Here is a 139,689-nt window from a genome sequence, read left to right on the forward strand (position 1 = left end):
AGCTGATCAACTATAAAAGAATAGAAAGACCTAAAAATAGAGCTCCCACCACCCACTCTAAAGGATTAACTTTCAGTGAAGAAACAGGGCAGCCTTGACCTTGAGCAAGTCAAAGATGCCTGTCTCACTGCTGTTGTTCTCCGCTGCCCCATTACATGTGGTTTGGAGAAAAGGCTTCACATTCTTGGTTCTGGTTTTCCTGTTTGTCAAAGGAGGCTGAATATCCTTGTACGTTCATTGATGGTCTAGATTTACAGCTTGTCAGATTTACCCCAAATCTCAAGAGCCCAGCTGGATTGCAATGGATCATCACCCGTTATCAGGGTATGAGCTATGGTAGAGTCTTTACAGTTCTTTTCTCTTGCAATCATATGTCAAAACTTGTTTTATTCAATGCAGAAAACCTGTGAATATAGCACACTGATGAAGAGGTCCACCTTGCAACAGTTATTTTGCTTTCTTTGAACGCATTTTGTGGTTTTGGCATCTCACCTATGCAGAGAAAGCTGCGTGGGGGGAGGAGACACATTCCATATTTTCATCACGTTCAACAAGAGGGAAAAATCACAAAAGAGTGTGCCATTTTCAGCCTACGCAACTGTCACAGATTTTCGGTGTAACTTCTTAGTTTAAGCCATAAGATACCCATGAGGTACTTTTACAACCACGGACAACCCTGATAGAGCCTATAGGACACGGGGATGCATCTTCTCTCTACTCATCTCTGGTTAGACCTGAGATGGAAAAACATGTCTGGTTTTGAGCACCACTTCAAGAAAGATGTCTATTAGCTGGAGAGAGTCCAGAGAAAAACAATTAGAATAACCGGAAAACAGCATCCATAAAGAAAAATTAAGACTATTGATGTTGTGTAACCTGGAGAGAGAAAAACAAAGGGAGTTTCAGATATATGCCTGCTTTAACTACATAAAGGGCTGTTATAGAGCAGGAACTAGTCCCTTCACTATGTCCTCAGAAAACAGGGCAAGCCCCAGGCTTAGAAATATATTCTTTGAATTTTGCTGATCAGAGTATATCTGGGGTTTTATGCCCTGTGAGAAGTTCCTCGCTCTCGTATCTCTTTGTGATACACTCTCTCCCCCACGTCATTTGATATGTTGGGAATAGTTATTTACTTCTCACACTTTGTGTGGCCTCAGGACTCAGCTATTGCTAGACTGGTCCCCAAACCTCTGTTCCAGCTTCATAATCTAGTCTGTCACCCTGCACATCACAAGCCAAAGGACTTCAGTGAATTAACTCCCCCTTGAACCAGGGAATCCATCCTCTGGTCTAAAGTCTGCCAACAAGGAGGTACCCCACCTCACCTTCAGCAAAGAGTTACTGTGGTTAATTACCCTCGCAGTCGATGTTAATCTCGCTATGAGATCCTGTCTCATCCTAAGGCTCATACCTCCTTCTCGGGTTGCTTCAGATTTCACCCCCGATTGCTGATGGCATCCATGGTCCTGCTGGTTATGAAAAGCTCAGCTAGATCAGTTGCACAGGGAGGCTTAAGTGTTTCCAAGACCGTAATGAAAATTCCTTTCTGTAGAAACTGTGACCCAGACATGAAACCCAACCCTCAGCGGGAGACTTCTAATTTCATAGGAGACAAAAGCCAAGCACACTAAAAAAACTTGTCACTCTCTCGGAGAATGGGGATTTATCATTCAGGTGCGAAGTGCTCCATCAGCCTCCACACATTGGTTTACTGAGGGATGTTTTTCTTGGGATTTATTTTAAATCAACAGAATGGGTTTGGGAACACTTTGTGCCTGCCTTGTCTGGACAATGGGACAACCAAAATGCTGGGCAGTTTTCAGCATCCAAGGCTTCTTTCTTGTTTCATCCTGGAAGTGCTTATTTGGACTTGAGGACTAGTTTGTTGAAGATTTGGGAGATGGGGTGGTGACCACACATCACCCACCTAGATGGTGCCTCTAGGCAGAGAAAACAACTGGGAGGAGCCCATCCTATCCATAGAGATGGGGTATTCAGCCACCTCAACCATTAACTCCATTTGTTGTTTGTCTGATGGCAACTGCATTCACCAGAGACCGCTCTATATGTCCAAGAAGCACCTCCATGCCATGCCTGGGTGATGTCAGGATGTATAAGCCCAGCACCAAAACTTCCATCACATGGAAAAGAATAAAGGTATCTGGGTATACATTGTTATTTGATTTCACCCATGACAATGTTAGTTCTGATTTACATTTAAGTAGAAAAATATTCCCATAAATTCTCTGCCTAAGGAAAAAAATAGCCCGTAGAAATCCTCATCTCCACCCCCATGGGTAACCATGGGTAACATGGGTAACAGAGAGCAGGAAAATCAGAAAAGGGGCATGGTGGTACAGCCCTCATATCGATATCGCAGCTTTGTGTTTTAGAGTTCCAATTCACCTTTTTTCCATGAATTTGCCTGGTGACCTCTCTGCTATATCCCTTCTCAAGAGGCGCAAGCAAGAATGTGTCCGTATTCAAAGTGCTGTAGAAATGGGTTAGAAATTTGGGCATCCACTGTGTCCAACACAAGAGATGCGTTTGTATGACCAGGCTCAGGACTGATCCCGCGTGTCCATGCTCAGTACATTCAGGCTGAGCACCACTTCTATGTCCGGATGAGTCCCAGGATCCCACCATATTCCCCCTCCCCTTTCCCCAGGGAGATCGGTTAAAGAGGAGAGTCGGAGGAGCAGGATTTGTGGGCTGCAAAGCGCCCATGTGCCGCACAATGTGATCACAGCTGCCAGGACGTCCTCGTGCCGGGGAGGCTCTTGCCCTTCCTCCACGCCAGACCATTGCAAAATCAGCTTCTGGGAGGACTCTGCTTCTCATTTATTTCTCCTGGGCCTGTCCATGCTTCCCCCCATTAACCTTGCCAAATTTTAGTTCATTCTTAAAACAGTTCCAATTAAATGGCTTTTCAATCAGCTTGATCGCAAGTGCTCCTGCCAGAAGTGCGGCACACCCGTGAAATCAGGAATTTCCTGCAGGACAGCCACTTTCTGAAAAAAATCTTTGGATTTTCTCTTGGAAAACTATCAGCTCAAAAACAGAACTATTCAGCCTTGTAGCCAACATTTTCCTTTTTATTTCTTCCAGAATTTGGAGTAGATTCTCCCCCTCCCCCTAAAATTTTGTTCTCAACAAAATATTTCATGGATAAAAAGCAAACCAAAAGCACTCTGCCCTGGCTCGGAGTTCAAACGGGCGGGAATTTTCACACAGCCCAGACCTGGGGCTTGGAAAGGCTCTGGCTTCTTGGCAAAGCCTGTTCAGTAAAGTAGCTCAGAATGCCCACGTTTGTCCAAGGCACACCTCTAACCAGTTTAACACTGGGGAGGCTAGCCCAGTTCGAACAATTTCTAATATAGATCTGCTGAGGCTTTCCTTTCCAGTAAATATTTATCTTTTGTTAGCAGCAACTATCCGAGAGACATACTTTCAGGGTTGGCTCTTTCCCCCTTTCTCAGCCTCTTGAGGACCAAGTCATGATTTTATGTGCATCGTTTTTTTCCCCTCGTTCGACGCTCACCAGTCCAGAGGATCGCTGTGATTTATTCGAGCAACAAGGGTGCACCCGTTGTTTATTCACCAGACCAGATTGCTACAAGATAGAAGAGCCAGGCTGCGCACCCCCCTGCTCCTAATGCCGAGAGATTAGATGGGGAAGCCAGATAGCCTGGCTCTGGAAGCAAGCAAATGAGCAACCCTAAATACCTTCCTAGACCCGGTGACCGTAAGTCCTTGGCGGTGACTGGTCCTTGTGGGATAATGCCAGGAATAGGCATATTAAGCACATGAATGTCAAGTCCTAATTCATCTCTTTAATGTTGTACAGTAGCAGGACTGTACCCCCCTGCTGTGGTGTAATTTCACGCTGAGGAGTCTGATGGGGCTTCCTGCAGACTGATCCTTTATGGATCAGAAAACTCACTTTCTCTTTGTGTTAGAGGGCCCGGAGATTATCTTATTAACCATCTCCATGCCAGCGCAGATTAAACACTGGGCTCTGCCTCTTCTGAGGACTCCTTTCAGTGCTTCTTTTCCCCTCCTATCGGTTCACGTCGCAGAGGTGAAGAACATTAAACACCCAAGCCTCTACCAGCAGGTTTCACACTCAGGTGAGCAGATGGGCTATTTTGCATTTTCTTGGCTCAGATGCAACACTGGCCTTGCTTGAATCCTAAATCCGTTTAAGCAGCTTGTTGCATCCACATGAAGGCTCCTGTATTGCCTTTCCAGGTTCTCTTCTCCTCTCCTTTCCCCAAATGAGGCAATGTTTAAACTACTTTAGAACGATGCCCTGCAGGTACCACCAGCCCCAGAGCTGCTAACTCAACTGCAGGAGCGGGTCCACCTCGGGCGCTACACTCCGTAGGACCTGGTTAGCTAGAGGAAGGGTGGCTTCTCTTCCACCATCTCAGTCCACCAGACTGCCACTCCCGCATTGACTTCACAGACATCTCCAGACCACACCATGGGGACAGCGAGATGCGGCAGTGACCAGTTAGGATGTTCCTGTGGCCTCTAAAGGTGTCAGGCACTGCACACAGGTCAGGAAAGGGCTGCAGGAGGGAAGGCAGAAACCGAATGTATTCTCAAACCCTGCTCAGGATGGGGGATTTTCCAATCTGAGGAGACAAAAGCCTTCTGCTTTCACCACTAGACCACGGCTGCCTCCCCGAATGATGCCAGAAGGCCACCCTGTAGCCACGTCCCAGCGTGTAACAGGGGATGATAGTTTATAATCTCATTTTCTGGGCTGGCTGCCCTTCTGGTGCCCCTCATGCTCCATGTAAATCATCTGGAGTCCGATTTCTTTGGCTCGCAGGGCTGTTCTTCCCTCGTCTGCTTCTAACAGGCTCTTGGCTGAGCAGGGAGCTTGTTGGTGAAGACAGTCCCAGGACAGTCCCACCAAAAAAACTGCAATTCAGTCTTGATCGGACAAAATGCTGCAGCCAGGGCCAGGCTCCCAACAACACGCAGTTTTGGCAGATTGGGAGCGGCCTCGGCATGCTCGCATCTCCCGTTCAATACACATGCGCTTCCCCATCCATCGGCACTGTTTCCTGAATCAGGGTCGTCCCATCCCTTTACTGCTTCACCTGACGCACTTTAAAAAAGCAGTTCAACACAGCCCTCAGTGGATTTCAATTATTTTTAGGATATTGCTCATATCTGCTCGTGTTGTGTCGAGCTACAGACCCAGTGGCAAGTTTCACCGCCACCAACAGCCTTTTTGCAGCTAATGAAAAATAACCTGCTTTTTATCTGCAGAAAATAGCATCGCCTGGGTCTTATCATGGCAAATTATTTAATGGCTCTCCAAGCATTAAATAGTCCTTCCCTGTCTATAGGGCTGTGTAAATCTCTTTCCAGCTGCTCTCCTGCTGCATTGCCGAGCACCCCAACTTGCAAAGCAGAGCCACAAACTGCAGCCGTAGCTGTCCCCTCCCTCCAAGCAGGGAGCCAGAGCGGCCACTTGCATTGCTGGAGGCAGAGGGGTCATAAGCCCTCCCCCAGGTCCCCGGCTCTTCTCCCCCAACACAGGTCACTTATTCCCTGGGAGGATGCAGGACAGCAGGATTCTGGCTTAGGGAGAAAAGTCCTATAGTCCTGCTTGGGGACACAGCAGCATCCCAGCGGGATCCCAGGAGGAGAGGCAGGTGCTGAGCCTGCAGCCCACCTCTGCTGGGAAAAGCACAGAAAACACCAAGCCCCCAAAATTCCAAGCATCTGGCCCCCTCTTGTTTGCAGAGGAGGGAAAGCCACCGATCCCATTTGCCTCCCCGGGAAAGGGGCTGTGCTGGGACCCAGCACCCCACACGAGGCCACAGCACCCACAGGAGAGCCCAGGGCAGGAGCCCAGGGCAGGAGCCCAGGCTGCAGCTGCCTCTCCCTCTGCCATGGTCAGTGCCGCGGCGGCATGGGCAAAAAAAAAGAGACCTGTCAGAGGGGAACTGCTAACTCAGGGGTTGTTTTTAAGAATCTGATCATTAATAGGGTGGTTGGGATTTCTTTTCTAGTGCAGAGAGAATAGTGAAGGATTTGTTGTTTTAATTGCAGTATTATTCTCATTCTTATTTTATTTTTCCATAAGGGAAGAAACGAACTCCTCTGTTCCACCCCAGCTTCGCTTAAAGTACAGCAATACGGTAAATGGACAGCAGTGGGAAACCTCTTCTCAAATTCTCCAGGAGGAACTGAACTATTTCTCTTTTTTTTTTTTGCAAACAACTTACTTAAGAAACCCCCTGGTATATGTAACTTGAACCCTTTATTTTTGCATTTACAATCTGACAACTCTCTCCTTTGCCCACGTGAGCTGGGTCAGGTTTGGCTTCGGCTTGGGGCTTTTAGGCTTTCTTTCTAGCCAAGCCTATGAGGGTGATGGGAGAAGGCTTATGAGGGTGATGGGAGAAGGCTTATGAGGGTGATGGGAGAAGGCTTATGAAGGTGATGGGAGAAGGCTTATGAGGGTGATGAAGGAAGGTTTTTGAGGCTGTGTGGGTCCTGAGATCCCGCTGGATGGGAAGCCCAGCCTGCAGCCACAAGGCAGGCTCTCCAGCCACAGAAGCAGAGCTGAAGCCATCAATAGCAGAGATCGCTGCAGGTTACGGGTGAAGCAAACCAGAAGGCAGCTCCCCCGAGGACGTGTTAGAGTGACCTGGTGTATGCAGGCTGCTCACTTGCTGTGGGACTGGAGCAAAAGCCATCGGAGAGCTTTTGCCTCCCTGCATGGCAGGAGTGGAGCTGCAGGTCCCCGTGCGGCTACTGCCCACGCAGCAGCAGGCAGAATTCAGGGGACACGTGGGGAAGGCAGCATCCCTGCGGCACAGCCCGGGGAGCGCCTTCATCCTGCAAAGGGGAAGATTTTCAGCCTGAACAAATGCAAAGCCCCCTATTCTGCCTGGCACAGTGGGTTTCCCAGAGACTCAGCCCATCCCTTAATGAAGGACCCTTTCCAATCCGCGAGCCGTCGGATCCCGGAGCAGAAGGGAGGACTGTTTGTTTAGACCCATGTGGGTTAGGCAGCTCAGACTTTATTCTTGCACTTTGATAGGTTCCTAAATGAAAATCCAATAATATTTTAAGCAGAACGAGTTCCCATGAAAGTCATTTCTAAATCGCCCGGCTCATCCTACCTGTCGGCTGGATTCTCCATCCCCACTGGCCTAAGCCCGGTGTAACATCACTGCTCCCAACGGCGTTACTCCCGGGAGCCGAGTCCGGCCCTGCCGCAGAGGGCACCCGCTGCCGCCTGCCTTTAATGAACATGTAAATAGATGGGAGGCTTCGGAGCAGAGTAACCCTGCAGTCAGGAAGTTCTCCAAAGCAGCTCGGGAGAAATAATACTTTATTCCTGGCAGTGCAAATAAGTGATAGGGACTGGCTAAGAAGGGTTCATGCAAATACTCCCGAATTAAGCTCCATCTGAAGTTAGAAAGGAAAGATGATAAACACACCCGGCTTTGAAACTGCAAAATATGCTTTGCAGGCATGAAACCGGAGGAGTAACAAAACTATCTGACATCATATTAAAGAGCAAAGCATTTCTTATTCTCAGGGCTGCAGTCACCAAAAACCAGAGTCCCATTAAAGAGTCCTAACTATTATTTACATTTCTAAATCTTAAAACCATTAACAAAAGCCACTTAATTCAATTACTTTCCCTGGGCGCCAATGTTATTACATTATTGTCACGAAGCTGAGTTTGGCTCTGGGTTTCTCTTTTTTTCCTTTCTTTAAATTCATTCCTCTTTTCTCCGCACCGAGTGCCTCCCCCCCACCTCCCCGTCTTCCTCTCCCCCGATGTCATTGTGTAGAACTAATGGGGTAAACTGAAATGGTATCTGTCCTCATTGACAGGTTTATGAGAATTTAATAAAGCGTGGCGCGGATAAAATGAGATATTACAAGGCCACACAAAGCTGATTGACTTCTCCACGTCAGCATTTTTATTTGGTTATTTATTTATTTCTTTTCGACACAGGGGTGATCTCACCAGTCCTTCGGTAGTGCCGGCCCGGGAGAGATGAGACAGGGAGGGAACACACGGGCGGCGGGAGGGACCGATCGATCCATCGACTTGTTTGCTGTGAGCACAGCCGCGATGCTTTGCGGCTTTCCGATCGTTCCGGGAAGATGTCACGGCAGGAACCAACGAGGGCCCCTCCGCCGTGCGTGTTCGTGCTGGGGTGAGCTCGCCAACGACAGCTTGCCCACAGGTGGGGGTCCCCACCGCTTCGCTATCGGGGGGTCTGAACCAGGGACCGGCACTGGGTGTGCAAGACACTGCACAGACACGGCATGGAGGGGACGGGAGGCGCATCGGCATCGCGCGAGTTGTGTCTCCCTACAGGGGTGACATTGAGGTGATGCTAAAATGGCCACCCATGCTAAAATGGCTCACCCCAGACCACACGGAGGTTTACACTGACCGACGCAGAGCAATCACAACCTGCAATAGGACCCAGGAGGTCCTCAAGAAGAAGGATGCCACCAACCAGCTCCACCAAGGCACAGGCCTGCTTGTGCCTCAGTTTCCCCTCCTGCCCGATGCCCATCCTGCTTGTGTAAATGTAAATTGCAGGTCACCCGGGGGCCTGCACAGATCAAACTTCCCCTCTGGGAAAATCAGTGTGTATATTTAAGTGTGTTTGCTCCCATCCCACCGCAAACAGAGAGAGCTGGAAATCTGGGCTGTGCAGTAACTGGCTGGCTGTCTCCCTCTCCTGGCCTGTTCAGAAAGCAGGGCTCTCAGAAAAAAAAAAAAAAAAAAAGAAAATTCAGGGTTTGTGTGCTTTTTTCCAGGTAAGGAAAACCACAGTACAGTGGCCAAGGAGGTCTGGATTCAGCCCAGTAACACTCAGGGATGGATGGGGGCTCAGGACCCTGTTACAACGCAGGACCCCACTCAAATCTTGACCCCAAATTACAGAAGAACATTACTTTTGGGGAAGACCGTCAGGATTAAACTTGGGGCTGCCCCTGTTAGCCTCAAAACTTGGCCTGCAGGGCTTCAAACACAAATAACATTAATTGTTTCCCCCTTTCTGCAATATGCAATCAGAGAAGGTAGAGATCTGCCTGCTCATTGAAAAGTGCAGGCAGCCTGCCAGATTCAAGGCACGGTCCTGGACACTGGAACAAATCCTGGCAGCAGCAGACCACAGGTCTCTGAGCACTGACAGTTTGCAGGACCAAGCCCTGTAGGGATGTCCTCCTTAGCAAAACCAACCTGGCCCAGATGGGCCAACAGCAAAACTCCCATCATTTTATAAGAGCACTTAAAATTGTCTGAAATCAAAGCACTGCTCCCCACAACAGCTTGGGCTCTCCTATCACCCAGAGAGCCAGAGAAGGGCTTTCTGCTTCATTCAACACTCCTTGCAAGTTCAGAGTATATAGTGCAGGGTTCTAGGGCGCAAAAGCCTCAGAGCACAGGATTTCTGCCAGGACCGCAGCTCAATCCTGCTCTCTGGTGGCTCACACCCGAAAGGCCAAACGCATCCAGCAGTGATGTCTTCTCGGAGCAGCGAGAGGTGTACACCCTCCATGGGCTGGAAAGGGTCTGTGCTCCTCTTTCCTTATTAATTTAGCTCAAGATACAGCTCAGAAGGCAGCTGTGCGCAAGAAGATGGACATCACAGAAGGTTTTAAGATTCCCTGCTTGAGTGGAGCATGGGTCCATCACTGGAGAGGGACCGTGGGCTCCATAAAGGGGCTGCAACCCACTGCCCTTCTTTTAAAAGCCCCTCCAAATACTTTGCATCATGGCAAGCATCCTTCGGCTCTGCACAGATCGTTCACAACCCATGCAACAGCTTTTCATGGGCTGCCCCAGCCTGTAAACATTCCCCCCAATATCATGTCTCCTTGCTGAAGGGCCACAAGGTGTGGAGCAAGCCGGGGAGCATTTCTTCTAGATTTCCTCACCCTGTCCCCACTGAGATGTACCCAGCGCCCCAGCCCCACCAATGCAGCAGCACGATGGGCTCACTTGAAGCGCAGGACAAGCAGATGTCCCTTGAGGACACCACCTCTGCCGTTCCCACCACCACCATCGGTGTCCCAGGGCTGGGCAATCACTGCCTGTGACCCCGGGAATGGTTTTATCGATTCAACACACCATGAGGCAGCATCCTATAAAGCCTGCGCTCACCCCTTGCTATTCTGAGGAGCATTTAATCATCTTCTCCATGCTGGCTTCACCCTGTAAAGTTTTAAACACAGAGATGACCCCCTATTCTTTGCTTTGTAACACACAATAAAGAAAAAGAAGTGGCCAAACTTGTCCCCCCCACCCCAGCTTTGCTGCCCCGGCTCTGCTCCCCCCTCCCCGAGCACCAGAGCTGCTCAGCGTGTAAATGTATGTAAATCTTTGGCAGTATCCACAATAGCCCCCTATCTCCTGCTCTTTCTCTGAGCGGCTGGAGTAATTACAGTGTAGCAGTGCCAGCACGAGGCATTTCTGCTGATGAATGCACTCAATCTAAGCACAGTTTTATGTATCATTAATTCCTTTAGCATTCAAAAAAATAACTTTTTTGATGGCAGATAATACTGTAATCACTCACAATTGCCAATACAATTATCTTCATTCAGCTGTGTAAAACAACTACAGGAGTAATTTTAGCTACCTAAATTTTCTTTCTCTCTTTTTTTTCTCCTTTTTTTTTTTAATGTTCACATGAAATGCAAAGCTGTTTGAACTGAGGTTGCTGTAACACAGGCACTACTAGAAATGACTCTCCACACCCCCATTTGTATAGAGAGGTGGTTTTCAGAGCCTGATCCCAGTGCTTGCAAGGTGCACTGTCTGCTTAAGGTGTCTTCAGCAATCTTAGGGACCTCCCAAAGGGTCCTCCCCACCCTGGGGAGCCCACTGCTGTGACCTCTTCAACTTTTCCTTACTCTCCATTTAGCTACCACGCAATAGCTGCCAGGTGCAGAAGGAGTAAAAAGAGCTTGTGCAAGTGCAAGTTGCACGTACAAGTCATGGTCCTCTTCCAGGTCGGCTCCTCCCCCACTCTGCTGGTGGAGAAAATACGTGAGCACTCCCTAATCTGCTTCAGAGCAGAGTCCACAAAGCTGGCACAACCTACGTGTTCAATCTGTTTACGGTAACTCAGACACTCCAGCTTGCAGCAGATTATGGAGCAATCAGCCCTGCCGCTGGCAGAGCTCTGGAGCACAATCAGCGAGGAGAACAAGCGTCTTCCACAGGCAGAGGTGACGGCAAAGGGAACAACAAAGGTGGTGTGAACAACTTTGCTGAAACACGCAATTTTCTTGCAGGGCCAAAAGGAATCACTCCCACATGAAACTACCTCTTGCCTGAGCTGCTGGACAACCTCCTCCAGAGTCTCTACACGGTACTTAGCTTGGACAAACTTTCTCTTCATCAGCTCCTTCATGGCCCAGGTGAGCAGCAGGAGGGCTGCTGTGGAGCTGCACACCAGGATGGAGACAGAGCAGGGGTTAAACTCCAGCTCTGAGAGGAGCTGCCTCACCTTCTTGCAGATCTTGTGGACGCATCCCATTCAAGAGCCAGGAACCTGCAAGGAGAGGAGAAATGAAGCAAGAGGGACTACTTGCTGCTGTAAATGAAGCTTGGATCTTCTTCCAGAGGGCCAGATCCAGAGGGGGGTGACTGGCAGCTGGTGGCAGGAGCAGGTTGTTAACCTCTGGGAAACAGTCTAAAAGCTGTAGGATGAAATGGAAGAACAGAAGTGTATAAATTCCCAGGTGAACAATTGCTTATTGCCTCTTCTGAAATAAGGGGCAGCAAATGAAATCAGCCGAGGGCAGCAAACAGGAGATGTCGCTTCCCTGTAGCACGTGGATAAACCGTGCATCTCCCTGCTGCAGGACGCTGTGAGTGCCAGCATCAGATCGCTTCACACCAGAAATATCTCTACGAGCACACAGCTATTAGTCACTGACACCTAACCTCTGGCTTGAGAAGCCACAGCTCTCCAGATGACAGAAGACAGCGTTAAGGAAAACATTGCTGTGTGTTTGCCACACTCTTGGCGTCTGCTCCAGTGTCAGATGAATGGGGGCTAGCTGGTCCTTCAGCCCGAGCCGGTCCAGCTGATCATGTGTGATGTGTCACAGTTGGAAGAAGATGACGCCTTTCTGCCCCTCCTTTGGTAACCATAGGGTTACAGCATCTCTGGGGTGTGGTGGTACCCACCCAGCCGCAGCTCTGTGGACACACAGAGGGGAAGGAAGTCTTCACGGATCCAGCTGATCCTTTCGCCCTCCCTTAGCCGCAGGCTCCAGCCCTGCCAGGCAGTGGAGGAGGTGCAGGGGCAGGATCCATTCTCGTTTCTAGCACCCCCATGATTCAAGCCCCCTTTGCTGCAGCATGTGGTCAGCCCTGTGGACATAACAGCAGAAAAGCTCCACTTGCTCATCTGGCAAGGACACACCAGTGTCCCAAAGGGACATCAGGGCATCACTCGCCCCACAACCAGACCCACCCTGGCCCATGGGGAGCAAGGCCAGACCCATTTTACCTCTCTTAGGTGGTCCCGGGCACATTCTCCTGGACAGGGTGTCCCCAGCCACCACCTGCCTATGCTGGAGCCCCCCTGTCCTCTGCCCTGTCCCATCTCTGCTGGTAGCTGGGTCACAGCAGAGACCTGCTGCATTTTGGGGTTTCCCTGGGTTAACCTCCTGGAGCTGGCCGGCCCCAGCAGAGATCCAAGCCTTGCCACTGTCCCGCCTGATGCCTCAACCCATTTATTCACCCCCATACACTTGCCCACGAGAGTGGAGAAGGGAGGTCTCTGGCAACAGCTCCTGGAGGCCCAGGTGCTCCAGGCATAAAGCTCATATTTTGTTTTCTTCCCTTTGACAAGCTGAACTGCAGAAGTTGAAAATTGTTCCTGCATGAGAGATTTTACGCAGGGTTTACACTAGGGGGAAGAGAGTTGGAGAAGTAATTGTCTCTTCCACCAGAACTAGTTTTTAGCTTCTCTTTCTCCAAAGTTCACCACCTTTCTTGTTCTCTTGATAAAAGACTTCAGGTGCGCCTGGTTTTACTGCCTGCAGGGAAACAGCCTTATTTTGGCATTGTGCTGCCATGGGGCGAGATCAGTGCAGCTGAGGAGAGGGTGAAGTCTCCAGCATGGGAAAGAAGGAAAGAGGAGATAGGGATCACAGCATCTGCTTTCACCATCCTTGATCTGATCCCATCTTCCCAGCTCACTGCAAGAGCACCCCCACCAACCCTGCTCCCCTCGCAGCTTCTCGTGCCCCAACTAGTCTGCGTGCATAGGACTGCAGTGCCCTTGGAAGCTCACATTGCACATCCCCTGAGCCCCACTGTCTGAAAGAGGGGGGGGGGGAAGAAAAAAGAGGAAAAGAAAAGAAAAAAAAAAACCAACACAGTGGGGAAAAAAGGCTCTTCTTGCATGTAATTTCCTTGACCCAGATAACAGGGAGCTGCTCATCTTCAAATACACAGCAAGAAGCCATAAGCCACAAGTTCAGTGAGGGCTGAATATTTCTGAGGCTTCAACACCCTTCAGCAAAGACAGTCCCAGGACTCTGTGTACGTACAGCGCAGCCTTTCCCTCCGGGGGAGTCGGGCTGCTCTGGTGCTGCCAAAGTAGCCCTGATGGCCTGAAAGTTGAAGCAAGCCAGTGGCCTGAGCAATAAGACCGGGAAAATCAGGGCTGGGGGCATGTAACCTCCCATTGCATTTCTAGCTCAGCACTGCCAGGGGTGACTTAGGCACAGCTCATCCTGCTGGGAGGCAGGGGGAGGGAGAAGACATCCCAAATCCTTTCCAACAGGTTTTTCACAATCCTGTGGGCAGCATCTAAACTGGATATCTTGAAATATTTGCACATGAACTTTTGCAAGCGGTGAAGGTTTTTTAAGGACAGGCCCCATCTGGGGCTGGTGACAAAGAAATTACTTTGGAGTTTCCCTCAAAACTGAGTGCAAGGCCCCAGCAAGCACGCCCCTGCCTGAGCAGGGGTGCCAGATTTCTATGTTGGAAGCCGCAGCACTTAGCAAAGTAGAGGCACACCCATGCTCTGCCAGTGATGAAGTGGACTCTGCTGGGCACCTGCTGAGACATTTATCGTTTCTTTTTCCCACACAATTGCTTGGCTTCAGGAAACGCAAAGGAGCCGGGTATCTTTGGGACTCCCCCCCCCCTGCTTCTTTGCTGCTCCTAGCCAAGACTATCCCCAGTGAGGCTGAAAAATTACAGGGAGATCAAATCCTCACTTGGGGAACGGCAAAATAAATAAACCTTATCAGAGGGAGACCACCCAGCACAGGGAGGGGTGAGTTTTCATCCAGGAGCTTTTCCTGCTCCCAAATATCCTCCTCCCTACCCGTGCTGCTGCTCGCAAAGCAGCAAACTGGTTAAAACCCTCTCCAGCGAGCCCAACCCTCTCCCGCCCGAGAATCCTCCCCAGGTTTTGCCTCCCTCTTCCCCACCTCCCCATCGGCGAGCGGGTGCCCTTGGACCCGGCCGGCAGCGGGGAGGTGCCGGGAGCGGGAGGAGCGGGGCACCCGGCCGGCCAGCCTCGCCAGCCCGGCCATGCGGATCCCCCTGCCCGCCCTGCTCTGCTGCTCGGCCGCCAGCCTGCTGCTGCTGCTGCGATGGCGGCGGCGAAGGAGGCTCTGGAGGAAGGTGAAGGAGGCTCGGCAGAGGCAGGAGCGGAGCTTGGTGCAGATGGAAATGGCTGTTCGGCGCTTTCGGGAGCAGGTGGGTGCAATAAGCCGCGCTTCTCCCTTCCACCCCCGGGGGGGAGGCTGCGGATGGGTGAAGCCGCCTCCGCCCGCCTGGCGATGGCTCCTCACCCTGCCCTTAGCATACCCCCGGGGCCAGCGGGCAGCGGGGTGTCAGCCTGCAAGGGGCAGCTGCTGGGCGGCTCTCACAGAGCTGGCCCGGCTGCGAGACCGCGTCCCGGTTCCTAATTCCCTACGGGGATTTAGTTTTATTTTTTTTCCTTTCTAAATCTATGTGTGCGTGCACCCACCCCAGCAATGCGGCGATCCCCTCTGTAGCAGGGGTGGGGAGGAAATGCTTCCCGGTGCAGCGGGGGATAACGGGCAGCGGCGCAGGCGCCAGCAAACAGTAACCGGCAGCGAGGAGAGGAAAATCCCTGCCCCTCGTCCGGAAGCTTCCTGGCCTCTTCCGCCGTGGTAGGAGGCTCAGCCTGGCCGCTCAGGAGGCGGTAGGAAAAGGCGAGAGGCAGCGTGTTCCCGGCAGAGGCCGAAGTGCAGCCGCGCAGCCCGAGGGCGCTGCCCGCAGGGAGGGGGTGCGGTGCCGCTGGTGCCGCGGCGCCGTGCCCAGAAATCCGGCTCCACCGCGCCGTGGCCCCCGCGATCCCGTCAGACTGCCCGACCCGTGGTTGGAGTGGACTCGCTCGGGTTCAGAGTCCAGCTTGGGGGATGAGGTTTGATGCTTTTTTCATGGTATTTAGTAGGTGACGAGGATATTTTTCCTGACCCAAAAATGACCTGTCTGCTGTCAGCCAAGGGGCTTCCTGGTTTGTGCGCATCCCTGTGGGATATCTTGGTGATGCCAGGAGAAGAGCTGGCACCGGGTCCGGCTTTGTTTCTTGCTGGAGCAATGTCTATAACCATGCCGCCAAGTCCCACTGTAATTCAGCAGAGAACATTGCACTGAGCAGTTCCCCCAGGCCTGGCCGAGACCTGTCTGAACAAGGCTGCACGAAAGGCTTTCTCTTAAACAGCAGGTACTTGGTGAGACCGGTCTGGCCAGGAAAACAAGGCTTTAGAAAGCCTGGGTTACTACTGGCCCTGCAGGTTTCACGTTGTGCTCACTGGTGTCAGATAGGAGGAGGATTGCGGTCTTGAGGCAGATATTGCATTTGACCACTAAATGACAGGTATTTTTTGGATGGGTTACAGTGGGCACCAAGGGGAGAGGAGGAGCCCACCAGCTGAGGTAAAGATGGGTCATTGTCTGTTCAACCTTTCCCATAGCATCCTTCCGTGAACGTGATCTCCATCCTCTCTCTGCCTTTGCCGGAGCTCTCCAAGAAACTCCGGGATGGCTCCCTCTCTCCGGAGTATGTCTTCTACGCCTACGTGGGCAAGGTGAGGAGCAAGGGCAGCAGAGCAGCATCTCACCCACCGTGGGGCTGGCTCTTTTTGGGAGGAGCCCAGCACAAGGTTCAAACACTGTTTCAAACCTGGTTCAAGTGCTGCTGAGCTGTCGCTGCTCGCTGGTTAGTGCTGGGCCCTTCTGCGCTTTTCTGTGAGTGAGGGGAGAGCCGGGCATCTGGCTGCCATGGCTCTCAGCTTGGTTTGGAGCAAAAGGGAGCAGCAAGCAGCAGGCACAGCATCTGGAGAGCCCACACCTTCCTAGGGGAGCCCATACCTTCTCAGGGACAGGTATAGCTATAGGGAAGTTGCAGAGTGCTGCTGTTGTCTCCCCTCCATCTCCAAATGGGTTTGTAAACCTCAAAGACTCGGTGTCCACTTTCATTCTCTACTTTTGCCATATTGCCCCGATCACCTCCTGGGTTCCCACTTTGCGGTTATCGTTTTATGCCACCCCAGAAGCTCAATCAAGAGAATAGCCTTTGGTATTCTGCTGCGCTGAGTGCTCTTTTCATCACGCACCAGCTGGTGCCACGGCCCGCCCTGTGTCCAGACAATGTTTTGGAGTTTGGCATGAAAATGTCTTGGAAAAGAACAGAAAGGGCTGCCCTGGTAGCGACTGCGCAGATGGGGAAGAGGCGGGTGGCCTTTGCAAAACAAGGCTGTTGTGCAGCGCCGCGGGCTGTGTCTCACCTGCGGGTTTTGCCTGCTTTCCCCAAGGCTCTCCAAATCGCCACAGAAACCAACTGCATCACGGAGTATCTGCAGGAAAGCGAGACCCAGCTCCAGAAAGCGAAGCTAACAGGGAAGCTGGGTTTGCTCTACGGGGTGCCTGTCAGCATCAAAGACTCAATCGACTGCCAGGTACAGCCAGCACGATACCGCGTGTTTCCTGAGATCCCTGTGGTTTGGAGTTTGGTGACAGGGGGAGGTTTGACCTCAGCATCTGGCTTGACTTTGTCATAGCTGATGTGGGATGGCCTGCCCTGGCAGGTGATGGGGTTTGCGGCCCATCTCCCATATGAGCCAACAGAGAAGGTCAGATTTACTACCAATACACTATGCAACGTGTGCATGATGGATGGGTTGTTGGAGGTTCATGCACATGCTTACATATATAGATAAAAATACAGGGGCAGGGGGAATTGCAGTCTTCCATTTGGAAACCTCATTGTCCTGTGTTTCCAGGGTCATGATTCCACGTTAGGGTTTATAAAAAACCTCAATAAACCCGCGGCAGAGGACAGCGTGGTGGTGCAGGTGCTCAGGAGACAGGGGGCAATTCCGTTTGTCAAAACCAACGTTCCCCAGTCCCTCATCAGGTAGGTGGGTGCTCCATTCCCCGGCACGGCAGCAGTCCTCCCTCCCTCATCTCGAGTGAGGGTTTCTATCAAATCTAATTCTCATTTCCCACTTTTAAACTAACAGCACCTGGTCCCTATCCTTAGTGTCTTTAAGTTTTACTTAAAAAAATAAACACATTTAGACTAAGGATGAAAATTAACTCTAGTTCCAAATGAAATAAAGGAGCAAAAGAGGAGGAGAAGAGGAAAGAAATCGCTGCCCTTCTTTCCTCTGTTGGGTGTTTTTAAATAACTTTTTGATTTTGTGGTTTTTTTTTTTTTTAAATTAACCCCTCAGAGATGGACCTGTTAATTATACAGTGCAAACACATATTCATGGAAGGGGAAGCTAGTTAGCTAGTTAAGTTAACGACCTTAAATTATCCTGCCCCCAAACCTCCTGCTGTATCTGGCCAGGCCACTCTTGCCGTCATTGATACGGGGTGAGGTCAGGTGTGCTGTGCTGGACAGCCACCCTGCTAGTGTCCCTGTGTCCTGCCAAGTGAAGTCTGCCAAGGCGGCTCTGCGGATGACTGTTGCCCAGCTGTATGAAATGCCTTCCTTAAGGTGACACGGCGATGACTGACCATGTTTAAAAAAAGCCACGCAAAGAGGTCGCCTCAGGGATTATCAGATTCATGTTCAAATATTGCTGCAGTTGGCATTTGGCCTGTTCCCAAGCAGGGGCTTAGCAATGCCCCCCCCCCAGGGTGGGGGGGCCTGGACCTGCTCCAGGTGGGCTGCTTTGGGCGTCCTCTGGCCCTTGGGACCGCCTGAACAGGGAGCCTTGCCAGGAGGTTTGATGTATTTGTGCTGCCAGAGGGTCTGTCTGGGGAAGGCTTGACGACACTGAAATTAGCTGGCAGTGAATCCAGGTCCTGGGGCTGCCATGAAAAGGCTGATGGTCTTCCCAGAGCTCCCTCAGACTAAGTGATGTCCATGTAACAACTAGTGAATTACGCAATTACCTTTTGAAGGTCTTTTTGTAGTGGCTGGGGTCCACATCAGCAGATATCTACATTCCTCTCGTTTGCTCTCTCTCTCTCTCTCTCTCTAGCTATGACTGCAAGAATTTAATCTTTGGTCAGACGTTCAACCCTCTGCTCTACACCAGAAGCCCCGGAGGCTCCTCTGGTGGAGAAGGGGCACTTGTAGGAGGAGGAGGGTCCATCCTGGGCTTTGGGACGGATGTAGGAGGGAGCCTGCGTTTCCCCGCTGCCTTCTGTGGGATCTGTGCACTCAAACCCACCGGGAACAGACTCAGGTACTGCGAGTAATGCAGTGATGTCTCTACCGACCGCTGTGCTGGGATGCTCCTGTGGGCAAGGGGAAACCTGGGAGGAACTAGGAAGGGCTCATTTATCCCTCCTGCCCAGACATTTTCTGGGGCCAGTATGGAAGGAAGCATTGGTTCCCCCAGAATGGAGACAGAGGAACCTCTCCATCTGCATGCTAAGGTGGTTGTTCCTGACTGACATAAATCATTCTGGCCTAGGTTGGGTCTCTCTTGGGCTTCCCCTTGGCCCTTCATTCTGGCCAACCTCTGCATTTGCAAAGGGAGGGCAGTGTTTTCATTATCACTTGCTACAGCTTAAAGCCTTTCCCTTCTGTGAAAACTACTCAGCTGTTGTATTTTATGTGTCTCTCTTCTTCACAGTAAAAAAGGAATCATTTCTGGTGTCCTTGGGCAGAAGGCAGGTAGGAATTGATGGTTGTCCCCCAGGGAGGGCAGTAGGGCAGGGGTGAGAAGGACCCTCAGCTGGTTATGGGGGACCTTCTCCAACACGTTTAGAGAGGGAAGCAGGTTCCCTTTCAGGGACTCTTTCAGAGAGCCATTCCCATACCATGATTCCTGAGAAACTGGAATACGCCCGAGCCGAGAGGAGCAGTTTGTGTAACACATAAACCTCAACACACCCTGTAACCCCCAGGTTGCTGCATTGTCTTCCACTGCTTCATGGGAGGTGGGATTAGCAGGCAAAGGGGGTGTCTTATGTTGTCCTCATGTTTAATTTTGTAAATCATGGAATGGAGACGTCAGGGCACGTATTGATGGATAACAACTCTGCGTCCATAACCGTGGGCCTGTTGGTGGAAAGGCACCTGTAGGCATCCCCAGCCCAATTCTCAAACAGGAACTGTTGCCAACACTAGACTAAGGCAAAATGATGCCAAGAGGTCCTGCTTTTGCAGGACGTGCCCTTGAAAGACCCCAACCATGAATGCTCTCTTCTGGTCTCTTCCAGTGGCCGCAGGAGTGGGGCCGATGGCAAAAGACGTGGAGAGCCTGGTGCTGTGCATGCGGGCGCTCCTGTGCGAGGACATGTTCCACCTGGACAGCACAGTGCCCCCCCTTCCCTTCAATGAAGAGGTAAAGGACCTCAAAGGGAGGCAAAGGTCTCTGAGAAGAGCTGCCGTCGCTCAGGCTGAAAACGCTGGTGGCTCATAGGAGCCTTCCAGGACCTGTTCCGACCTGCCACACGCTGTGGGTGGGCACGTGGGCGAGAGAAGTGCTTTCCAGACTCTCTCTGCAGCATGGGTGTACTGTTGGCTCCTGACACCACTGACATCCTTCCAGCTGGTGCTTTCCCTTGCTCCGCAGGTGTATTCCAGCACACAGCCCCTCCGCATAGGCTACTACGAAACCGATTTCTTCACCATGCCAAGCCCTGCCATGAGACGTGCTGTTCGGGAGACGAAGCAGCTGTTGGAAGATGCTGGCCACACGGTAGGGTGTTGCACGGACCCAACAGTCATGTTGCATCTATTCTTCCTTTCTGCTGTGTCTTTGGGACCCGTGTGTGAATATCAAGCAAATTTGGCAGGGAAAGAGGGCCTGGAATCTACTCAACTTCCCACAGCTTTGATGAAAGCAGATAGCTGCTTTTGGAAAAGAGAAATTCTTTATATTGCAACTTGATTTCTCCTCTCAGCAGGATCTCAGTGCTCTTTAGGTGGTGGTGAACACAAAAGGGAGCCCTCCCCGATCCATAACACATGCTGGGGAGTAGCCACACTGCTGTATGACTTGTCTGTAGTGTGGGTGCATTTACTCACACCCTGGCTGAGACCCACATTGCACTAGGTGCTGTACAACCCGGGTGCTCAGGCAGTTCCTCCAGGGAGCTTACAGTCCTGGTGGTATATGATCATTGCCAGCTCAGTGCGTGTCCTCAGCCTGATGGACCACCTCTCTCAGTGGCTGTGAGCAGCTGTTGTCCAAGTATTTGTTTCATCTATTCTCAAGCCGATTTCACCTCTTCTGCATATCCTTTGGCAGGCAGTTCCACAGATCTACTGCACGTTGCATGGAAAGCCATCTCCTGTTTTTGTATCTGGAGACAAGGACCTAAGGAGAAAATAAAAGGGCAGTTGCAGATGGCAGATCTTTTATAGCCAAGCAGTCCCATATTGACCCAGACCCGTTTCTAGGGTCTCAGGTTTCTGGCGTGCTGAGCAGAGGTTGTCTCCTTCCTCCTATCTGTCCTTTCAGCAAGTCATCTCCTGTGCGTGAGGCACAGTCGTGGTTGCACACCTCCCCCTTACCCTTGTGCAAGGATCAGGAGTGAAGTAGGGAGCACAGACTCATGCTCTCTGTCACCCACTGCCAGTTTTGGAGGGACCTTTGTGCCTTGAGGCTGCTTGGACATCAGGGGGCCAAGCCCATCCTGTATCTTTTGACTCAGTTGTTGCTCAGAGGGAGAACAGCTTTTTCAGGGAAGGATGGATGGGATGGGGAGGACCTGCTGGCCTCAGATGCTGGAGGCTTTCCTAAGGGCTTGTCAGGAAAACCTCAGCCCAGCTTGGCCCATTGTGAGCCCTTGATGGCTTCTCCCACACAGGTTGCTTGTGCTTGTGCCACTGACTCCTCTTCCGTTGTCCTTCCAGCTGGTGCCCTTTGAACTCACGAATGTGGACTACATGATCTTTAACTTCTGCGTCAGGGGAATGTTTGCAGATGGGGCCGCCTCCTTTCTCAAGGGATTGTAAGTATAGCCTGGAACGGCTGGGAGTGATGGGTGCCTTTCTCTGAAATCCTCCCCAGGGCCTGGCTAGCGTCCGGGTACAGGTAGCAGATCTACTGGATGTAGATAGCGGCTGATATGCACTGGGATTTACTGGGGAGCTTACCATCAAGTGATTCAGCTGAACCTTGGGTCTGTTTGGGATTGTTACCAGCCTTGACAGATGAAAGGAAACTGGGTGCTGGTATCCTATAAATACTGTGAGAATCAGAGGAGCCCAGAGGAGTAGAGCAAACCTCTTTTTGTCACTTAGATACGCTGTTCAGAGGGGTTGGCCCTGTGAACGCTGATCTACTGTGATCGCTTCCTAACACTGCTCAGCTAAACACCCTTTTCTCTTTCAGCAAAGGGGAGCTGGAGAAAAGCAGCATGGGGCTGTTGTTCTGGTTGGCGAAGTCACCAAACTGGCTAAAAACTGTCCTCTCCTGGATTGCCAAACCCTTCGTAAGGTCCATTTCTTTCTAGCATAGATGGAGTTAAGCAATAAGTGGTGAATCACTTGTCTCCCATTGCAGTAAGGCTTTATCATTGAGAAGTCTCTCGGCATTGCTTCCTGGCTGTGCTTAGACACATCTTCAAACTGGAGAGATGCTATTTTTGTTCCTCCTCTCCCCACTTTGGGGAAAATCCAGGAATCCTGCCTGAGCACTGAGTCAACGGCTTGTATTTGTGACAGAGCTGTCTCAGAGGACAGGGCTGGGATTAATGTGTCAGAGGACAGGGCTGGGATTAATGTGTCAGAGGACAGGGCTGGGATTAATGTGAATTATTTTCTTTTTTTTACTTTCTCCTTCTCAGGTGCCTCGATTTTCAAGTATCCTAAGAAGTATGAGAGCAAAGTGAGTAAATCTGAACCTAAGCAAATGTGTAAAGATTTGGGTTTCTCTTTTGGAAATCAGCAGTGTTTGCTACATTAGGGGTACTGCCCCAGCTGCATGCATCTGAGAAAATACAAGGCAGAAAACACCAGGGTGGGAGCAAACTGAGAGCAGTTTATGTCAACACCATCACCCTGCAGGGAATGAGGGTGGGGGCTCACAGCCTCTTGCTTAGCAACTGGATGAAGCTTGTGGAAATGAAATACAGTGTTGGCTTCAGCGCTGGTTAATACATCTGTCCTGGCATGAGGTAGGGACCCCGTAAGACAGAAGGAAGGAGAATGCAGAGGGAAGGAGGCTTGCCCATCCTTGCTGCGATGTCAGTGTTGGGCAGTTAGTGGTGAGAAAGGACTCGGGTCCCGTAGCAGAGAGGGTGCATTTCGTGCTGTGCCTCCAAGGCAGTATGTCTGTCCCCACATCAAAGGATCAGTCCACCTCACACAGCCTGGCCTTTGAGAAATGATGTGCCTGGGCTTCCACCTCCTCAGCACAGCAGCAGTAACAGGGCTGGACGCTTGTCAGGCCAAAGCAGCGCTGCACCAATCTGCCTTTAGTCTTCAGCCCTCTATCATGGGCAGAAGCAGAAATAAGACCCCCAGCCCTTCAGAGGAAAGCCAGGACTTTGGCAAAGTCCTCTCTTCCCTTGGCTGTGGCTCCAGGAGCAGAGCTGACCTGTGCCCATCTGCTTTTTCATGCTCTTCGCTGCCCCTAAAGCTGCTCTTTGCAGCACCTCTTGATGCCTTTCATTAGTTTTGTTTCCTTTTTCAGCGCAGTGGATGAAGTCTGGAGTCTTCATCACGAAATTGAGGTAAAGTATTGCAATTTGGGGTTAGACAGTTTTTGTTTTATTTCTCTTTGGGAAGAGGCAGATTCGGTACCCACCAAGGTTAGGAGATGATCAAGTCACTGGTGATGTGAGGTAGGAACATACATCACTCCTCAACAGATCTCACTTGGATGTGCAAGTTCTCAGCGCATTTAAAGATTAGGACAACGCGTAGACACGTTCACGATGCCGAATCAGATCTGAATTTTTCACTCCTACACTTGAAGACATAGGCCATCAGCTGCAGCAGACTTGCCTGTATTTCCATTCTGGTTTCCTCAAGACCCGTGCCCATGTCCCAGTTGCCATGTGCCCCCACACTCAATCTTTCTCCACCACCGGTTTTAGCAGCAGGGAGGGTGCTTTGTACGCTGGGAGGGCTGTTGGCCAAGCAGCAAACGGTTGCTGGTTTTTAGCAGGATCAGACCTGATGTAGCCTGATGGCTGCTCCCGGGGAAGGGCCAAGAGCTGGGCACCCAAGGAGAGCCTCGGCCAGCAGCCGTGGGACAGTACATCCACCCCACTGACCACCAGTGCGTTTCCTCCTCAGGAGTTTTGCTACCAGTTCATCGCTCAGTGGAAAGCGCTGAATCTGGACGTCATGCTTTGTCCCATGCTGGGCCCGGCTCTCAGCATTGGCTACCCTGGGAAGCTCTCAGGTAGGACTGCCAACGGGGGACCTTTGCCTCCGGCGTGCCCCTGCTGCGGCACTCCGCCAGTATCAATGGGAAGCGTTCCTCCTCCTCCTCCTCCCCTCACGTCCCCACGGCACTGGCCGGCGGTGGGAAGAGCTCGGCTCTTGGGGCAGCTGCAGCCCCAGCCCTGGGTGCACCCGGGACAACCCCCCCGGTGCATGTGGGAGCCAAGGGGCAGGTTAACATCCCGCAGCCCTGAGTTCCCAGTGCAAGCGCCCCGTTAGCTGGAAGCTTGCGTACGCGGAGGGGGGCGAAGGCTTTCCCTGCGGCGGGCTGGCGCTGCGAGCTCCCCCTCTCCCCCAGTGGCCGTCAGCTACACCATGCTCTACAACGTCTTGGACTTCCCCGCCGGCGTGGTCCCCGTCACGATGGTGACGGACGAGGATGAGGAGGAGCTGAAGAGCTACCAGGGGTACTTTCGGGACTGGTGGGACCGGACCCTGGCAAAGGTGAGTGGTGCCAGGTTCCCAGGGGTGCGAGCATCCCCATCCCTTCCCCTGGACATCCCCTGCCCTCTCCCCCTCTGTTTGTGCCACAGGCTTTTCGCGGCAGCGTGGGGCTGCCAGTGGCCGTGCAGTGCGTGGCCTTGCCGTGGCAGGAGGAGCTGTGCCTCCGGTTCATGAAGGAGGTGGAGACCCTCATCCTGAAGAAAAACAGGCTCGTCTGAGTCCTGCGCGCTCGCCCGGAGCAGGATCCCAGCTAACGTCAGCGCGGGTCATCCTTTGGTCTGACTCGCCCACAGGACTTGTGTTCCCCTCGGCGAGGACGCGGTGATGGCTGGGCTGGCTGCTGGCTTTGGGTGCAAGGGGAGGGCAAGGCGAGCTCCGCAGTGGTGGAGCACTTCCAATCATTGTCCCAATACAGTATTTTTTGTTATCGGAAAGTCTGTTATTTCAGGTCTGTGTTTGTGTGTGGGGTTGGGGTGGATTTTAATAACCCTCTCAACACCCCCCCAGGGAAGTGCAAGAACATGATCTTTCTCTTACAAATGGGGAAACTGAGGCACGGGGACTAGTTTTGTCTGAGACATTCAGACTCCTACTTGGAGTGCTGCAGGAAAAGGGATTTTCCCCTCTGTTCTCAGTTCGCTGAGGACAAAATCTGGTGTTTTCCCTGCCTCCTATCAGCCATCTGAGGTCAAAGCTGAGCCTGCCTGCAGGCTCTGGCAAGCAGGGAGGGAGCTGGACCGCTTCCCACAGCGCAGGGCTGCTGGCAGCCTGCGCACCATGGAGGTGAAATCTGGAGTGACGTTAACCCCCATCTCCTTCAGACACCTCCTCCTGCTTTCCCTGGGGCAGAGGTATGAAATGCTTCAGCTCACGGTATTGCATGTGTAAAGCAGTGTGCCAGGGTCGGTCGGACGGCTGGACAGCCTGCCCTGCACACCCTCTCCTCCCGTTTGGCGGAGGGGCCATGCCAGGTTTTCCAGTGGGGTTTTCCAGCCCCTGGCAGCTGCTGACACCGGGATTGGCAGCGCCGGCTGCTCCCGGCAGGTTTCCAAGGGTGGTCCAGAAAGGGATACCACAGCGCAAAAGCATTTTCCCAATGCAGCAATGTCACAAGCAGATTGTAACAAAGCTCTGGCAGGATTTATGTTTGGGTTTTTTAATGTATTATTGTTGTTAAACCAGAGTCATGCCAAAGCATGGGGTCTTTTCACGGGCTGGGCAAAGAGGTTTATCCCAGCCTAGGAGAAAGCAGCCCCCAGGACCCTGATTCTTTATCAGCAGGCTTTGAAAAAAGGAGGGAGGGAGCTCCAGGCATCCCAGGACTGAATGCTATGTAAAGCCAAGCCCCAGAAGAGCTTGGGTGGGGTTTTTCACCAGTTGCAGGTGCTCCCTGCCCACACAGAAAATGCTGGACGGGGTTTATCTGTCTGCATTTTAAAATTCAAGCCTGGAGGAGCTTGTCCCAGGAGAGGCAATGCCACCTGCGCCGATGCTCCCGGAGAGCCAAGCACTGCATCGCTCTGTTAGTTCAACCGCGCTCTCCCTGGCTCGGAGGTGGGCAGGGTGCAGGAGTCCAAACAACGGAGACACCAGTGGACCTGAACCAGTAAACGATCCTCACTGGAAGCGCTGAGCCAAGACCTCCAGCGAGCCATGCCCACCGCCACGGTACAGCGCACCGGGCAGGCCAAAGGTGCTGTGCGGCTTTGGGGACTTGAGGTTGCCAAAAAGGGCCAGCTGCAGGCTGCTCCCAGCCCAGCCTGGGCAGAGGGAGGTCGGTGTGAATGGCAGCACTGATGCTTAAGACTGGGATGGGGCAATGAAGACCACATCCCCACAGTCAGTGGGGAGAGGTTGGTGACATCCACATTGAGTTTGGCTCTTTTTGCTCTCCAACCTGGCCGAACAGGAAGGATCCTCCTTGCCTTTCCAGTCAGCAACCAATTTCTCTATGAGGTCTTGCTTTTTCCCCGAGCTCTCTCCCTGCTGCCACAGGAATAATCCCACAAGATGTGTCTGTAACTGCAAGGTAACATGATAACAGCACGATCACTTGGTCCCCAGACAAGACATCTCCACCAGAGAGCAATGATGACCCTGGATGCAGCCTCCTTACAAGCTCTGCTACTCTACTTCTTGGAGCAGAGCCAGCAGCTCTCCAGATACAGCAATGCTGCCTTGCCTCTTGGCAATGGATTTTCAGAGACATCTCCTGTTCCTTCCCTGTAGGCTTGCAGACCCTTGAGGTTTGAGAGAAGTTTGATTTTTCAGTCCCTCCTTTCTGTACTCCTGGGGACAGTCCCATGGGGGAGGAGCACCTGTGGCAAGGGGCAGCTCCCGGGGCTGGCAAGGCTGCACAGTCCAGTTCCTTTGCCTTGTGCTGGCTGGAAGATGGCTTAGAAACTGGAGAACAGGTAGGATACTGGGTCCATCAGAGAGGATTTCCCAAAAGTGCTCACCCCCTGATCTGGCTCGCCAAAATGCTTTTCAACCCCCTCAAAGGGGTTTGGCTTGAAAATGACACAGAGCAGTCATACTCCTTGAAGGCATCTTCAGATAGCTCCTTCCACACTGCCTTTCCAGAGTCCTGCTTGCACCTTCAGACCCTTGGTTCTCCTGAGCTCCCTCTTCTCCAACAGGTGCAATTTCACCCCCTGCACCAGGTTCCCCAGGACAAGCAGGGCTGTGTTGTCCCAGGCTCAATGGGCTGCACATGCTGCTGCCTGAGGGACAGAGATGCTGGCTGAGCACCTCTAGTTAATGGGCTTAAGTGCTAATTAATTATTAGACGTGGGTATAGGAGGGATAGCCCAGACCTGGGTTTTGCAGACATTCGGCTGTGTTAATCAGCTCTGTCCCCTGCGTGTTGCCAGGTACAGCAGCAGCCAGTGACTTGGGGAGACACAGCTTGGAGGGGGACACCCCCCAAACCCAGTGTGAGCTGAGCGCACTGCTTTGCAGCCCAACCCACAATGCTTCTCTAGCAGGCAGACCCTTTCAAAGTCCATGGTCTCAAAAGTCCATGCCTGGGCTTTGTTAATGCAACTCTGCTTCAGAGCTGATCCTGCACAGCAGGCAATCGCATAGTCTGCATTCATCAGCCCTCCTTAGGAGAAGGTGGGAGACCCAAGTGTCCGTAGCTGGACCAGAACAAGAAGGACTGGGAGAGAAATCATGACCCAAAAGCAACTGTGGCAGGTCCTAGATCCATCGTGGGGAGACCCTCACACGCTCTCGGCTCTGCTCTGCAGTTCAGCTGCAGCCATTGTGCTACTGAAATGGCTGGGACGTAGGCAGGTCCAGCAGAAGATGGAGGAGGCGAGGAGGACGCAGGATCTGGCCCTCAGATGAATGGAGAAGGCAGCTCACACTTTAAGCAAGAGGTAATTTGGGGGGAAGTGTGCGTGGGAGGAAGGGATTGTATTTGGGGTAATCAAAGAAATGGGGGAGTGCTGATCCATCCCTCTTTGAATGGTGGTTAGGGCATGTGCACATTTTGGATCACCACCAATTTTTTTGAGGGTCACCACCCTCCATTGTCACAAAAAGACCCTCCTGTACAGACAGCGTAAAGGAAATATTTCTTAATACAGACATGTTGAGGGAATCCTGAGGATGTTTGGGACCCTCTGAATCAGATCACCACCCCAGACCTCCCTATGCCCTTTTCTCTTCATCCGACCCTACCACCAAGCCTTTCCTCTCCCATCTCCTTACCTCTGCCCTCCATAGGGACCTTATCATCCTCAAAGTACAGGGGGGGCTTCACATCCAACATCTGCACATCAGTGACCAAAAGCCATTTCCTCCTGCCCATGCCCAGGTAAAGAAGCACCTGGATTTTAGGAGGTCAAGTCCTTGGATTTGGGATTTGTCTTAAACCCATAATTAATACCTACTGCTATTCTTTTCTTGGGGGGGAAGGTTGCAAACAGTCCATACACTTTTTTTTTTTCCCCATGTTAATGATAAATTTTGTAAAACCTTAAGCTGGTTGAACTGCTATTCAAGACATTGTCTATGAGTTAGAAGGGGGGTGACGGCCTGCAGGAGATTAAACGGAGACAGGTCAAACCTCTCATAGGTTCATGCAACTCTCCAGTCAAGAAGCAGTTTTCTGCCTGTTTTGGTTCTATTTTCATGAACTAAGACTCAGAAAATTCCCCATCAGAAAATTCCCCACTCCAGCACACGGAGTGCTATGTGGGAGATCTGCATTTCTATAGGGAATGTCTCCTAAAATTCTCTATTCAAGGTCATTGTTGGGCAGATGTTAGAATTAGGTATTTGCAGCCTCAACACCAGCCTTTTCTGTTGTTTTCTTCTCTCTGCACTCAATTTCCTACGCTTTGCAGAACCCAGGCACCCAGACTGCACGTGTCCTCTCACTGACGATAGTGGAGCTGGTGGAGAAGCTGATGGATGGGTCTCTGTCCTCAGAAAGTGTCCTCTACTCCTACATGGGCAAAATGAGTGATACCTCCAGCATGGGAGAGATGTTGTGGGGCTCTTCTGCAGTGGGGACTTTCAAATTAAAAACCAGCTCATTTGCAGAGAGAACTGGCAACACTGGGGATTACAATTTGTCAATACCGTGATGTCCGAAGGGTGGCTTATGGGCAAATAAGTAGGACAGAGATCCAGGGCAGAAAACTATCCCAGCAAGAACATCTAAAGTTTATAGGTAAAATCTGAATAATGAATGCTGGAGGTTTGAGGAGATTGAATTTTCAGCTTGAAAACTCAATTTAAATACTGTTTCCTTCCTCGTGTCCATTCATCTGTCTTGGTGCTCTTCTCTGTTCTGGAGAGGCTTTGGAGGTGACTCGGGAGGTGAACTGCGTGATAGACTTCATTCATGGCTGTGAAGATCAGCTCCAGAAACTGAAGAAGCAGAAGGAGAAGGGGCTGCTCTATGGCATTCCCATCAGCATCAAGGACCATATTAACTGCAAGGTACATCCTTAATTCCCCTGCCTCTTGGCCTGGGGCTGGGAACAGGCCAGGATGTCCCATCCTCATCAGGACTGGCTAAGAGTTCCCTCAGACAAGGATGTTCTGGACCTAATATTGTGGGACCAGCAAACCTGCCTTTCTTCTGATGAAAATTTTGCCTAAATTATTCTGTGGTTCCACCAATGGGTATTTCTATATGCAAGCTGTTCCAATGATGTAAATTAATTAAAAATACTTGGTGTTTTGAAGCCTCGAAAAATTCTTCTCTAACGTGTGGAGGAGTGGAGCCTGTGCCAGGTCACAATATGCGTTGATGCCTTGGAGATGGGAAAGGACAGTGGGCAGATGCTGCTAACCCAGGTCCCTTTGAAAATTGGGTCTTGCTGCCCTACAGCAGCAAGGAGGGTCTAAGCTTCCCACCACTTCCCACTCACCTCACTGGTGAGGCAAGGGGGTTCACAGTGGGCTCTATGAATCATTCATCTTTGTTGCCTCTTGAACGGGGATGGTTTTCTTGCAGCTTGTTCCCTTTGCGCTGCCCAAGATTGACTACGTGGTAGATGAGCTGTTCACCAGAGGGATTTTTTCGGATGGTGCTGCTCACCTGGTGGACCGCTAGTAAGCAAACCTTCATTTCAGTGTGGGCTATGAGACTTGGCACTGTATAACCAGTGGTTGCATCCAGAGTGTTTATATTCTTGAGGGTGCAAACTGAATAATAAGCAGCAGAAGAGCAATTTCTGGAAGGATGAATTTAGCATGAGCAGCAGCTAGTTCACAAGAGCAGTTCACACGCACGGATAATGCGGTAGGGTAATAAGATACCATGTGTCAGCAGTGCTGTGGCAACTGGTTTTATGTGTGTGATTAGTCCATGGCACATGGGAAACATCACACATTATAGAACTTCCTACGGAGGTGCGGTGGGTTAGCCCTGGCTAGTGGCCAAACACCCACCCAGCTGCTTGCTCACTTCAAGGTGAAACACGCCCAGGGTTGAATGTGGCCCCCCTGGTGCAAAACATTCTAGAGCCTTTATGGCACTGACAACATGGAGAAATAAGTACTTTGCTGCCTATAACTTTTGCATTTACACCTGAGCATCTAAACCCCACATGTGCATCTCTTGTTCAGTGTTTCAGATTGAAACAGGCAGATTTTGTCTTCTAGCAACTCCCCTCTAAGACAAACCCTGCTTTGCGCTGCTGTTGCTGTAGCTCCGGCACAGACGGCTTGTCCTGGCTTCTCCTTCACTCTCTGCCCTTCCAGCAAGGGAGACATCGTGGATCCCAGCCTGAAATCCCAGTTCAATACTTACAGGCTTCCTGCTCTGGTGAAAAGGATCTCGGCTATCGTTCTGAAACCCATAGTAAGTGTGCGGATGTGTCTCCTCTGTGTTGCAGGAAATCTGCAAGGTGGGGAAGTTTCCGCGGGGAGGTAGGCTGCTCCCCTCTGGGAGTGCTTTGCTGCTTCACGTTAAGTGCCCGATGGGCTTCATAGTGAAATACGCTTAAATACACTTAGTCCCTAAACCCAGGCTGAACTTATCAAGTGGGTCTGACAGCCTTTTGTGGGAGTTTTGCATGGGGAGGTGGAAACATGATCTGTTCTCAGGAACGCATGAGCCATACAGCTCATCCAGCAATGGGCTCCAAGAGAATGGATATCACTAGCAAGGATCTAAACAGCATTCCCACATCCAGAAGATGCTCTCCAGGGCTAGCAGTGTGGTCTAGAGCCTTATTGGCATGGGTTGCTGTGTTTTAAACATATAAATTAACGTGGGAGTAAAACCACTTCACTGGAAACCATGCCTGTTCTTCAGTGCCACTTCTGTTAGGACAAGAAGTGCGCAAAGTGCACTCGCATGGTAGCCAGCTATTTCAGCTGCATTGTTGTTGACTAATTCCAAGTTTTTCTCTTCCCTCTGAAAGTACCCACGAATCGCTCGGGATTTCGGTGCTTTCTGTGGAGTAGGGTAAGACGCAATGAAGTAGCTCTAGAGAAAGGGGATGGGCATGGATGGGTCCACCAGTTCATGCAGGTAGATGCCAGCTCGCTGTGCAAAGCCCTGTCATGGGGCTGTGCAGCACAGGCTGAGCCAGGTGAATATGTGCTGCCTCAGCACCACCTGGGCTTAGCACAGTGTTATGCAGGGCTATGCAGCCAGAGATTATTTTAAGAGCTCACGGATCCTCGTCATGGCAGGGCTAGGATGTCTCCGTGGAGATCAGCACAGAGGTATGGGCTACTTTCCCCATCATGTGTATTCTGGTACCCAGAGCATCATGTGCCAAGTTAATGCAGAGGTCTCTGCATGTGGGTGCAGTGTGGTGTGAAGTACCTGCCCCTCCATGAGAGACAGAGACACAACAAACTGGGAGCAAGTGAATTTAGAAGACTGCCATGATCTTTTTCTAGGTGCCAGAGCACCTAGACATGGTGCATGCTTTTAACGTAAGCTCTTTTGATGTACCTGTAAGCACGTGTGAACCCAGTGAATCAGCTGGGTGATACTACAGCTTGTTCCCAGAAGGGCCATGCAGTTTCCATAACAATGGGCTGTCTGTGCATTTTGTTAATTGGTTTTTGTTGCCACAGTCCCAAAGCTGATTAATTCTACCACCTTTCCAGGTCTGCCAAAAACCTCTGGGATTAGCATGGAGCAGTGGTGGTAATGTGATTTTTTTTTTTTTTTTTTTTTTTTCCTCCTCTCCTTACTAAATATAGTGAGAGATCCCTAAAGTTTCTAAGCAATTGCTTTGGGCTCTGTGAGGGATTTGGTGTTGGAAATGGATCATGTGGAAATAAAGCAGCTAGGCTTTTCTTTGGAAGTCAAGCTGTCGCGGTTTAACCTGGCAGGCAGCCAAATACCACGCAGCCGCTCACTCACTCCCCCCACCCCCAGCGGGACGGGGAGAGAATCGGAAGGGTAAGAGTGAGAAAAAACTCGTGGGTTGAGATAAAGACAGTTTAATAGAACAGGGAAAAAAAAAGGAAAATAATAATGATAATGATAAAATATACAAAATTAGTGATGCACAATGCAATTGCTCACCACCCGCGCTGACCGATAACCAAGTAGCGATCGGTACTTCCTGGATCACGCCTACCCTTCATATACTGAGCATGACGTCACATGGTATGGAATACCCCATTGGCCAGCTGGGCTGGCTGTCCTGATTATGTTCCCTCCCATCTTGTGTACCTAGCTCAGTCAGTAGGCACGGGAGCTGTCCTTGGACTAGGAGGGCACTTAGCAACAACTGAAAACATCAGTGTGTTATCAACATTCTCCTCGTACTAAATCCAAAACACAGCACTAGGAAGAAATTTAACCCTATCCCGGCCAAAACCAGGACAGTATCCACCCCTTATTCCATACCATTTACGTCGTGCTTAGGTCTCACATCTTTTTTAATACATTTCAATTAACCACCACTATCTTTCTTTATATATACACACATATATATATATATGCACGCACAGATATCATTCCCTCGGTCTATGGACTATCCCTCTAAAATGTCCACTGAGTTCATTTAGTCCATGACTTTGGGCTCCATCTGTTATAACAGTCTTTCAGGGCCGAAGAGATGGTGTGCGGTGTTGGGCCGTTGCATCCTGAAGCCAGTTCTCATTTCGGTACTGCTGCGCTCGTCCAGTTCTATCATCGTTGCACTTCGCTCGGTTTCATTGGAGTTAGTTCATTCTTCACTAATCTGGGTGATTTTCACTGCTATACCACTGCTATATCATAGAAATAATGACATACAATATCATGTAACAGTTGACATCAAAATTCAGTTCACTGGCTATTTTCACCCAAAATCAAATCCCCTTGAGGTACACACCGGACCTCCCCATCCTTTCGCATCACCCACCAAGTGTACCCAGGTCCTTGAGCAAAAGCAATCCCACGGATGGGTTTTCCCTTGCCAGAGGCAGGAGTAACCCAGACTGTCTTCCCCAGCATATTTCTCATATGCACGACAGGGACTTTATCTCCATCTACAGTACGTAAAAGTCTTGATTGGGCAGGGCCAGCTCGATTGGCAGATCCCCTGGTATTGACTAACCAGGTGGCCTTTGCTAAATGTGTGTCCCAATGTTTGAATGTCCCACCACCCATTGCTCTCAGCGTAGTTTTTAGCAGTCCATTGTATCGTTCGATTTTCCCAGAGGCTGGTGCATGGTAGGGGATGTGATAGATCCACTCAATGCCATGCTCTTTGGCCCAGGTGTCTATGAGGGCGTTTCGGAAGTGAGTCCCGTTGTCTGACTCAATTCTTTCTGGGGTGCCATGTCGCCACAGGACTTGCTTTTCAAGGCCCAGGATGGTGTTCCGGGCAGTGGCATGGGGCACAGGGTATGTTTCCAGCCATCCGGTGGTTGCTTCCACCATGGTGAGCACATAGCGCTTACCGTGTCGGGTTTGTGGGAGCGTGATATAATCAATCTGCCAAGCCTCCCCATATTTATATTTCAACCATCGTCCCCCATACCAAAGAGGCTTTACTCGCTTGGCTTGTTTGATTGCAGCGCACGTTTCACATTCGTGGATAACCTGTGCAATAGCGTCCATGGTCAAGTCCACCCCTCGATCACGAGCCCATCTATATGTTGCATCTCTTCCTTGATGGCCTGACGCGTCATGGGCCCACCGAGCTATAAATAATTCACCCTTATGTTGCCAGTCCAAATCCACCTGGGCCACTTCAATCTTTGCAGCCTGGTCCACCTGCTCGTTATTTTGATGTTCCTCAGTAGCCCGACTCTTGGGTACGTGAGCATCTACGTGACGTACTTTTACAGTCAGGTTCTCTACCCGGGCAGCAATATCTTGCCACAACGCGGCAGCCCAGATGGGTTTACCTCTGCGCTGCCAGTTGTTCTGCTTCCATTGCTGCAACCACCCCCACAGGGCATTTGCCACCATCCATGAGTCAGTATAGAGATAAAGTACTGGCCATTTTTCTCGTTCAGCAATGTCCAAGGCCAGCTGGATGGCTTTCACCTCTGCAAACTGACTCGATTCACCTTCTCCTTCAGCAGTTTCTGCAACTTGGCGTATAGGACTCCATACAGCAGCTTTCCATCTCCGATGCTTTCCCACAAGGCGACAGGACCCATCAGTGAACAGAGCATATTGCTTCTCGTTTTCTGGTAGTTTATTATACAGTGGGGCTTCTTCAGCACGTATCACCTCCTCCTCTGTGGATATGTCAAAATCTTTGCCTTCTGGCCAGTTCGTGATCACCTCCAAGATTCCTGGGCGACTGGGGTTTCCTATTCGGGCCCGTTGTGTGATCAGCGCGACCCACTTACTCCACGTAGCATCGGTTGCATGATGTGTGGAGGAGACCCTCCCTTTGAACATCCAGCCCAGCACCGGCAGTCGGGGTGCCAGGAGGAGCTGGGCTTCAGTGCCAACCACTTCCGAAGCAGCTCGAATCCCTTCATATGCTGCCAATATCTCCTTCTCAGTTGGAGTGTAGCGGGCCTCGGATCCTCTGTATCCCCGACTCCAGAACCCCAGGGGTCGACCTCGAGTCTCCCCTGGTGCTTTCTGCCAGAGGGTCCAGGTAGGGCCATTCTCCCCGGCTGCGGTGTAGAGCACATTCTTCACATCTTGTCCTGCCCGGACTGGCCCAAGGGCTACTGCATGAACTATCTCCTGTTTAATTTGTTCAAAGGCTTGTCGTTGCTCAGGGCCCCATTTGAAGTCGTTCTTCTTCCTGGTCACGTGATAGAGAGGGCTTACGATCTGACTGTAATTTGGAATATGCATTCTCCAAAAACCCACAACGCCTAAGAAAGCTTGCGTTTCCTTTTTGTTAGTTGGTGGAGACATGGCTGTTATTTTATTGATCACATCTGTTGGGATCTGACGACGTCCATCTTGCCATTTTATTCCTAAAAACTGGATCTCCTGTGCAGGTCCCTTGACCTTACTTTGTTTTATGGCAAAACCAGATTTCAGAAGGATTTGAATTATTTTCTTCCCTTTCTCAAAAACTTCTTCTGCTGTGTTGCCCCATATGATGATGTCGTCAATGTACTGCAGGTGTTCTGGAGCCTCACCCTGTTCCAGTGCAGTGTGTATCAGTCCATGGCAAATGGTAGGGCTGTGTTTCCACCCCTGGGGCAGTCGGTTCCAGGTGTACTGGACGCCCCTCCAAGTGAAAGCAAACTGTGGCCTGCACTCTGCCGCCAAAGGGATGGAGAAGAAGGCATTAGCGATGTCAATGGTGGCGTACCACTTGGCTGCCTTTGACTCCAGTTCGTATTGAAGTTCTAGCATGTCCGGCACGGCAGCACTCAGTGGCGGCGTGACTTCGTTCAGGCCACGGTAATCTACTGTTAGTCTCCACTCTCCATTGGACTTTCGCACTGGCCATATGGGACTGTTGAAGGGTGAGCAAGTCTTGCTGATCACTCCTTGGCTCTCCAGTCGACGAATCAGCTCATGGATGGGGATCAGAGAGTCTCGGTTGGTGCGGTATTGCCGCCGGTGCACTGTTGTGGTAGCGATTGGTACCTGTTGTTCTTCAACCCTCAGCAACCCCACAACAGAAGGATCCTGTGAGAGACCGGGCAAGGTGGACAGCTGTTTAATTTCCTCCGTCTCCAGGGCAGCTATACCAAAAGCCCACCGGTACCCTTTTGGGTCCTTAAAATACCCTCTCCTGAGGTAGTCTATGCCAAGGATGCACGGAGCCTCTGGGCCAGTCACAATGGGGTGCTTCTGCCACTCATTCCCGGTCAGGCTCACTTCGGCCTCCAATACAGTTAACTCTTGGGATCCCCCTGTCACTCCAGAAATACAAATGGGTTCTGCCCCTTTATAGCCTGATGGCATCAGGGTGCACTGTGCACCGGTGTCTACGAGAGCCTTATACTCCTGTGGGTCTGATGTGCCAGGCCATCGAATCCACACAGTCCAGTAAACCCGGTTGTCCCTTTCCTCCACCTGGCTGGAGGCAGGGCCCCTCTAGTTCTGGTCATAGTATCCGTCTCTCACTTCTTGCAAACGTGAGTCAAGAATTTCTTCATTGCAATTACAATCCAAAGTAAGATCAGCCCTTCTACTCTGTCTGGGGAACTGTTCACTGGAAACTGGACCGTCGTGAGACAGGGTTTTCCTGACAACTGGAGCAGCATTTTTCCTGGGAGAACCCCCTTGTGTGATTGTTTTTCCTTGCAACTCACGTACACGTGCCTCTAGGATGAAGGTAGGTTTTCCATCCCACTGCCTCATGTCCTCTCCGTGGTCACGCAGGTAAAACCACAGGGTGCCCCGTGGTGTGTACTTTCTATATCCTCTCTCTTGAGGAGAAAAACGCTGACTCCTAATGGCTGAGATACTGGTCCGTACAGGTGGGGAATAAGACATATCCTCTTTGAGTTGCTGGACCTCCCGGGACAGTTTCTCCACAGCCGAGACAAGGGAGGAGGAGATAGTTTCTTCAAAATCCCGAAGTCTGCTTCTTCCTCTTTCCAGCACAGTACTGCCAACGAACTGGCGTACGATGCTGGTGCGCTCCGTACCAACTTCCGCCACATGGGTCGCGTGCACTGGACGTCATCTGGATCTTTGGGTGTTAGGGGGTCATCCAGGTCACTATAAACCACCTCCAGCACGCCTAGTTCTCTCAGGTACTGGATACCTCTCTCCATAGTGGTCCATTTGCCTAGGCGATATATAACATCTTCCTTGAAGGGATACCTTTCCTTTACGCCTGACAGCAGTCGCCTCCAGAGGCTGAGGACCTGTGTCCCTTTTCCAATTGCTTTGTCAATACCTGCTTCCCTAGCAAGGGATCCCAGTTGTTTGGCCTCCTTCCCCTCTAATTCCAGGCTACTGGCCCCATTATCCCAGCATCGGAGCAGCCAGGTAACAATATGCTCGCCTGGACGACGGCCGAAATCTTTCCGCATATCTCGCAACTCATTCAGGGATAAGGATCGGGTGGTTTCCGTCTCGTTTATGAGTTCTTCCTCTTCCTCCTCCCCTCCTCGTGATGGCCCTGCTTTTCCATCATCCTTTTCTACACGACCTGACTTCCGCTTCAAAGATTTCTTCTTCTGTACAGGGGCGACGGATACCAGCGACGGTTGGTCCTCTGGTTCAGCTGTAGTACCCGTCGCGAGGGTTTGGGTAGCTGCAGTGCCTGTTGCGGGGGTTGGGGTAACTGTAGTGACTGTTGCCGGGGTCTGGGTAGCCATAGTGGTTGTTGTGGGGGTTGAAGTAGCCACGGTGCCTGTCGCAGGGGTTTGAGTAGCCACAGTGGTTGCCGTGCGGGTTGAAGGAGCTACAGTGCCTGTCGTGGGGGTTTGAGTAGTCACTGTATCTGTTGCTGGGGTTGATCTCTGGACAGTATTCCTGAATAGTTGTTTAACTCTAAACAAGGCCTGAACCACATTCAGAAGACATAGCAATATGAACATGCTCGTTTGAACATCCCAAGGGTATTCAAAATTCTCAGGGAATATTGTAGACGTCTTCATGAAGAGGATAGAAGAAAAAGGAGTTTCTGAAGATATGGAGGGGAAGGTGAACAAGTGGGAGAAAGTGTCCCATCCTGTCTCCCCCCTAAATTCATCCTCTGAGGTGAAGACGTAAAAAGTGTAATTATTAATAGTTTCCAAAAGATAGCTCCTGAAGAACAGGAATGATGGCAGTGCTGAGTACAGGCTCGTCACCAATAATTTTATCATAACATAAAGCCAGGTCACACAGTATAGCAAAGCAATGACCTTAATCCATTTCCCAGAGATGACCAACCCCACATAAAAACTGATAATCAGCAGTATAGACAGCCAGTAAGGTGCTATATACCACAACTGCAAGAACAGATCCAAAAACTCTGAGAGCAAATAAATCAACATTGTGAACATCGAGTACTAAATTGATATAATGACTGCCTATAACAAATTTGTTTTAACCCGTTCGGGTCAGATGTGTCGTTATCTCAACCCTTCGAGCCCCACGTTGGGCGCAAAAAGGGACTGTCGCGGTTTAACCTGGCAGGCAGCCAAATACCACGCAGCCGCTCACTCACTCCCCCCACCCCCAGCGGGACGGGGAGAGAATCGGAAGGGTAAGAGTGAGAAAAAACTCGTGGGTTGAGATAAAGACAGTTTAATAGAACAGGGGAAAAAAAAGGAAAATAATAATGATAATGATAAAATATACAAAATTAGTGATGCACAATGCAATTGCTCACCACCCGCGCTGACCGATAACCAAGTAGCGATCGGTACTTCCTGGATCACGCCTACCCTTCATATACTGAGCATGACGTCACATGGTATGGAATACCCCATTGGCCAGCTGGGCTGGCTGTCCTGATTATGTTCCCTCCCATCTTGTGTACCTAGCTCAGTCAGTAGGCACGGGAGCTGTCCTTGGACTAGGAGGGCACTTAGCAACAACTGAAAACATCAGTGTGTTATCAACATTCTCCTCGTACTAAATCCAAAACACAGCACTAGGAAGAAATTTAACCCTATCCCGGCCAAAACCAGGACACAAGCTTTGCAAGAAGTGATAAGAGCTCAAGGCAATAGATGTTCATGTGGAGGTCTTTGCCTACTGGAGGATAGGGAAGAAAGATTATCTTTTGCCCTGCATTTTCTAAGTGGAAATAGCATAAGAACAGCCACTAAAGATGAGGCTTCATTTTTTCTTCTGTCTGTCTCTTGGTGCAAATCCTTCATTTCAGACATTAGGTGCTATTGTCATGAGCTAAGATCATGCTTGAATTATCAAGCAGAGACCTTAGGAGTCAAAAATTGTGGTTGTGAACTCTTTGGCTTAGGCGGATTTCGTATTAACTCGTTTGGGATCAGGAACATAGGACAGGAAACGTTCTACTGGACAACTGAGTCTGGCACTGCCCACAAGCCGATCAGGTTCCTCTTTAAAACCAGCTGAGTTCTATGCTTGCATTTGTTTTTATTGGCTCTGATAGTGGAAACCTTCATATTTCCCATGCTGTTTATTCACTTTCAGTTTATCCGCATTTTATTCCTGTCTTTGAGCTTAAATAGCACATCTCCTCTCTGGTATTTTCCACTACCTCCCTCATCCTTGATCTATCTACAGAGAGCAATTATATCCCCTTTCAGCTGGTGTTTTGCAAGGCTGAAGAAGCTGAGCTGTTTTGGTGTCCTCCCACGAGGCAGGATCTGTGTTCCCTGGGACACCCCCGCAACCCTCCCGGCGAAGAGACGTGCCCCAGCCTGCGCCAGGCAGCCTCCAGCAGTGCCAGTCGCTCGACAGACGTGCACGCAGCAGGTCTGACAGATTATAGGGCAGAGGAGAAACTCCTACAACCTGCCTGGTCCCTGGGCTGATGGGAGTGGTTGGAAGGAAATGGGTTTGGGGTTTTTTTTAGGTGAAAACAGATTCCTCTTCCCCCTGCAAAAAAAACCCCAAGCAAAAAGAAAACTCTTAAAAAGGTTTGTTGGCCTCAGCGATATTTTGAATTGTTTTTCTTCAGTGAAACCATATTCACATTTTTTCATCTACTGCAAACAAGAGCTGATTCAAAACTTTTGGCTGGTGACCAGCTTTTCTCTCAGAAAAAAAAACAGGTTAGCTACACTGATTGTATTTCCTGGAAACCCATCTCATTTGTTGAACTTTCAGCAGGAAGGATCTCAGACTGCAGATGGAAATTGAGGTCAGGCTAAAAAATAGCCTTGTGGCTGGGGCTTTCATGAGAGATGTCGAAGACCCTTGTACAGAAAACTTGGAGTGAGAGAGTTGTGCAGAACAGGGGCTGGACCATGGGACAGATGTGTCCCTGTAACCAGAATATGGCTGCAGAAGCAGCCATACTGTGGTCCCTCCGTGTCTATTTACTAAGACAAAGTGGAACAGCTCTTTGAGGATGGATTCATTCATTGCCTGATGTTCAGCAAAGCTGCGGTAAACCAGACTACAAATCTAGACCTCTCTTGGATCTACAGTACAAGCCTGAAGCTGTGCCTCCTGCACTGTGGGGGAAAACCTCGGGCTTGCCTAGCTCTCTCTTGCTGCCTCTTTTTCTTACCTGTATCCTGACGCAGAATGAAAGAAGGTTTTGTGAAAATATTTTGAATTCACGTCTTCTAGATTCTCCTACCAAAATATGTCACCGAGAGACTACCAAGCCTCGTACAGTGGCACATTGTCCCAAGGCTTGTCTACATCTCCTGATGAGAGTGGGAGCTTGTTTAGTAATGCAGTTTGCATACACCACGTTACCACCCTGCATGCGGTGCAGCTAGGCTGGGTACATCAGCCTGACAACCGTCCCCTTGCGTGTCTTCCTTTGTCTTCTCTTCCTGTAACGTCAAAAGGCAGCATTCTCTCTTGTGCCTCCCCAGGTGCTCTGGTGCTCTGACTCAGCACCATGCTTAACTTTTGCAGGCGGTGGAAGGAGCCGTGGGGCTGCCGGTAGCCGTCCAATGCGTGGCTCTGCCGCGACAGGAGGAACTGTGCCTTCACTTCATGAAGGAGGTGGAGACACTTGCCCATGGCACGAAGAGAGGTGTGTGATTTCTGGGAACCTGCCTTCACTATGATGACTTTTCATTCCCCGCCCTTCACTCCAGCCGCCTTTCACCTGATGCACAACCTGCAGACGCTGAACCACTGTTTCAATCAGCTGGCAATAAATGCTGTTTAAAAATAGTCAGCAAAAATCTCATTTCTGTCCAAATTGTCCTTCTTTGTTAGAGTTGAACTGAGTCAAAAAGCAAAAGAAAGGAATGAGAGTTAACGCTGGACCAAAGGAGTCCAGTAACTATAGCGTAATGATATCTGTTGGAGACCAAAGAGCTGTTTACCCCAATATTTTACTTCCAACAGTGGGCAGGAGCAGATGTTTGTGGGAGAGCACAACCTGGTAAGTGCAGGATTCCCCCTCTGGCTGTGCCATTGGTTGGCTAAGAGACTTTTTGGCAAAGACTTGCAGTCAGCCCATCATTTTTAACAGCTGCCAAGAAAGTTCTCCTTCATGAACTTGGTGGGCCCCTTCCTGAATTCATCTACTCTCTTGGTCTCCACACCATCCAGTGGCAGTGGGCTCTGCAGTTTAATTGTGCAGTGAGTAGTTGTCACGAATGAGTGGTTTAGAGGCCGCTTAAAGAATGACTGTCAAAGGTATTAGCAAAAAGTGATTTTAATAGAAGTTTATAAAAGTGCGACTTAACAGAGTTCAATGGCAAGGTTCGCTCTGTCACTTACTACATGGATGAAGCATACAAAGGAAAATCAAGTTAGAATTGAGCTGGAATGATTTATACAGAGATCGAGGATAGAAAAGGGTAAGGGAGACCCTCCCGTTGAGTCACGAGGTTCAGAGTAGACCCCCTTGCTTTCTAAACTCCTGATGGAGCTTAAGTGTGGCTGGATCCATCCTAGTCCCAGTCTTGGTCAATGGTTTATGTCTAAGGGATTACATGAGTTTAACAGCAGTCTAAGGTTCATTCACAGTTTATGGTGGATCACAGGATTTTAGCAACACTTAATCATTGACTAATTTAACATTTACAAAGTAAGTTATTAGACTCTACTACAATCACAACAGTGACTTAATTACAGAGTTGAGATGGTAATATTTATACTATACTTGCTAGCGGGTACCTCCATCAATACACACACACAAAGATAGGTAGATATTCAAAGGTATACCTGTTAAAAATTCCCCTCGAGCCCAGTGAAATATTCATGTCAAATGTCTCGGCATTTCTCAGTGGGCGAGGGGTTGAGCCTCAAGGAGTGTTTCAGCCCAGGTCCCGTCGTCAGTCGGCGACGGTCCTCTGAATATCGCAAACTGGAGAGTTCGCGAGCTCTGAGAGGCGACCCACTGGGAGGGAGATGCTGGTCGCAGCCCACTGCGGTCCAGGAGAGCTCCAAGGGCCTTCCTTAGGACCGCTGTGGATAGGGTCGCAAGATGATTGCCTTTAGTCAGCCGTAAATTTCCTGGCAGCAGTCCGAGTGGGTAGTTACTAGAATTCTCAAGATTCCAGTAACAATAGTACCATTCCACTCGAGCTACGATCCAGATAAGGGCGTAAGGATGACGAATTATCCCCGCTCTCGTTCCCCACCTTGGCCAGGCAACAGGAGCTTCTGGTGTGGTGAGTGCCATTCCCCACCTCAGCCGTGCAAGCGTTTCTGGTACGGTCGAGGGACGCTGAACGCCAGACCCACTACACGAAGGCCAGGGCCTAACGGGAATTCCTGAGGTCGTAGAGCGGCCCAGGAGAGGGGGGAAATGCACCACCACCATAGTGGAAAGCTTAATTTTCTTTGTTTAAGCACAAGCTGTGAGAAATGGTAACTCCTGTTCCTCATCGTTTCTTCCAGTTAAGCAATGGGAAAAGAAGGTTAGGGATTTTTTATTGCCTATAAGCACTTGAGGGAAAACCGAGTGTAAGCATTTCTGTGGCTACGTTTAGACCATTTGCACTGTCTGGTGCTTCCAACCTCACTGTGACAATTGTGTGCTGCTTCTCGACCCGTCCCTCGCTCTCAAGGTGGAGGAAGAGGCTGGAAGGGAAGATGGGAGTGATGGAGGAGACCGAAATGCTTTGAATAAGCAAGTGTGCCTTGAAACAAGGCATCGACGTTAGCAATGACCCGTGCCTTCCCCAAGCCTGCGTATCTCTCCAGGCACCGGGGTTGGAGGCAGCATTTCCCCAACAAGAGGAGAGAGCCGCAGGGCCAAGGGGTGACACCGCTCTCGTTATTTATCTGCCTCCCTGGGGCTGCGCGGGGATGCTGCCGTCATCCGGCTGCCTCGCGTGGTCCCAAGCAGGTCTGAGTCACGCAGTGAGTCCTGGCTCCTCAGCCTGACGCACCGTCCTCTGTTCAGCACTGAGCAGGGAGAAGGTCCACGGCACAGCCCTGCTCCCAGAAGATGCCTTGCCTCTGCAGGAGCCAGGGAGCTCCTGCCTGATGGGAGTCTGCCAAATGACCGTGACTATCTCAGGCCAGAAACAAAGGATTTTTAGCTGTCCTCTCGCAGGGAAGGTGGGAGCTCAACATTAAACAGGTAATCTGCCCAGGTGGTATTCCTGGCTAGATCTGAGCATGCACAGACCTTGTTTTGGAAGGAAAGGACAGTGTCCTTTGCTCGTGTATCCCTCCACGCCTTTGCAAGGCTGAATGAAGTGAAAGGGTCCTATTTCTAAAAGGAATTTCCCCATGCGTACTTGTGCTCTGCATTCCAGCTGCTCTTTGTGGGTGGCTCTGGAAGGGATTTACTGTTCCTCCTGCTCTCCCTCTCCTGCCTCCAGCCAGTCATTAGATCTTGGGATCCCACAGCGTTAGCTCCCAGGACCTAGCACCCGAAGGGAAGTTCTCACGATGATCCAGCAGATAGTGAAACAGAGTGCATGGGTGCTCTCAGCCCTGGTCTGCAGCTCAGCCAAAGCTCTCCTGGCACTGAAGTGGATGAGGTGGAGACATGTCTAGAAGAAGATGGATGAGGCGTAGGGGAAACAAGATACAGGTTTGGACCGGGTGTACGGATCTGTTCAGGAATTTAAAGAGCAGGTAAGTGCTTCAGCTTGGTAGAGAGCAAAGCACCTTCCTGAGTAAAACTCAGGGTCCTTCTCAAGACAGGTTGTCCATGATGTCAGTTGGCATTGATGCATAAATGTGGGGGAAATGTGGAGAGGGTGATGCTGAGAGAGGTCTGGTGAGCTCAGGCACTGAAACTCAAGGAGGGAAAGGCCTTTAGTAGGGCATAACTTTAGGTTTGCAGAAGAGTTCTTCCTCCGGACCTCCTCCAGGTTGGAGAGATGATGTCGGCTCCTTCCCACACCCACCAGCACAATGCCACTGTGTTACAAACCCTTCCGTGGCTCCTTCACCGTAAGCTGTTGGCTCAGGCTGTGCAGCCCTTGCAGACCTGCACGGTGTGTTTGCAGAGTGCTTGTCCAGCTGCCTGGCGCTGACCAAAGTCCGGGCTTTGGTCTATCGCAGAGATTTAGGTAGAAATGCTGCTTGGGCCAAAAGGGCTTTGTTTCTACTAGTTTATCTCATCTCAGCACAACATCTTGGCTGCGGTCTTTGCTTTGATCATTTTTCCTTCTTCCTCCTGATTTTAATAAGAATTTAAATCTGCTCTCCTCAACCCACATTTCATTCTGCGGCCAGATAAGTACCTGAGCAAGGTTGAGAGATTGAGTCATCAGACAATCCAGCTTCTTTATTTGGTTTTACTTTATTTTGCAGGGTTTTTTCTTTAGTTTGCAGGTTAGACTTTGTATAGTCACAACATCAGGAGCAAATAAAACTCTCTAGAAGAACTGATATCAGCAGAACATGAGTTGTTAGGACAGGCCATTTGGCCTCTTACAGTATCCGAAGCAAACAGAGCTCTCTGGTGTAACAGAAAGTGGCAGAGGGCATTAGGGACATGAACGGCCCCAGGATCCCAGACATTCATTTGAACAAGTTTCAAGGGAGGAGGTAGTTGAAGTAGCTAAAAGCAAATTTTTTAAAAATAGGTGAAATGAAACACCTTGACATAGCAAGGCTCATCCTTGAAACACAAAAATACAAGAATTAGGGTTGGTACATCTTTCACTCTGAAACAGCTGTTAGCTGCACAAATCCTCATCTCTCCAAGCATGGTCTCAATCTGCTCTTTTTTTTTTTTCCTTTTTTCTTTCTTTTTTTTTTTTCCTGTTACTGTTCTCCTACTTTGCACTCAAATCACCTGGCTTCCCCCCTGCCCTGCTTGCCCACGATGAGACCAGTGAAAAGCCCAACTTCCTGCTGTAAGCCTTGTGCCCAGCCATGGAGCAGCTGGGAACATCCCAGTCCTTCACCATCAGGGCGCTGAAGTCTCCGCTGTCACTCGGTGGGGACAGACCTGTGCAAGACACCAGGCATGGTGGAAGAAGTAGAAATGCTCCTGGACTTCTGGTGAAGAACTAACAGCTCTCTGCAGTATCTTTGCTGATGGTGTCTCTACCTTGCTGGAGAAGTTGTAAGTAGGATCCATACAACCCACCTGGCTATGGTAGGGCCCAAGGAAAAGAGTGAAATACCCACAAAAGTGGGAAAGATGTAGGGATGGTCAGAAGAGAAAGCAGCTCCTGCTGTCAGAGGTGTGAGGGTTGGTGTGGAAGGTTTCTCTCCCCATCCTATTGCAGTTTATTCAGGGAGAGCCAACAAGGGTCCTGGCTGAGCAACGCGAAAAAAGGGTTGATAGAAACAGACCCTCACCTCTCAACTGATGTTCTTGGTTGTTGGAGAGCAGTGGCAAGTTTCTTAGCAGCTGTTACGTTCTGTGAGTGTTGGTGGAGTTGGACTGGAATTGAGGAAAGTCTCATGCTTCTAATAGATATTCCAGGCTGAAATGAGTCAAAAACTGGAGAGTTCCCAGAAAACATTTATTCAGCCCTCTGAGTCAACTGGAACAACTTCTTCAGAGGGGACCAGCCCATTTCACTGTGATTTCAGCATTTTGTGAAATGTCTTTAAATTCTTTCAGAGCAGCATAGTTAACATATCTCGTTTTGTAAATTGTTTTGAAAAAGTGCATCAGAGTGTTTGATTCCAAAAACATGAACATAAGATACAACTGTCAGGTTTTATTCTTTGTCATTTTAATCGAAATGGAGTCAAAGCTGACTTAAAAATAATTATTACCAGTTTAGAGGGAAGACAGTTTAGTTATAGAAAATTTCTTTCAAAACCCAGCCTGCTTGAGAGCTGAAGGTGTTGGATGGAGGTGATGACAGTAAGTGAGTACAGTTTTGCCTTTGCAAGCAAAGCTGGTGCAGCTCTTGCTGGGGACAGGAGCGGACTCTCTGAGTTGGTCTAACTGCCTTTTTTCTGTGATGGTCCAAAGTGAGGGAGATGTTGTGGATGCCACAATGAAATCCTAGACCAGCTGCTACAGGCTGACTCTTCTTATGAAAAGGGTCTTAGCTTTCATCTTAACTCCACTGGTGAGTTTGACCTTGGATCTGGATCAATTCAGGCGAGAAAAACATTGCAAAAACATTGCACTTGGCCTTGGTTTAGTGCACACCAGTGCACCAGGGAGAAGTGAACGCTGACCTGTGAGTCAGGCAGGTCTGTCTCCTCACCTATGGACTTGAGATTTGACTTGGGACATCCCTTTGCTTCCCTGCCTCGGTTTCCCCATGGGGACAGTGGTCTCTTTCTCAGCAGACTTTTCTCCCAAGCACCCCTTGCTCCCCTTTGCCTAGATGTGGGTCCACACAAAGCCACCCACTGTGACCCAGCCCATACGCCTCCCTGTAGCTGCTCTTCTCCGTGGCAGGTACTCTTGGAGCCCTTCATATGCCTCTTGGAGTGCCTCAGCAGATCTACTCGGAGGGTGCAAAACAGGCTTGGATTTTGAAACCATCCCAGTCCTGAGGGTGGATTCAACCTTCACCCCCTCCAGTCACTGCCTACTGCCTGTGTCCCTGCTGCAGGCTGTGGTAGGAGCCACGGGGCTGCCGGTGGCCATGCCGTGCGTGGCCTTGCGGCGGCAGGAGGAGCCATACCTCCGGTTCTTGAAGGAGGTGGAGATGCTCGCACATTGATAGGGAAAAGGGCTTCCTCAGCAGCATCCGGCCACCTGGAAACGCAGCTGCTCCTGCTGATAAATCTGCCCTTTGAAACGCCAAGTCGGTCCGGATGCAGCTGGCTTTGTCTCCATTAAACATTTGCTGAGCGTCTAAAAGGCAGGATCAGAGCACGGGTCCCAGTGCGCAAGCGGATGTGGGAAGCCGATGCCCTGACGCTTCCCAGCACGGGGAGAAAGAAGTCCCACATCTGCTCAGCCCATCACAGAGGTCATGTTGCTGTCACATAGGTAAAGAGCCCACGTCTGCCTCGGGAAGCCCTTGCACAGATTCCCGGAGGCTGGGCGAGGGCTGGGTATTGCTGCGTGCTGACCCTGTCCACATGCGCCTTCCGGAGGCACCTGCTGCAGCCAGCACCATGGGGCAGGAGCAGGAGCTGGACGGGCTGCAGGCATGTCCCCATGCCGCTGCTCTCGTAAAACCAGCAGTGCCTTGGCTGAGGGGACATCGTCTGAGCAAGGGGGACACTGAAAAGGAACACAGTAAAAGGCCAGCTTAATTCGTTACCATATAGCTAATTGCTGTCAGCTCCAGACTGTTTCTTAGAGGATGCCAAAGCCAATTTTGTTCAGAGTCCTTCATAGATTTCCCCAGTTAAGAACAAAGAGAAGGACATTCCTTACGGACACAAACTGTTACAACAGAAAACAACAGTGAACTCTTATAACCACTAAGAATGGATACGACAATGGATGAAAAATGAAGCATTAGAGGACTACCTAGCCCTGATGGGAGAAGGCTCTTCACCTTCCGTTCCATACCCAGTTCCACACTCTGTTGGAGCAGGATCAGGTTCTGGGCCTCTTACCATCAAGTGCAACCTTGCAAAGTTTTGTAATGCACAATCTAGCTGCCCAAAACCTTTTTCAAGGTGGGACCCGTAGGAGGACCAAACCAGCAGAGATCACAGACAGACCATGGCATTTGTTTGGTGGCTGGGTTGTTGCCTTCAGCTCAGTGCATGGTTCTTGTGTGCTTGTAGCAAGAGGCATCTGTGCTGGAAAGACCTCAGACACTAGCTGTCCCAATGTCTGTTGGAAACAGTTTGCTTCTGGCCTTCAACCCTGTGGGATTTTCCACTTGTAACGCAATACCAGCGTGCTCCGCCGTGGGGTGGAACAGCCTCTCCTTCTGGTGCATGCAGACACCGTGGCAGTGCTGAGCCCTATCCCACAGGCCTCCTGAAGCAGCCTCTGGCCACCATGGGAGCAGCATAGGCTAAGGGTTTTGGTGAGCGAGTGAGTACCCCCCACATCCTCTCGTCATACCATTCTCCATCCCCGTGCAGGGAAGTCTTGTGATGTCAAGCTGGTTTTTTTCCCCTTTTCCCATTGTCCCCTCAGGCTGCGCAGGAAATAGGAGAGCAGCTATTTCCTTGCTTCTTTTGTTCAGCGGATCCCACAGCCCTTCCTCCCTAGCGGAGAACTTCCCGCAGTCCAGAAAGCCCCTGTAGACCCGACACCCCAAGGTTCACTGGCCGAACTTTACCTTTTCCATTTCCTGGTCAATCATTCCCCACTGCACGCTCCACTGAAGGCGGCTTTGCAGAGGTCAGCTTTGGACTTACAAACTATTCACTGACCCAAGGCAGGGGTGCTGGGAGGAGGGACAGGTCTGGGGAGGCAGGGAAGGTCTGCTGCTCCTCCCTTGCTTTTCTTTCTCACTCCATCCCCGGAGATCAGAAAGCCACGCTATGATCCAGCAACAGCTGAGACAGCTCCTGCCAGAGAGGGAGGTGGATCCTTCTGCTGCCCTCGCCCTGCTCTGCAGCTCGGCGGCAGCTGTGGTGGTCTGGAAATGGCTGGGAAAAAAGCAGATCCAGAAGAAAATGGAAGAGGCTCGGAGTACCCGGGATGAGGGTGTGAAGAAAATGGCAAAGGCTGTCCAGCAGTTCAGGGAGCAGGTAACCCATCCTTCTGGGAGGTCTGAGTCCCACCGGGGTGTCTGCTGATGTTATTCTTCAGCTCCTCCTTCCAGTTCATGCCTCCATAGCTTTTATAATGAGGAATCCAGGGGAGATGTGGCAGCAGCCCTCAACAAGAGGAAAGGCTGCCTTGGGAGGAACGGAGATCGCTGCTCTCCTCAAGCTGGATGAGATGCAGTGGGAGTCTACAGCCAGGGAGATGTGAGTTACTCACTGGGAAGAGGTTTTGGACAACACAGGTGATGAAGCACTGGACCTTGACTGATCCAAAACCCAGTTCTTTTGGGATGTAGAAATGTCTCTTGCCTCTATGGGTAGAAGCAAGAAAACTTTTTCCTCTTCATAACTCTAAGTTTACACATCTGTCCACACCTCTATATCGTTGTCTCTAAAACCTGGCTTTTGGATGGCTTTTGGAGAGTCTTCAAAAGAGCTTTCACTAGGGTTCCCAGCAAGTGAGACCTCCTGGCCCAGCAGGCTGCCCAGATGATGCTTGGCCTAACTTAACACTAAAGAAGCACAGGGCATTCAGTGTCCCCTGGGAGCAACCAAGACATGACATGGGAACAAATGAGGCAGGCACTCAACCAGCATGGATGTGGCCCTGAATTCCTACTGCAACACTGATTTCTAACCACCTTTCCTTCCTGCTCCATTCACTTCTGAGTAGGTACTGGTTAAACTAGCTCGTGCTTACATAGGTAACGTACCTGGAGAGAAAGCATACCAGCTACAAGTGATACATATCTTTACAACCTTTTTTCTTAAATATATATATCTATAAATATGATATAAAACCTTAAAAAAAGCTGGTGGCACTGAGAACTGCCAGTCGTCTTCATCCGAGTATAGCTTACCCACCTGTGAGTCCTTACTGACCTCTTTGCAGTTTGCTGGGCTTCAGCTATTAGATATTTGTCCTCAGACCAGGCTGACCCACACTGCCTGTACCCATTCTGAGTGGTGAGGGGCCAGCCTGAGACTTGTGTGCAAGGACTTTAGTACCTTCTGCCCAGGATGGTGTTTGCTCAGCTGAGATTACCTCTTAGTCAGTGGGTAAGTCCCACAGTGCCAGGAGGAAGGCTCTGATGTGAGGCATTGCCTTGTCCTCTGCTGCAGTGGATGCGTGAAGCTCTTCTACACCTTCAGGCTCCTGTCTTTGCATCATGTTCATGACATCCAAACTCGGGATGAAACATTCAGCAGCTCAAGGTCTGGACCCCCACATGCAGGGTCCACCTTTCCAGCAAGCTCTGTTGATAATGTTGGCAAAACTTAAGAGACTTATCCTCTCTGAGCCACAGGGTAACTGGAGCTGCTGCCCTGGCACCTCCTTCCTCTTCCCCTTGCAGGTCCCCAGTGTCCAGACGGACGCCATCCTGTCCCTGCCCCTGCTGGAACTCACTGGGAGACTGCAGGAAGGGTCTCTGTCCCCCAAGACTGTCCTCTACACCTACTTAGAGAAGGTGAGTGTCTGTCTGCAGCGTGATGGGCAAATCACTTATGTTCTCCATGCCTCGGTGTGTGGTCTGGTGGCTGAGAAGACTTGTTGGAGCTGGTGCTTATGACAAGTCTTTAATATAGCAGATATCAGGAGAAAGATACGAAAAGGCAGGAATCTCTCTGTCTCCTGGGTCAGACCCATCACTGGACAGTCCTTTGAGATGGCTTGAGCTGGGATGCTCTGGGGAGGGGGCTACCATTCATGCCAAGCCACTTGTTTTGAAGATCCAGGTAGCTACTGAATGCAGCTGTGTAACGATGCTGTTCTAAACTAACACCTATTCCTCCACGTGTCCGGCAAAGGCCCTGGAAGTGACCCAGCAGACAAACTGCTTGCGACATTTTATCCCAGAGTGTGAGGAGCAGCTCCAGGAAATACAACAGCAGAGGGAGAAAGGGCTGCTCTATGGCATCCCCGTCAGCATCAAGGATCACATTGGCCACAAGGTGCGTCTCTTTGTGCCTGTGAAGTGTCCCATTGTAAGCTGGGCTGGGTGGTGAAGGGGTGGCACACAGACAATGGGGAAAGGGGCCTGATCCCTCCCTGCTTACACCATGGGAAGCCTGGCTGGGTCTGAGGCTGTGGTCCCACATCTCATTGCAGCTGCAACCCCGGCAGTTAGAAGCCTCCATCAACAAAAAAAACAGGGGTGAATAGTTATACACCCAAATGATTTCTTCTCTGATACGTGAGACAGCACAGGCTGTCGTTTGGGCTACATGGTCGTTTGGGCCATAACTCAGACTTCTGCTCAGAGGTTTGCAGTATCAGGGATGAGAACATGGCCCAGCTTCTAGAAAGTCATTAGTAGCAGGAACCGTTAACCTCGAATCCCTGTTGTGCTGTAGCCTGGCCGCTGAGCCCCTTAGCAAAGAGCCTGTGCATGGCACACACCAGGGACCCCCTCACAAACAAGTCCTGATGAGGATTGACCACACACTCCTGAGCTGAATTTGTTAGGCAGTCTCCTCCTTGTTGACTTACCAACACAGTTAAGAGGGCTCCAAGCCCAAAGCAAGCCCCAAACACCAAGGCTAACTGAAAAAGGATCAGACTGTATTTGCCTGGGATGTATATTCTCTCCCTGAACATCCTAGTGGCTTCAGTTGGACAGCAGGACACTGGGTTTGATCCTGAGCTAGTGCACCTATGGAGCTGCATCTGGGTCGGGGAGAGAAATAGCATGGAAAAGAGCAAGGACAGCTTCAGGAGAAGCCTTAACCCTATAAGTGCTTGGCAGCCCTCTGCCAAGGATGGAAGGTGAGGGGGTCCTTGGCCCTTCATGCAAGGGCTTGTAAGGGAATGGGTTAGTACCCGCCCCACCCCCCCAGAAGGGACACCAGATCATCCCTCCAAAACTGCAGGAGAACTGCACTGACCACGACTGTTGTCACTTCTCCTCTCTGCAGGGGCATCTGTCAACCTGTGGGCTTGTGCAATGCCTGGGCACTCCGGTGCAGGAGGACAGCGTCCTAGTCAAGGTTTTGAAGAGACAAGGGGCCATCCCATTCGCAATGACCAACGTGCCGCAGTCCCTCTTCAAGTAACATACATCATTAGAAGTCTTTCTTCTGGTTGTGCTCCTGAAGCTAAAACCCAGCCTGTAGATCCTGGGACAGGCTCCTTCCTGTCTCCTGAGATGTTGCCTGGATGAGTCCCTCTTCCATCAGCTGCCAACAGTCTCAGTTCAACTGAAAATAGCTTTCAGATAAGAAAGAGGAAAAAAACCTACCATGACATAAGAGAAATCAAGTGCACTTGTGCATGGGAGGGAGAGCGGAGGCTCATGGGAATGAGCTGTGTCCTGAGGGATTTACGGGATGGAAGGATGGGGTTGGCTATGCCACATAAGCTCACTGCAAGGGAGAGCCAACAAACTCAGGGCATTAAGCTCTTCCTGATAGCCTGCTTGCTGGTTTTCTTCTCCCCAGCTACGACTGCAGCAATCCCATCTTCGGCCAGACCTTGAACCCCTTCAACCACCAGAAGAGCCCCGGGGGCTCCTCGGGAGGGGAGGGAGCTCTGATCGCAGGGGGAGGCTCCATCCTGGGCATCGGCTCAGACATCGGTGGCAGCATCCGCCTGCCGTCCAGCTTCTGCGGGCTGTGTGGGCTCAAACCCACGGCCGAAAGGCTCAGGTAGGTTCTGGGGTCTGCCCTTCCCACCCTGCAAGGTCAAACTCAGCAGAAGAGGCAAAGTAGCCAGTGAGTACTTGGGGGGAAAAAAGAGGACAGTTTCTTAAAGGCTGGCTTGCTTTGCTCAAAACCTCTCCCGGTGTTGTTAGGTTTTGTGGGGAAATGGCCGTGTTTTCATTGTAAATCTGGCCTGCAGTTAAAAAGGAAAAGGAAAACAGTTAAATAATGCCAAAATGGAACATTTTTGGTTAAACCAAAACTAAAATTTGTTGGGGTTTACTTTTTGTTTTCATTTTGACCAAAATTTTAGGTTTCACATGACTCAAATCAAATACTTCTCATAATTTCCTTCAGGTTCGCGTCCTGAACTGAAGACCCCACTATGCTATTCAAACGCATTGGGAATATCTCACCATTACTGACATGACAATATACTTCTTTTTCTTTTCCCACAGCCTGTCCGGAGCGAGTGGCCCAGTCAATGGGATCCTGGCAGGTACATGAATTTCCAATTGCTTTTCTCTGTATGCTGTGAAGAGTCCTATGTCCTCCTCTAGACCAGAGGAAAGCCTGGAACAACCAAGATCTGTCCAGGGTCCACCTGAAACATCCCACCTCATTGCCTGATCATCCCTTGCAGCCAACGTGGCCATGCAGAGGGGTGGACCAGTGTGTTTGCTTAACATGGATGTTTGCTCTCGTCCCACTCCAGTTCCTTGCGCGCTGGGGCCGATGGCGAGGGACGTGGACAGCCTGGCCCTGTGCATGAAGGCACTGCTCTGCCAGGAGATGTTCCAGCTGGACCCCACTGTGCCCCCCATCCCCTTCGATGAGGAGGTGAGTCCTTAAGTCAGCAAGCCCCGGTTCTTTTGAGGGTGCTGCACGCTCAATGTATGCATTCTTTAAGGGTCCAGTTATCTTTACAGTACTGGTTTCCAGTAACTTGTTAGCTCTCTTTGAGAGCACAATTCATAATTATTAGAAAAAAATAGGTTAAGAAGTAGTTGTCCTTTCTGCATTCTCAGCAGATTTATCAGATTGAGAGACATCAGAAAAGAGTGGGGAGGAAGTGCAACACCAGGAGCAAAAAGCTGGAGATTTTTAGGGGAAGATGAGACAGGATTAGAAACTCCTGCAGCAAATCTCTTGACTGAGGACATTTCCTTTCCCTCTGCAGCAGATAATTTCAAGAGGTTTTTCCACCTCTGTCCTTTGTAGCAATGGTTGAATCTACTGGTCTCGAGTGGCTGTGCTCTATCTGGAGGGAGGGATGAAGGGGAGGCTGGAGAAAAAGGCAGGGGTGGACATTTGGAAAGGGTAACCGATGGAAACTATAAGCAGCAAACCAGAAAATTAGTTACTCCCTAACATCTGGAGCTTTTATCCCCTTCTGCAGTGGCCTTCAGCATGGGGGCAGTCCTAGCCCCCAGCAGGGTTGGAAATGCTTAACTGGTGGCTCTTTGCTCCAGGTGTACTCCAGCCCTGCTCCCCTGCGGGTCGGGTACTACGACACGGACGGCTACTTCCCGCTGCCCCCTTGCATGCGGCGGGCGGTGCGGGAAACCAGGGGGGCTCTGCAGGCAGCCGGGCACCAGGTGAGCACAACCACCCCGCGCTCTGCTCCCCAGGGTGTCCCCAGCTTTGCTCCTCGCTGCTAAAATCACCCTTCAGAGACCAGACATAGCCCCCAAGCCCAGTTGTGGGATAAAGGACCTACCAGAGGTACGGGATTAAGTTACTACAGCCGCATAGCACAATGCAGACACACGCCTACCCGGGGTAGCAGCGCGTCTCATGGGGAACCAGCACTAGCAATTAGCAGGCTTGAACCTTCAAGGGGCCAGGGGTGTAATGAATCCACCTCTGATCTGGTGGTCCCCACAAATGCAGCATCCATAAAGTGCTGCATTTGACTCTGGAAGGTTGCCCCGGCATTTTCTGGGGCTGGTGTTCCCCAGCAGGGCTCTGAGAGGTGTTTTTGCCCTTCCTCCCGAATGTCCGTGGAGAATTCTGTCCTTCCTGGACCACCGAGGGAAAAGGACCATGGGACACGGGATAGGAAACACCTTTCTCTCCCTGTGGAAACATGCTAGTGGTGCTCTTCATAGCAAAGTGAGTCCACGTCTGAACAGGTGTGGATTCTGCTGGGACAGGCAGGAAACCAGTGCAGTTTCTAGCTCAGTGACTGCCTGGAGCAGGATGGAGGAGGAAACAGCTCTGGAGAGATCTCAGAGCTGAGCCAAATGGCCGTCAGGAAGGAATAATCCCACGGGGAGATGCCTGGGCTGGTAAAGGGTTGAACCGGGGCCTCCGTTGGCGTGTGGCGCCCAGGGAGGTGCTGCTGTGCTTTTGAGGTATATCCACAGCCAGACCTTGGAAATTATTCACATCCCCAGGCTGCCACATAATCTTGTGTTTTTGGTGCAGCTGGTGCCCTTTTCTCCACCTCGGATCCCCTATGTCATGACTGAACTCTTTTTGAAGACTTTTTTTGCTGATGGAGGCCGTGCTTGGTTGGACGTGTTGTAAGTAGGAGCTCTCTGGCAGCAATGCTGTAAAACACCTCCATCCCCACGCCCACAACGCACAGGCGAAACGACCTCATCTCTCCCACCCCAAACAGGAGATACTCAGGTTTCTGAGAAAGGGCAAACAGCTTCTCTGGCGTGATCCTCTCCTCTTCTCATCTCTCAGCACAGGAGATATTGTAGATCCAAGCTTGAAACCACAGGTGAATTGCTGCAAGATCCCGAGGCTGGGGAAGAAGCTGCTGGCTCTGATTCTTAAACCTCTGGTGAGTCCCTGGCCTCAGGCTCAAAGCAAAGCGGTGTCAGCAAAGCCTTGAGATGCTTGAAAGCGTGATGGTACTGAGAGGCACCTTTAACTAGAAACACTGGGATTTCAGGCCAAGGCACATGCTACCACAATGGAAGGTCTTTTCTAGACCCTTGCTGGGATTTATCCAGTGCAAAGGGACATGAGAGAAGGACCAGCCAGGAGCTGTAAAAGAATAATGCAGAGCCCACAGCAAGTCGTTCTTCAAATGCTAGACCTAGTGGTGCCCAGTTTCCTACAGATTCATGCATTGGGATTACTGCACCGGGGGAATCAAGTTTGAAGCTCTAGCCCTGTGTTGGAGGCCTCCCAAAGATCACATCTTCCTGGGGACTTCTGGTGATTAATAAGGGCTGGTCCTCACTGGAGCCCTTTCACCAGATGAGCATCATTTGTAGGGCTTCTTTCCTCCATCCACCATTTTCTCTGTCTCTCTGCCCAGTTGGGTTGTTCTCAGCTGACAGGATCAAAAAGGTGGCAGTGAGTGGGAGGCAACTAAAGTGCTTGTAGAGGTCTTGTTTCTGTGAGATACCGAGCTAAAAAATATTTGATTTATCAAAAATAATAAAAGGCGACTTGGTTCAAGTCACTGCATTCTTCTGTGAGCAGGAAATATCGGGCTGTAAGAAACAAAGTGGGAACCAACAACCAGAAGTTGGAAGCACAGTAAAATCAGAACCACGAGGAGCATTTTTAATCATCATCATTCACCCTCAGTGCAGCACCCCCAGGGACGGAGGCAGGATGGGACCGCGGGTTTCCCGGGATGGCACAAATTACTGCACTCCCATGGCATGTCCCTAACAGGAACCTCTTGCCTTTCCAGTTTCCCCGCCTGGCTGACTACCTGAGCGCCTTGGGTGGAATGAGGTAAGAAGGCATCGTCCCAGGGATGTCCATGAAAATGAACGGTACCTTCTCCTCTACGTGTCCATGGTGAGGGGGGGATTGGATTCACAACAGGCTCTGACCTGCTCTCTGCAGGGGCTGTCCCTCCATCCTGGACGTGGCTTCAGCCTTTAGGAAGACATCTCCCCAGTGTTGCACTGCCCCTCGCGTTATCCTGAAAGGATCGAGGGACTTGGATGGATAAGGTCATACCTGAAGCCTGTGGCAGAGACGAGCACTAAATCCAGGCTCACAAGAGAAACCTTCTCTCTAGTATTTCCAGACATTTGTTGTTAATTGCTTGGCCAAATGCCAAAGGAAAGTTTAGACAAATTGTGAAAGATGTATTAAGTAATCGCTAAAATCACCGGCGCTTATCAACCTGGAGGATTATTTAAGCAATTCCTCCTCCTCTTAAAGCTTAAAAATGTTGCTACGATTTCCACTTGCAGGTCAGTGAAGGAGATGTGGAATCATCACCATCAAATACAGGTATGTTTCGAGGACTTTTCTCTCTGGCATCATGCTACAAGTTGAGGCTTTATGGCAAGTGCCAGGTCAGAGGGTCATCAGTCAGGAAAGGGGTTGTGCAGGGGGGTGCAGGGAGGAGACGAGACGGAGGGAAAGGCACAAAAGAGAGAGAGGAATGGGGTAGATGGGCTTTTGGGTCAACCCAGCCAAAGCTTTATTGGTTGTCCACAGTGCTCATGCCCAAATGCCCATGTTTGATGGTCCCAGCACAATGAAGGCTCTCCTGGGAGTAGGGACGGCTAAAGAGGGACCTTTCCTGGCCAGTCTGGCCACATGCTGTGGAGGCAGACCTGCTGCTTCCCTCGAGCACAGCTGCCTGCAGCTGCCTCCTTGGCCATGCCAGAGCCTGGTGCATGCCCTGGAGAAGCCGAGATGCTCCAGGTATGGACGCGGCCTCCATGTCATCTCTCCTCTCTTCCCCAAGGTGTACCGCACCGAGTTCATCGCCCAGTGGAGGGAACTCCAGCTGGACGTTGTGCTGTGCCCTGTCCTGGGGCCTGCCTTCACCACGGGATACCCCGGGAAACTCCTCAGTAAGTGAGTCTGGGACCTTCCCGGTCACAGTGGTTGAGATTGGACAGAAATGTCCACTATCGTGGAGCTTCACCATCCACCTAAGCATTTTATGGGCATTAGGAAGAAAAAATAACTACCATAAAGCTATTTGAGCAGATGGAGACAGACACGTGGATGAAGTCATCTGATGGCAGCTGTTTCTTGCAGTAGAACTTGGACCTGCACGTGACTAGCTCTGTGCAATCTCTCCTCCCAGCAGTAGCTGGTTCTCAGGGGCTGTGGTGAACACGTAATGTGTAAGTTTTAAGGAAGACAGGAGGCTGTGACTACCTGCATTTTCTCTTCTGCTTCTCTCAGCTGCCATCTCCTCCACGATGTTGTACAATGTCTTGAACTTCCCTGCTGGGGTTGTACCTGTCAGCACGGTGACAGAAGCCGATGAGGAAGAGCTAAAGCTTTACCAAGGATGCTCTGATGACCCCTGGGACCAGACGCTGAAAGAGGTATGCAACATGGAAAGTGGTGGAGCAGAGACTGCTGATGGATGTTCAAGTAATGGTTTCACTGAACAGGGGCTCCTAAATGTCTCCATCTCTATGGGCACAGTGCAAAAAAAAAAATTCACCTCTTCTTTATATACTCCTTGCAAATCCCTTTTCTCCCAAGCCCCAAAAAACGTAAGTCACTAAGCTTTTGGGGCACTGGGGGAGCACCCCCAGGCTGGATTATAGGCTGAAACCAGAAAGGAGCCATGCAGCAAGGCTTCTTTGAGTAGGTCCTTGTGACAGCCACAGCCCACAGCACTGCACTGCACTTTCCTCCTGCTCCGTGATGCCTTCACCAGGCCCAGGCTGTCAGCGGAGCGTGGATCAGGAATGAGGATGCTGAAGGAAAAGGGATCTGGCTGCAAGACAGCTCAAAGCAGAGCTGGCTGGGGGTGGGGGTGGGTATCTTAAACACGCTGCCCAAGATGGGGCAACCATTTCTATTGTGAGAACAGCAACAGCCTTCCCTCTGCCCCAGCACGCTAATGCTGCTTGAATGGCAGGGCTCAGCCTCCAACCTCCCCGCCCTCCGGGACGAGCCACGTGCCTAAACCAAGCTTCCAAAAGCTGCTGAGCCCCCCGGGTAACCCCTCACCACTTGTGCCCCCGCTGCAGGCCGTGGCAGGAGCCGTGGGGCTGCCCGTGGCCGTGCAGTGCGTGGCCTTGCCGTGGCGGGAGGAGCTGTGCCTCCGCTTGATGAAGGAGGTGGAGACCCTCAGCCGTGAGAAGACAGCGGCGTAGCCTCCGCGGTCCCACGCCTGCAGGGCCAGAGGCGAGGCGGAAGGGACAGCGCTGCACAACTTCTCTTTTGCAAAAAAAGATGACAGCGAGGAGGGAAGGAGGAAGGAAAAGCCATTTCCTGAGCCACCTCCTGGCCGCTAAGCACAGATCCTGTAAGATGCCATGCAGAGGGCAGGACTGGCTTATCCTGGGCTCTAATGATGGTAAATCTGTGAACTGCACCTTCCTGGAAGGATGGACACGGAGGGGGGTTCACCCTCACTTTCATCTACGCTGCCTCTTGCGGAAGCAGGGCGATGCTGAGAGAAAAGGATTACAACAGCTCACCCGTACTTTCTTGCTGGCTCTGGAGTAACTTCGTAGGGATGTAACTGTGGGCTGCCCTGTAAGGAATACAGCCATGTCTACCCTCCCCATCACGGTATTTTGCTCACAAAAATAAAAATGTAGCTATTAAGCAACTCTTATCACAAGCCCAGTAACCCTTCACTGATGGCTATGATTAGATGAATGCACAGTTACTACTCTAAATCATACCCACACCTTCCCACTGGACATTAAATGGCATCTAGCATGGGAGTGTTCACACCCTCCCTCCCAGCCACAGCTTTCCTGTCCGTGAGGGATGGCAACAGTCACTGGCCTTTCCACAGCACCAAGCTCTTTCCACCACCACACCTCAAGCATCTCAAGCACATTTCCAACCTCACAGCACGGGCATTCTTAGGAATCTCTTATTTCAGGACCTCAGGCTGCTCTTTCCAAAGGTAGGAGATAAGCAGAGACAGATGCAACTCGATTATGCAGATAGTGAAGTCTGGAACAGAAAGGCTGAGATCCCCAGATGGTGTTTGATAACCCAAACCTGCTCACGTAGGATCAAAGCAGTCGGACAGGAGGGAGAGCAGCACCCACAAAGGCCATTTACCCTGTCCCAGGATGGATGGAAAACTCTGTCCCTCTGATAAGACCTCTCTCTCTCTTTCCTAGATTAAACACCTCAGTCTCAAACAGATAAATGTTCAGGAGACTCCACAGCAGGTCTTTCTCATTTATTCTCTATGTTTGCAATAAAAAAGCAGACTTCCTTTGGGACATTTTAAAAAGAAAAATAAATATAAAGTAGTTTTGCTTTCCCTGGAAATTCAGGGTATTTCCTGATAGCCAGACATAGTCTGTCACCCCTCCTACATCCGACGTAATTTGCAGAAATACATAGGTCCAAAGTTGGCTGTGAGGTGAGGTAGAACAAGCTCCCCCAGCCGGCCATCCGAGAAGAAGGAGAACGTGTCCTGGAAGAGCGTCCGAAAGTGGCTCAAGTCCTCAACGTGGATACTGATGTTAAACTGGGTTTCTGCAATTTCTACCGCCCTCTCGATCACACACTCATTCTGCAGCGGGGAGAGGGAGCACGTAGAATACACCACCTCTCCTCCCGGCTTGGTAGCGAGGATCCCAGCCCTGCAGGCAAGATGAACACGCACACCGTCACGGGAAGAAGAGGACTATGTGGGACACCAGCATTCCCACCCACAAAAATCGGGAAGCCAGCACGTAACTCGTAGGAGGTGAGAGAGAAACCTCCTTGAACTCCACAGGCTCAGCAGTCCCACTGTGTCACTGCAGCCTGAGGGCTGTTTTAGACCAGGGCAATACGGGTCAAATAGACGCTTAGGCTGATAAAGTACTTAACATGGGAGAGACGCCACTGGAGAGCAGCTGGAAGGAGTAATCCTGCACTCACCTCCAAGGGAATGGGGTAAGAGTACGTACAGGGGAAGAGGCTCTCGCAGCTCAAGCGCTGCCACGGGACTCTCTAATCTGTTCCCTTATTGCCCCAGCTCGCAGTCAGCCCATCCAGCCTTCCCAGCGAAATGGCCCAACAAAGCACCCCCACGTCCTCCCACCTGCTGGGAGATGTCGACACTCAGGAATCCTCCAGGGCTGACTGCCGGGACCCGGAAGATCATCAACACAAAAGGACCACGCTATACCCACCCTGTTCCTTACACCCTCCTCCCTACCTCCTATGGCTACTGCCGGGGACAGGAAGGACATTTGATCTGACCGAGAACATCTGCCCCTCCTTACACTTGTTATGATTTGATGTCCAACTATTGCCATTCCAGGAAACTACACACGGTTTCCACATTTTCCCAGTCAGGGACACACAAAGTAAGAAGAGGTTTCGGTGCTGGCCATGGAGAGCTGCTACCGTAACACAAATAGCACCAAAACACAGCATCGAGCTCCCTCACATCAGCAGCTGCAGCTGCAGCATGGGCAACAGCTGACGCTCCTTGGTTCGTCTCTTGTGGAAGATGTTGTTGTCCTCCTCCGTGACAGAGTGCCTGTCCGTCGTGCAGGGCACATCCACCAGGACCTGCAGCAGCAGAGGTCCTGCATCAGCCCTGCGCCCAGGTCAAGCCCAGCGAGTCTCCCAGCGCAGCCTGCCCCTTGCCCAGCTCCCACCCTTGCCACGCACCGAGCAGCTCTCGGTACCTTGCCTAGCTGATGCTGCCCGAGCGCAGGCGTGCACCCACGCTGAACTGTACTCATCTGGCTGCTTTTGCGTTTCGGGAACGTGCAGACACAGAAATGATGGATAACATCACGCTCTCACACGTGCCCTCCTTTAACGTTTCTATTCTGTGCGTCTTCCTCATAGGCGTTACTGCAGCACCTCTGGCTGCAACCACGCGCAGCCAGAGCTCCTGCAGCGACGCCTTCTGGAGTAACAAACCCAGCTCCTGCGGCTGGACATGGCTGAGAAACAAGAATCATCTAATCTTCACGTTTAACCCCTTCCAGGTGATGGATTAGAACAGGATTTTTAAGGGGCATTACACAGGTAAATAAAGGCACAACTCCGGATGCCATATGCACCAGATCCTGCAGGAAGGGTAAAGCAGGAGGAAATATTATTCCATATGTGGCTTAGTCTTCTCTCTTTCTCTGCGTTTGAGGTTATGGAAAACTATACAATTATACCGTAGGATAAGCTGCTGTCTTCCTCTGAAACAGGAGGAAAGTGAACTAGATGGGTTTATCTTCACCGGTTCCCAGACACCTACCTTATGGAAAGTGCCACCTTCCAGCTGCCCCCAGTCCCTTCCATCGCAGGACGTGACACTCACAGTTTCCCTGATTTCTTTGGGAAGGTAGCTACGGAGAATCTGGTACAGCCTCTTTGTCCGGGAAATGGAGACATCGTTGGCTGTCAGATGCCCTGAGAGGACAGAACAGGCACACTGGGAACGTCACTTGCAGAAACACAATTGATCCCCAACTCTTATAACCAGGAATGATTAACGGTCAGACATTAATGGGGACAGCACACTCTTCCAGCCCTGTTTTACGCACGGGGACACGGAACACCCACCCCCACTTACCACAAACCCCAGTCTGCAGCAGAGCCAGAGTCTTGCCACCCGGAGCTGCGCAGAGGTCGAGGACAAATTCATCCGGCTGCACGTTGAGCGCCAGGACGGGCAGGAGAGATGCTGCGTCCATGAGATAATAGTCGAGGAGCCCCAGAGCGTCCGGCCTGGAAATCACAAGTTTGCGTAATAAAAGCAAACGTGTGAGGGGAAAAGAAAACAGCAGCTGGAAGTGAGGATGGGGATGTACAGAAGCAGCGGGTGCTCACACACGTGCAGCCCCCGAGGCTGGCAACGACAGCGGGCGACCTGTCCCAGGCATGGCTCACCGTGCAGGGCGAAAGCGCGTGATGTCTCCCCTGGGGAAGGTGTAACACTTGATGTTGGAGCTGAGGGAGGCACGAAGCGGTGGTGACACCTCTGCCTGTATCACTGTCCTGCCCTCGCCAGACCCTTCCTGGGACCCGCTTTCCCCTCTCCCCGCTTCCTCCGCACCCCGCTGCGATCGCTGCATCCTTTTGGGGGCTTCGGAAACAAAATCGGTGGCATTCAGCAGCTCCAGCTCTTGCATGACGTGGTCAACAGGAGAGAAGTTGTTGAGGAGGGCACCGTACTTCTGCTCGCAGAGCAGGCCGGCGCGGACAGAGGGCCACAGGTCTTTCAGCTGCAGGCTGTAGCTCACGTCGAAGTGGTGCAGGGCCAGCCGCGTGGGCGGGATGCGGGGGGCCGTGGTAGCCTTGGGGGGAAAAAATGTCAGAGATGTTAAAAGACGAAATACCTCGACATCCCAGTGCCCCCCCCAGCCTCAACGTTTTTCCGGGAGAACGCAGCGCCGGGTTTTGTGCTGCCACAAGTCCCTGAGGCCTTTCTGCAGCCCCAGAAAGTGATTGTGCCCCTGACACCCATGGGCCGGTGGTCCCCTGGGGAGGGTTCAGGACCGGGAATGGCTGAATGGGGCTGGGGGCACAGGGTGGGCACGCGAGGAGGGGAACGGCTGTATACGGAGTGGTGTAACGGGGTGCAACGGGTGAGGGGGTGCCACAGGGTGCAATGAGAGGTGCAAGGGGAAATGAGGAGATTAGAGGGGTGCAATAGCAACGTAACTGCGGTGAAATGGGGAGGTCGAAGGGCTGCATAGGGTGCAACGAGGTGTGGAACGAGGACAGAAGAGGCATAAGGAAGGTGGGATGGGGGGGAGGGGAGACAGGAAGGGGTGCAGCGGAGGCATAATTGGGAAAGAGGCGACAGAAGGGAGGGGGCAGCGGGGGAACGGTCGAAAGAAGAGAAGAGGGGGGAGAAAGGGGGTGCGATGGGGTGCAGAAAGGCTAGCGGGGAGAAAAGAGGGGGTGCAACGCAGTACAAGGGGGGAAAGGGGGTGCGGGAGGGGAGGACAGGGCAGCCCCGGCGGCGGGGCCGGGCGGCCGCAGCGCGGGGACCCACTCACCCACTTCTCCTTGTACCGGTGCCGGCGCGGCCCCGGTGCCAGCCCCGGCGGCGGCCCCCGCCGCAGCAGCGCTGCCGCCACCCGCCCGCGGCCTCCCAGCGCCGCCATCACCCGCGCTCCGCCGCGGCGCCTTCCGGGGCGGGACCGGCCCCGCTCCGCCGCCGGCCCGGCCCCCTCCGGGCCCCGCTCCGCCCCCCGAGCGAGGAAGCCCCGCCCGGGTTCGCCGGGAGCGGGCGCGGAGGAAGCGCTGCGGGCGGGCGGGGCCCGGGTTCGGGCATCAGCTGCTGGAACGGGTCCAGCGACAAAACGGGCTCTGCGGTGGGGGGAACAACGGGGCAGCTGGGCCGCGCCCCCGCCCCGTGCCACAAAAACCCCAAAACTCCCGATAGTAACGTGCTACGGCTCCTCCTGTAAAGCTCCATTTCAGTCCACGAGGGATTAAACTTGAAATCCACCAGCAGAAGGATGGCGGACTGCTACGTAGATAAAGAACGGCCAAATTTAACAGGTGGTTTTCACCTTGAAGAGTAACTGAGAAAGGATTTGCTGCCCTGTGAAACATCAGTTTTCCTGCTACTAAACGTCCTACTCGGAAGAAAAACAGGCAGAGCTTGAACTTGACCCTTCCGCAGGCCAGTCCCAGGTCAGCAGAAGGGGCTGGTGACTCACCCAGAAGGGCTTTAGTTCCCCCCCAGGTGACCGTTCATGCCCTGCTCAGGGTTTGAGCAGGAGGAACCACCGTGCCCGTCTGCAGCCATGTGGCTGGTCACTGTGGGCAAGAAGGTGAAGCTAAACCTGGCCAGGAGGCTCTTCCAGCCACTGGCAGCCATAGGTGACAGTGAGAGACAGCTGACAGTTTTCCCCCAAAGGGGGGAAACTTCTCTCCTAGAAAAGGGTCCCTCCCTTTAGCTTAACTTAGTCAGAACTTACTTTGTGAACAATATTGGTCTCGTGGGGCTTGGAAACATCTTTAAGGCTCCAACAGACAAACTTCTTACCCGTGGGATCGTGCTCCAGCCACTGCGCAGCATGGCTGCACAAAAAGGACATTCCCACACGTGAGGAGACGTTTTGCCCCCCAAACTGGGCTCTGACCCCCACTAGTTTCATCTTAACCCAGTACAGGTCAGAAGCACAAGAACTAGGAAATAAGCGGAGGGTATTTCCATGGGAACTCTGAATGTTTAATATGGAAAATTACAGAACATCAACACGGTTTTTGCGTGGCTGCGCATCTTCCACGAGAACAGATGCAGTGACACGCTGACGCTCGGTCGCTGCCAGGAAGCCGTTTCGTTTATACTTGGCATGGAGGATGAACGGGCAGGCAGCAGTGAAACAAGAAACTGCCGACACGGGCTGTGGAAGCAGATGGACAATCATACCCGCCTTCACTTCAGGTTCTTGAAGAGTTTGTGAGCAACCTGAAAAGAGACAAAGCATTCGGTAACTCACAGTTCAGGGCTGGAAATCAGCAGGGTGTTACCACCCGCCCCTTGGTTTTCTGGGCCACTAACGCGCACAGCCCCACAGCCCTCCGCTCTTCTCATTGTTTTGCAACAAGTCATTCAAGAAAACTAACAAGCCAGATTTCTTACAAAGTTTCGCCTCAGGTCAAAAAGGTTTAACTTTAAAATGGCAAATACAACACTGAAATAGCAAAGTGTCATTTGCAGGGCAGAAACAATGTGTTTGACTTATTTAGTTGTTTAATAACCTACGGAATCCCAGCTGGAACTGCTGTAACAAGGAGGAACCAAACATTTAACAAGAAAAAGCATCAAGGTTCACAGTTCTTCAGCGCTTACTGTGACTCAACAGCTACCACGTCTCACACTTGAATTGTCTGTGCTCTCAGAAGCACAGCTAAAGGCAGCTCTGCTCCCAGCACCAGCAGGGACGTTGCACCCACGGGTGCTGCACTTACGCAGTGGTCCCTGGCATGCAGGAAGTCAAAAAGCTCCTCTGTGCACTGCTCTTCTGTCTGGGACCTGGAGGACACCCGCGCGTCGCACAGCTCCAGCCGCTCCCGCGCCTTCACGCATTTCTCCGTCTGCTCGCAGTGCTCACGGACAGTGGTTAAAGGATCCTGCAGGCACGGGACTGCCGTGAGAACAGGGAGACCCCGAAAACAGGGGCCGTTTTCCCCCGAGGCCCTTGCTTTAACAGGCAGCCCTATATCCACACCGAAGCCCGGATTCAAGCCGCCTCCCCGCTAAGCTTTGGGTCGCAGCACAAAGCGGCGATGGGGGCCCGAGCCCCTACGAGTTCGTTTGTCAGTGCTGAAAGGCACCGGGCCTCTTCCCCCAGGAGCAACGAGTCGCCCGCCCGCCCCACTCCCCACCCCACGTCTTACCACCAGCTCTTCCTCCTCCTCCTCCTCCTGGGGGGAAAAAAAGAAAGCACAGCCGTTACCGACCGTCCGACTGCCCGCGGCGCCTCGGCGCGGCCCCCGCCGGCCCGGCCCGGCCCGGCCCGGCCCGGCCCCGCTCACCTCGGGCTCCCCGGCGTGAACGACGCTGTCGCGCAGCCCCATCGCTCCGCTCCCGCCGCCCAGAAGGTCTCCCCAGGGTCACCGGCCGGAAGTGCCGCTTCCCGCCCCGGAAGCGGAAGCGAGCCGGCAGCGCGCCGGGACCGCCCCCCAGAGGGTGGTGCTTCAGGCCTGGGCGCTTCCCTTCCGAACATGGCAGCCGGCGGCGGCTGAGACTGTGACCGTCTCAAGATGGCTACCGCGCCGGTCCCGGCCTTCTTTTTGCCCTTCTTCCTGGGGATCGTAACCTTGGCGCCGGCTCGGCCTGGCTGTCGCTGCCGGCCTGTCCGGCCCCGCGTGGGAAGGGGACGCCGCTCGACGCGACCTCCCCAACATGGCCGCCCGCTCCCCTCTCCTTCCAAGATGGCGGCGGCGCGCGGGCGCGCGCGCGGGAGGGCGGGGATGTCCCTTCCAAAGATGGCGGCGGCGCGGCGGCGCTGACCGGGGCGATGGCGGCGGAGGGGCCGCGCAGCCTGTTCGCGCTGAGCGCGGCGGCGGTGAGCCGCAGCATGGGGGCCCTGGAGCGGGACGTCTGGGGTAAGGCGCGGGCGGCGCGGGGCGGCGGGGCGCGGGGCCTGGGGCCTGCCCGCACCCTGCCGCCGTCTCCCTCTGGCTCTCCGCAGCGCTGCCCGGGCACCTCCTGCGGGGGCTCCTGCCGCTTCTCACCGTCTTCCGCCTCGAGCGGGCCGAGGGCGCCGCGCGGAGAGCAGGTGACACCGGCGGGGACGGCGACAAACCCTTGGGGGTACCCCCGGGCGGGAGGGACGAGCCCCCCAAAACTGATGGGGTGGACAAACCCCCCGCACACGCTGGGGGGATGCCCCCCGACCGGGAGAGGTGAGCCCCACACCGGAGGGACCCCCAGCTGGAGAGGGGAACCCGCGCTGGAGGGACGAACCCCTCCAGGCTGGAAATGGGAGCCCCGGGCCGGAGGGGTGAACCTCTCTACGGGGTGGGGAGGGGGGGCACCCCCGGAGCACAGTCCCTGCCACCGGGGCTTGGACACCCCCTGCGTCCAAAACCTTGAGCCCTGTCCCATACCCAGGCAGGGTTCACGCAGTGGCACAGGCCCTGCTGTAACTTTGCTCCTCTTGAGGACCAACAAAACCTGCCATTTTTTAACTCGCATCCCTTAAAAGGTGGTGGTCTTCCCCTCGCCGCAAAGCACCGTCCTTTTGCTGCAGGGGTCTGGGTCTGCGCCCCCCGCCCCAGCACTGCCCCTTGTCTGCCCAGTGCCCCTGCAAGCTCCGGGGCAGGCCGCTCCGATGGGGAGAAGGGATGAAAGCGCCTGGTTTATTATGTTTTTCCCCCAGGCCTCTCGACGCAGCCCATCTGGCGCAAGCTGTGGGACGATGTGATGAAAACCAGGCCGCCCAACTCGGAGGTGAGGGGACGCTGCCGGTGGGAGAAGGGGCGCGATGTAGGCGCTCTTTTTCCGACATCTTCCGCGAGGTTTCGTTTGAAGCCTGCCGGTGCTCCTGGCCACCTCCGAGCGATTGCTGGCGCTTGTTTATAAGCGCTCACAGAGCTCAGGACCAAGGCATGACGCTGGTATTACAGTCCTTCTGGGAAATGGGGTTCATGAAAGGAACTGTAGTGTACAGCCACACCCTTCATCTCACAACAGCGAGTTTGTCAAAATAATAAATCCTGTCTTTAGAGATGTAACTCTTAGGGAAACAGAGGGTAAAAACAGGATTTTATATCATCCTTAGAACTACGCTGGCAAAAATATGTGCTGATGTCTTAGAAAGCACTAGAAAAATACTTACAGAAGACAGTGAGTTTGGAAGAATGGTTTTATGTAGGAAAGCAGCTGCATTGATTCGGCATTGCAAAAGAATCATTAACAGACAACTTAATCACAGCCTATAAATAGACACTGGGGAAGAAAATTCCTGATGATGTGGTTTTTAATAGGTAAAAACATGGGTTAGCTTCAAACCATTGAATATGTTTAAATTAGGCCAGAAGCAGGATGAAGAGAGAGCAATGGGAGTAACTCAGTTTTTCAACAAATACACTGAGGAAGGATGTTGAGAACTAGAAAGGTAGTTTCAGTTGTGCTAGCAGTAGGTTTTTTTGGATACCACATTTACCAGGTTAGCAGATAGCAATAATTTAACTTAAAGAGAACGAGAAAAATTGTGGCTGACTTTTTGTTAATACGGCCTTGTTGTTTAATTGCAGAATATAACCTGTTGGAGGAAGAAGTTCCTTGAAACATTCTTCTCAAACGTTCTTCACGGTGTCTTGGATATTTCCTCTGACTGGCGTCTCAACGACCACCACTTTTCACCCCTGCTCCACAGCTCCCCGCACGTTTCCCAGCTTACCCTCTGCAACATGCTGCAGGGCGCGGTGGAGCTCACGGCTGAGCACAACCAGAAAGTGCTTGAAAACCTGGCTGGCTCCCTGCGGATCCTGAAGTTCCAGCACCTTCTCTCCTCCGACCAGTCCATCAGGCGTTCGCTGGTTTTACTTCTTCACCGGCTGATTCACCATGGCTCTGTCAGCCAAGTGTCCATGTATTCCTGGCCTGTTCCCGACACGGTTCTTCTCGTTCTCATTTTGAGCATGAGTGCTGGGTTTTGGCGCTCGGGAAATGCTCTCGCCTATCACAGCAGCCCCTGTGGCCTTTGCAGAGAGGAGGAGAGAGCCCAAAGCCAGGAGTCACCACAAGAGCAAGCAGAGAGGGGCCGTTACGATGAGAGGGAGTGGAGCGATGGTGAGAACCAGCAGGGATCCTCCAGGGCCCCAGAGGAGGCTGATGCGGAGGTGAATGGATACGGGGCTGACGCTCGCCTGAACTCTGTCCTCTCCGGACCGAGAAGTCTTCCTCTGCAAAACCAAGTGTGTGAGGAGGCAAGCAGCAAGGTGCCCTGTGACCACACCAGCATTCAGGGAGGATCTTCTCCTCGCTGCGTCTCAGACCAGCTGTCTCGTCACCCTGTTCTTCGAAAGACACGCAGACGGCTGAAATCTGCAGTGGGGAAGAAACGTCGCTGCCTCAGACGAAGCAGGGGACCATATACTGACCCAGAAGACCTGTATGATTTTGTTTTTACTGTTGCTAGAGAAGATAATTCAGGGTTACTCGACAAAAACAGCGCCACAGAGGGAGAAAACGCTGAGAACTGGACTAGTTCCTCCCCAGGATCTCCGTGCACTGGCTATGCTGGCTGTAAGAAAAGAGGAGGATCTGCTGGGATCTTTTCTCTGAAAGCTGCTCACCGCTTCCGAAGCGTGTCCACGCTAGAATTGTTCTCCATTCCTTTGACTGGGGAGACATGTCGGACTCTGAGTAACCTGCTGAGCTCTTGGGTGTCTTTAGAAAATTTGGTTCTGTCGTACAACGGTTAGTGGTGTGAACAGGTTGCTTCCTTCTGCCTTGGGCTAATGGTCCGCCTTAATGCTCAGGTTTACCCTGATTTATTTTTACTGGAATGGGCATTGTAAGAGTATTGGTACCTGATTTTGAGAATGGCATCGGTAGAGATGGTTAATGAGTGTGAGGACTTGTTTGAGGGAGAGAATGGGGCCCTTCTGCACCAGAACAGCCCTCGGTCGTGTGCTTAAACGCCATCCAGAGAGGGCGAAGGGAAGAGCCAGATCTCCATCTCCCGTATACACAGTCTAGCTTAAGAACGTGTGGACAAAGCAGTCTGTGAGTTTAGCCGTTGGCTTAGGTCGCTTGGCCGTTGGTGGAGCTCCAGCTGCGTGTGCGTGGGTGTCTCTACAGGCACAGCTAACACCTTTCTGTACAACTGCTCTTCCAGGCCTGGGTGCTAACGTCTTCTGCATCCTCTCTGGGCTCCGGGCCCTCTCCCGCCACTCGGAATGCCACCTCCGCGTGGTGCGCGTGAGCGACGTCTTCTCCCACATGCCTTGCATGGAGCTTGTTCGCTGCATCCTGAGCGCCTTTCCCCAGCTCCACACGCTTTCAGTCAGCTTCGACCTCAAAAACCAGCTGGAGGGGAACAGGCCAGAGGGGAATCCAAACTGCAATGAGGTAGAAATCCCAGGTAGGAATCATCATTCTGAGTGATTTGAGCTCTACACTGTTACAGTAATGTGTAATTAAGCAATTACAGCCTCACCTTTCTTATTTAGATGGTGTTGCAGTTTGTCATTTCCAGTCTGTGATGTGCTCTGTGAAGCCTGAGTCTTGGACAAAGCATTTTATTGCTGTATGCCAACCTGCTGCAACATCAGCTTTGTACGGGGCCAGTCATAACCTGCTAGCAGTGACTGTCCACGCAGCAGCGTGTCCCACCAGATCTCTAAATTGGTTGGGAGCTTCTACTTTGTCCATCCTATTGACTGCAAAGCTCTAAGCCTTAGATGGACCTTAAGCAGAGGGAAAGCATCTCTTGATCATCACAATACCACAGGTGACGGCAAAGCACTGCCCAAGCCTCTGGATTACAGTCTGGGAGCTATAGCGGCGTGCGCTCAGCTCACAGGTCTCTCACCACCCTTGTTAGCCCTTGAATGACCAGAAAAGCAGTAAGCAAAGCCTGAGCGAGTACGGAGTGGGGTCAGTGAAGAGCTGTGCTCGGGGAAGACGCTGACTGGTTTGTGCATAAAGGGTGACCTTTTCTCAAGCATTGTTTCACTGCCAGAACGCAGTAGCAATTGGTGGCCCTGTGGTCTGGCAGGAGTCCTGAAATGAGCCTTAAGTGATTTACATTACCATAGGTCTGAGTTGCTATAGAGCTCTGTGAGGCAGGGCGCATCGCATAGGCACTTTCTACCAACTTAAATGGTAGTCGTGTCAGGCACGTGGACTGCTTGCTTGCTCTAGGACCTAGCTATGTTGAAGGCGGGCCCTCCAGATCGAGCTCTTTCATTGTTGTTTGTTGTTCTTCCCTTAGAGAGCTGCCTGGAGCAGCTAGAGATCCGATTCCCCAGGGAACCTCTGCACACCGCGTTCCTGCTGCCAGTGCTCAAGGCGTCGAAGTCCCTCCAGCAGTTGTCCCTTGACAGCGCCACGCTGCCCTGTTCTCAGGAGCTTGGGCTCCTTTTGGAGGCGCTGAAAGGTACTCTGCTAACCTGTAGGTAGCGTCACTGCGACACACAGAGTAGCTTCCTTGCTGTGATCTTCCATCCTTTAGCATGAAGCCAGCTTAGGTGGGTCCATTTCTTCAGTGCGGACATCTTTGAACTCTGTTGAGAAAAGGAGATGGGTGTCGGCCATCCCACTTTCTGTGCTGAGCATGTGAGTGATCCTGCACAGCAAGGTGGTTCCTTTTCAATTACCCACAATCCAGCACAAATTATCCACAGTCCAACTCAGTTTCTGGGTGTTAACTGATAGTTGGGTCAGGGTCTTTTTATCCCAAGGACGTACAGTACCTTACCTGAGAACTTGTTTTGCTTTTAGAGTGTAATCCAAATTTGAAGAAACTGAGCTTTCATGATGTGAATCTGGCTGAGCACCAGAAAGAAGTTCTGCTTTTGCTTCAGGATCCTGTCCTGCAAGGTACAGCAAACTCCTGGGTCCTGTTGCTTGGAAAGATGCTGCAGGTGGCTGCTTTTGGCTGGCTGGCGTTTAAGAGGTGATCTTTGGATGTGTACGGTTTAGCCAAATGTCACTGTCCCTGGAGCAGATCTGTAGCTGTTGGCAGAGTGGAAATGTGTCTGGTTCTTTGGGCCACAGGGCAGAGAGAGGAGCAGCTGCAAAGCTGGCGTATGCTGCAGAGAAGGGTCCATAGTCGTGGCTATAAACCAAAGATTTTTAACCTGCAGAGCACATCAGCCTTTAACTGGGTCAGCTGGCAAAGCCACTTCCCTGGGTGTGCTCTCTGCTCTCTGCCTCTGACAGAGCGGCGGTGCTGTTGTATGCAGTCCGCTGCTGGGGAAGCTTTGTTCCTGCATACGGATTAGGGGCTGGAGCTGTCTGCAGAATGTAATTCTGGAATAATGAAGCGCACAGGGAGTACTAACATGTACTGTCAATCCATTTCTTCTGTAGAAATCACGTTTTCCTTCTGCCGGCTGTTTGAAAGCTCTACTACTGAGTTTTTGTCGGAAATAATCAATACAGTGAAAAGAAATTCATCTTTGAAGAGCCTCAAGCTGCCTGGGAATCGCCTTGGTGCGTATGGTGCATGTTGCTGTGGGGCCTTGACCTTAGACCAGCTCTCAGAAATAACTTCAGGGTTGGAGTTAGGACCATTGCTAGCTGGTGACCTCAATGCTGACCTTAACACGTGCATGAAGAGAGTGGATTTAGTTCACAAAATAAGAAGCATTGAGTTCATTTTTTTAAAGTCAGAGTTCCAGTTGCGTTCAGCAGCGTACCAAGAGCCCAGGTGCTGTGTGGGCATTACAGTTGCTTTTCTCTGCGGCAAAAGCAAGTATCAACAGGACTCCAGATTTGACTGAACACCGATCTGCTTCAGACTCTTTAACAGGAACAGATCCAGCAGCAGATGCACCACCTCTCATTCAGAGGCGCAGGTTTTGCCCACATTTGGCCATTTTGTGCCTTAAAAGCTGTTGGCAGCCACTGGAGGGATGGGAACAAGTAAAGGAAGGGTTTGTGTCAAAGAACTGGAACAGAATTTACAGAAATGATAGGCTTTTTGGATCACAGGCCAAGTAGAACTGTTTGAGAAATGAATTTCAGGTAAATCCAGAGTATTGTTTTCTGTTCTTTTAATTAAATGAAACAGGAAGGCTTGGGATCACTTGAAATACCCTTAATTTCTATGGTTTGTGTTTAACCTTGAGCTTTTGGCCATTTTTAAAACAAAGCTGCATATTGACTTCTCAAACAAAACCAGGGTTTTTCTAGTGAAACAAACTGCCCTATCAGCAAATGTTTCCATTGCCTTGAACACTATGCTCGGGGGGGTGAACTCGCTTTAGGCCACTGAGGGGGACAAACTGAGGGTGCAGAGATGAGCCCTTTTTGCTGCGTGCATATGCTTACAGCCTCCTTTCTGCACTGTTATCCCAGCTCTGTGGCTGTTTAAATACTTGACAGTTCCCAGTTTGCATCTAACACCCACATTTCTCCCCTCTTAGGGAATCACAGGCTGGTTGCCCTTGCAGACATTTTCTCTGAAGATTCCTCCTCTTCCCTCTGCCAGCTGGATGTCAGGTATTCTGCTGCTCTGAATTTCTTGTTTTGGGAGGGCCCGAGGTGAACTGGGCTCAGACAGCAGGAGAAGCCTGAGCGTGGTTTTGTTCCTTCCTCAAGGGAATGCGTGCCCAAGAAAAGCTTAGAGAATGCTGCAATGGGCACATAGAACTTCAGGGACCTCCAGCATCTCTGAGGCATCTCACTGTCCCTTTTATAAATGAGCCAAGCTCCATCTTAAAAGCAGCTTTGGTTTGCTGCTCCCTTGGGAGGCTGCTGCAAGCCCTTCCTGCGCTGTACGTTACAACTAACGTCCCTATGTACATTTATTCTTAGGCATCAGTGTGAACGGCTCTGTTCACACTGCCCCCGCGTAGGGAGAGAATGCTGTCATTGCCCCTGTCAGATCCTGTGAGTGCCTCTGCATTCCTTTCATCATCTTTGGTCTTCAGCCTGAACTGCTGCTCTCTTCTTGAGCCTCAATGGCCATAAAGATAGGCAGTAACCTTCATGAAGCACCTGGAGGGTGGCATTTCTGCAATACTAACGACTGTTTTGCTTGATTTTTTTTCCCCCTTCTTTACATCCTAATGCTCAGGTTGCTGAGAGTACACAGGCTTGACAATTTATTTAACCATGGCCACTCCTTCAGCAGCCTTGAATCCTGACTGTTACTGTGCCTCTCCCAAGCTTAAGTCCAGCATGCAACTTCATACTTATTTACACATCTATGCAGGGAAAATGACCTTTTGATCTCCTAGAAACACCAGGACCTGACACACGCTCTCCAGATTTTCTCAGAAGGAAGAGATAAATGATCACTAACTGCTGAGGCTTGCACTGGGACCTGTAGGTTGGGCCAGGCCCCTTGGTCCAGGCAATTGACAGCTGCTATGAGACTGAAGTGCTCCTGGCACTGCTTAGCCAGCAGCTTGGTCCAGCAACATTTTAAGGCCACAGCTAGGTCTACTTAAATCAGTAGTAAGGAGGCCAAGATAAAGAATTTAACTTGTCAGTGGTTACCACCTTAGTTTTAAAAAGCTTCCAGCCCTTCATATTACTGTGCTTCAGTTTTGTTTTTCATCAAAACTAACAAACCAGTCACACTTTGTATTGCTGAAGAAAGTTGTACTTTGCATTGAAACATCCTCAAGTTCCTGCACTGGCAGTTACTAGAAGGAACAGTAATTTAAACTGCTCAAATTATAGCCTAGACTCTTAGTGACTTTTTTTCTTGTCCTTCCTTCCCTGGAAAGCTCAAATTGCATCAAACCTGATGGGCTCCTGGAGTTCACAAAGAAGCTGGAAGGCCACATCCAGCAGAGAGGGGGACAGATTCAATTCACGCACCTCCGCCTCTTCCAAAATTGGCTGGACCAGGATGCTGAAACAGCTCAAGAAGCACTTCGGCGTCTCAAAGCTGTGTGCAGTGTGGTCAATGACTCGTGGGACTCCTCCCAGGCCTTTGCTGACTACATCAGTGTCATGTGAGGGACGCAGGAGCAGAAGGAAACCGATCAGCTTGAACTAAGCAGTTCAGTCCCTGGCCAGTAAGATTTATTTCACAGCACAGGTGGTGTTTTCTTCCCTGGTTCAAGCAGTATACAGTTGTTTTTGTCACTTTTCTATTCATTTGAAGAAGGAGTACCACAGTGAAGTGACACATAAGACCATGTGGGTCAACAGCTGTATTTCCAGGTCATCTAACTTAAAATATTCAAACTGAGAAGATGGTAAGTGGGACAGATCAAATGAGCTTCTGTGACTTCCTGCAGATCTCTGGACAAGCAGCTATTTATTTCACTGGGTGTTGTTACAAATTTCATGTTGTTTCAGCCAATGTCTCATCAATAACTATATATCTCCATCGTTGGAGAGACTCAAAAGCCATCTGGTGTGGCTTGGCAACTAGCTCTAAGTGACCTTGCTTTTGAGCAGGGACATTGGACAATATGACCTTGAGGTCCCTTCCAACTTCAACCATTCTGTGGTCTGTGAAATAAGAACTCCTCCCTCCACTTAAAGGGAGTAGAAAAGAAGCTAAAAAAGCCCCCAGCCTTGACCTTTTACATTTGGAAAATTTTACTTTATACAAAAAAACGTTCTTTATGTACCAAGTAGCCAGCTGTTTATTTGCAATCATGTTGCCCCTCTCCAATGTCTGCAGTCATTTTACAGAGGTTTTAAATAGTTTGTTCTTTTGTAACATTTTTATAATAAAAATATAACTAAGACCCATAATGTACTAAAGTGTGAATTTTATTACTGGCTTGTAATGTGGTCTAATTAAAACACTCTGCTAGATCAGGGGATCCTGCCCATAATAAAGCAAGTGGTTTTAGAAATGGAGTTACCTTAATAGAGCCTGATTTCCTACTGCCTGCATGATCTTTCAGGCCAGATGTTCAACATACAAGCTGAATTTTTTTTCCCTTGTACAAATCCTCTTGTTCCTGAGTAATCGGCGAGGCTCACATTTCACAACAGAAATGGATCCTGCAAGTTTCTGATCAGCAGCTGTGAGCCATAGCTGTCAAGGATAAAAAACACGACTGTGCACATCGAGTGCTATAAAACTGCAAGCTTAACTTAAACCTGAAGACAAAACTTGGCTGAGTAGAAGATAGAGACACCAACAGCATGAGAACCAGTGCTGAATCTGATCAAGCGCACAAGGTCCAGTTATTCCCAGTTCCCAAAGGGCTGTTTTTCAGGCACACAATACAAAAGCCATGGACTCCTTGCTGTTGCAGTAGACTGAACAAGGGCCTTCCAGCCCCTCAGAAACCACGCTGTTCTGCTATTCCACAGCCGCACAACAGTCCAGCATGTACTGCTACCCACTGCCCCTTTCCTTGAAAGGGATTGAAGCGGGGTGGACTGCCACAGCAGCCTGCCCTTGCCCCCACAGGGGACAGTAACCTGTTAGGGAATCCCTCGCTGCTCCTCATGGGAGTGATGATGAAAAGTGAAGGTGACAGCGGCATCCCATGCAGCCTTCAGCACGGAGTCCTGCAGGCCCCGCTTATCAGCGCAGTGGTTCCACTGGGAGAGGTCAGAGGTACAGTCGGACCCTTCAGGAGGGGGCCGTACCTGGTGGCCGTTCACGCAGCGACGACACTTGATCCTGGAACAGAGCCAGCGCAAGGTCAGTGCAAGGTTCCTCCACTTCTTTAGTGTAGGGGTTGTTTAACAAAATGCAGCCCAGTAACGTTTGGATTAACTCCCCTTCACCTGCAACACTGGCAACTGGATTTTCAGACAGGATTAATTACTACCACATTTAAATGAAATGCACAACCACCTTCTGGCACGTGCGACAGATAAGGAACGACTCTCACATTTTGGAAACCCTGGGGTTCTGTTTCTAATGGCACTCCCCCTCCATGTTTAGCCACATGGGAATGGTCCAGCAGGACCCAGAGGAAGTTCAGCAGGAGTTTCCCCTGAAAGGTGAGGGATGTTGTTTAGAGCAGATCTCGAGTGAACACCCCTACCGCTAACACATTCTTAGCACTGAATTGGGCTTCCTGAGTTCGAGAGCGCACACCATGCTCCAAACCGCTCCATCCTGGCTCCTGCCATGGCCACTAGATTGTGCTCAGGCTGTTTTGGAGATGCGCTACTGAGCTGCCACACAAGGAGACGAAGAGCAGCAGCAGCCGCCCTGCCAGCAAAGCTTGTTGCCATGCAGACAAGATACCTACACAGAGCTAAGCTTTAAGTCAGCTTAAAACTAATCCTCTTCACTTCTTGCCTGAACTAAGAGTCTTAAATTTCACAGTGAAGCATTTTCCTGCACTCCCTGTCCTCTTTCTGGTGGCTACAATACCACAGGTCTCAGGGATGGGGAGAAGGGCAGACAGTGGAGAAGAGGATTCTTTTAGTCCCCAGCACAGCTCTTGGGTTTGCCTTATGAATTCTTAGCAGAAGCAGCAGCCCTGGCAGCAGCAGCAGCTCAGCATTTGGAGATCACAAACCACCAGGAGGTGAGCGGCAAGGAAGGACCAAGTTGGGCTCCACCAATTTGAACATCTCTCATCAATTTCTCTCTTTTCATTAGCTGCAGTACTTCACAGCCTCCAAACACAGGCAGCAACAAGATAGTTTGCTCACTTGTCCAGCCAGCGCAGCTTTTCTAAGACAACAAAAAGGGAGGACAGCAAGGAAGTGCTCATCTCCAGGTGGTTAACAGCTTCAGAAGCAGAGACACTGGAGGCCCTGTCTCTCTGAGCTTCCTCCTGCTGCCTGAGGAACCCCTGAATCAGCAGACCAAACTGTGGAGGGTTTTTTTTGCTGACCTCATCCGTTAGTCATTCAGTGTACTCACTTGTCATGGGTGTCACTGGTGGTGGTCTCATTCAATGTGAAGAGCTCCTTCAGCTCCCCGAGTGAGAAGTGCCTTTCCACATCCTGCTCTTCATCCACCACGCAGCTGCTGAGGGCCTTCTTGTGGGTCTGGCGTTGGAATATCTTCTCCTCTATGGTCCCTGTCTACAGGAAAGAGAGTCAGAGATGAAGCACCGTTGGGACACTAGCGTTAAAGGAGGACTACGTTGGGAAAGTGTCACAAATCAAACGGCAGCAAGCTGTCAGGACCATTTAGTGCCTTGCCAGACCAGTACAGATAACAGGCAAGTTTCACCAGCTGCACTCCAACCATGTCCTATTTGGTTGCTGATCTAACCCAACTACAGGAGTGGATCCAACAGAGATATGGATGAGGAAGAGGTGGAGCTGCCACTTGTGTCTGGAGCTCACACACCGCACCAGGTTGTGCTGACAGGAAGGAAGGGAAAGGAGCTGAGCAGCTACAGCCACTCTCTGACAAAAAAACCAAACAAACACAAAACAAACAAAACTCCTCCAAAAAACTGCAACAAGGGCTAGCCCTGGGTGCCACAAGCATCGGCAGTATTTGCTGGTTCACCCACACACAGATCAATCACACCTGCTGTCTGGAGGGAGATGATTACTTCTAGAACAGATGTGCAGAAAGCCTAGTGTGCCCCATTTTGAAGGCAAAAATCTAAGAGCAAAGTGTCTGTTTTGTAAACAAATGTAATACAAAGGAGGGGGGTGATTAGTCATTAGCAACTTCGGCATCAGACACCCCACAAAATTAAAGAAGTCAGATGCCTAAATGACTTCGAAGGAGCATCCTATCTGGAAAGCCACAGTTGTTCCTATTTCTCAGAAGCCAGTCACCATTAGAAACCAAGGCCTGCAGTACAGTAATGACCCTCCAGCTTGAACCTTCACGGTTTTCCACAGCAACACATCTAAGGGTAGGAAGCAACTAAGTTCCAATCAATTCTGGTCACCAACACAAAAGAGTTCTTCCCCTTCTGGTTCCAATCACAGCAGCTGCAGTCTGGGCTGGCACCAAGGACTGCATGTTGAGGAGGTGAGAGGAGTAAGACTCACTGAAAGCAGCCGATAGATGTAGCATGTCTTCTTCTGGCCATCCCGCCACACACGAGCCATGGCCTGCTCATCATTAGCTGGATTCCAGTCTGGGTCAAACATAACCAGCCTGTTAGCCCCAATCAAATTCAAACCACAGCCACCTGCTTTGCTGCTTAACATGAAGATAAACTCAGGGCTCTGTGGAAAAAGGCAGGCTTGGATTAAACTACAGAGACAGCCATACTTTTACTCATAGCATGCAGAACTGGCAGGAGAGCTGCTCACATCTGGCAGGTTCTACTTACCGAGGGGCTGTTGAATCGCTCCACAATCTTTGCTCTCTTTTTAATGGACATGGTGCCGTCCAGCCGGACATATAAATACCTAGAACATACAGCATTCATTACAATCAGACTGCTGCAACCTTTAGAGCATCCTACTTTAAAGAGAAAAATCTTTCACAAACAGCCTTGTAACAAGGGCCCGGGCTTTAGGAGCTTTTGCAGACGGCTGGAGCTTTTCTGCTGAGTAACCCCAGTAGCCAAAGCACAAGCCACATTAGTTCCAATTCAGGAACACCTGAGGTAAAAGACAGATCAAAAGTTCCTGCTGATAAACTTTAAAAATAGCCAGTTTCTTTTACACTGTAGGCTGCAAGTACAGTCTTGCAGGGTTAAAGAAATGAAGCCCAAAGACAAACCTCCTGTTCCTGCAGAGCTTTTCAAATAGGTCCAGTGTCTGAGTGTAGTTAGACACTAAAACCACCTTGTCATTACTGGTGCTTTTTGTAACAGCAAGGATGTAGTCCAAAACCAGCATCTTTCCTACATAAAAAGGAAAGAAGAAAGCTAGAGCAGAAGTTCCCAAATTCCAGACCTTGAAGGAGCACTTGGTAAGATGCTAAATACAGTTTCATGGCTGCCTGTGTTACGCAGCACATTTGTACTGTTGAGTTCCACAGTACCTGAAAGCTGGGGCTCCACAGATTTGGTGCTGTAGCCAGCAGGGAACAAGTCCAGCGCTCCCATAAAACCTTCTTCCTCTTCCACACACTTATCATGGATAAGAGCAGGGTCTGGAGAACAAACAGAGCTCAGACTGTGGCATGCACAAGGGAGACCAAAAAAAAAAAAACACACAACAACAGTGCAAAAACCAAACCCATTACATGAGTGGAACAACTTACGATTGCAGAGCTTCTTCAGGGAAGTGATGGAAGAGAGAGATGACACGCTGATTTTGCCCTCCTTCAGCTCCTCCACTGGCTTGGCTTGCTTCAGGAAGTTCTTATACAGCTCAGCCTGCAGAGGTGTCAGCCTGAAATAGAGCAAGAGCTCTGCAGTCTCAGCCTGTCCCCAAACCAACCCCATTCTTCCTCTTCCATCTACACAGTGTGTTCCTTTTAGCTCCAATGCTCAATTTTCTAGCTACAACATGGACAGTCTGGAACTGCCTCCAAGGCTGATGGTAGAGCATTGATATCTCAGCCCAGAGCTGGAAGAGAAGCTTGCAGATACTCTGAACAGCCCAGGGCTCTGTGTACACAGCTGCCCAGAGGACACTAGCTGGCTGCCAGAATCACCAGTTGTGGGTTGTCCACCCCTGCTTCAGGAGGAAAAACAACATATTGCCAATGGCTACAATTTCTTTCCTAGAGGGAAGCAGTCACCATAAGCATTGAAGGGATTTTTGCAACTTTTTAGTCCTTTCTCTTGCTCCTCCCTTTTCCCAGGCACAATACAAGCTTTTTGGTACCTGCAGCAGACCACCTGCTCAATCTTCACTGGCAGGTATTTGGAGAGGATGTCCGAAGTTCTTCGGATTAAACACCTGCAGGGAGGGAAATGAAGATCAAATATCAGTACTATTCCTCATGAGCTCAATACAAAGTCCCTTTGATATCTAATCTCCAAAAGTCTGTGACAGTCCAACACGTGACAAAGGCCAGACACCCACCATCCACACTAAGCCATGCCAAGAGGCTCCATCAGCCCGTGCTACAGAGCCCAATACAACCCACTGTCTTTGTGAGGCTTCCAGATTTGGTTCACGAGATTTGGAGGGATCAGGCGTGATTCCACCTAACAGAGCCCAGTCCCTTACGAGAGAAATTCATCTCTTCCTAAGCCTACCAACAGCATTCTCAACTTGAGTTGCAACACACCAGTGGCATGGACAGCAAACAAGGACAGGATTTAATCACCACACACCATGGACATAACCCACGTAATAACTTAGTAGCCATCCTCAGCCAAGATGGGTTCATTGTCTGGCCCAAGATTTCAGCAAAGGGCATATCCTTTGGGGCTGTAGAAACGGCCCATGGAGCGGTTCTACCACGCTTCAGAAAAGATGGGATGGACTAGAAAAAGTGCTGAACTGAGCAACCAGAATAAGAAAGAGGTGGAGAAACCCATTTCTGCCAGGAAGCATCGAAAGTATGACGTTACGAAACCTATAGAAGAAAGACAGCAGGGATACATGACAGCCCCAAAACCTGTCAAAGGCTGTTAAAGAAAGGAATAATCTGGTCTCCAAACCTATAAGCAGTAGGATGAAAAGTAACAGGCTTAAACTGCAGTAAGGAAGATTTATGTTACACATTAAGAGCATTTTCTAACTGCAAAGACAGTGATGCCCTGAAAAAGGTGTCCTGGGGAATTTGTAAGGTTTTCAGTGCTGGGTGGGGGTTAAGTAAGGGACGGTTTAGGTCTAACACCTTCTACCTTGGGACAGTAAGATGGATTAGACGCCTTCTTCAGGGCCCTTCCAGCCTTACACCTATGATTCCACATATCTTTGCATCATTGTTTCATTTGTAATTCCTACCAAATTCAACCGATTCATCTGTTACTACTTACGTCCTTTATCTTACCTATTCACAATCATGACTGTTGCACAATAAAGGAAAGGACACAGAGCTCGACACAGCCAGGCACAAGCATTCCTGAACACACTTTTACACCCCTTTTCCATCAACTATAAAAAGAAATAAATGCACCTCAAGAAGGAATAAGCTCTTCTCCTCCCAACCTTTCCTTTCTCCTAGGCTTCTGCAAGCTGACCTGAGTCAAGGTCAGGGCTGTCTCTATAGAGAGGCTGTACTTCAGTGTGAAATGCAATTTACCATGGCTATGAACTGCAGAATTGTATTAGTGATGGTTGCAAAAGTTCAGGTTAAAAAACAAGAACGAGAAACGAAGACACCAGCAACACTGAGAATTCAAGATAGTCTCTAGTAAGAGTTCTTATAGAGAGACAAGCAATTGCCGGCAGATAAACTGGTGGATAAATTGGTTGTATTCATGAATAGAAAAGAAACCACGTTTAAACAAACACCAAAAATCAACCAAAGAGAAATAAGACAGCATTTTACATCACAGAGGTGCTTCTTGGGGATCAAAAGTCACATCTCTGACACTAGTAGTCTAATCCCATTAGCACTACAGAGCCCGCACAGCTATGAAAGTCTGAGCTGGACTCTTTTGTGACTTGGACAATCAACAGCAAAACTGCGCAACGTTCCTTATATTCTTTCTGTCTGACACTCAACATCTGGGCTGGATGGATGTCAAGTCTGACCCAGTTTACACTGTAGCTCTGTTAACACAAATAAAAGGATGCTGCCTGTCTGTTCGGATCCCAGGAGAAAACAGAAACATAGGAGTCAAATCATGATTCAGTATCCGAGTACCTTTGCTTGGGGGTGACTGCAGCTAAGCGTGCCATTTCAGTGTGCTATTTTTCAGACTAAAGCTACATGCTATGTAGATTTCTTAGGCAATAAATACTTGCACAATCACTTGCTGAATAGACTTAACTGGCAAGAGAATTCGTTACAGCTACAACTGTAATTTGGAAAGATACCAGTGTACACCAAGGGTTTATGCAAAAGCTCTGCAAAGAAAAGAGGGACGAAGTTCACCTGTTCACAATGCTGATCAGCTCTTTAAGCCTCTCTTCTCCTTTGTGTCGCTCAGCTTCACTTGCATCCGCATCTCTGCCTTTCAAGATGGGAATTTCAAAATGTCTTTTAAATTCCTGTGCAGTGCCTGTACAAAACAGAAGTGAAAAGGTGACAACTACTACCAAATAACCTTTGATCAATACCCCACAACCCCACTTATCACACCACAAGCATGGGGCCCAGCCGATAAAACAAATCTCACCCCATTGATATGATTTGCTTTCCTTTCTAGCCAGGGAAGATTCAAACAAGGCAGGCAAACCTGTACAACAGAAAATCATTTTGTATTCCAACAACAATGCACTGCCAAAGGTCAGACAATTATAGTTAAACCTGAGTCCAGTCAGGCATGTACTGTTTTTCTTCACATTCCAGCTATACTTTTACTCCCAGATTTTGTCCTTGCAAACAACAGCACAGGCATTACGTGTGCCTGTTACAAAATTATCTGTAATCAGTTGCTTATTATTGATCACAGGCTGCAAGTGGGAAAAATGACTACTGCATGCATGCAGCTTTGCTGGCAGTAGTTACAGTATTAACCTCATCTGAGAAAGAATGAACTGGAAGTTCAGGGAGACTAGTCTTGCCCAAAGTACAGGTCAAGGGGGCAGGGGAAATCACATCAGCTCCCTGTAATAACTACCCAAAATCAAAGCACATGGAAAAAACAGATGTAGAACATCTACCACCCCGTCCCATCTTTTCCTTGAGAAATCCTGGGGGCAGAATAGCTGAACAGAAAAAGATACTGCCCAAATGCTGCTTGTAAGACTAAGAATCTGATGAGTGGCGTTTAACTAGAGTTGTGCGTGCACTAGAATTAACGAGAAGCCTCTTGGACTGGACGCCAAACAATCTGAGACAAACATGGGTGATGAGTTACAGCAACAAGGAAATTATTTACAGATTGGTTTATTTTCATTCCTTGACAGAAAAAATGACCTCTCTTGACAAAGACAAGCTGCTCCACACTGGAAAGCAGTAGACCTGCTCCTAATCCAGTGATGCAGGAGAGGATGCAAAGACTACTTTGCTTTTAAAATGAAAACAGAGCTTGCAGACACATAAGCAGAGCACAGGAGCCAGAGACAGAATATTTCAGTCTGCTACGAGCATTTGTAGAAGGTGTTTGATCCTGAAAACTCACACTAATCAGTCTCTCCCCTCCAGACTCTTTTTCTATCTCAGATGAAGTTAATCCCATATTCACAGGCCTCCCTTGCCTTAAAAAGCAAGAGCAGTCTTAACTATGCTAGACTTAACAAATACTAGACATCATCCTCAGCTTTCTCTCAGATTATCTAAAAGTGGGATGGCAGACCGCCAGAAATTTGGGCTTTGTTGCCTTGCTCTGCCATAAGGTACATCATTCCGCCTTGCACCAGTCACTTCAACATCCTGTGCCAGATGGACACAAGACAGAGTAGGGAAAAGCTGTCCCCCAGGCTGCCTCTGTACTCAACGCAGAGAGCATGTCATGTCTCCATGAAGCCTCTCCTACAAAGACATCATTCCTGGCTTACGTTTCTGAATTTGCTATAGCCTAGGAGTGTTGTGGGAAGTACCATTACGAGCTGGCTCTTCCCGCCCAGCAACTCCTGCAGTATCTCCACGGGCTTATTGTCAGAGAAACTCCTAGCCTACATGGACATTTTGGCTGACCAGTATAGCTACACAAGATCAGCCACATAGTACTCAGGGTTATATATCCATTTTACCTTAATAATTAATTCCCCTTCCAAAAAACCTGTTAGACTGGGGTACTTTAAATTACAATCTTCTTGAAACAGAGCTCTGATGATATACAGCTGCTAGAAGAGGGGACCCTGATCTAGACTTTCTGGATACAAACTGAAGGAGAATAAGTCTCCAACCTGTACATGACCTTTCCTCTCACTAATGTCTTGGCTGCTGCTTTCACTGGCACTGGTAGCTAGGGGAGGCCTTGCCAGCAACTCGCCCCTCTATCATGTCTCTCACACATTCACGTCTTACCTAGGATGCCTGAATTGACGAAGTGCACCAGGCTGAAATATTCAAGCAGGTCATTCTGAATGGGAGTGCCCGAGATAAGGACGCGTCGAGGTGTATTTAAGCTGTTGAGAGCCTGGTATGTTTGGTTTTCAGAGTTCTTCAGTCTATGGCCCTTTGAAAAAAGAAAAAAGGAATGAAGCTGACAAATCCAGTGGCCCTGATAGGAAGCAGCTTGGAGATCCTCATCAACACTGACATGCTGTATCTCCCACAAGGCATCTCACCACTTTTCCCGTTCCTGGTAGTGGATTAAGTGTTGTATGTGTATTCAACTGTTGTGACAGACTTCTTTCAAAGGCAGGAATCTAGTGGGAAACCTGAAGCCATTACGTGAGGAAACACAACATTACAAGCTTCCGAGACAAGGAACATCCGAGTCACACCCAGGAAAGAGGGCCTGCCATGAAAATAACCACCACCACATGGTCTAACTGTAAGAACTGTTTCCTGTTCAAAGATGGGGACATTTTCAGCTACCAAGACTAGGCACTGAACTCTGGACCAGTAACATTGCATCACCAAAGGTCAAGATCACAAGCCATTCAGACCACCTATATCCAGGACTGCCAGGCCTTTGCACACTAATAAAAGGAAGTTCTGCACCTCTTACAGGGGTAATCTGAATACAGGCCCCATTTCCCATGTCTGGGAAAAGCAACTTTATTAGCATCTGAGTGCTATGCTGTAGGACAAAGCATAAGCGATGAGATGCTTTTTACAAGTGCCAGACCACTGCAGAGCTGAGTATTTATTGGGAATACACGGAAGACACAAGGTCAAGGACCTGCATTCCCAGCATCCCTAGCTGCTGGTCCCATCCCAGGGGCACTGAGAGGTGTGGGAGTTACACTCGTGAGGATGCTCGCTCTTTTTAAGCTCCTCTCAGCACTGTTCTTGCAAATACAAAATCGAACCACTGGGTGGCACCGCTATTTAACAAATCCCTTCTAACCGGCAGCAGAGGACACCTCAACAGTGGCTGAGGCCCCCAGCTTGATCGTTTTAAGGAGGCAGAGGGCACTTTTTTTATTTTGTCCTTCAGAGCATCTCTGGCTCTCACCATCTATAACCACAAATAGGGAACGTTAAATGAAAGAACAACTCCACCTCAGCCAAGTAAAAGCAGAGCTTGACAACACAGGATTGGCAAAGCTAGATCCGGCAGTCAGCGAGCAGGGAGTCAAGCCAGGTCTGTCTCTTCTTGAACAAGAAACACATGAGGTAACTCCTCACCCAGCTCTCCTACCTCTGCCGTAAGCAGGAGGCTACAGAGAGGGGGGAAAAGGGTCCTGCCATGGGAGTGCCCTTCAAACTCCCCCACAAGCACAGAATAAGATGGCGAGATCAAGTAGCTGACAGCAGCCAACACTACACACAAAAGCATGCTGATCACACAATCATTTAGGTTGGGAGAGACCTCAGGAGCCTCCAGTCCAACCGCTTGCTCAAAACAGAACCATGTTAAAAATTACTGGGCAGAACATGAGGCCAGGCCATACAGAAAGTACTTCTCGCTTTAGCAAAGACAGAAACAAATGAAAACCAGATTAGTGAGCCAGGGCACTACCATCCCAACAGAGCAAGGCCTCTTCCAGAGTCAGAGACAGGCAGTGGACCTCCTTTCTGCTACGTATTTCACACTGAGAGGACCCTAGTAGGTTCCCCCACCCTGCCAGGGACCTACGAAGTGGCCACAGTTACCACCACCTGGATTTTCTTCACATCTCAGCTCCTGAAAACACCCTCTATTGTTCAGGCTCACCCAGCATGGATGAGCCAGTTACCCAGCGCCCCTCAAACACCAGAATGGGTGCTGTCCACAGCTAAATCTTGTTTCCCACTGCCCTCCTCCCTTTAAGAAAGCTGAGCCAGTTTTGCCCAGATCTCAAGAAAACATCAGGAACAGATTCTCCTTAAAGATTCCCCCGTACCTCATCACATATGACCAGCCCAACACTGCCCTTCTGTAATGCCTCGGCATGGAGTCGAAAGGTCTCATAGGAGATGATCAGGATGGGTGAAGGCACTCGCAGGCCACGCTGGTTCATAAAGCCAACTGCAGATGGAAAGGGGGAAAAGGAAAAAAAGAGGGATGAGGAAAACTAATAGAAAAGCGTTCAAGCTCTGTAGTCAAAACTTTTGCCTTAAAAATCCAGTCTGTTTCAATTACTCTGTAGCATCCCTTCTACCCACGTATACCCATGCTCTCTTCCCCACAACTGTCCCCATTTCCATCCCCCTCCCACCTCTGCCCACTCCTTTCCTGCCTTCTGGCTGGAGCAAAGAAGAGGCACTGGGACTCCTCTAACTTAAGCACATGACTGGAGTTGGATTATTCCAAAAGATCAACTATTACCAAACACGCAAGGGCCTAATCTAAACATGTTAGTGGAGAGACTTTCATCAGTCTCCAGAGCTCTGACAGCTCAGAGGTGTTCACATCAGCTGCTGTAGGCTTCTTCCAACACAAGATTTTGACCCAAGCCAGCCAACCGCACCATTTGCAAACATTTCTGTACCTAGTTTACGGTCAATCTCTTCTTTGGAGCCTCCATCAATGGCCAGTGGCTGGATCCTTCCCCCCAGCCATTTCTCTACTTCATTGTACCAGTTTCTCACCAGGCTGGAGGGAGACACCACCATGGCTTTCTCGATTTCAGGCTTGCAGTCTGGACTTTGCCGGAGAAGCGTCCACATGAGTGTGATGCACTGCAGGGTTTTGCCCAGTCCCATTTCGTCTGCCATGATACAGCCATGACTCCCGGGGATCCGCCGGCTCGTCACACAGTCCCAGAGGAATTTCACTCCCTGCCAAAAAATTGTTCTCTCAGAGCAGGATGGGGACATCATCAGAACGACAACTTCATTACAGCTTCATTACCGCAATGCACAGGACTGATACTACAACAAACAGCAAATCTGTGTGGCACATCCCTGGGGACATGCAGTGTTCTAATGAGACAGAGGGAAATCACCTGAGACGCAGCTAAAATGCAGCCACATCTGGTTTGGAACAACGTTACTGGTGCCAAGACGTACCTCATAACATGCACGAAATCTTACTACATTTTAACTGTACAATTATAACTAGCTTCCTGACATGAATTCCCAGAAATTTCTACCTTTGGCTGCATTAGATAGGCCCAGGCCATCAGCTAACCTGCGTGAATCACTTCAAACAGGTTAATCATCTTAACAACACCCAATTAGGTAATTTTAAAAACACAGAATCATGGAGTGAGCAGAATTGTTTCTGCTGCCTGATTAACTCCCAGACTACCCTCAGCAGCCCTCATTGCTTCTGCCTAGGAGAGCAATGACTCACCTGGGGACTCAAGGTCCAAAGCAGATTTAGCTTCAGAGAAGACACAGGACTGAGGTTATAGCCCACGTCACATGGTGGGAGAAGAGCTCAGCCCCACATTAGGCTCTGAGACATCACCAAGACAGATAAAAGGGAAAGAAAAAAAAAAAAGAGACAGACTCTGCAAAATTTTCTTCTATCACGTGATGATAGAGAGTCAGAGAAAACCAGGGCATTGTGCTGGGAACATACAAGCTCCCTGCATTGTATCAACAGAATAGGGAGTGAATGACACAACCTAAACACACCTGGATGGATTCACCCCTCTGTGCACCATTATTTAGGACTGCAAAATGGAGCATCTTTACTTGCACTTTCAAGTCTTTTTCTTTCTTAGGCCCTTAACAACAGGTTAATGAAGTTTATTTAAGCCAGCTGAACAATTATGAAATACATTACTGACTAAAAGAGCGCATTTGGCTGGGGATCCAGTTGGGTAACCTCCCAGCAACGGGGCAAAAGACATGATAAAGATGGAGCGAAGCTGTACAAGTCTGGGAGCATCACCTGAATAAAGCAGCACAGAAATCTTAGCAGGCAAAGACTTATTAGTCAGACTAGAACAGAGACTGCTTTACCACAGATATCTAGCTGTCAAAAAACAGACAGTGTGCCTAGGACACCAACATAACTATCATTACTTGACAATAGCACCAGCAGGCAGTAGCTTACCCAAAAACAGAGTGCCTCCAGCTACGTAGCCAGAAACGAGCACTACACTGGGTCACAGGTTCAGTACGAACTCGGAGATAAAAGTACAAGCTAGGAGCAGCCTACAGTGCTCTCAAAGCCATCTGAAGATCTCCCATGCAAGGGACACATCCAGCTTCACCTGCTTAGCCTGCAAGATCAGCAATCACAGCTTCCATCTGTGCTGCCTCTAGGCTTCAATGATAATATACTGCATCTGTGATGAACTTCAAACTGTCCAGATACCTACATTAGATATTTGGAGATTAGTACACACCGCTTCGATATTGTGATGTTGCACATATTTACGACATAAAATGTTTTTCGGTATTCTCCACTGGCGAATTCCAAGTCTACGTAGGTCACAGACAGCTCCCACCTACAAAGGGCAGCCTCTGAATAAAACACAATGAAGCAGGAATCTACTCCACACTGTGTTGGGAACCATGGCACTAGAAAGAAGGGCTTTAGCATTTCCTGGCTTAAAGACTGCAGATCCAATTAATTCTGCTGACCAGCAAAACACACTATTGGACAGTCTGCCCTGCCTAACTCAAGATTGGGCTGCAACATAATTTATTGCAACTATATCCCATCACCTTCCACATTGAGTTGCACCCAGCAGAGATAGATCTCCTGACTTCAATATAAGTAAAAGGCTGGGCTTTCAGCCCTGACTCTGCAAGATCCCATCTCCCTGCAGAATCTGGTCTTTTCCTAAGGTATCACTGCTGACACAAAAGTCAGCCAACGTATTTCCTAACCCTGGGCAACCAGTGCACAACTGTCACAGAAACTCCCCAGTTTCCACTATCAGCTGACCTGACCTACAACCCCACAGAGAACACCCCTGTGCATTAGGCAGCATCATGTTTAGGCTGGGAGTGCTCTGACTCTGCTAGATCAGAGGCAAGAGAAGAGAAAGTTCTTACCCACAAGAAAGCAGTAAATTTCCACATTTTTAAGGACAAATGGGACTGTTGTAATGCTCCCAGCATGTTCTCTTGCTTAGACACAGAATATTTGCAGCATTCAGGCCTCTAAGAGGATGGTTAAAACAAGTGTTTCACTTTGCATTTGCAACAGACTAGAGTCTGTTAGACTGCCACAGACTGTTAGTCTGTGAGGTCTATGTAGACCTCACAGTTGGTGGGTTACAATTGCAGCAGAGGAACTGCAGCTTTTTGAAATGCACCAAGTCCTCCAGCCATACCTTCAGGTCCCAATGGAAAACTTACTTCTCTCTGATGGGGCCGTAAAACACGGCTGAGGACAGGATCCACCACAACATGGACAGATGCTTTGTCCCTGCAGGAGGCAGTCAAGGAAGAAGACAGTGTGATTAATGAACTCGGCACAGCATAAGTTTAGTTTTTTTAAAATCTCACTGCTATACTGAGGACTCCCCAGTGGCATGAGGGAAGCAACTCCCAACAAGAAAGTGAAAGATGGATTAATTCAGTTTTGAGAATGAAGTCACAGGGGCCTGATCTACAATCTAAACCATCACTGAAACCATGTATTCGGTTAAAACAAGGGCAGAATGCGGTTCAGACACACAGTTAAAAAGTCATTATTATTTTCCTTGTTTCAATAACAATATTGTAACTGCATTACTGGAGAGAGGAACCCCTTCCTCTGTCCATGAAGATTCAGCTGACAGCCCTTTTCAGTTATAACAACAGCACAGAAGGAACTACTTAAGAATAAAAACCATTAGGCAGCCTAACATTTGACTGTCAGTCATCTCCCTTTGCTTGTCCTTAGATGCTGATGTTTCCTAACTAACAACTATGCCATAAGGTTTTCTAAGCAGCCTCTCCGTGTGTGCATCCCCATTTCCTGCCACAGGTTTAAATTTTTGATGAGTGGGAGATGAAACAGCCTGTGGAAGAACGCAAACAATTTGGCATGGGTACATTCCTTCTTTGATTGTTACCATATCTGAACCAATTCAGAGGCAGAATACTTGGAATCAAACTTCCCTTGATGTTCAGACCCCAGTTCAGACACATTTGGGAAGAAAGCACACAAACCTACACGCACAAGGAGGTCAGAGCTGAAGCATTTGTGCCAGGTGATGACTCACTTGTCTATTTTCAGCTGGTCATGGGCACTCAGCAGCGGGGGCTCGTACAGAACCAGAGCTCCTTCTTCAAAAGGGTCATGGAGAGGACTCCTCAGCCCTGCCCGTTTGATACCCAGTGCGCGCAAGCCCAGTGGCCCTGAAAGCAAACAAAGGCACAACTCAAAGAACATGTTCTTCCTGGAAGAAAGCAGAGCCTTGCAGAAGAGTCTGATTACGTTTAGGAACAGTGAATTAATTGGGTGCTGGAGTGGAGATGCAGGCATAACTGGTGCAGACAGCAAACCTACGCAGGGCGGTTGTTTGGCAGAATCTGCCAGCACACAGCGGGTAGCTCTGCAGCAGGAAAGAATAGAATGAAGGAACAGGGGCAAAGATGGAGCAATGGCACTGCCCGCCACATGGGCACAACCGGGTGCAGCAGATGCCATACATGTTGACACACAACAGTATAAGCTGTCTTGCAAGGTGACTGACAGCTTCATCCCAGACCTGCGCCACTGGCATCCAACCATAATCAGGCACAATGTCTCCCTCCGCTATCTCTGGGCGTTGGAGCTACTCCTAGTAACCAAAGGTGGTTGTTCTAGTTTTTTGAAAGACAAGCAGGGTTCCAGAATGTACACCTCAGCAGCTCAATAAATACATTCCCACATACATAGTATGTACTAGGTCAAATCCTCGCTTTGGATCACCTAACCCAGACTCAGCCAGAGTTATATCTTTTATGCAAGGTCAGGAATTGATCTTTAACAGTGATTAAGTTTTACAGTATGATAGTTAGCATCATACTGCCATTACCTACTCTAGGGTATTATTTTCTCTCTGCTGAGCAATAGTAGATGTTTGACCTTGGGGCCAATTTCTGCGAAAAGCAGAAACCAAGCATGAGTCCCTTTTCCTAGTATTATATTTTGATGTCACAGTTTTGGAATGGAGATGAACACAAGAAGAACATGCATAGAAATCCATTTTTCCATCAAAACTCAAGCAACTGTGCTCTCAGGATTGATTTTGCTTGGGAAAGATTCAAGCAGGGTCAATTTGCCCGCTGCTTGCTAAAGCTCCTTGCAAAACGAGAACGTATCACACGCTGAGGCAACAGTGCATGCACAAGGAAAGAGCACATGAAACAGCCTCATCTCCCAATTGAGAGAGGAAGATAGGAAGATAACAGCCACAGAAAGCAGCTTCCCCAGTTACAGTGCTGTTTCAGCCTCCTGGCAAATCTGCTTTTCCACAAGCTAACTTTGTCAAACTCTTTTGGGGCTTGTCATCATTTCATAGTCAGTGTCTGCTTACAGACATATTTTCATAACTAAAGTTTGAGTGAAACTGGTTGATCTGCATTTGAATTTTTCGGCTGGAGAGTGAAGGGGAAGAAGGGGACAAGAACAGGCCCATTCGTTTCTGATGTTTCACTGATTCAAACCAGCTGAGGCTTTGAACTTCAAAACTGCCTTGCTTTGAAGATCACCTTGAGACTCCACACACCGAGCCAAGTAGAAAGAAAACTGGCATATATTATCTTTTTCACCTATAGCCTTCTGTCTGTTAGTATCATTAGGGTATTATTTGGATGGTAAACCTTCATCGCTTGGAATTCATCTTGATTTTGTATGTGCGATATGGTGTACAATGTGCTGGCACTACATCAAATACATAGCAGTAAGAATACAAAATCCAATTCTGAAATACAGGATTATCCAAACTAAACACTAGTAAGAAATATGAAGACTTTGCTAATGTGCCAGTCTTTTTATTTCAAAATTAAGTCAGGATTTCTGGAACATATGCATCAGTGCAAAAAATAACAATAATCCTCACAGATATATTTGACAGGCCTGAGCATCATCTGTTTTACCAGAGTCAGTCAACACAGACGATCCTTAAACCTCCTCATCTTACCTTTATAATTTGGAATGGGGACTTTGAAGGGTTTGGACAAAATGCTGCGGATAAAAGCCTCCTAGGAATTCAGAAAGAAAACACGCTTAAGAAGTCTGAAATCAGAGATTGGTCAAGAAGGCAAGCCCAGGACATTTTTTGAGAACTCAATTTTGCCAACTGCTGAGAGTCCCCTCTATTCAAGCTTCAACTCCAACTATTTTCAAGAATATCCAAAAGGAAGAAAGTAACAAACCAGCACAATTCCCCCCACCAACTCTGCTTTTCAGAACTATTTTCCTTTGGGTTTTCTAATGCATGAAATTGATTTTTCATAATTCCCATCTTCTCAAATCCACAGGCATTATGCACTTCTTTAAATGCTATTGCTTCCCCCTGCCCTGGTAATTCAGTCAGGCAATTAATTTCCTGTAAAGGAGCTGGCTTACCGTTGTAGAAACATCCATGCTGGGCCAGCGAGCACCCAGCCAGTCCAGCACCTGGTCTTCAGCAGTGGAAATCCAGAGAGAACCGAGCAAGCAGACAGCACTTGAGCCATCTGTGTGGAAAGCTACCCATGACCCTGGGCACTGCCCTTCACCTAGACCCCACAGAACTCTCTTATTCAGGATTTCCATTATAGAAAGTACCCTCACCACACTTCCTTCAACATTAAATGGTTGGAGCTAGCAAAATGTGTCTGCTAAAGACTCTGTGTACATGTGGCACTTCCATAACACCTCTGATCAAATGGGTCCATGGAAGCATTTAGACTGCAGTGATGAATGAGCTCCGTATGCAACCTGCTATGGTGTGCTAGCAGTAACACCCACTTACATGTTGACTGCTATCCAGGCAGCGGGGCCTATTGGTCAACTGAGCCAAGGGTTTCCGGAAAGGTGACCTGTAACATTCTCCACTCTCCGTCTCACTGACAGGCTTCTGTCTCTTACGAGTCTGAAGAACAGAATCAAGACAAAACAATTCAGGGGCAGCTGGTAAGACCAGAAGATAGATGCATCGCTGTCACACTCAGTAAGCACCTAACCACACAGACAATCCACCCAGCCAGCTGAGCATCTCTGAACAGACACAATCATTACTCACCCCCACTGCCAAAGGACAGAGCCAGCAACACCACCAAGGTCACCATGCCCTAAAGTTTACCCTGCACGAGGCCTAATATATTCTCCTAATTACAAAAATAGCTACCACCTTCCAATCTGTAAAAGAGCAGGCTGGTCTGTACTAAGATTCATGCCCTCCCCCCTCCCCCCGCCAAAAAAAAAAGCGGAAGAAAAAAAAGGAAGGGTCAATAGCATGGAACAAACTACATGAAAGTCCCCAGAGGCTCCCACAGCATCTGTTGTTACACAGGTGAAAGGCCTCACACTGAAACCTAAATTTCAGACACTTAGCAAGGCATGAAGATAAATAAGTCATTGATCTGTTTCCTGATTTAACACAGTCCTCTTCAGATTGAGGCATGATTTTAACCACCTGCTGGCATAGAAAAAGGGATTTGACATAGAAAGCACTAGGTGAGACTCTTTGACCTGTATGACATAGAGCATAGCATCATAACATTCTATTTTGTCTTAAACATCTACCTATTCCCAGTTACCAGCCCTCTCACAAAACACTTGGAAGCTCTCCCAGGGATAGTGTTTTCCATAAGCACGAAGCATCATCCATACACAACGATGCCGTTCTACCAACTACGTGCCCAGACAAGAGTTTTCCCCAAACAGATGAAAACGCCGTGAACCTGGGGCCTGATCCTCAGTCCCCAGAAGAGGGGGGCGATAACAACCTCCGATCAGGCACCGGGACTGACTTGGGCAGCGGCGGGTCCGCGGCCACCGCGCCCCACAGCCCCCTGCCCATGGCTGGAGAGGCTCCGCTGCCCGCCCCCCGCCCCTTCAGCCAGGGGCGCACAAGCCTCTCCCCCTCCCCAGCGCGGCGAAGGACGGGCTCGGCCCGGTGGGACGCCCGCCCCAACCCCGCCTAGGCGAGACCGGCCTCGACGCCGAAGGGCGCGGGCATTCTTCACCCTCCCCCGAGGCCACCCCGTCCCGGGGCCCCTCGCTCACCGTCGGCGGGTGCCGGTCCTCCTCCTCCTCCTCTTCCTCATCGTCGCCCGCCTTCCTCTTGGCCAGCTGGCTGGGGGCCAGGCTCCTCCTCTGGAAGAAGGGCGCACACACACACCCTGAGGGGGCGACGGGGCCGGGGGGACCGCGCAGCCCGGCCCAGCGCCCCCCGCCCGCCCCGCACTCACCATCGCCTCACGGGGAAGGGGAGGAAGGGGAGCGGTAACGTCCCGCGCGCGGAGCGATTCGCGCGCGTCGGGCTGGAGGCGGGAAAGAAGTTGGGCGGGCTTCGCCCCGCCCCTTCTCCAAGGCAACAGGCATGGCCGAGCGAGTGCCGAGCCGCATCGACCCGCTCGGGGCTCTGCTGAGGGAGGGGGAAGAGGGGGCACAGCTGGCAGGCGGGCAGGCAGCGGCCTGGTCAGGGGGCACAGAGCAGCGGGGAGAGCCGCCCCGGCTGCTGGAGCCCCCCCTCGCACAAAGGTGCGAGGACGAGAGCTTTAAAATGAAGCAAGTTAGACGCTGCGTGTGAAGGCAGAGCCCCATGGCTGCAATGACTCCTGCTAGCGGGAATTAATTTGCTGGGTGTTGTGACAAAAGCAGGCGGGGACCCCTCACACCGAGGAGGGGGAGTTGTGGAGAGGGAGGCGCCTTCCCTTTACAATCGTCTTTCAAAACAGACTGACGCTTTTGCACAATTTTATGTTATTTTACATACTTGCCTGTTCAGAGTGTGGCTGGCCCTTGACTATGGACCAGCGTCAGTTTGTGCGCTCACAGAACAAAAAGGCGATCCCTTCGGTTCATCCTAAAGGGCGTTTGGGGGGGTTCAGGGTGAAAAGCAAACTTGGAGCAGCGGCAATTTGAGTGTAGATCTGTTTTCCTTGGAAAAGAAGGGTGGGCTGATCCTCAGGAAAGAGCGAGGCTGTTCTGTTCCATGGGTCACAGCTGACATGATAAACGAGGACTGGTGCTCACCGAGCAATTTAAAGGACAGACTTTCTACGAATTGCAAAATCACAGCCTTTTGGAGGCACGCAGCTAAATTCTCCTGGCTACACAGGGGAAACCCCAAACAACTCCATGAAATAAGCCAAGCCCTCTGATCCATGCAGTTAACTCTTCCGTCGGCGGGCAGGGAAGGCACCCTCAGGATGAGATTCCCACACAGCCTGTGATACCTGTGATACAGAGATGTGCCTCTCGCAGGACTCGGAGCGTGTCCTCCGGAGCCAGTGGGTTCCCAGAGGCGTCAGTGGCTGACAGCGTTAATAGATCTTGGGGAACTCCTCAAATCTCCAGGTGCCGACCATGGAGCACCTGGGGACAGGCAGGGAGTGAACATGGCCTTCAGTGTAGTCCAGCGAAGCAAACAATTCAATATGCAATGCACTGCAGCTCTTAAAAGGACTTTGTGTTTCCTTTCTCCTCCAAGGATTTCCCCTTTGCTGGTTGTTTCAGTGGTTAAACTTGGGAAATAAATGCAAAAACACTTCAGTCATTTCCAGTTGCACAGCTGACCTTCTTAAACACCAAGAAACACAAGAAGCTCCTTTGGCAGTATCCCCACCTCAAGCTACATACTATTTTTCTATTCAGTTTATTAAACATCTATGTTAAAACATTTATGCACCTTTAAAACATGGACCATAAAATAGAGTGGATATAAGACAAAGCCAAATTCTTGCATCTTTAGGACATGAGGTGTAAGTGGGCATAGATTCCCTGCAGTCATTTACACCTCCTGAATATCTAGTACCTTAACTTTACTTTTTCCCCTGTCTTTTCTTCTAAGCCCGAATCCATTTGTCAGTATTTTATTCCTGAAGTGCTTTCAGAGCTCAGTGACGAATGTTAGGTATTGCAATTACTGGCTCACTGGGCAGAGAGTGGAACGTAATTGGCTATTTTTCCTGGCATGAATAATATTCACATTAACAGCCTCCCTCACCACGGCTCTGAGAGCAATTCTGCTGGGTGCTTTTTGCCTGCCGTGGGAACGGACACATTTTCCGGCCCAGGCCAGGCTGGGTCAATAATAAGAGGAAGGGGAGGCAAAATGCTCCTTTCTGCTCTGTTTAGCGCGACAAGAAAGGTCTTAGTCATCTTACACCCAACACAGAACCACTGAGGACTCCATCCTGCGACAGCTTTTCTCTCCTAACTATTCATGACGAGTCCCAGTGGGAAATTTGGGGTGATGCTAACGCCTGAGCATGGCCAAGCCAACCACGCTGCGAGCCTGGGGCAAGGTGGGCATGCATGGGGGAGATCCCCTTTCTTCCCAAAAAAACTGTCTAAGAGATACAGCAGAAAGAAATTTTTCATTCTTTCTCCAGCAGGGAAGACCAAAGGGCTTGCCCGAGGCGACAGGAGCAGCCAGGGACAAGGCCAGCGATGGCCCTTTCCAGTGCTGTGGGTCCCAGTGCAGACGCCGCTCGGTGCTCTCTTTTCCACTCTTCTCTCCAAACTGGCACCTTCAGGCAGAGGTTAAGTCGTCCCCTCTTCCCCCTTTCTAATTACACAATTTACTCCTTTTCTGGCTGTAATCAGCTCCCATTTATACTGCCCTGAGAGATCACAGGATAATCACCATGGGGAACAATCCTGTGATTTCCCCTGCCATCTCTGCAGGGTGCTGAGTCCCTCCTGTATGAGCAAGGCAAGGGGAGGATGCCAAACGTCTTCCTCAGGGACTCTACAGGATTAGGCAAAAAAAACAGTAAAAAAAAAAAAGTCATCAAACAGAGCCTGTCTTCCACTCACCACCATGGTATGAACTCATGGCACTCTCTCGGTGTCAGCCACCACCACACCGCAGTGGGACCACTATTCCACCCAGTCCCTGGTGGATGCAGTGGCTCTCCAGTGATCTCCCTAATTTGTGGGATCTTCCTTTTTTTACATCCCTTTTTTTTGTTTGAGGCTCCTTCCTTTTGCTGTGGAGTGCAGGCCCTCCCCAGTTCCCCATAAAAACTTTTAAGAAATGCATTGGAGGAACTGGGGCCTCGTATCCAGCTCTTCGCAGGCAGGAATAAGGACAGGTCCTGCCTAAGAGAGCTTGTGACCTTTGTAGCAGGCAGAAAACAGCATGAGGGAGAGATAATGCAAGAAAATGTCTCCTGATGGAAGGACACCTTAGACCTCGTCTAACAGCTTCAGCCATTCAGCAATGAAAAGCGGGGGTGAAAATCTGTAATCACGGTAAGAAGGGCAGAGCTACAGCTTTAACAAAATTCAGCGGTGCCACCTGGATCTTCTCAGGTGAAGCTCTGAAGGGACCAGGACTGCACGATGAAGACCCCCACGCACCAGCATAGCTTGGCCATATTCAGCTGGGAAAGTAATTAGTTCAATATCCTTCCAGTTAATTCCTTTGCAAACCACGAGAGGGAAACTGAGTACAATCATACCAAGTTGCTGTCAGACGGAGTTGTGATCCCATTTCATCACCACCAGAGACAGCTCTACTGCCCTTCCACCAAAGCCACTTACTGAGAGAGGAAACATTAAGTGCTTTAAAAATATTAACTTCGGGGAGAAAAATCTTTTTCCTTTCTGGAGGTCAGGTGCCATTCAACACGCAGCCGGGCTGCACACTGGGCGGAGGCAGAGCTTCAGCAGCGAGGGTCCCAGCACTGCTGCTGCTTTTGGCACGTTTGCATGAATATCACCTGAAAGAAAACTGAGTCATGAGCCCAGAGTGATGCGAGTCGGGCGGCTGACACGCTTCCCACCCCCGGCCGTCTGGCCGCTGAGCTGCCACAGCGCTCGAGCACTTAACGCCTGTGCCCGGCGGCGAAGGGCTGTGGCTATGGGGCTGACCCACATCCCACCCAGCCGTCCCTGCAGTGCCCTCCGTGCAGCACCGGCTTCAGCCTGAACCCCGCTGTGCAGTAAGCACACCCAAGGCACAGCTCTCACGTCCCGCAGCAGGGTGGCACAGCTGGGCGGCCACTGACTGCTTCGGTCTCGGAGCCCTTCACCATCACGCATTACATATTAGATTTCACAGTTTCTTTTGATTCATTTATGACTGCTGTCCCTTTGGCCCCAGTGGTACCTAATCCTTATTACTGTTAGAAGAGAAAAAATAAATCTTTGCTAATCTTGTTTATTTACAAAAAAAGACCCACAAAATCCTATTTCCTTAAAGCGGCAAAGGCAAAAGGAGCCGGGAAAAATCTCCACAGCCGCTACTCTGGTGAGCTCTGAGCCCCAGAAATGCTGCACACCCGCCTGCTTCCTCATGGGCTTGGTGCTTCCCTCTCCAAATACCTCCTTGCCCCTGTGTTGGAAATCAAGATGACCTCCCCTTGAAGCCAGAGACCTCTGCACCATGCTAAGCCACACGCCATGACTTGAAAGCCATGAGGTGGAGAGGGGACCGGTGACGCAGAAACAGGAGGAGGACCTGGGATGAGCAGGGAGGCAGGAAGACGGGTGGCCTCCAGGAAATGCAACAATCTCCTCCAGGGACTAAGCCCTGGGCTTTCTCCTTCACCATTGTTGCTGCATCCAGCACTAATCACAGTCTCTCTGTCCCTAAGTTGACATTAAGCAGCTGATTCCTTTTCAGGCTCATGGCACTGGCTGAAGAGTATCTGGAAGCAGAGGCTCACCCATCAGCCTGGGTTTAGCATCACTCACCTGCAAAGTGATATCCCCCCCTGCTCCGAGAAAACCATCAGCAACCTGAGTGCTTCAGCTGCTTCCCACCCCATGGGACTGCTTCCAAGAGCCAGCCCTTCATTCAAGAGGAAGGCTGTCCCCACGGGCTACTTCCCTCCCGCACCACCTTTGCTTCTAATTTAATTTTTTTTGCCAAAATGTTTTTAAACATGTGTGAGTCTGACTCAGCAACCCAAAATATTTCATTTGATGCAAAGCAAAATGTTCTATTTTGTTTACAAGCTAATTAGCCAGTCTTCTTTCCCTCACCTTTATAAGCACAGGCAAGCCAACAGCACAACCTGCAAAGCCTGGTTTTAGGAGACATCAGACTCAAGCTGTGTTGACACTTCCAAAAACGCATCCCTCGTTTCTTAAGGGGAGGAGGGGAGGCCGAAATGACCTCCCAAATTCAGCTTGATTTTGCAAATTGGTTTAGCCCTGCTGAAGGTCCATTTTTGCAAGAAATCAGTTGCAATTTTCCTTGCCAAGCTCAGACATTTACAGAGCACTCAGAGAGCTGCAGAACAATCCAAGGGCAGATCTCAGCCTTATGGACCAGGGACAGGCCCTGATCCCTTTGGGTCCTCACCAACCTCCCAGCACTGCCACCAGAATTATTTGGGGCTGCATTCAGGGGTGCTGCACATGGGTATAAATACACCTTTATGCAAGTCCAGTTGCAGGACCAGGTCTGAAATAAATAGGATTGCAACCATTTTCCCATAACGGCCACCTCCATCACATCACTTTTGTGATCTACAGAGAAACACCCACCATAGTAATCCTGGCTGTGAAAGACAGAATATATATGAATATATAATATATATACACACACACACTTACTTTCTAAGCACCCTCTACCACATTTAAAAATTTTTGCTTATCAGCTTGCATGACCAAGAAAGATTTTTCTGCAAATGGGTTTTTCTCCAGGGCGGGAGAAATTGCTTCTCTCCTTGCTGCCTGAGCTGCACAGAAACCAAGCGCTGGCTCCCTTGTGAGAACAGTTTGGCCCCTGCATATGATTTTTGTGATTTATACAATCTCCAAGGGCCAGGAGCGAGGCTGGTTGGCAGCAGAGGTGCTTTCTACGCTGAGACCTGGGTTTGAGGAAACTGGCTTGATGGGTGGTGGAAGTACATCTCTTAGAAGACATCTTCTGAAGTGTGCACAGTCCCCAAACGCTTCAGGTCCTCTATTTAAAGGGGGGCTGGCAGGGGTTGAGCATAACACACAGGCACCAGGGTTTTCAGATTATTTTTGTGGCAGCACGTGGTCCTTCCCAGACCTGCCCATTACAGTGCCAAGTTGCCCCAGGTCCTCTATGGCTCCAGTGAGCTCCGGGGCCAGCTTGGGAGCTCACAGCATGGACCACACAACCTTAAACACACCTGGTCTCACAAGGTGGACAGATTATCACATTGCTCAACCAGATCCTCCTGGGCTAACGAGGGAAGTGTCACAGCTCACTGCATGTGACTCTCCTCAACCGCTTTGTCATTGCTTAGAGAGGTCCTTCCTCTGGCAGGAGGCAAAATGTTATTCCCTCTGTCCCTGCTTAAATCTCAATAGAAAAAAAAAAACCTGGCTCCTACAAGTAATGGCTCAGGACAGAGGAAGCATCATTTCATCGGGGCAATTAGCGCAGTCTAATTAAACCCTAGTCTTCTGATCAGGCTCTGCTGATTAAGTGGGTTGCAGACATTCTGGATTATATTAACGAAATGAATCAGTTAATTACATGACAATCAATAAGAAGCAAAAAGTAGGACAAGCAATTTGCCTTTAAATGACCATCTAAATTCATCAACATGGTACATGTTTGTAAGTGTTAAGGGACAGGGCAGACATGACAGGTCTCTTGGGTGCTAAGATAATAATTTCTGATAGCTGCAATTCATGAAAAGCAGAGAACGTGCAGCACCTCCCTGAAAAAATAATTATTTTTTAATAATAGTTTACGAAACAAGCAGGGCACCAGTGAACTCAGCTACTGGGGAAAAAAAAGCCTTCAAAAACGTAGCTCTTGAATAAACTGAAAATCTTAGTTTGGAGTTGTGACCTAAAATGGTCAGCATGGCTTTGAACCAGAGACATTGTGGTCTTGAATGATTATCTGACTTAGAGCTCCCATCCAAATTGAAAACCTTGGTGAAGTGGGAGCTGGAAAATGACATTGTTAAAGAAGCAATTTTTACCCTGAAGAGCTTGCAGCCTGAATGGAAGGACTTAAAAAATAAAGGGGAAAAACTGTTTTGTGAAAAATACAGAAATATCTGTTGTTCTTATTTTGCAGGGTTCAAAACAGGCAGACCATGAGGGATTTTCAGCATTTGTAACGAGTGCTTTTAATCGTTTCTTTTTTTTAAAAAAACAAATAGAAAGCGTTATCAAGATGGCTATTGAGAATTTCTCCTCTCTGATAGAAGGCTTTTCAGTCAAGCTAAAAAGCAATAACATTTTCAAGAAAAAAATTCAGTGAAAATGTCACAAAAAATGAAACGTCTGACAAGCACAACAATCTTCCCAGCCTTGAAAAAAGGAATTGGGTATTTTATTTTTTGACTTTCTGCTTTATGATTTTGGCTGGGTGGATAATGCAGAATTAGGAAGGTGACTTTTCCTTCTTCCAGAGATGGAGACCTGAGGACCAGAAAGATGAGTCTTACCCCAAACCATGCCTGCAATCACAGACTCACTTAGGTGAGGAAGGACCTCTGGAGGTCTCTGGTCCAACCCCATGCTGCAAGCAGGGCCAACTTCAAAGATTAAATCAGTTTGCTCTGGGCTTTGTCTGGTCGAGCTTTGAAGATCTCTGAGGATGGACACTCCACCACCTTCATCCCAGTCACAGAGAAATTGCACCCAAGTTTTCAGCCTCCAGGTTCAGTGCCCAGATGAAAAAATGTCCTAATGCCTCTCACTGCCCTGGAATTGTCATGGACGAAATGCAGGAGGGTTGGCATACGCAGTGGCATCTACAGTCACAGGGGAAAGAGTCTCAAAAAGAAAGAGCTGTGGGCCAGAGCTTTTTGAAACCTTCAGGCTCTGTCCACAGCCTTCAGTAGGGACGTGAGTAATCGAGTGTGGGTGCTCTCCAAACCAGCCTCATCCAAAGCAGCCATGCTGTAGACACTCAGCCCCACCACAAGCCAGCCTCCAAGCTGTACTCCAAAGCTGTGATGCCTGGTTTGTCATCCTTGTTTGTTTTCCCCCTCTTCCAGTCTGCTAGCAATTGCATTTCTGGGGGCACGGAGCTCATTTATGAATCTCTGCAGCAATAAAACAAAAAGGAAGAACCTCAATGCCACAACCTAGACTGCCAGGCAAGGAATTTGCTTGCCATTTGTGGGCAATTATTTGCCATTTTGCATGGGAAGTGGATCAAGCTACCGGGGGACTTTCGGCTCCAAAAACCACTAGAAAAAAACGGAAAGTGCCAGGAAGCAGAGGCGAGCGGATTGCAGTGGGACGGCTCGGCTGTCCCAGCGGCAGGTTTTACTGATGCTAAGAGCTCCAGGCTCCTGGAATTGCTTTCCCAAAGTCTCTCCAGCTGGCTGCTGAGGTAGAACCTGCAGAGAGTCGAGGCAAATACCTTTCATCTTTTTTAAGCTTTATTTCCGAAGGAAGCAGAGTTACGCCGCTGTTCTCTTTTTCTTTTTTTTTTTCCTAATAACTTTTAAAGCTTTTGGCTGCTTGCACCAAATTTTTCACAGGGGGACCAGACGTGCAGTTCTGACAAGTCTGGAGTAAACAGGCAGCTGGGGAGAGGAGAGAGAAACTCCACTAGCACAAAATGCCTCTTGTCGACAGTCACACCGGAGCATGAAGCATCTCATTTTCTGGGCACCGTGGAGTCCAGGCAGAGCTCGGTCTCCAGGAATAACTCCGTGGGAAACGGGCTGCACCGGTTCAGCCCATCTGTCTCCCAAGTAAGTTGTCCTGCTTTACGGCAGAGTTTTGCAGTTTGCTCTGAGCAATGCCTGTGTGCAAGCAGCAATAAAGAGTTGATTTCTAGCATGGAAGGAGGTTGTGCTCAGGGTTTCTTTAGTCCTGAGCTGCTGGAGCCACCCCATGTGCGGCTGCTAAAAAGCTCTGCTACATGCTGGGGTGTATCATCAGGCATAAGCCACAGATGCATCAAGGCATCCTTCCTCTCTGCACAGCTGCAATACTGTGCCCAGTTTTGGGTACCCAGTCCCAATGTGTCAGGAGGTGAGAAGAGTGACCGGCAGTATCAGAGCCCTTGAAAACAGGAAGCCTAGAAGGAAACTGAAAAAGACTGTGATTGTTTTAGTCTCAGGAAAGGGAAATATGAGAGCAATCTGCAAATTTGCAGAAAGTTCTTGTGAAGAAGGGAGTCTTCTGTGATCACAACAGGTAGGAAAGGAAGTGGCAGGCTTCAGTTGCAGCCCAAGAGGATATAGGTTAGAAATTAAGGAAAACCTTGCCAAGGGGAAAAATAATCCTGTCTGAACAGGGATGGCATTCCACCTTTGCAGTTATTAAGAGCAAGCAATACACCCTTCAGCGGGGCTTATGCTTTCAGTGGAGGTGACCCCTAGGCCTCCTTCCTGACCTAATTTCTACATTTCCATAAGGAAGCCACCGTCACTGAGGAGACCACCTCAGTGCTTAACGCGCTGCCTGAAATAGATGGGCAAGATACAAACCTTAGAAGAGAGGGTGACGGTTTGTCAGCTTGCCTGGGAAAAAGCCCAAGGACGACTCCTGCCCCATTTCTCTGGACAATAAGGATGCTGCAAATTCCAGATTATCATTCCTGCCTAAATTTCCTATCTGTACTCAGGAAAACCTTGGGACTTTCTTCCATGCCACAAATAAACTGCTGTGAATTAGTATTTTAAAAGCTCTGCTGAACCTGTATTCGGTAAGAACAGTGTGACTGTTACTAATTTGAACTTGGCCAAACCACTATCCCACTATATGGTGGAGAATTTCAGTCTGGATCTGGACTTTGCCATTTCTGTCCAGGACATTTGACTGCCTGGAGTAAATCAGCACTTTCAGCTTGAATTGTGAAACTGCACTCACATAGGAAGCACCTGTCACACAGACCGAAAATCTCCCTGCTTGCCAGAGCAAAGAGGCCACCGCACATGTCCAAAATATATGTGCAGTGCATATGGATGCACATGCTGGACACTACCAATGCCCCTCTGAACATCGGGAAGAAGGCTTTTCCCCTTCAAAGACAGCCTACTAACTTGTTCTTCTTGCAGTCTCTTTTGAAGGCACAAGGACCCCAAGTCAGCTGATGGTGCCACACACAGTCTAATCAGCAAACCTTGCATGTTCATGTGCAGAAGAGAAAAAAAACCACCTTGATCACTACTTGCCTTTTACCTTAACCAAGCCTGCCTTGATCTCACAAAACTCAGGGTGCTTGGAGTACAGAGACATTAGTTCAAAGAGACAGCAAGAAGTTAATCTGAAAGCAAAAGGTGCTCTTCAGGCAGGCGGGAAGAAGTAATTAGAAAGCACAGCTATTCCAAAGCTTCAATAAATGACATCAAGGCAGCCATTATACACTCACTAAAGCACGAGGGTCCTCCACTCTTGTCAATCAAGAAAAAAAACAAGACTGTAGACACATGGGCCAGACTGCAAAGGCAGGAGCTGGTAGGGCTCCTCACCACCCCACTCAAGCGGGCAACGGCAACGGCAGCTACACGAACATCTGCTGTGCTCCATGAGCTCCATGGAGCTCCATGAGCTTCGGGTTTCTGTAGGCAATGTCCCATTTTGGTGTTATCCATCCAAAATGCACTGACTTTTTAGTTCAGCATTTTAATTATTATTTCATTTCACCTTCAAAACCTATAGCCTGGCCCACTTTGGTCCTGGGAAGCCTGCTGACAAATCAAAGGGTGCTTATGCTTTCGTATCTGCCAGCCCCAGGCAAATGTAACGCCAGAGCTGGATTCAGGATCCTGTCGCTTCAAAACTGCAGATGCAGAAGGAGGTTCCCTTCTGCATAATTCTTCTATCTCTAGCTTCTCGTCTGTAAAACGCAGCTAATCATTGCACAGCTTTTGTCTATTTAGGCTGTAAGCTCTTAGGGGCTATCCAAGGACACAGCGTGTGAGGAGCCCCTCCGTCAGACAAACAGAAGATGACTTGCATGAGCTGAATGCAGGCAAGGTTGGCAGTGAGAGATGGCATCTTTTATCAGAAAAATTGATTCACAAAAGCCAAGAGGAGCAGTTTTGTCTCCAGCAAGCAACATCAATACACACATATGGATGCAGAGCTAGTGTTTCTCCCGCAGCATTTCACCACCCCCCTTTCAACATCCCTCTCTACCCCTGTCCCGTAGCAGCGTGACAGTCAGACAGCTGCTCACTGACTCAGGCTTTTCACATCCTACAGTCAGGCCTGAATCCCACATAGCGGTGATGCAAACCCAAAACCTCTTTCCTATGCCAGATGTGTGCCAGCTGCAGCTGAGCAGCACGAGCTGCGATCCTCCGCTCAGCTGCCTCTGGCTGAAGGAGCAGGCAGGGGTTGCGGTACCCGGCTGCTGCCGGGGGCCAGGGAGGGAAGGGGTGCCGCTGAGCAGCACAGCGCATCCCTTCTGAAGGAGAGCTCCTCTCTCTCCTTCTCCCCCAAGCGCAGGAGGCACCAGCCACATTATGCAGCGTGATGTAGCTTCTGATTCTTGAGGGCTCGGAGAATCGCCTGGACACTGAGCAGGCTCCCGCTGGAGTTCGGAAGATGCCCGTGTGAGTGTGTGATCCCTGCTGCCAGCCCCTGCCGTCAGCTCTGCTCCCAGGCAGATCTCGATAAGCCTCCCAAGCCGCTGTGGAGCTGGGGCTGCCGGCAACAGTAGAAGCCCTCTCCCCTTCTGTGAGCACTGATCCCTCCTAAAACCTGAAGCGATTGCATTAATCAGTTTGCTTCGAAGTAGGCCATGCTGAATGTGTTTGAGCCTGGCTGATGAAATGGTGAGAGGAAGAAGTGCAAGGAGATTAGAAAGGAATCATGCTTAATTTGGGAACGTCTCTGAAGATTTATTCCAAAAGCATGAAAGCCATGGAGAACACTCCCGCCCAGAGATTAAAGATGCTCTGACTCACATCTCTGAGGCCTGACAGCAGCTTATTCAGAAGAGCTGCCTGCAGCCATGAGGCAGAGGATACAGTTTTCCCAAAGCATTTCAATTTTCAAGAGAAAAAAAAAGACTAGACTTCATTAGTTTCACCAAATAACATGAGATGCCGTGGTCCCCGTCTCTCTTAATGATCCCCGCCCTTTCATAGGCTTAAGAACACATCCAGCAGTTGGAGACAACTTCTGAATCGCCACTTTCTGGCGTTTCCTATTGCATTTGACCTCCAAACAAAAGCAGAGCTAAGAAGCCAGTGGAAGGCCCTTGCCAATCAGGGGGGAACGCAGCAACCATCACCCTTTGCCTGCCGTGCCTCGTCATGTCTCCTTTTTCCACAGAAGTGAAATCCAGGAGCTAAAAGTGTACAGCTGTTTTATCATGTTGGCCTCTTCCAGGCCACCTGGTTCTCCCTGCTGCATGGCCAGCTCTGTGAGCATCACACGACCTCCGAGCAGGTGTCCCCATTCATCCCATGGGTGGTCCACTGAGTACTGGGTATGTGGATGGTGCCAGGACCTGAGCATCTCTTTCCCCACAAGTTCATGATGGCCCCACTGTCCATGCCAAGTCCAGGAGAGCCTCCAAAGGAAAGAAGGTGGCACCTGCAAGAGGGTGCGTGTAGGAATTGGTCTTGCATTTTCTGCTTTGCTCCTCTCATCAGGTGCAGAAGGGAAGGGGATGGTGAGTTTGGGAGAGATGGGATGGCAGGTATAGGGAACAGTGGGATTGTTGCCAACAGACTGCCCATGCTGGAAATCCCTTTGGGAGTGCTGGTGTAACTGAGCCTTGGAGATGCGCAGCAGGACAGCTCCAGGGCATCGGGAAGAAGGAATCAGATTCAATGCTTGACTGATGTGGGCACCACTTTGACATCACCTCTTACAACTAGTGTAAACAGCCCTGTGTTTTTACTCATAAGGACCTTTCGATAGATAACCCGGTGAGGAGTTTGTGGCTGATGCTATTGACATCAACACCATCAAGGTGAAGGCTGACATGGGGTACACCATTTGGGAGGTGTCAGCTCTCGTCTAGGGAGGTCAGGCTGCTGCTTCAGAGGGTGCTGCCAGCAGGGTCCCTCTGCACAGGACCCTGTGTGGAACTGCGCACCAGCAGCTCAGGGGACAGGGGAAGCAGGGGGCAGGAGAGCAGCCATGGCACTGTGTTGCAGATGCACGAGAAGTTCCCTTGCATCGCCGTGCAGCTGATCATCTTTGGTACAACATTACAGACGGTCCTTTCTGAGCAGCTGCCACTGCTGCTCCTTGTTCTGTTCTCCGAGACAGCTGGAGCAGAGACAAGCCCAGCCCCATAAGAGGCTCTGCAGAGTTTGTTTTGATCTTCCTGCTCATGGGGAAGGACAGTCAGAGCCTGCTGAACAGAAAAGGCTGTGTACCAGCTCCCGGCGTCCAGGTAATTGTACTCATCTCCCATCCGTCATCCCGGGAACGGCAGCCTCTGTTGCCAGACCTAATGCCCTTTATGCCATTTCTTTCATGGAACCGGCTTGAAATTGATTTTGAAACAGAAGCAAGAGCCTGTATCAATTTTCCCCTTGGACATGTGACAGCGTGTCTGCTTTCTGCCGGGTTAGGTTATTTTTGTTCATTGCTGTATGTGTGTGTGTTCCCCTGGCTCTGTTCACTGAGACAGGTAGGAAGGATCCCATCTTTCCAAATTTGGGCTGATGAGGGAGAGGAGATAACTGATAACATGATGTAGCAGATGACAGCCACCCCCACACCACAATGTGTCCGTCACCTGCACCCTCACCGGCTTTGTTTGCCAGGGGAAGGGTTCGAGGAAGAGATCTGAGGCAGATCCATTCTCTACAGCTCAGTCAGCCCTTTCCAAATCATGAAGTCTGTCCAAGTTGTGGAAGGAAACTGAGTTTAAAGGCTCATGCACAAGGTTTCCTCACCTGTGGCAAGGGGACCCCATCAAAAGGCACCCCCAGGTTTCTAAGCAGTGCAAGGTCATAGGACTGCTTTTTGATGTCTGTCTGAGGTTCTTGCTTTACAATTCATCTCTCTAACTAGAACCTGTGGTGCTAAGAACATGCAAAGAGGTGACAGCCATGCCCACGGGTCCCCCTGCTCTTCTGCAGCCACGAAGTGAGATTAAGATCTTCTGGCTGGAGACACAGTTGTGGAGGGAATCCAAAATCAGAAAGAGGGTGCATTTTTTTTTTCCCCAGATCGATTTCTGTTTAAATACTAACAGAGCAATCAAGATTTCCTCCATTCTTAAGCAGAAATCTTATAGCACCATCTGATCTTGAAGATTCCTGTTAACAGCACAGTGTCTTTCACCAAACGCAGCTGCCAGATCTACTCCAGTGGCAGTTTGAGAGGCTGCCAACTGGTGTGGACCTAAACCTGGTGTGAAGGTAGTCCTCTCAGCCCCAACCAGGATCCAGGCAGGGCTGGAGGAGCCTTCACAAGGTTAGTCTATCCTAAATCAGTCTGAAAATACGTTTGTTTAACCTGCCCCTTAAAACCTCCACAGAATCACAGAGTCACAGAATGGTTGAGGTTGGCAGGAAGCTTTGGAGGTCATCTTATCCAACACCCCTGCTTAAGCAGGGCCGCCTAGAGCTGTTTGCCCAGGACCATGTCCAGACGGTTTTTGAATATCTCCAAGTATGAAGACTACGACCTCTCTGGGCAACCTGTTCCAGTGCTCGGTCACCACAATGTACTGGTGGTGCCTGGGGTAGTTCCTCCTCAGGTGCAGGGCTTTGCACTTTTGTTGAACTTCACGAGGTTCCTGTCGGCTCATTTCTCCAGCCTGTCATGGATGGCAGCATGACCCTCTGGTGTATCAGCCACTCCTCCCACTTTTGTATCATCAGCAAACTTGCTGAGGGTACACTCTGCCCCATCAACCAGATCATTAATAAAGACATTGACCAAGATTGGGCCCAATATTGACCCCTGGGGTACACTGCTAGCTACTGGCCTCCAACTAGACTTCGTGCTGCTGATCACCACCTCCTGGGCATGGCCATTCAGCCAGTTTTCAATGCACCTCACTGTCCGCTCATCTCTGGCAAGGGAAGGTTCTTGCTTTTGTCTGCAAATCTGCTGTCATGCTTCACTATCCTCCCTCTTGGGATTTTTTTTTCTTCCTCACTGCCTTTTGAAGCTGACTTTCAAACAGTCCCTCCTTGCGCCTGGCTAAACCTTGGTGCCACGTACAGAGGGAAGTGGGGAGAGATTGTGCTTTTCCTGATTTGCTCTGTCACTGAAGGGAACAGCCCTGGCTTCCAGCACAGGCTCGTTCAGCAGCATTTCATGTCTGTGCATCCGAACCTCTTGTTTTCAGATTACTTTGGGGCTGGTTTTATTAGTGGTTGATTGAGTGGTCTCAGCATGGCTCTCGTGGAGTACCCACATCTTCCGTTCACCACGGAGCAGATGGAAATGTTCTCAGTGAGACACTCATGCATATGCAACATCTACAGAGGAAGACATCTCAGCTCTTATTGCTGCTGCCCACAATGCTGCCTGTCCGCTTCTGGGGGAACTCGACTGATACTTATTTGGGCAGTGTCAGAAAGGAGCATTGGTGAAAAACTCTCCAAGTCGTGTAAAAATACCATTGATTCTTCTGGTAGAAAATCTTCAAATTCTGTAAATACCCTATTGAAATTTCTTTTTTTGTCACTGAGTGTTGAAATCTTGACAAAATACTTTAAAAAAAAAATCCTTTGGAATGTTTTGACCACCTTTTCAAAAAGAGTGTGATTAATAAATACAATGGGCTTCTTTCCACTTGAGCAGCCCTTTATACCTGGTGGAATCTTCCGAGTGAACGAGATTAAGGTATGAAAGACTTCAGGAAGCAAAACCACCAATAGATTTGGAAAGGACAGAGCATAAAAAAGAGTGCCAGACACTCGCATTTAGGGATATTCTGGAATTGATATTAAGCCATTTTTGTGCTGCCCAGGGGTTGTATGGCTAAAAAAGGACATATGAAGCAGCCTTATGATTAGAGTCATGATTTTGGTGCCCTCGTGTTAGGAGAAACAAGGGAACGAGGAAACCAAGTGGAACTGCTCTCTCACTGGAAATGGGTGCTGTGGCTAATGCACCTGCCCAGCAAAAACATATATGGATTTATAGGTATGGCTGAGTGAATTATGACCCTGCATATTCCTGTTTGTCTGTAACACAATAGACCAGCTCTCCTCTCCAACCTGCCGTTCTTTATTATTATTGGGGTTTTTTTTAAATATTAAAAAAGGCATGTTTGTCATCAGTCATGCTCATTCTCTAATCATCATCCTGGATCCAGACTGTCCCTCCACTGACCACAAACATCCTACAGTCAAAAATCTGGTGTTCTCACCAAGATCCAAAAGCCATAAATGTTTTGTTTTAGTAGAAATTGAGTTTTTCTTGATCTTTCACATGCAAGCACAAGTTTCTGTAGATGCTGTCCTGAAGCCTGTAAAATGCTGAATGGCCAAACAGTGAGGCACCGGGCTCAGGCGGTGCTTGCATTGATTAGCTGAGCCCTGATTGATGTGTGGATGCTTTATGCTTTGTTCTCTAATGTACTTTCAACAGCGCTAATAGAATTTCCTTTGAACAAGCGGGAATAGGTGATCACACAATTATGTGTGTCTTGTCTGTCTGGATGATTCAGCCTCATGTTGTTGTCATAGCAGCATGTCCCCATCACGGGCTCACACATTGAGGTAGGGCTCTTTTGTATGTGCTGGTTTGTTATTTGCAAATAATAAACAAAACCCGGTGCTTTGATAGAGGAGGATTTGCTGTGTCGTTGGAATTGTGACTGCATTTAAATGTGGGAGGAAAAATGGAGCTTATTGATTATTAACACCCTTAGGACATCCCTGTAAGGATTACCAAGGATGAAAATGCAGCGCAGGTTTGACTTTGATTTTGGAAGTCGCAGAAAAGAGCTGTTAAATTTGTTTCTATATCCTCTAGAGTGAGAGGCGGGTTCCCTCCCCTTCCAAAGGAAGCATACTCTTTGGCGGTGTTGTGTCGTTACTCACGCAGCATGGCCCAAGGAGCAGGACTTTGGTTATTTAAGCAGTCCTGGCCCGTGGTTCTCTCCAGCGTCTGAGCCACAGGTCCACACCTTGCTCTGAGTCTGTGCTGACCACCAGTCATCCTGGCACTGTGCACTGGGATCACTAGCTGGACCCTAAGTGGGATGCAAGGCTGCGGGGTGTGATGTCACATGATGTCACATAATGCTGCCCCAATCACACTCCAGCTTGTTGGCTACTTAAATTTGCTCTTTGCCATGCTGGCCACATAGGGATCCACAGAGGTCTGGAAGGGCTTTTGCACCTTTCAAGCCTGTCTTCGTCTATCACCACAGTCCAAAGGTAGCATGGGTTTCTAGAGGAGACCTAAAACAGCAGAGTGCCAATGAGCCATGACAAAACATACCACAAGAACTGAGCCCACTGAAAAGACACAACATTTCTAGTCTTAGCTGTAGAAGTAATCCAGTCTTAAACCTGCAACTCTTCCAAAACATTGTTTCCCAAGTACATATAGGTGAATGATGAGTGGGACATTAAGTATCTGGAGACGTTTAGACATGGAAGAAGCCTATGTCCAGTGCTGCAGCTGGGACTCTTGCAGAACTGACCAACTGTAACCAGTAGGAAGGTCCCACAGTGTTGAAGGGGTTGTGCCAGCTGGACATGGCACCAGGCTGTGGCAGTGCATGTGAAGGACTCACTTGAGTATCACACGCACATCCTGAGAGCCAGCAGGTCCTTGGGGGAGGCAGGGGGAGCGCCTCTGCTAGGCAAGGCTCCTGTTAACACTTTCAAAGAGGCATCTGTCCTTGCATCTGATCCCTGTGGCTTCCTGCAAGTTCAAATTGACATCCATGGAGGCAGGTCCCCAGTCAGGGTGGATCACCATCTGACTAATTCAACTTACTGCATACAAAGAGGACCTGAGCAGCTGCAAGTCCGTTTGAGGTTGATTTACAGCCAGTCGTGGTTCGGGGCATGTGTTAAAACAACAGAAAAAGCCAACACACATGCACACACAAAGAACAGGTAAAGAAGAGGAGAGTGGAGATCCTAAAAGAACTCTACATCTAGGAATAATCTGAGTGTCACTAAATCTTTGTTTGCCCTGGCAGACAGAGCCCAACATGTCTAAGGAAATTTTCGATCATATTTAAAGAGAGAGCGGGAGAGAGCAGAAACTAGAAAATGGGATGGGATTGCACTGCGCTGCTGTGACCTCTTTGTGCCCAGAGCTCTGCCTTAAATTGGAAGAAAAGTGCCAATTAATCTGACACTGGGGAAGGCGTAGGCAACAAAACCGTTCCATGTGCGCTCATTCCCCCCATGACATGTAGTCCTCTCCACCTTGCTAATTGGAGAAAGCTTGCTAACAGCTCTCTGATGTGGGTTTAATTAAATACCTTTTGAATGCCTCCGAGCAGTGGGAAAAGACGGTGGAGTCATTCCAAGTCTGACACACTGAGGGACGGCTTCAAAATCGTAGCTCCTTGCTTCATTGCTCAAAAAATACAGAGGCTGTGGGAGCAGTGGAGGATCTCTAATAACGATGGAGCTAGAAGCTAAAGGCTGACAACATCTGGCTGTGGAAAGGAGGATCCTCCACATCCCAGCAGTTCTTATAACACTGCAGAGAAGATGCGTGGTCATCCTGCTGCAAAGGAAGGGCTCTGAGGGAGGGGAGACACCTCTATGAGGTGATATATCCAAGTCAAGAATGCTGCTGGTTTGCCCCAAGAAGAAGGGCTGCAGGTCCATAAAGGGGGTGGACTAGCGAAGGATGGAGGAGAAGAGAAGAGGAAGATGTGCTCTTGAAGAGGACAGCCAAAGAGAGGAGCAGCAAGCACCCAGATGTGTTGGAGCACAGCTCTGTCCCAAGTCCACCCAAGAGACCCTTCAGAAGGTCACCTCTGTTCTGTGGGCGTACACTGGTCTTGGTCCATTGTCTGAAGAGAAGCATTCCTGCCTGGGAATCGGGGCTGCCATGTGCTGAGGTCTTTTGTGCCCTAAATAGGAGGGCAAAGTGTGATTGATTTTATGAAGGGTGAGCTTTGGCAGGTGGAGATGAAGGGGGGGATGGACTATGGGTGCCAGGTAGACTGTGGGCCAGGTAGATGCCCTTGCAGTGAGATCAGACCCTAAGCCAGACCCTAATGCCTCAGCCATGAGACAACTTTTCCCATTTCTTTAAAACACCCATTTTCCCCCCTCCCCATCCCAGGAGGAGGCCGGGAGTGCTGCGTACAGGCTGAGCACTGCAGGGGAGAGCTCGCAAATAATCTGAGAGCAAGAGAAAAGATTTCAACGAGACTTTGAAAGAGTCTATTCAGCTTATCAGAAAGGAGGTCAAGAGGTGATTTGATTACAGTGCATAAGTGCTGCCAGCGGAAGAAAACACCAGTTTCTAAAGAGCTTTTTAATCTATCAGAGAAAGCCAGAACAAGAGGCAATGGCTGAGAGACGAAGCCAGACAAATGCAAGTAAAACATAGGGAGCATATCTTTAGCAGAGAGGGAGATAAACGGGAAGAGCAAACTCAAGGAGAACGGCACCCGTTCCATAACAGGTTTAAGCCAGAGAGGAGCTCGGTTGGTTCCAAGGTGGCATTTAGGAGCCTGCAGTACGTGGTGTATGTATAAAGTAGTCTGGCGCTTCTTTGTCTCTTAATGGCAAGAAAATCCAAGTTCCTTGCTCTTGTGGGGGCAGAAAAATGTTTGAGCACAGGCTTTGGATAAAATCTGGTTCAGTCACCAGGAAGAGCTCAGCTCAATGTTCCTGGTTTCTAGGTCAAAACCATATCTTGGGGGCCTGGGCCTCCAAAGGCTTGGTGGTCTGAGCCTGTTTGGCGTTCCTCCTGCCAACGGACCGGCCACATCATGGTGAGAAATTCCAGCCTAGTGAAAGGAAAAGCTTTGCCATGTGTAGGAATTAAGGCATTGCCAGTTAGGAGCATAAAACAAAAAAAGATATGCCAGAAGTCCGTCTCATCATGCGCATTTGTCTGGCACGGGTAGGGGACTCTCGCAAGGGTTTAGGGGGAAAAACACAAGTCTGGAGTGATCCTTCCCTGGAATTCCTTCCTTGTTTCCAGCAATTTGTAGCTGATGGACTCCTAAAGTGGAGGCTGACACACAGCTATTAACAGGCCCTGAAGGATGCTGCTCCCATTAAATTCTCAGGCTGCTTTTGGATCTATTACACTTTTGCCTGGAGCAATAACATTCATAATGTCATAACACAATGTGTGAAAAAGTACATCCTTTTGCTTGTTTCAAATCCTCTGATCCTCTCGCTGGTGCTCCTATTTTTTTTGCTGTGAGGAGCACAATATACTTACTAATTGCCATTTCTTTGTACTATTCAAGATCATTCAGGCTTCTCTCCCACCCTCCTCGATATTTAGGGCAGGATATCCTGATGGAGGCAGTCCCCTCCTGAGGTCAAAGCGGCATATCCACTCCATCGGTAGATGCGTCACAGCCAGCCCACCAAGGTGTTGTTCCGCACCAGAGGCCGAAAAGAGACATATGCTAGAGCCATCCTCCAGAGTTGGATTACAAAGGGTGAGGAAAGTATATATAAACAGTATGCCAGAAAATATGGCTTATCTTGGGTTGGCCAGGAAAATTCTTATTTTTTATTTTTAATTTGCCCTATTTCTAACCCCAGCATCTCTGGGCATTTCTGGGAGAATGGACACTAGCTCAAGCAGAAGAACTTCCCAGCACAACTTTCTATGTTTCTCATCTGAATCCCTCCGGTTTGATGATAAGAGAGGGTTTCTAAGCCTGGATCCTCCAGGGAGTCTGGGCAGCTACCTCTTTGTTGTTGCCATGTTTTCTCCTTTTTCTCTGTACAGCTGTGTTCAATAAAGGAAAACTTCTAACAAATAAACCAAGCAAGCCCTTTTTGGCCCAGGGGCTATTTGCTGGTGAAACCAGTATTTAAATATTTACCACTTGAATGTGAAGGAATTTCCTGGGTTGTGCTGTCTGGGAAATGAGGCAGCTTATTCAGCATTGAATTAAAGTCCTGGCTAAGTCTTGGAAATAATTTCCTATCAGTAATGGGTCTTTACTACCGAGTAGGTAAATTCTACCACGACTGAACCCATCTTCATTCTCCTCCACTCCATGGGCTGTCATAACAAGGGTCTACAGGTGGGAAAAGTGTCAAAAGTGGGTCACCCTGCCAAATGTTTGCCAAAGCCTGCTGAAGGCAGCTATCTTGACTCAAATAAAAAAAAAAAAACACCAAAGAACACTGTGATTCAGTCCATTCTTTTTTTTTTTCAAATGGTTCTAAAAATAAAAAATCCAGTTTCATACATCAGCATTTTTTTATTTAAATGTTTAATCTTTTTAATTCAATTAATTTATTTCATGAAATATAAGTTCAAATAAAGGTTAACTAGCTAAAAAGAAAATAAAGCATTGATCAGAGTATCTAAAGGAAACATACTACTTGACCCATGCTGAGATATAAGTAGTTTGGGAGTGCACAAAAGTCAATGTTGAGCTTTCCAATCCAGCCCATGCTTGGAAAGATTTTTCAACTCTTGAAAGCTATGTTATGTTGGTTATGACAGCTGTTTCCCGTATTTGTTTGGGTGGAAGCTGGAGTGGATAATCCTGCCTATTCGAGTCATTAGGGATGTATGGGAATGTTCTTTACTGTTTGTTACAAAACAGCATGTGCAGAGTTTCCATCTGAAAATTAGACCACCAATTCCCAGCTGGACAAACTAGGGGATAGTCTTGGCGTGGAAGAGTTTGCAGTGTAAATACAGAGACCAAAGATTGTTAGTCCTGTTTTACCGAGTGCATAATAAAGCCCAGACCCTTAAAAACTGGAAATTAATGATTTCAGTAAGGGCTAGGGAGTCTGCACAGAACTTCACTTCAATTTTCTGAATCTATTTATGCCTTCAAGTAGATCATTCTTCCTCCAAGAGGGAAAAAACCTGCCCAAAACATAACTTGACATCATGGAGCTTTTCCTCAAGTACCTACTTTGGGGCGAGGGAAACACACTGTTAGATATGGCTCCTCCACAGTTATGTTTAATCGCTCTTATTCCTTGGAAGCCACATGAGGATGTAAGCATGCGACAGCAGCCATCTGGAGACGATCCTGGTCCAGCTGGACTGTCCCTGTTCCCACTCACGCACGGGGCTGTGCCGCCCATCCCAAGTGCGCGGCGGGGACGGCACGGGGTCCTGAGCACGGGTCGGGGTCGTACCCATTGGGATGCACATCGCGCTGTTTGCTCAGCACCATCAGCGCTGCTTTTCTGGAAAGCAGGAGTGACGAAGCCTCGCTTCGTATGGATTCATGTCATCCCGTCCCCAGGCACTCATGTCGTGGTGACCATCTCTGCTGGCAGTGACAGGATGATTAAATAAATGATATACGGCATTAAAGCCCCCAAGATACAGGCCTGTCCTGCTCTGGGTAAAGGAACAATCAATCTTGAGTTTCCTCCCTTTCCTCACCCCAAAGGGTGAATTTCAAGGGTTCAAAAAACACGTGCCTGGCTTCAAAAGGTAATAATCCGCTTTGCCTTAATGTTTTTTTTCCTCTGAGTCTTTTGGGGCCATCTGACCTCATTTCCCAGTTTGGGGTTTCATCCCCCATCACTGTGGAGCTGTAAAAACCAAAGTAGAAAGGCAAGGTGGGATTCTCAGCTTGCCCCATGACTCCCCGAGGCTTTACCCGAAGCAGCAGTTTTCATGAGACTCATGCTACAGCTCTCAAGGAAGACAGTGCCAGCAGCCACAACATGACAGGAGACAAACGCCGTTCATCAAGCCATGTGGTTTGTTTTCAGCTGCTTTTAATCTTTCGCAGGCTCTCTCAGGGAACAGCTTGGATCCTCCTGTGAATTGGAGAGTTCAGTCTCCCTCGGCAGACCCCGGACTTGGGCAGTTAACAGCGACAGGCTTTTCAGCAAGCTCAAAATAAAGGGCTGGGTTGGTTTTTTTTTTAAATGGATGCTATTAGTGTTCTGGGAAGAGCCTGGACTCATACTCATTAAGTCTGCAGTCTCCAAAGTATTTATAGAGAGGAAAAGAACATAACTGGCTGAAATTCTTATTGTTGTAGCAAATGATCAATGCACTTATTCGCAGAGCTGTAGTGTCTGTGATTAATTCATAGCCAGAAATAATAGCGGAGTACCTGCTGCGTTGCTATTGCCTTATCTCTGCCTCACTGGTTGATTCTCTGGTACAAGCGAAACCAACCCTTAATTACTTGGTTAAAAACCTGTCGGCTGCCGGGGAGCAAATGGAATGATACAGCCACCTCTGCCGCCACTCTTTACAGCTCCCAGAGATAATTGAATGGAAGAAAACGTGCTTCAAAGTCCCCCAAGAGCCAGCACTGACAGTAAATACCTGGATGTGCCGCAAGGAACAGTCAGGGACGGGGGAATGGCCGGCCGGAGGGATGACCTGCTCAGGGAGCAAACTTCACACACTGGTGTAGAGCTGGGTTATTTCTATCCTGCTTCCAGGAGGACCTTTACCATCCCATTTAGATACACTTCACCTGTTTTACAGTCATCTGTGCCGTTCTCCATTTTTTAGAGAGAAGCTGATGCCTTGAGACACTCCTGCCGCGTCTGGCCTGAAGCAGGAGTACCAGAGTCTTCAGGCATTTGTCCCTGTAACCCTGCCTGGTGCTGCTGTGCAACCCACTCCCCCTCCAGACCAGAGAGCAGGCAATGTTGCCTACAGCCCAGGCGGCAAAGCTCAAAGAAGGCCAGCCAGCACTCATCACCTCTCTGGGACTGGCTAGGGAGGCTATGAGCATCCCATGGCTTCAGCCAAGCAGATTCAACCATTAACCTAACAGTGCCAAGTCCACCACTAAACCATGTCCCTAAGCACCACATCTACATATCTTTTAAATACCTCCAGGGATGGTGACTCCACCACTTCCCTGGGCACCCTGTTCCAATGCTTGATAACCCTTTCAGTGAAGCATGTTCCATCAGAAGATATAAATTCAGTGTACAAAGCCCAAAACTTTTAGTCTATGTGCTGCCAGTCAAATTGGCTTTCTCAAAAGCTAGGGTAACTGGACTCGGGTACTGCTGATGGACTACCCCACATGGATTCACTGTGTAGCTGCAAAGCCTGGCATCTTGCTTCATGGGAAATCCTAACACTTCTTGGCTTCAGTCCATCTTGGACCAAAACCAAATCTGACAGGATACAAAATTTCCCTTTAATTCAGAAGCTTATTTTCAGTGAGCTCTCTGTTCTGCAGCAAATTGTGGACACCTTGACCATTAACACTGGGACTGTATCCCTCAGTCTTGCTGGTGTCATGCCCAGACATGACTTGTTCATCGGGTCACAGAATAATTTAGGCTGGAAGGAACCTTTCTGGAAGTCTCTGATCCAACACCCCTTAAAGCAGAGCCAACTTAGATCAGATTGCCCAGGGCGTCGTCCAGCCAGGTCTTGAATATCTCCAAGGACTGAGATTGCCCCACTTCACTGGGCCTCTGTGTCAATGTCTGACCATCCTGAGGATGAATTTCTTTCCTAACGTCTAATTGGAATTTCACTGGTCACAACTTGCATCCATTGCTCTCTTTCTTTCACCTGGCATCTCCAAGAAGAGTCTGGCTCCATCTTCTCAGGACCCTCCCACCCCAATCAATGGCCCTGTCCTCAAAATTCGTTTTCATCCTCCTTCCCTTGCTGCCTACACCAACATCAGAACAGCCATCTCATATGGAGATGTGCCTGCACAGTGGTTCTCCAGGTGGATTAGGGCATCTTCTTAGAGCCCAGGCTTTCAGGGCTGTGTAACTATGGAGAAGACATTCAGATGCCCTTGACAGGGCAAGCAGCCGGGCTTGTTCATGCTGCAGTAGGACACTGCTGCGGGATGGATGTGATTGCTTCTGAGCCACTCTCTTTAAGGACACAGGCAAATAAAAATGCAGGAGAAAATCAGCCACGTTACATGGTGATGCTTTTAATTGCCTTGGCTAAATGGGAAATTAAATGCTGGAAACTTCAAGTCCTGTTTGATGTTTAGCATCCGTGCATCGAAAGGACGGCTGCTCCGGGCACGGCTTTGGTACGCCCAGGAAGCGTGAAATCAGTCCCAAATTGCTCAACGTGTAAGGTAATTGGCCTCCATTGCCTGAAACGCTGGCTGGGGAAGCAGACACCATCTCCCAACTCAGAGACACCACAGGGGCTGTTTACGTGGCACCCGTGTACCTGGCATTGAGGCCTCCCTGTCCGACTGGTGCAGAGACCATCTACCACCTCTCCGGAGGAGCTCAGTGCTGGCAAGGTTGGGGAAATAAGTCCCTGGGACAGAGCAAGAGAGAGATTCCCTGTCATCAGCCCTGTGCCATGCACTTTCCGTTTTCTTCTTGTTATGCTCAATCAAGGCACATTTGATTTCAGATTAGGAGGGTGTCAGAGAGAGATTTATTTCCTCGGTGAAAAGAGAAAAGATCATGGGTTGAATGTGGCACACGTTAAAGCGTGTTTCTGCTGACAGAGTGCTTGCAAAGGCTGCCATGCTTGGGCTTCTTCTCCCACCAAGCTGGAATTTTTGTCCTCTGAAATAGGATCCGTGATAATATCTCACCTGCCAGTTTTGTTTGCCTGGTGGCCATTTCTACCCTCTCCAGCTCTGCAATGACAATCTTCTGCCCATCTCCAATTCTAACACTATGGACTCTGCACATCTGTTGAGAACAGTGGTCACAGGGTCAGCCAAGGTGCGACCACTAGGCAGCAAAGACGCTCCAAGGCCAAACTGTCCTGTCCCCCATGTTCTTTGTACGGACACATCACACACCGGTGGCCATCCTTGCTGCCTTTCCCAGTTCTGCCATGCCTTTGGAGATGAAGGACTTTGCGGGTGGGGATGAAACACAATCTTCAAGATTCATATTCATAGATTTAGACAGTGGCTTATAGACATTCCCTGCTCTCTTCTTTTGTCCTTTCTTAATAACTTCTTGCAGCAATAGGAGAGGTCACAAGAGTGCTTTGCAAATGTGTGCAACTCCCCAGGACCACGGAGCAGGGCTCAGATCCAGTTCCAAGCTCATGGGCTAAGCTTCAGCAGAAATCCCCTCCTCACATTTCAGGACTACCTCCCCACAGCTCCTGTAATCTCCAGAAGCCCAGAAGCCCCCCAGGGAAGGTGCAGCAGCTCCCATCCTTCCACACTTCTCAAAGCTGTTTCATTATCCATATTCCTGAGCGTGATCTACAGGAAATCTTGGCAGGCTCATGGGATGTCAGTGCTTGGGAATCAGCTGGGGCATGTTCCAGGGACTGCTGAGAAATCCTCCACTGGTTTCCAGATGGGTATGTCCGGTTTGGGCATCTCCAGCTCATCACTGCTCCAGCTTGCCCAGAGCAATTCCTCAACCTAGCTGACCCATATGAAGCCCTCCCCATCTTTCGGCCTCTCCTCGCATGCCAGGACAGGGATGAGGGCTTCATCCTTCTCCTCCTCATGTCCCCAACCCCTACCACTGCTAAAGACCAGCCTTGGATGGGAGAGCAATGAACCACAGAGAGAGGTGGCTTCATAACCAGCTGCTCCTGGCTAAGGCACCTGTGTGGCATCATCATTAAGAGATCATCACAGCCACTGAAAGGCTCTGACACTTGGCACGGACCCCTCTGGGTTCTCATCAGGACCTTGACATCTGCAGGGTTAAGATTATTGCTGAGAAATTCTGCTGAGCTGGGTGCTTTTCTGAGCATGAAGGCAGGGAGAAGGGAAAGGCCCTGCAGGATACACCCTGGGATTTAGTTCACATCCAAGGACTGTGTCGTCGTCTTCTGCCGTGGCTCTGGTTTCTTTTTCGAGGCCTCTGGGCTCATTTGGCTGGATCATTTCATTTGGACCAGGGAGAATGAGTCACGTTGCCATCACATCAAAGATCAGAGCTGGGAAGGGGAAGTCTTAATCAAGCTGTGAATTAAGCCCTGGGAGAAATAGCTATGGAGACTACAGCAGAGCTCCCTGATGTAGGGACGGGTGGGGAGGGATGGAAGAGACTTATTTTCAGAGCTAGCTGGAGAAAGCTCTGCTCCCCCTTCCCATGGCTGGACCCACCTCCTTTCCCCTGCGTGGGAGGTGAGCCCTGTCCCCTCCCCTCAGCCGAGTGCCAGAGCCCCCCAGGGACTGGCAGGTCCTGCGAGGGCTCTGGTGACACGGGTGCTTGGTGCTTTCCTCCCCACCCCCTCTGCCCTCGCCTCCCAGCCTGAATCCTTTCAAGAGCAGGTGGGTGGATCTTCCCAAAGCCCCCAGGATTTTACAGCTCATCTGGCACACAGCTGGCAGGGGGCACGTCCATCACATATTTCCAAAAGCCCACGGAGTTTTTCTTCTCCTTGCTTTCTTCCTCCTCTTCCTTTTATTTTTTGTGGTCTCAGCTGAATGCAGGATATTTCAAAGAGATGTCTGCGAACACCGAAGCTTTGAAGCCGGCTAATGGAGCAACCTCAGGTGACATGGACAAGGAGCGGGGCCCAGCTGGCTGTCTTCCCAGGAGAACTGAATCAAAGCCAGAAGAAATGACAGCACAAGCTGATCCGACTCACTCTGGCTGGGGGTTTCTCCCTCCCTTTGTTACTGGGCCCAGCCCGATGGCCCTTCCTGGTTTTAAATTAGCAAAACCTTTGCTAAGCTTCAGATTAAGTTCCTGGGTTACCAGCAGAGATGGCCTCTAGCAAAGCCCTGGATTTTATCATTAATTATCATTAGGAATATTACATTTTTGCAGAAACTTTGCTGAGAAAAAGCCAGCATCTGTGATCCCTGCTGTGGAGCTGAGCATCTGCTCAAGGGAAGGCTGGTAATCAGGAAGGGAGGGGTCAACAGAAGATGATCTTGTAAGTCTTCCTCCACAGACTGAATCTCTAATATGTTTGCTTAGCCAGATGCAAATCCCTTTTGCAAACTCATGGCACTGCTGAGTACAAGTACACGCAGAAAATTAACAAAGCTGGAGCATCAATTCCTCATCTATCGCCAGTACGAGACTCCTGGTGACTACGTGGGAGGAAGGAAAATGTTCTCCCTCCAGTGTCCAGGGAGCCGAAGCTGACTTTCCAGCAGCATTCTCCAATTCTTAACCAAGAGATCCCGTCCATCACCTCGCTGCTTCACTCTCTCTCCTGGCTGCCCGCCTTCCCCGAACTGCTCCTTCCCTGAGTCCGCAGGGTTTGAGTCTTGCCCTTGTCCATACTCAGCAGCAGAGTCTGCCCATAGCCAGTGAACTTGGCAGGAGGCAAGGAGAAGGAGACCTTCAGAAAGCCAGTAATGGCATCAAGTGCAGAACCATCTCCAGGTGTGGTCAGGAGTCAGTTAGAAAGTGAGGACGATGTCTGTGTTTGGCTGTTCGTATATGTTTGATCTATGATGGAGGAGCAGGAGGAACTGGAGGCCAAGCCAAGTCTTATTACATGATTGTGGAGCCACCAGAAATTCCCCATATAGCATCCTGTACTGGGCTGGAAATGGTGCACTGGCTGGAAGACGAGGCATGGGCAGGAAAGGACAGGAAGGCAGAACAGCATGGGCTGAGCTGCTCACAGCATGGACAGCCATGGGTTGGGGCAGGTCAGTGTATTTGGAGCTTACCTTTTCACAGTTCATTTTTCTCTCTGCTCTTGACAAGACATGTGCAGGTGCATGTGTGGTGTCTCTTAGGTTCAAGGTCACCTTATATTCAGCCCAGCACAATAAAACCTTAAAGAAATGGGGTATAACAAAAGGACTAGGTGGCTTTGAGCCTCTCAAGGAGTGATGGGTCTTGAAATAGATCACAGCTACCTGGAGGTTAGAAAGCCCTACATCTATTGCTTTCCTAAGACACCCTGCTCCCGTAGTGCAGAGGTCTGGGGATCCCCTCTGAGCTGACGGTGACAGCTCAGGAGGAATGAGACTGGCTTAAGCAGAGCCTGTTTAATGCCATTCCTACCCCAGCCAGCCAGGTCAATTAAAAAATAAAGACAACGGCGCTCGGTCCGGGTCTGCTGTCCCTATCAAATTCATTATCTCCCCCCGCCAACAGAAAGAGGGCAAGCGTTCACGTAAGACACAGCTAATAATATCTAAGTACAGGACATTGCTGCTAAATTATAGGGAGGGCTTGGGAAGGGAAATTAGTGTCATTTGCAAGCCCAATAATAGGGGCTGTGCAGCATGAATGCCGATGCGGGAGCGGGCTGGAGGACGGCGTGTGGCTTATGCAACCGTCCCCGTCCTCCTCCGGCGGGAGAGCCGGGCTGGCAGGATGCATGCTGCGGGGCTGAGGAGCGGGCTAGCAGAGGAGAAGCGGGCTTGAAAGCCAAAGGCAGTTAAAAACAAAGGGCAAAGCAGATGCCTCTGTCTGAGGGTGAAGGCTTCGGAAGCTGCTCCTGGGAGAAAAGGCTCAGCCCTTCCCTCCCAGCTGAGCTTTGGCAGAGCACGGCTTAGGGGCACCCAGGGCAGCAGCTACCAGAGGTGGGAGGTCTGGCGGTTTCAACTGAAGGGCCAGTTCTAGGAGCAATCAAACCCAGTGGGGAAACTGAGGCACAGGGAGACTGCACAGCCTTAAGGCAATTCTTGAGCGCTTCTCAGTGATGTGAAATGTGGTGCTGCTCCCTCAGGACAGCTGCATTCCTGCAGCTGGCAAAGCATTTCCCATTTCAGATACAGCCTCATCTTGAGCAAAAATGTGTTACAGAGAAGCAGAAGTGCTCTCTGACCAAACGCTCCCGGGCTGTTAACAAACCTAAAGTGCCAACACCATGCTTTTGGTCATCTGTGGAGTATCTCTGGCTCCGAGCTCAAAATTCACACCCCATCAACAACCCAGCCAACATCACAAACCTGCCAAAGAGCCCCCACTCCTCTGCAGTCCCACCATGCTCTCTCCTGGCTCTCATAGACACTCAGTTCCTGGGCCAGGGAGTAATTTTACAGCAACATTATCGGAGTGCTTAAACAAAAATAAGGAAGTGAAGAAACTCTTACTGTGTCCAACATATGCAAAGACCAGTGTCCCCTTCCTGCCTGCTGAATTATTTCTCAAATTCCTCGACCTTGTACCACTCTCCAGGGCCTCTCCTGTAGCTGATTAGGAAATGCCCCAATCCCCTGATGAACGGGTGAAGCTGTGATTATACTAATCAACTGCTCATTAGTGTTACTTGGCTTCAGCTGATCATACACCAGCCCCATGGTGTACAGCCACCTCTTTCACTGAGGGATGGAGAAGCTCCTCATCTCTGTTGCTATCCCTACCTCCTTTTGCCCGCAGATGGAGAAGGGCCCTCCAGGGCACCATGGAGGCCTGGCAAGCAAATCTCCTCTCAGCTGATCTGAGCGCTGTTTCAGACCGTGGATTGATCACCACAGCGCTGTGCCCCTGTGTCTCAGCTAGGGAGTTTCGAGAGTTTTGGACCCTGAGAGGCTTCCAGGGGACAGCCAACTGCCACCGAGGACTGAGAGCCATGCGATAAGCGCTACAGATCACAATGTGCCAAGACAGAAGGAGGTCTACGAGAGCCACTTCATTTAGCGACCAGCATTGCCTCCACAGGGGACCCTCAACTCTAGTGAGCTGTAGGTGGCCACAAAGCCAACAGCTCTGACCCTAAAAACAGCCAACAGGGAAGCAAGCTGATTATAAAAGAGCAGGACGAGCACCATTGCTTTCATGGCAGCTTTGGGTCCAGCCCTCCAGCCACAGTGCAGCTGCTGCAAAGCAAAATTGTTGGAAAGGGAGAGTCTTGCCAGCTGGCAAAAATCAAAAGCCAGCAAATATTTCATCACCTGTCCAAAACTCCCTTCAGGTCTCCATGTAGCCCCTGTTTCCCACCCCCTTTCCCAGTTCACATCTCTAGAGTGTGCTCCTGTCTTGTCTCCTCTCCCATCTCCATCCTCACATCACTCACAACCACTTTGAAGCCAACTCTCCCCAACCCCACATACCCCCTTGGCAGCTTGGCTTAAACAGCCCTTGGGCAACTGGTCCCCACAGCCACCACCTTGCCTCTCCCAACACCAGACTTCCCAGGACCGTGATGGAGTTAAAGCTGCTCCAGAGTGTTTCATCCCCAGGTCTCACAGTCTAGCTGCAAGGAGGAGAGCCAGGAGAGGGCAATGAAACTGTGTCCCCTCAGGAGGCTGAGCCGGAGGATTGTGCTCTGCAGGTGCCATCCTTCCCCTTATCCTCACACCCCCACGTCCTGCCAGCCCCTGCTAATTCACACGAGATAATTAACCAATGCTCCATCAGCTGCTTTCATATCTCCAGAAGGCAGCAGAGGGGTATTTCTGCAGGTGCACGCACAGAGCACCCATGTGTTGCCAGCTCAAAGTCAAACCGCAGGACAGAGCCTGGGGAGAGCAGAGACCCCAGCAGGCCTGGGGGGGACGAGGGTGCAGTGACAGGGTGATTTGCCTGGTGCACCACAAAGCCTGGTTGCGATCTGGGGACTCAGACACCCTCTCCTGCCAGAAATAGAGCAAGCTATCTCTGTTTGCATGGGAGATCTCTTCAGATGTCTGGGGATGGGCACTTGAAGAGAACTGACCCCTCGGCTGGAGGGAGCAGGGACCTTCAGCGCTGGAGCCAGAGGAGGCTTCAACTCCTGTCCATGTTCCTATGGATGTGGCAGCTCCAAGAGCCAGGCCCTGGGCAGGCAGAAGAGACACCACTGGTCTCATTCCTCCTCCTTCACAGATGGGACAGAAATCCCTGTGGGCTGCCTGCAGTCCCTGGAGCATCCCTGCAGAAGCCGCTGCTCTTCGCTTCAGGTCCATCATCCTGACAGCTCTCCCCAAAGAGGTCTTGAAACGGAGACCCCAGCACAGCAGAGTGCCAGGGACACATTCACCGCCGCGTCCTGGCAAGTCTCAGCCTCCTCCAGCCTTCCTCGCTGAAGGCTGGCGATGCAGCCATGCTCTCCCCCTTCCCTTTCCTCCTTTGCTCCATCCTGTCAGTCAGGCTCTGGCTCAGAAAGGTTTCCTCGCACAACAGCTACACTGGCTTTAGAGAGATGCAATTAAGATGAAACCCACTTATTTAAAGCGGCTCCTCTCCCAGCACCGCTCTAATGTCACCTTTGATCACTGAAACCAACCCAGCTCACAGATTGCCAGGGATGCATCCTTTCATTTTCTCCCTCTCCCCCTCGCTCCATTCAGGCAAAACCAGTTTCTTTCTTCCTGCTGGTGCTCCGAGCATTTTGCAGAGGAAAGGACCTGTCATTTTTGCATTGACCAGCGGGGAAAACAGAGCCAAAAGCCCTGGCTGTGGCCCATGAAGGTCGGAGAGGTCGCGTAGACGATGCTGCGTGTTGGGCTCAGACAGGCTTGGCCCAGGCACAGTGCTGCCCCGTGGCTGTGCTGCAAATGAGGATGGGCTGCAGCAGGGCAGGGACCCCTGTACCAACACATCTGGGAGGAAATACCCTGAATTTATTGGGGGAGAGCAATCATTGATGGGGGAGGCTCGACCATTTCCACCACATAACAGTCAGTTCTATTTAAACCATCACTTAGGCACATACTTAGCTTTAAACCCCCAGGCAGGCCCTGCTCCCACAGGAGTTGCTGGATCAGGACTCTCTTCTTCTCAGCAGTCCCCATCCATCCACACACACACATTTGATTGTCAGGCATTGAAACCCCTGATCTCTTCGCCGTTAAATGCATCCTTCAGGTTGCATTTTCTATTAGACCGGAGGTTTCCTGGTTGTCAGCGCTTCCACCCACGCAGGCAGCTCTCTCCTGAACTCTGTCTCGCTGCCTCCAAACCTCCCTGCGTCGCATTTTCTTTGGAAATGGAGAGCAAATACATGTGTATCCCCTGCTCTCCCCGGGAGAGGGCAGAGCAATTTACAGGGTTCCCTGGGTGGAGAGGCTTCTTCATCTGAACTCTTACTTCAATCTATTTTGTTTTGATCTGCAGGAGAGATGTCTCTTCCCGCAGGTGGAGAGAAGAGCGAGAAGCTGCCCTGTTACAAAACACCAGTGATTTGCAATTCGTCACCAGCCCGGGCCCAGGTGCACTCTCTACTGCCATTGCAGGCTGACACTTTCCTCTAATGCTTAGAAGCAGAAGTTGTCAGGCCAAAAGTCTCAGCACCGACATTACAGGTTCCTTCTGATCTCTCCAAAGATCTCGGATTTAGCAGCTTCTGAGGATTTCTGAGCATGCAGCACATTGCTGCCCTACCTAGGTGACAGCCCCCGGGCCAGGGTCTAGGTCCTGCTTAGAGCTGGTGTGACCCTGCAGAGAGGGACCCCACCCCTGACTCAGCTACATCATTTGGTCATCCTTCACACGGAGGAATTGGTCAACTCTCAGCAAGAGGGAGAGTTTTAGAGGGAAGCCCAGCCCTGCACCCCCAGAGGCATCCCACTCCAACAAGCTGTTGGGGGGCTACACCCCCTTTCCTGCTTTGGTTAGGGAGCATTAACACTGCTGGGGGCAGCAGGGAAAGATTAAATGCTCCCTCTCCCCCTCCTGGTCCATGATGCTAGTTGAGCTGATGCTGGCTATCAAGATCTCGGCGCTTCAGGAGAGAGGTGTCAAGGATGGCTCTGGGGAGGACAGCGAAGAAACCAGCCCAGGTGCTTCTTCTGCCTGTAAGTCAGTCCAGATGGGCCATCGCTAATCTGCTGAGAGCTGGGTCCTCTTCAGGGCAGCTTGTACAAAGATGAGCTGATCAAGTGTGGCAGGGCTTCCGCAGCACGCCCTGCCGCTAGCAGCCGGAGAGGGTTAAACACAAGGCAAATGTTTTCTCAGGAACACTGCGATCTCGACAGCACAACCCCCCTCTCCCGCAGCCGTGGAGCTTAAACAGCGACTGGCTGAGAGGTTGTCCCTGCCGCCTGCCTCCTCTGGGTCTCTCCTCCTGCCCTCTCACCGGCTTTTGTCACTTAAAGGTGTGATCAGGAAATGGAGGGCTTTTGAAAACACTGCTATTAAGAACAATAAAAATAATAGAGCAGGAACATATGTCTCTCCGCAGGCCCATCACCTTCTGCTTGCTTGGATTGAAGTGTTTTGCCATCAGAGCATGACAGCATGCTGATACATCACCAGAGCCGCAAAGCTGCTGGCTTTATTACTGTCATTAACCAGGTTTTCTAAAGAAAGGCAATAGCACACCATGTGGAACTGCCTGTGTGTCAGCCCACCCTCATAACTTTGGAATCGGTCAGCTAATTTAACCCATGTTGCTCAAAAGGCGGAGGTTGCCAGAAGGCTCAGTTTGTGCATGTGCCGCTGGAAGAGGCAGTAGGATGGGGCAGATCCCCAGGAGAGCTCAGCCCCTCGCTAGACACCAGAGAGAGCCCTGGGAGAGTGTGCAGTGCCCCACCTCATTCCTTTTTAGACCCCAGCAAAACATAGGAAAACAGGATTTTTTTTAAGCTCTGCTGCTCAGGGAACATCTTGCTGGTTCTCTGGTCCAGGATGGAACCAGCACCAAGTTACAGGACCTCTGTCCCCATTTGTCCTGCCATAGTGCTGGCAGCAGGCAATTCCCAAAGCCTCGGGTTGAGGTAGGTACTGAGAGATCCCATGTCCCAGAGAAACTCCTGAGGACTTTTTCAGGACATCCAGACTGGGCTGGCTAAATAGGGATAACTGGTTATCCTAACCCAAACTCGGCAGCTGCGCAATGCTCCTCTCCAGGGACCCAGTCCTGGTTTGAACAATCAAGCAGCCATCTTCACGATCATTCCTCCAACCTCTCACAACTCAGCCCCGCTCCTAACACCGCAGTTCCCAGTCAGATCTGTTTGGGCACTGGCTCTGAAAGGCTTTCCATCTCATCCCTCCATATTCTTCAATTCATTCTCCCCGAAGGCTGCTGGTTTTCTCCTGGTCTGCTTGGGGAAGCAGGTCCTCTGGTGAGGTCAGGGCTGCCCATCTGCTTTAACAGCCCAAGGGAAAAGCAGAGAATATGAGCCTTCATACACAACCGCAAGCGATGCTGCATGCCCAGGAGCGCAAGACCAAGGTTGCATTGCCTGGGTGACACCCAAACCACCATCCATCACTCCAGCACTAATCCAGGCAAGCAGCCAGACTGGCAAGCACAGGGAGGGTTTCCCATGGAAAGCTGAAGTCAGTCCAAGCCATGGGCGTGATTCTGCCAAGAATCCTTGCTCCTCACACAGCAGGACCCTGAGGAGCTGGGAGATCTCTCCATTGACTACTTGGAGCTCACACATGTTTTAGTCTGTCACTTCAGTCCACTCCTACACAGCTGTGACCAGGCTTCTCACTATGGAATCACACTGTTTACCAATACACGCACACAGGCTTTTAGCTAAACAGCAGGGCTGGAGCAGTTTGTTCTTGCTCATATTTTCTTCCTTCGTTAATAAGGCAAATAATCTGTTTAAGTAAGAAGAGAAGAATTGCTCTTGCTACTTTACTTGCTTCTTGTTGAAAGCAGGATTGCCCTGATAAGAGCCTGGGTGAGGCAGATAAGACTTTCATAACTGCCTCTCCTCTAGTAAAATCTCAGTTGTTACTGCTGTGATTTAGGCTCTCCTGTCCCCTCAGTGGGGGCAGAAGGGAGGATTTCACCCTGTCCAGCAATTGCATCCCTGACCCACATCAAACTGATGTGCGCTGTGCACAAACAATGGTGTTCAAGGATTGACCGACTTCCTTATGGTGAGAAACTCCAAGTGCCCAGATCACCTCTGGGGTGGAGCATGTCCCAACACCACACTGTTTAGACTGGCAATAAGCAACTATAAAGAAAAAGGAGTGGGATCTAAAGATCAATCCACACCAAAGGCTTAAAACTGAGCTGAACTTCTGGCCAGGGTTTAAACTACACAGCAGCATACCCTTAAAGTAAAGGAGCAAAATAAATAGAGTCACCGAAACAGTCACACTCACAGAGTCTCCAAGGTCAGGATTTTCACACCTCCCTCTCCTGTGCATTGGCTTTCAGAGTCCATTTTTCACAGGTATAGACAGTCACAAGCCTGTGAGAAAAAAAACAAACCACACCAAAAACCAGGGAGATTACTTCAACCGTTGTCATTCCCTGTCTCCCAGCAACAACCGTGTCTTCTCCTCCTTGCTCCCCTTCCAGCCTCTCGCAGCTGGCAGAGATCTTCTTACAAACAAACAAGGCTCCCTGCAGCGAGGGTTGCCTGGGAGGGTCTGATGCTTCAGTCTAGCATGAGCATGATCTCTTCACCTGCAGAGGTGACGGCTCTTGGTTTACTTTTAACCATCAGCTCTCAGATCTCCATCTGTGAAGATCACCAGCCCCATTCCAGGGCTCAGCAGCTGGTGACAGTGTCTGGGCTGACACTCAAGTGTCAACAGGGCGGTTCTGTATTTCCACCCAGACCCGACCCTGGGAGGGGAGGTGAAACATAAGCATGTGAGAAGACACTGTCACCTCACCCTGTCTAACTAGTCACATTAACCCCAGGACAAGTTCCCTGGGCTTGTGTTATTAATGTTGCCTCAGCCAGGCTGAGGGAGGGCTTCCCAGGGCAGGGATTTTGCTCTAAGAGACCTTTCTGTGCCTGTCTCAGGAGGGAAATTAGCAGTCTGAGCCTCCTCCAGAGCTTTTCCTTTTTCCAATTAATGCATGAATAATCAGCATAATTTCATGCCAATTGTTTTGTGTTCCTACACCACGGAGGTTCTCTGCTCCTCTGCTACCCAACCCCTCTGCTCCTTTCAATGAAATTGATTAAGTGCTAAACCACAACTTCTACATCCTCAAAATCATTCACACAACTGGTGTTGCAACAGAGCCGGACAGAGGCAGACGCACATCCTCAGAAGGCCATTGGCACATTAAAGTCGAGCACAATCGGTGTTTGAGAACTTCCAGGAAAGACTTGTTGAGAAGAGGTTGTGGCTGGGCACCTCTTTTGAGGTGGCTCTGAAAGGACTCCATCAGCTTACCCACATGCGTAGTCAACCATGCCTGCCTGGGGATAGCAGAATTTGACACCTCTATAGATGTGTTTTCCTAACATTTTCAGCTGTCCTCACTTCATCTATCAGGAAATGCTAGAGGAAGGCCAAATAATTCTTCTGGCCTGTGCTGGAAACATTGCCATCGAACACTTATTTCAGCTTGCAGATGGTTGGGACTGCCTGCATGCTGGAGAAAATCAGTTGCTCTCTACTGCCTCACTAAAACCATTCTGGAAACATATTGTGGGTGTCCATCCATTCCTTACTGGTCTCAGTGATGATGGGGGACCAGAAGGTTTTTCTTCAGAGCATTTGTGTGGGCTTTATGCCACCCCTTTGTCTATCCCAGGGAGAAGGTAGGAAGACATGCTCTCTATGCCATGAGCTTTCCTCTAGAAAATTTCAGGCCAAAAATGCGCAGACAAGGGTAGAAAAATATCCTGGAGTAGTTAAGTCACACGCAGCCACTGAGGAACTCAAGGACCTCAGTAGGTACCAGCTACGAGGCCAAAGGCAAGGTGAATGTCTGTATCCCTGAAGGCAGACTTGTCTGATCAGCTGTTCATATTGCCACCGTGGTGCCTTTGTGTGCCATCATCAGGCAAATAAAGAATAATAACTATTAGCAAGTGCATTCAGCATGCAGTAGTGATGCAGTGTCTCAGCCAGAGGAAGGACTTCGGGATCCCTGGGGAACAGGGGAGCAGCAGCAAAGTTGTGTTCAGAGGAATTGCGATGCATGCTGGATTTAACCATGGGAGCTACAAGGATTTATGGTCCATCGCAAATATGGGACCATATTTGAGTTCACTAACTCTGTTTCTATCCCAATGGCATATTGTGCTTGGCTTCACAATCTTGCAGAGAAAGTGGGTTGGGCCCTGCTCATACCACATGTGAGCCATTCCCATTAAACTCAAGGGAATCTCTCCATTGCTGTCCAGGGATGCTGGATCAAGGCTTCCTTAGATGCAAGGCTGCCAGGAGGAGGCCAAGTGCTGTGAGCCAGGGCCTAGGTCCAGACCATGAAGGTCCACCAGTGGCCCAGAGCCATAGCCACTTACAGGCACAACAGGTCTTCTGACCCTTTTCCTCTGAGTGCAAAACAGCAGCAGAGTTATTAAAGCACCAGCTGGGCTGGCAAAAATAAATCTCTCAAATCTGCCTGAAAAGCCAGAGTGGTACAAAACGACTCCTGACTTCCTCTTGGGTGCCCCTCTGGGCTCTGGGGCACCTGCCATCTGCCCTCCCACGTGTGTTTGTGGGCATATCCTCAAGCTGTGTTTACAAGGGATTTCAGGCTCTTTTAGGATAAGAGGTTGCTATAGAAACCGCAGATAGGAGATTGAGCTCACTGGGAGAAGGCCTGGACTCTATTGGCTCAAACAATAGGGAAGCCCATGGGGGAATACATCTGGCTGGAGACCGAGCGTGGAGCAGAGTCCGTTTTAATGAACACATCCTCCTTTTGGGAAAAGTAGGAGACTGAATTTCTGCAGCCATCTCGAAGACCAAAAAGTTTCCAGTGCAAGAGGAAGGTCCACTACACAGGGAACACCAAGAGATTTCCAGCCTTGAGGTGGGATCTGGCCACCTAACAGAGTCTTGGGCTCAACCACCCTGCCAGAAAGCTTCTACCCAGCTAGAGCTTGGGCTCATAGATCAACACTGTTGTCACCACTTAATGCCTTTGGGTGGTCTGTGGGCAGGCAGATGGAGGTCACAGAAAATGCAGAGGAACTGAGTCAGGATGCGGCTGGATAAATGAAACCGGTTACAACAGCCCAGTGAGGACAGAGCCACGAAGAAACCTGCACCAGGATCATTAAAAAGGTGACCAACTCTGATGCAGGCGAGAGCCGTTTCAAAATGCAAGCTGCAAACCAAGAAAATAGTAAGTCAGCCCCAGGGGCACATCTTCCCAAAGGAGGAATCTGACTGCAGAAGTCAAACCAAGACATTTGGCTGTAGGCTGATGCTTGCCCCTTTTCTTATTTCCTCCTGCAGCCAGCCTCAAACAGGAAAAAAACCTACCAAAAACACCCCCCCCCCAAAAAAAAAACACACACCACACCACCTGGAATAAAAACCTTCCAAAGAAAAACCTCCGTGCAAAGCTCAGCTAGGGCTCATCAGCAAAAGGCTGTGATTAACTGCTGAAATAGCAGGGCATTTCCATTTCCAAAGGCAGAGCCACCACACAGCCCTGAGAAAATCTCTTCACAATCAGCCTGTGTTGAAACAAACCCAATCAGTTAGACACTGAGGATGAGTGTCCCTCCATGGATCCCTGAGGGGAGCTGATCTGATTATAGACTGAGCCAGGGAGGCACTGGAAAGCCCTCAGTGGGGGGCTGCAGAGAAGAAAATCAGAGAGGAGTCTCAGACCAAAGAGCCTGTGAGCAATAAACTCAACTGGGTGCAAATAAGAGAGAGTGGAGGGAGAGTCTGCCTTGAAAAAAGAGGCAGATTGTCATATAACCTGCCTTCTGAAGTGGTAGGCTGGGAACAAGAGAGCAGGTGAGTCTGATCTTCACAGTGGTCTTTGCGGCCTGAGCAGCTGAGAACCCAAGGAAGGAAAGCTCCAGCCCTGTTAGAACCTGGCAACTGCAGCCCTGGGAAGATAATCTTTCTGCACCTACAAGCCACACCACAAGCCAAGAAGAGCCAAGAAGCACTTCCTACACCTCGGATGGCTGAAGCCTTGGCATGGTCACAGGGTGGAGGTGACATTTCCTTACCCTCATGAATAGGCAGGTTGAGGTCAGCAGCAGGTTCCCCAGGGACTCTCTCCCCAGGCAGGCAGCCTGGTCACCCCACCACTGGCAGGCAACAGGGATCAGATGTAGCGGTCAGCAGTCCATGTCTCACAAGTATCTCTAAGGTCAGCTCCAAGGAGATGCCTTTAGAATGAATTTGACCCTGCAATCCACAGAAACCAACATACCACCAGTTGACCCTAAGCTGAACACCCCAGCACCTCTTGTATGTTGTCACTTGCCCCTCTCCTCGGGACTATTTCCCAGGGAGACAGAATTTGCCTTCCCCAACAGCTGGGTCAGACAAACCCTGCCAAAAGTCATAACTCCCCCAAAAAGAGGCAGAACTTGTGCTCACATGTTTAGAACTAAGCTCATGTGTTGGACTGGTCCTTTGGATGAGGTCCTCTGTTTCCCCACATTAGACACGCTCAACAGCAGAGAGGGCCTGGAGTTGGTGACTCAGAGCCCACCGACTGTCGTGTTGCACAGCACGGAGCACGGTCCCTCCTGTTACGCTGCAGCTGGGAGCTGCAAAGGACCTTATGAGACAGACACCAGAGGGAAGCTGTGCAAAATAATCTGCAAACCCACATCTAATAATATTGCCAGATCCCCAAAGGGAAGGAGGAGGAGAAGCAACATGAAACCAACTGCCAAAACAATACACTCCCTGGTGTGGATAGGGAATGGGTTTCTCACTAGATGCCGGAGTTACTGGTTTAACCTTTCTGCTCACCCCTGTCTTCTCACTTTAAAGTAAAATGCTGATTTAACAGCAAGAAAAAAGAAGCGCAAAAAACAGGGTCGCAGCATCCCCTGGAAGTGGGGCTCAAAGGACACTGGCGGACAGAAATAGACCTGGGAGGAAGGCAGGTGCTTTCGGGGGGAATGTGTGCTCTGCTAGGGGTCAGGACACCCTCCCCTTGGCCAGATCCTATTACAGGCAGCAGGATTCAGAGATATCCAGAGAAAGACACTGATGGTAACCGACCAAATCCCGCTGGAGTCAGGCAGGAGCTTTTCCCTTCAGGAAAAGGGAAGGACAGCCCCTTCAGTGGAGCAAGAGACCCCATAACTGATTGAAAGGCCTTGGTCTGCCTATGCCACACGCATCTTTCTGCTCACGCATCCATGCCTTCATTCCTGCCATCCATCTTTCCACTCCTTTATTCCTACCCACATCTATCTGACTGTCTCACACATCCATCCATCCAAAGCAGCGCTGGAGCTGTTTGGTACTTACAGCACAGTAACATCAAACTTCCTTTCTGAGCCAGGATCCATCCAGTCCCCAAACTCTCAAAGAAAAAGGTATTCCAATTTCTCAAGTCCTGCATTTGGAAAAACACATGACTTGCCCAGAGGAGAAATCAATGCCAGGGGCCTTGGAGAGGATGACGTATCTGTAGCCTTCCCCAGGACCACCCATCTGCAGGCAAGACCACCTGGATGGAAGCATGATCCTATTGTAATTAAGAGTATTTTTCAATACTGCTGCTGAAGGACAGGTAGGTGTATCCTCACCCTCCTCCATTTGTCATTTTAATAGTAAAATGAGCTAACAGTGCAGCAGAGGAGGCAAGGACTGTTGCACTCACTGCTTGAAGAGCAGAGAAACCTCCAGAAGTGGCATCAGCAGGACACGGATGGAAGAAGCTCTTAAGAGAGCTACTGATATCAATGCACCAGGAGAACCTCTTGGCTAGGACCAGCTCAGTTTACATTTCACATAGGGAACAGTGTGGGAAGTTTTAGTTAAGAAAAACATCATTTTAGGTTTGGAGTATGGAAATATTAAGGGCTGTCTGGTATAGTGAAAAACTAGAGGCTCGGTCCGAATGTGTGCGAGCATAAAGAGGCCGTGAGCAAAGCTGCACCTAAGAGCACTGAGGGGTGGGAACACAGAATGTGATTTCCCCAGGTAGAAGAGGAGGATCTGTGTTTCAACGATCTCTCTCCTAAAAACACAGCATGGCACCAACTCCTGTAAGCACACCAGGTTCTGGGACAGAGGAAGCAGTGATCAGGCTGCCAGCAGAGACTATTTGTGCAAAAGCTGTAGAGATCAGCCCACAACCTCTTTCCCCTGCCTTAGGGGGCACACAGCCCTTTGGGCCAGCTTAAAGCTCCATAGCCTTGGGGAGGGCGTGTGGGAATGAACAAGCCCCAGCTGCGATGCTTGGTCCCAGCCTAAGGCTCAGTGGAGAAAACAGGAGGGTTGGGAGTTGTGACTTCTGCAGCTTTGGGACACTTCCACGTACTGCAAGCCCAGGCACACACCTGCTCCCATCAGACCAGGGACACAATGATCCATCAAGCTGGCCCTGTCCCACACTTGACTCAGGAGGAAGATAAAAAAAGCACTTGTTCTTTCAGCTCCTGAAGAAGAATAACCAGCTTTGGAGGTCAAAGTCCAGCTCATGCTTCCAGGGGAGGGCAGGACCCATTTTACTGGCAAAAAGGGCTTAGCTAGAGCCATATCAGGTAATGGGATAGAAGCAACCAAAGAAAGAGGAGGTGGAAGGACACTTAATCTCTTCAGTAAATACTCAAGCTAACATTTATATTTGCGCATTTTTCAATCACAATTCAGCTGGAAACAAAAGCAGGCTGGGTGTCAGGAAGCTGCGAGAGCAGGGCTGCTCCTGAAGGAAAGCAAGCTGGGAGCAGAGGTGGCCCCCGCAGAGGAGGGCAGGATGCCCCAGCACCGGAACAGGGGGAACAGAGCAGGGTGCTAATGACAGGTCCATTGACAGCCCCAGCTGAGGCAAAGTGATAAATCAGGCCCAGAGAGACACGTAAAAATAAATCTAAAGTAGCAAGGGGTGTTTCCAGATCTTTTTCTGTTAATAGCTTATTGCCAACCAGCAATAAAGGGAGGGAAGAATTAATTTCTTATCATAGCTTCTCAGAGCTGTTGAGTAGGGTAATGAAATAGAAAATTCGTTTCCAAGATACATTCAGCCTTGAAATCCGAGCATCTTTCCCTGGATGGTTGGGAAGGCAAAAAGAAATAAAATATGACCACCGTCTCCCAAGGTTATGGCAGAAATTGAGGTGTTCATTTTAAAAAAAAAGGGGAAGTAGTGTTTCTGGAAGAATTAATCAACGGGACTGGTCATGCTGACACTTGCCAGGCAAATTCATCCCACGGGAGGCTGTGGCAATGAAGGTAAGCGGAGATTCTTCGTGGTTTAGCCATTGTTTGAAATCAAACACTGGATTTGGGGATTGGCGACAATATCATCTCTCAGCTGCATTAAAAGCCAATGCTGAGATGCTGCCAGTGGGCCATATTTTGCACAGCCTGTATAGACAAAACACACTGCATATTTGCTGAGTTGGAGCATGGCACAAGCAGCAAATGAAGCATCTGTCTAGGGAATATCTAGGGAACTTTGCCTTCGCAGTCCTCTTGCCTTACACCTCACAGGCTACAGATAAGAGGAGCAGGTACAGTCCCCGGGAGCAGTAGCTTGCACTGTGCTGCAGTTCAGAATTGGAGCCTGAAGATCCCTGAAGCCACCCAGACCTGCAGACTAGAGCAAAGCTCCCAAAGGACCACAGGAAGAACAGAAAGGTGCTACTGAGCCCACGTGTGACGAAGCTAATCCCAGTCCTCTTGCTGGCTATGAAAAGAGGGTCCCACTAACAAGAAACCTGAACGTGCATGAGCAGATCTTCACACTCCGCGAAAATCCCCTCCTGCTAACCCCTGTCACCAGAGATGTCCCCAAACAGGGCAGGGAGGCTGTGTACCCCAGCCCACAAGCACTGCCCAAGTGTCCATCCTCACCCTCCTTAGACAAACCTGGCTAAAATTTGTGATGATCTGGGGCCCATCAAGCCCAACTCCTGCCAACCCCTTCATATCCCAGATCAAAAGGTCTCTTTGAGCCCCGGTTGACTGCAGGGACACTGCTCTCCCCTGTCCCCCTTGGACAGGTCTTCACCCTTTGGTGCTTCTCTCCCCTTTCATGCTATATTGCAGGTTACTCTCCTGCTGAAACGCCCATCTGTCTGCCTGCAGGACAGACAGCTCCTGGCAGATGTGTTGCCAATGTCCACACTTTCCCATCACTCTCCTGTCTGCCACTGCCTCTTGGATATTAAAAATCACCTGGAGCGATGATTCCTTATTGCTCTGTGCTCCCTCCTCCAGCCTGTCACCGCGTAAGCCACTTGACAGGTGATTATTCGGTCACTGAAGCCGGGGAAGCCGGGCTGAAGGAAATGAGTGTCTCCTTAAATAAACATGCAGGCTGAATTAGAGAGAGTTTCTTGCCGGACAAGCAGACTATTTTGGAATCGCATCCCTAAGCTGTATTATGGCTTTGTGGATAGACTCTGGCTCTGTGCAGCTGGCCTGCTGGCCTTTTTCACTGCGGATGGTCACCCCTTGTTCCTCTCCTGAAGCAATGAAGCGCTGCTTAGCCTGAGCCACGGGCTCCCACTGGTCCGTGGCCATGGTTTCTCCACGCCTCTTGGTACCACACGTGATGGTACAGGCCAGCGGCTCTGGTTGTGCTGATGTGCCCATTCGGGACTCTGCTGGGTTTCTGTACCCATGATGGGCTGCATTTGTCTGGCATTGCTCAGCCACACAGAGGTCCGGACTTCAGGGCACCACAAGACTCAGTCCCTGGATCGTCCTGCTATCAGACTGGGCTCTGCTCCCTGCACGGTCACTAACTCAGTGTCCCTCTTCCAGAAAACACCATTTTTCCCTCCGTTATATAAGATGGATAATAAGCAGCTAAAAATACGTAATGACAAATGCTGGGAGTCCAAGATGGTTCCTTGGACATGCGCTGTGTTGTCCCGATTAAGGCGCTGTACTTTTTGGCAGCTGATTTTGGGAGCTTTAGTCTTTGGTGGTCTGCCATCCCAGCTGCAGACATCTCTGACCCCCACCACGCTCTTTTCTATCACAGGGATCTTCATACACACAAGCTGTTGTGGGTGGACCTGGGTCATTCTCAGCAGCGAGGCTCGCATGTTTGCCAGTGTCCCAGTGCCACAGAGCTGTGGCATTGTGACATGGGACAAGGAGACCTCACGCCAATTCTACTGCCTACCAAACCAAGGACTTTGGCTCACAGCACCCAGCATGTGACAACGACCTGTGCTGACAGCACAGCCAACTGCATGGTTGTTACTGGATCAGTGATGGACTTTGGTTTGGCTGCTTAAAGGCACCCAAGATGAGTCTATAGCACTTTGGGATTTATTTCCTTTCTCAGAGCCAGATCAAAGCTCTCAGCACTGTGATGGGGTGGCCCTTAAGAGCAGATCTTCCAAAGCTTCTCTGTTATGGAAATTCGCTGCCTGATCTATGTAGGAGTTTCTGCTGGTCTGTTACCTGCATCTCCAGGAACTGTTCAGTATCGTACAAAAGGGCTTGAGCTTAGGTTGAGTTTACACCCAGACACTTCAGCAGAAGGTCCCCACAACTAGATCAAAAGCAGTGTGGAACCATCTCTGTGGTTGGTGAGTGCCTCACCATCTTCAAAATGGCCATGAGGAGCCATGCAAAAGTCACGTCACCCTCCAGTTCTTTGCTTAATGATCCCTCCAAATTAGATTTCACTGGGAGACAAATACTGATTATGCTTCATGCA

At 50.0% G+C, this 139,689-nt stretch overlaps 6 protein-coding genes across 9 annotated transcripts; 3 read left to right on the forward strand and 3 right to left on the reverse strand.

Moving 5' to 3' along the window:
- The first annotated feature begins 14,540 nt into the window (after positions 1–14,540).
- On the forward strand, positions 14,541–24,769 carry LOC142084818 (fatty-acid amide hydrolase 1-like). The gene is made up of 15 exons (XM_075155843.1): positions 14,541–14,752; positions 16,000–16,113; positions 16,840–16,983; positions 17,308–17,441; positions 18,520–18,726; positions 19,120–19,160; positions 19,709–19,833; positions 20,065–20,190; positions 21,351–21,448; positions 21,832–21,931; positions 22,286–22,326; positions 23,134–23,173; positions 23,742–23,850; positions 24,190–24,335; positions 24,425–24,769. Exons 1-15 carry the CDS (start codon positions 14,585–14,587, stop codon positions 24,551–24,553), a joined length of 1,722 nt encoding a protein of 573 aa, XP_075011944.1. The 5' UTR covers positions 14,541–14,584; the 3' UTR covers positions 24,554–24,769.
- A 23,831-nt stretch (positions 24,770–48,600) lies between these two features.
- Positions 48,601–58,526, forward strand: LOC142084819 (vitamin D3 hydroxylase-associated protein-like). The gene is made up of 15 exons (XM_075155844.1): positions 48,601–48,810; positions 50,184–50,297; positions 50,638–50,781; positions 51,745–51,878; positions 52,267–52,473; positions 52,926–52,966; positions 53,183–53,307; positions 53,940–54,065; positions 54,898–54,995; positions 55,165–55,264; positions 56,132–56,175; positions 56,646–56,685; positions 57,149–57,257; positions 57,598–57,743; positions 58,401–58,526. The coding sequence occupies exons 1-15, from the start codon at positions 48,601–48,603 to the stop codon at positions 58,524–58,526; spliced, it is 1,764 nt and encodes a 587-aa protein (XP_075011945.1).
- A 1,037-nt stretch (positions 58,527–59,563) lies between these two features.
- On the reverse strand, positions 59,564–63,467 carry NSUN4 (NOP2/Sun RNA methyltransferase 4). The gene is made up of 6 exons (XM_075155846.1): positions 63,351–63,467; positions 62,236–62,642; positions 61,919–62,073; positions 61,601–61,755; positions 60,785–60,909; positions 59,564–59,987 (listed from the first exon to the last, which is right to left on the reverse strand). Exons 1-6 carry the CDS (start codon positions 63,456–63,458, stop codon positions 59,714–59,716), a joined length of 1,224 nt encoding a protein of 407 aa, XP_075011947.1. The 5' UTR covers positions 63,459–63,467; the 3' UTR covers positions 59,564–59,713.
- A 1,043-nt stretch (positions 63,468–64,510) lies between these two features.
- UQCRH (ubiquinol-cytochrome c reductase hinge protein) lies at positions 64,511–66,051 on the reverse strand. Of its 2 annotated transcripts, none has more exons than XM_075155852.1 (4): positions 65,845–66,051; positions 65,707–65,730; positions 65,278–65,439; positions 64,511–64,774 (listed from the first exon to the last, which is right to left on the reverse strand). In XM_075155852.1, the coding sequence occupies exons 1-4, from the start codon at positions 65,884–65,886 to the stop codon at positions 64,742–64,744; spliced, it is 261 nt and encodes an 86-aa protein (XP_075011953.1). In that variant the 5' UTR covers positions 65,887–66,051; the 3' UTR covers positions 64,511–64,741. The 2 variants fall into 2 exon arrangements, with proteins under 2 accessions (XP_075011953.1, XP_075011952.1); XM_075155851.1 differs by having other exon boundaries at positions 65,707–65,733; positions 65,845–65,958.
- Positions 66,052–66,169: 118 nt separating this feature from the next.
- Positions 66,170–75,211, forward strand: LRRC41 (leucine rich repeat containing 41). Of its 3 annotated transcripts, none has more exons than XR_012674451.1 (10): positions 66,170–66,417; positions 66,504–66,590; positions 67,194–67,264; positions 68,071–69,238; positions 69,660–69,905; positions 70,758–70,922; positions 71,267–71,441; positions 71,858–71,980; positions 72,916–72,991; positions 74,227–74,419. XR_012674451.1 is itself a non-coding variant. In XM_075155847.1 (10 exons), the coding sequence occupies exons 1-10, from the start codon at positions 66,330–66,332 to the stop codon at positions 74,459–74,461; spliced, it is 2,358 nt and encodes a 785-aa protein (XP_075011948.1). In that variant the 5' UTR covers positions 66,170–66,329; the 3' UTR covers positions 74,462–75,211. The 3 variants fall into 3 exon arrangements, 2 of the variants coding, with proteins under 2 accessions (XP_075011948.1, XP_075011949.1); XM_075155847.1 differs by having other exon boundaries at positions 71,267–71,365; positions 74,227–75,211; XM_075155848.1 differs by lacking the exons at positions 66,170–66,417; positions 66,504–66,590 and adding an exon at positions 66,604–66,717 and having other exon boundaries at positions 71,267–71,365; positions 74,227–75,211.
- RAD54L (RAD54 like) lies at positions 74,977–94,691 on the reverse strand. The gene is given in 19 exon segments (XM_075155849.1): positions 74,977–76,097; positions 77,301–77,464; positions 78,398–78,577; positions 78,685–78,763; positions 79,080–79,203; positions 79,344–79,454; positions 79,566–79,696; positions 80,135–80,209; positions 82,305–82,431; positions 84,345–84,495; positions 86,315–86,439; positions 86,903–87,191; positions 89,676–89,745; positions 90,527–90,662; positions 92,432–92,492; positions 93,248–93,367; positions 94,504–94,614; positions 94,616–94,652; positions 94,654–94,691. Coding segments are annotated over 19 exon segments (2,331 nt in total). The 3' UTR covers positions 74,977–75,895.
- Positions 94,692–139,689: the final 44,998 nt, after the last annotated feature.

The sequence above is a fragment of the Calonectris borealis genome, chromosome 8 (genome assembly GCF_964195595.1).
Source record: "Calonectris borealis chromosome 8, bCalBor7.hap1.2, whole genome shotgun sequence".
NCBI lineage: Eukaryota > Metazoa > Chordata > Aves > Procellariiformes > Procellariidae > Calonectris > Calonectris borealis.

Coding starts and splice junctions, on each gene's coding strand:
- LOC142084818 (XM_075155843.1), top strand. CDS start 14,585: ATGCGGATCCCCCTGCCCGCCCTGCTCTGCTGCTCGGCCGCCAGCCTG. Junction 14,753..15,999: donor TTCGGCGCTTTCGGGAGCAG/GTGGGTGCAATA, acceptor CCTTTCCCATAG/CATCCTTCCGTGAACGTGAT. Junction 18,727..19,119: donor CCCACCGGGAACAGACTCAG/GTACTGCGAGTA, acceptor TCTTCTTCACAG/TAAAAAAGGAATCATTTCTG.
- LOC142084819 (XM_075155844.1), top strand. CDS start 48,601: ATGATCCAGCAACAGCTGAGACAGCTCCTGCCAGAGAGGGAGGTGGAT. Junction 52,474..52,925: donor CCCACGGCCGAAAGGCTCAG/GTAGGTTCTGGG, acceptor CTTTTCCCACAG/CCTGTCCGGAGCGAGTGGCC. Junction 56,686..57,148: donor ATCATCACCATCAAATACAG/GTATGTTTCGAG, acceptor CTCTTCCCCAAG/GTGTACCGCACCGAGTTCAT.
- NSUN4 (XM_075155846.1), bottom strand. CDS start 63,458: ATGGCGGCGCTGGGAGGCCGCGGGCGGGTGGCGGCAGCGCTGCTGCGG. Junction 62,643..63,350: donor ACCGGTACAAGGAGAAGTGG/GTGAGTGGGTCC, acceptor TTTCCCCCCAAG/GCTACCACGGCCCCCCGCAT. Junction 62,074..62,235: donor ACGCGCTTTCGCCCTGCACG/GTGAGCCATGCC, acceptor TGTGATTTCCAG/GCCGGACGCTCTGGGGCTCC.
- UQCRH (XM_075155851.1), bottom strand. CDS start 65,886: ATGGGGCTGCGCGACAGCGTCGTTCACGCCGGGGAGCCCGAG. Junction 65,440..65,706: donor AGGAGGAGGAAGAGCTGGTG/GTAAGACGTGGG, acceptor CCGTGCCTGCAG/GATCCTTTAACCACTGTCCG. Junction 64,775..65,277: donor TGCATGCCAGGGACCACTGC/GTAAGTGCAGCA, acceptor GTCTCTTTTCAG/GTTGCTCACAAACTCTTCAA.
- LRRC41 (XM_075155847.1), top strand. CDS start 66,330: ATGGCGGCGGAGGGGCCGCGCAGCCTGTTCGCGCTGAGCGCGGCGGCG. Junction 71,981..72,915: donor GCTGCCTGGGAATCGCCTTG/GTGCGTATGGTG, acceptor CTCCCCTCTTAG/GGAATCACAGGCTGGTTGCC. Junction 72,992..74,226: donor CTCTGCCAGCTGGATGTCAG/GTATTCTGCTGC, acceptor TTCCCTGGAAAG/CTCAAATTGCATCAAACCTG.